The sequence below is a fragment of the Entelurus aequoreus genome, linkage group LG17 (genome assembly GCF_033978785.1).
Source record: "Entelurus aequoreus isolate RoL-2023_Sb linkage group LG17, RoL_Eaeq_v1.1, whole genome shotgun sequence".
Classification (NCBI taxonomy): Eukaryota; Metazoa; Chordata; class Actinopteri; order Syngnathiformes; family Syngnathidae; genus Entelurus; species Entelurus aequoreus.
The window spans coordinates 37,760,743-37,897,583 of NC_084747.1; the positions used below are offsets into that span (position 1 = coordinate 37,760,743).

The 136,841-nt window shown below is 39.8% G+C and overlaps 2 protein-coding genes across 3 annotated transcripts in view; both read left to right on the plus strand.

The window, feature by feature from the left end:
* si:dkey-178e17.1 (tricarboxylate transport protein B, mitochondrial) overlaps positions 1–4,746 on the plus strand; it is a 52,662-nt gene extending 47,916 nt beyond the window's left edge. Inside the window, exons 7-9 of the mRNA XM_062024234.1 lie at positions 1,213–1,328; positions 1,415–1,488; positions 3,265–4,746. Coding sequence (XP_061880218.1) covers positions 1,213–1,328; positions 1,415–1,488; positions 3,265–3,379 — 305 coding nt within the window. The 3' untranslated portion in view covers positions 3,380–4,746. The remainder of the gene's footprint in view (positions 1–1,212; positions 1,329–1,414; positions 1,489–3,264) is intronic.
* Positions 4,747–26,166: 21,420 nt separating this feature from the next.
* si:dkey-178e17.3 (somatomedin-B and thrombospondin type-1 domain-containing protein) lies at positions 26,167–102,161 on the plus strand. 2 transcript variants are annotated; one of them, XM_062024235.1, is made up of 5 exons: positions 26,167–26,869; positions 67,088–67,273; positions 67,626–67,716; positions 86,372–86,530; positions 98,241–102,161. In XM_062024235.1, the coding sequence occupies exons 1-5, from the start codon at positions 26,596–26,598 to the stop codon at positions 98,344–98,346; spliced, it is 816 nt and encodes a 271-aa protein (XP_061880219.1). In that variant the 5' UTR covers positions 26,167–26,595; the 3' UTR covers positions 98,347–102,161. The 2 variants fall into 2 exon arrangements, with proteins under 2 accessions (XP_061880219.1, XP_061880220.1); XM_062024236.1 differs by having other exon boundaries at positions 67,091–67,273.
* Positions 102,162–136,841: the final 34,680 nt, after the last annotated feature.

The following is a 136,841-nucleotide window of genomic DNA, read 5'->3' on the forward strand; positions in this document are numbered from 1 at the left end:
ATACATACTACGCATATATAAAAAGGTAAACTTTTAGTTAATTGTTGTTGTTTTTTTGTTTTTGTTTAGAATTGGTTTTTAATTTTCATTATTTACTTCAAGTTATTACAGTATGTCTTTATATACATATTTATTTATTTTTTTTTAATTCATTTTGCCAAAGGGGGCACATTTCAATTTCTTACACAAACATGCACTTTTAAAACCGACACACAGTCAATTTCAAAAATCCCTCCTTTTTGGGACCACCCTAATTTTGATAGATTTCACCACCAGGCGTGCAAATGAGACATTCTCTATTAGATGCAATGGTTTCCCGTATTGGGACCATGATTTCAGTCCTAACTTGTTTACCGGTCCTCATATGGAAGATACTTTTCCCTGTTGATGTCTCAAGAAGGGTAGAAATACAAGAAGACACACACACGCACACTTTTCGCCTGGCTTTCGCCACAACAGCAATACATCACTTCCTCATTATGCCCCAATTATGGTGACAGTGAGCAGGGTGAATCTGCGAACCCGCAAGCATGTCATTTTTTTGCACGTTCTTTGTATTGCTGCGATAATTGTGACAGTTTGTTGTGGATTTAATTTTTGTATTGTTGAATTTATTTGTTAGGTATAATTGTATTTATATTATTAAAGTATTTAAATGACCATTGAAATACTTTAATAAGTATTTGAAGGGAAGTTGAATAGTCATTCAACTTCCCTGTCACAAAATATGTATATTATAATATACAAACCGTTTCAGAAGTACGCTATTGGTTGAAATGTAAACAATACCTAACCCTACTAACAAGCACCTAATACTTTCTGTAGTTGAATAACCAAACGCCCTATTACCCATCCATCCATTTTCTACCGTTTGTCCCTCTCGGGGTCGCTGCAGCCTATCCCAGCTGCAATCAGGCGGAAGGCTGTGTACACCCTGGACAAGACAAGTCACCACCTCATGGCAGGGCCAACACAGATAGACACACAGCATTCACACTCACATTCACACACCATCCATCCATCCATCCATTTTCTACCGCTTATTCCCTTCGGGGTCGCGGGGTACCGCACCCCTATGAGGAAATATGTTTTTATAAGCATTTTACACATTTAACTGCATCCTCCTACTGTACCTGTTTAGCTCCTAAAGGAGTTTGAATGATATAATTCTTAGTAAATATGACTTAATCATCAGTTTTCCCCTCCCATTAGGCGATAACCCCAACAAATATATCAATCCTTTGCTGACTGGAGCGTTTGGAGCCATTGCTGGAGCAGCCAGTGTGTTTGGAAACACTCCTTTGGACGTCATCAAGACAAGGATGCAGGTACAGCTTTACCAGACATGTTGATGTTGATTTAGGAGTGTTCTAGACACCGGCATGCAATACATTTTTTCTTCTTCTATCCTTAGGGTCTGGAAGCGCATAAGTATAAGAGCACACTGGACTGTGCTGTGAAGATCCTGCGCTATGAGGGCTTGGCAGCGTGAGTGATGTTTTGTTTTGTTTTGTTTTTACTCAGATTAGAAGAGAATATTACTATTGTAGTGATTCTTCCTGCAGAGAAACAACAAAGCGGTTTAATCTCTTTTAAATTCTATTTATTAAGGGACACTTTTCTTCATTCATGTACAAAACCCAAAACCAGTGAAGTTGACACGTTGTGTAAATGGTAAATAAAAACAGAATACAATGATTTGCAAATCCTTTTCAATTTATATTCAATTCAATAGACTGCAAAGACAAGATATTTAATGTTCGAACTGAGAAACTTAATTTTTTTTGCAAATAACTATTAACTTAGAATTTAATGGCAGCAACACATTACAAAAAAGTTGGTACAGGGGCATTTTTAACCACTGCGTTACATGGCCTTTTCTTTTAACAACACTCAGTAAACATTTGTTTTTCAGGTGCAATTATTTCCCATTATTGCTTGATGTACAGCTTAAGTTGTTCAACAGTCCAGGGTCTCCGTTGTCGTATTTTACGCTTCATATTGCACCACACATTTTCAATGGAAGACAGGTCTGGACTACAGGCAGGCCAGTCTAGTACCCGCAATATTTTACTACAAGCCACGCTGTTGTAACACATGGCTTGGCATTGTCTTCCTATAATAACATTGCTTGGATGGCAACATATGTTGCTCCAAAACCTGTATGTACCTTTCAGCCCTAATGGTGCCTTCACAGATGTGTAAGTTACCCATTTCTTGGGCACTAATACACCCCCATTCCATCACAGATGCTGGCTTTTGGACTTTACGCCTATAACAATCTGGATGATTTGTTTCCTCTTTATGAAGGAGGACACCACATCCACAGTTTCAAAAACAATTTGAAATGTGGACTCGTCAGACTACAGAACACTTTTCCACTTTGCATCAGTCCATCTTAGATGAGCTTGGGCCCAGCGAAGCTGGCTGAGTTTCTGGGTGTTGTTGATAAATGGCTTTTGCTTTGCATAGTAGAGTTTTAACTTGCACTTACAGATGTAGCGACCAACTGTAGTTACTGACTGGGGTTTTCTGAAGTGTTCCTGAGCCCATGTGGTGATATCCTTTACATACTGATGTCGCTTTTTGATGCAGTACCGCCTGAGGGATCGAAGGTCCGTAATATCATCGCTTACATGCAGTGATTTCTCCAGATTCTCTGAACCTTTTGGTGATATTACAGACCGTAGATGGTGAAATCCCTAAATTCCTTGCAATAGCTCATTGACAAATGTAGTTTTTAACTGTTGGACAATTTGCTCACGCATTTGTTCACAAAGTAGTGACCCTCGCCCCATCCTTGTTTGTGAATGAGTGAGCATTTCATGGAAGCTGCTTTTATACCCAATCATGGCACCCACCTGTTCCCAATTAGCCTGTTCACCTGTGGGATGTTTCAAATAAGTGTTTGATGAACATTCTTCAACTTTCTCGGTCTTTTTTGCCACTTGTGCCAGCTTTTTTGAAACATGCTGCAGGCATTAAATTCCAAATGAGCTATAATTTGCGAAAAATAACACACTTTTCCAGTTTGAATGTTAAGTATCTTGCCTTTGCAGTTCATTTAATTGAATATAGGTTGAAAAGGATTTGCAAATCATTGGATTCTGTTTTTATTTACGATTTGCCAACTTCACTGGTTTTGGGTTTTGTAGCCAAAGGCAACTCACAGCTTTTCTACACCACAATAATAAGCATATTGTTATAGGAATAGGTCAGTCAACACTTAGCATTATTAACTATTAACTTGTTCTCCATGATTAGTTTCTATAAAGGGACCGTTCCTCGTCTGGGTCGCGTGTGCTTGGACGTGGCCATTGTGTTCATCATCTATGAAGAGGTGGTCAAGGTTCTCAACAGAGTCTGGAAGACGGAATGAACTGCTGGACAGCTACTACCTTCTTCTCCTGCTTCAGTTTAGTGGACTTGTTATATTTTATTATCATAAAGCTAGCTGCTGCTGCCAGCTTAAAGACAGAATGTTAAACTTTGTAGTCAAAAAATAGAAGCTCTTTGCTGCCCTCATCTGGCTGGTTGGCGTACTTGCATCGTTAAGACAGTCCATGGTCAATTTCACTCCTATTATAAAACCTGATTTATGCATTTGAATCAACTGGAATCTTCAAATCAAATTGTTACCTTTTCTTAGCAGTACATACTTAATAGTTACTTAGTTTGTAATCTAATATGCTCAAACGGTGCTTAACTGTTGCAGTTGTTCCTTGTTGCAATGCATTCATTTATTCAATCACATAAACTACAGTCGCATTCATAAGCAGAGCCTTTAACAGAATGAGTTGACATTTAGAATATAATGATTTTTTTTTTTTTATAAAAACAATACAGATTGTATTTTTTTCCGATTTCCCAGCATGACACTTTTATTCAAAATTAATTTATTCTTGTGCCAAATGTGTCAACAAAATACTCGGTCTGCCTATTAACTGAATGTTGTGTATCTAAATGTTGTTGTTTTTTAAGTCAATGTGTCACCACGATTCAATCTGGATTTAAAGTTGTTTAGAAAAAAAAAAAATCCAATTGTTGTTTTTAAAGTGTAACTGTGAGAGCCAACACACAGACCTCAAAGTTGTTGTTTTTTTTAACTCCGGGTGATTTATTTGTCTTTTGGTTTACATGTATTTTTCAAATTATTGCTTGTAATTCTTTAAGACAAATAGTTTCTTGTGAAAATTTAGTTGGGAATTATTTAAAAAAGTTCATTAGAAAATATTATGCCTAGAAATTCAAAAACAAACAACAAACGTTTATTTTGCATGCAACATTCCACGATATTCTCATGAAAACAGGTTTTTAGTGCCAAGCTTATTTCAGAGAGTACCTAGGATCTTTCACTTGTGCCTTTGTGTTGACGATTTAATTAGTATTACTTATTTAACATTCCTGACAAGCAGTCATGTTAGAAAAAAAGTTCAACACTGTGAAACATGACTGCGAGTACACAATGAATGTGTATCATATGTGTTTCCATAGGGCCATAGAACATGTGTACTGACTGCCACAGGTTCATGTGCGTCTTTATGAAGCCTTTGTGCAATAAACATTGTCCTTGGTGCACAGTGTCCTTACTCATCAAAAAATGAGTTTTAAAAGCATTGTTATTTTGTTAAGTGATATATTTCACACTTGACGGATGGTCATGATTCTCTTTTTCTGTCTTTTGTTTTGTCTTCTGAAGAGAAAAAATGGATTTACGTACAATATGATTCAGCCTCCATTCATCCTTTCAGCTCTAAGATGTCTGATCCCGCCCAAAAATGGCTACATTTTGGTTAAAACGTTTAATTGGTATGTAATCAGTCTTTTGATATAAGAAAATGACATCTTTTGCAGCATTTAACCTACTCAGTGGCCTTGTGGTTAGAGTGTCCGCCCTGAGATCGGTAGGTTGTCAGTTCAAACCCCGGCCGAGTCATACCAAAGACTATAAAAATGGGACCCCTTACCTCCCTGCTTGGCACTCAGCATCAAGGGTTGGAATTGGGGGTTAAATCACCAAAAATCATTCCTGGGCGCGGCCACTGGTGCTGCTCACTGCTCCCCTCACCTCCCAGGGGGTGATCAAGGGTGATAGGTCAAATGCAGAGAATAAATTCGCCACATCTAGTGTGTGTATGACATTGGTACTTTAACTTTAATTTACCCCATTTGTCTTGTAGCGCCCTCTGGTGGCCCATTTGTATGTATTGCTTTGTTTCATGAATTCCCTTCTCTTGTTTGTGACTCCTGTTGCTTCTACTGTATATGCTTGTCATAAGGCAAGGTACGTTTATTTATAGAGCTTAATTCAAAGTGCAAGATGGAAAAAAAAGAAAATAAAGCAATCATAAAATATAATCATAATTTAAATTAACATATTAGATAAAATATGTTCAGTTGTCATGTACACAAATAAGTGTTTTCAGCCTGGATTTGAACATTGCCAACGTTGAGGCCTGTATCACATCTTCTGGAAAACTTCTGGATTTTAGAGGCATAATAACTGCGTGGGTTCCCTCCCACCTGCAAAGACATGCACCTGGGTATAGGTTGATTGGCAAAACTAAATTGTGTGATTCTTGTCTATCTGTGTTGAGGTGGCGACTTGTCCAGGGTGTACCCCCACCCCCCATTTTCTTTCCCATGAATTAGTTTTAGTGGCAAACATTCATTGAACTCAAGTTTAATTAATACAAGTAAAACTCGTTTCAAAAGAATAAAAAAAAAGGGTGAAATATTTTTGTAATGGGATGGTCTCTTCAGGTCAGTACAGTACAAGAAAAAACAAAAAAACCCAATAATAGATATTAAAGTGACTGCAAGATTTCTGCCGAGAGGGTGCTAATTTTCCAAAGTGTTCTAAGCATTATATCCCGCCCTCTCACAGTTTCTTCCGCATAATGACATAATTAGGTAGTCATACTTGCCAACCTTGAGACCTCCAATATCGGGAGGTGGTTATTTACCGCTAGAATTCACTAACTCGAGTATTTCATATATATTTCATACATATATATATATATATGAAATACTTGACTTTCAGTGAATTCTAGCTATATACATATATATATTTATTTTATTTACATAAAAGAAATACTTGAATTATCTATCCATTAGATGGCAGTATTGTCCTGTTTAACTTCTCTGTTCATGACTGAGAAATCATTTCGGCCACCGTGTTCAATGGAGAAGTCTGTTCTACATATTTACAGGCAACATACACCTTCCACTTCGAACTGTCCTGGATGAACTGAAATTCTTGTTTCCATTCGTTTTACTGCGGGGTCGTTCTCCCAGGATGCAGACGGACAACTCCGGACGAAACGTGAAGGTATGATATGATTTATTCTCCATAAATCATACACAGTCAATACAAACCGACAGAAAACAAAGAAGACGCAGGAAGCTAAGGCGAGACTTAGCACAGGAATCAAAAGCATAATAACCAGAATTCATCCAACGTAACTGTTGCTTGTAGCAAATAATGAAGCCAGACCGAGTGTGGCGCACAACGTGAATAAATTGCTCTCTGATTAATGCCCTGCAGCAGGTGAGCGTGCCGAACACTAATCAGAGGTAGGTGAAACCAATCAGCAACCATGGTAACCTAAACAAACCCAGGGGTGCACAAAACAGGAACTATGTGAGTCCAAAACTAAACAGAATGTGAATAAACAAAACATGATACGGGCAACGGATCATGACACATGAAGCTCATCGAGAGAATGCCAAGAGTGTGCAAAAAGGTCATCAGAGCAAAGGGTGGCTATTTTGAAGAAACTAGCATATAAAACGTGTTTTCAGTTATTTCATCTTTTTTTGTTAAGTACATAACTCCACATGTGTTCATTCATAGTTTTGATGCCTTCAGTGACAATCTACAATGTAAATAGTCATGAAAATAAAGAAAACACATTGAATGAGAAGGTGTGTCCAAACGTTTGGCCTGTACTGTATATATATATATATATATATATATATATATATATATATATATATATATATATATATATATATATATATATATATATATATATATATATATATATGTATATATATACATATATATGTATATATACATATATATGTATATATATATATATATATATATATATATATATATACATAAATATATATATATATATATATATATATATATATATATATATATATATATATATATATATATATATATATATATATATATATATATATGTATATATATATATATATATGTATATATATATATATATATATATACATAAATATATATATATATATATACATAAATATATATATATACATAAATATATATATATATATATATATATATATATATATATATATATATATATATATACAGTGTATGTATATATATATATATGTTTATGTATATATATGTATATATATATGTTTATGTATATATATATATATATATATATATATATATATATATATATATATATATATATATATATATATATACATGTATATGTGTATATATATATATATATATATATATATATATATACAGTGTATATATATATATATATATATATATATATATATATATATATATATATATATATATATATATATATATATATATATATATATAATTAAGCACATAAGTTAAGGTACTACTGTAAATGACTCAAACTTGAATTTTTATATACAAACCCCGTTTCCATATGAGTTGGGAAATTGTGTTAGATGTAAATATAAATGGAATACAATGATTTGCAAATCATTTTCAACCCATATTCAGTTGAATATGCTACAAAGACAACATATTTGATGTTCAAACTGATAAACTTTTTTTTTTTTGCAAATAATCATTAACTTTAGAATTTGATGCCAGCAACACGTGACAAAGAAGTTGGGAAAGGTGGCAATAAATACTGATAAAGTTGAGGAGTGCTCATCAAACACTTATTTGGAACATCCCACAGGTGAACAGGCAAATTGGGAACAGGTGGGTGCCATGATTGGGTATAAAAGTAGATTCCATGAAATGCTCAGTCATTCACAAACAAGGATAGGGTGAGGGTCACCACTTTGTCAACAAATGCGTGAGCAAATTGTTGAACAGTTTAAGAAAAACCTGTCTCAACCAGCTATTGCAAGGAATTTAGAGATGTCACCATCTACGGTCCGTAATATCATCAAAGGGTTCAGAGAATCTGGAGAAATCACTGCACGTAAGCAGCTAAGCCCGTGACCTTCGATCCCTCAGGCTGTACTGCATCAACAAGCGACATCAGTGTGTAAAGGATATCACCACATGGGCTCAGGAACACTTCAGAAACCCACTATCAGTAACTACAGTTGGTCGCTACATCTGTAAGTGCAAGTTAAAACTCTCCTATGCAAGGCGATAACCGTTTATCAACAACACCCAGAAACGCCGTCGGCTTTGCTGGGCCTGAGCTCATCTGAGATGGACTGATACAAAGTGGAAAAGTGTTCTGTGGTCTGACGAGTCCACATTTCAAATTGTTTTTGGAAACTGTGGACGTCGTGTCCTCCGGACCTAAGAGGAAAAGAACCATCCAGATTGTTATAGGCGCAACGTTGAAAAGCCAGCATCTGTGATGGTATGGAGGTGTATTAGCGCCCAAGACATGGGTAACTTACACATCTGTGAAGGCGCCATTAATGCTGAAAGGTACATACAGGTTTTGGAGCAACATATGTTGCCATCCAAGCAACGTTACCATGGACGCCCCTGCTTATTTCACCACGTGTTACATCAATGTGGCTTCATAGTAAAAGAGTGTGGGTAGTAGACTGGCCTGCCTGTAGTCCAGACCTGTCTCCCATTGAAAATGTGTGGCGCATTATGAAGCCCAACTTAAGCTGTACATCAAGCAAGAATGGGAAAGAATTCCACCTGAGAAGCTTAAAAAATGTGTCTCCTCAGTTCCCAAACGTTTACTGAGTGTTGTTAAAAGGAAAGGCCATGTAACACAGTGGTGAACATGCCCTTTCCCAACTACTTTGGCACGTGTTGCAGCCATGAAATTCTAAATGAATTATTATTTGTAAAAAAAAAATAAAGTTTATGAGTTTGAACATCAAATATCTTGTCTTTGTAGTGCATTCAATTGAATGTGGGTTGAAAAGGATTTGCAAATCATTGTATTCCGTTTATATTTACATCCAACACAATTTCCCAACTCATATGGAAACAGGGTTTGTAATTACTATATTATTATAACTTACATTTTTATATAATTTTGGCCCAAAACTAAATCATGTGAAATAAATTGTTCAATATTGATTGTTGTGAGGAAAGGGGCTGGGGGTCAAAATAATAAATGTAACATAATTAAAACATAACAAATCTTTCTGCCACAACTCTAACCGGTGATCAAACCCACTATGTCTAACACCGAGTGCCACAATGACCACATATTAGTGTTGTTTTTTATTGTTCTCCTGCCTTCCCTTTTATTTTGTGCCCGCATTTTCCCTGTTGAGCATTTTTGTTTCAGTTCACTCTTCCTGGGCGAGGGGCGGCCCTTGAGGCACACCTGCAGCTAATCAGTTCATGGACTAGTTCAGCTTGGCCTTGCCGGTTATTCTTTCCTGTTCCTTCCGCATCGCATGCGTTTGCTTGACCTCCATGTCCGGGTACGTTTTTTCACCCTTGTTATCATACACCTAACCTCCGTGTGTTTTTTCTTTCCTTCCTGAGATGGAGAAGATATCTGGTGTGGACTTTCCCCTTGCCGACCTCTGAGGTTCCTGCTTATCGGCTGTTATATGGTGTGTGTTTCTGCCCCATTACCTTTTTGTTAACCTTTTTGGACTTAAAGACTCCTTTTTTTGATTCGATCTTGCCTCCCGTCTCTGCATCTGGGGTCAACACCTTGACCGAGTCCTAACAATTTGGCTGTTATATTCAAAAAGTGATGGAGCAGGAAGGGACTAGGAATACATATGTTATGGGTGTACAGGGGAAGAAGACGGCACAGACAACAGGGACGTCGTTTAACTCTATGTTTATTTATATATATACAGTCGCGATCAAAAGTTTACATACACTTGTAAAGAACAATGTCATGGGCTGATGTAACAGTTGGTTGGGGGGTGCATAATAAATTAAAATAACATAACATAATATGTTATTTGTTATTTGATTAAAGTTCTGTGGTTATCTGACCACAGAAATTTCCCCCAGAAGGTCTTATCTTTGTCCATGTGATGTCAGATGAAACAAAAATGTTGCTGTTTGCCCACAATACCCAGCAACTCCGAAGGGAATAGGCTGTAGAAAATGGATGGATGGATATGTTTGGAGCAGAAAAGGTGAGGCCTTTAATCCCAGGAACACTACGCCCACCGTTAAGCATGGTGGTGGTAGTATTGTGCTATGGGCCTGTTTTGCTGCCAATGGAACTCTTGCTTAAAATGGGACAATGAAAAAGGAGGATTACCGCCAAATTCTTTAGGACAACCTAAAATCATCAGCCCAGAGGTTGGGTCTTGGGCGCAGTTGGGTGTTCCAACAGGACAATGACCCAAACACACGTCAAAAGTGGTAAAGGAATGGCTAAATCAGGCTAGAATTAAGGTTTTAGAATGGTCTTCCCAAAATCCTGACCTAAACGTGTGGACAATGCTGAAGAAACAAGTCCATGTCAGAAAACCAACAAATTTAGCTGAACTGCGCCAATTTTGTCAAGAGGAGGGTCAAACATTCAACCAGAAGCTTGCCAGAAGCTTGTGGATGGCTACCAAAAGTGCCTTATTGCAGTGAAACTTGCCAAGGGACATGTAACCAAATATTAACATTGCTGTATGAATACTTTTGACCCAGCAGATTTTCTCACATTTCAGTAGACCCATAATAAATTCATAAAAGAACCAAACTTCATGAATGTTTTTTGTGACCAGCAAGTATGTGCTCCAATCACTCTATCGCAAAAAAATAAGAGTTGGAGAAATTATTGGAAACTCAAGACAGCCATGACATTATGTTCTTTACAAGTGTATGGAAACTTTTTTCGCGACTTTATATCATATATATAAATAATAAATTAAGTGTCTAAAATCCAAACTGAGTGTGTGGTGTGCAACTATGTGTGGAATTAAAAGCTGAGTGTTACCCGGAAGTGTTGAACGAGGTGCGGAAGTCCAAGGGAGGGCAACACAAGCCCGGAGGTCCATGAGACAGGCAGGAAGTCGGGGCAATAGCGAGGCGTCAAAGTTCGTGTCCAGGCGGGAGGTCGAGATCCAAGATGCAGCCAGGGAACCTGAGGGAACGCGGGGAGATGAGACACACAGCTCGTGACGTGGGAACGAAGGTAGGCTGCAAGGAGGCAACAAGGAGGAACACGAGACAAATTAACACGGGCGGGGAGAAACACAGAGAGCAAAAGGGTGCATAGAGCTGGATAGATTTGGCTTACTGTACATGACAGGTCGCTATGTTCTGGTGCAGGATAGCAGGTTGTGCTGGCTTATGAACGCAGGGCTTCTCATCAGTGACAGGTGCGTTGATTGCAGAAGATGGATTGCAGCTGCTTGCTGCAGCCGGACTGGCCGGAGGTGCACCCAGCGCAGCACACACATGACAACGTACGCGGTAAAAATTTCACATGAAGCGCCCTGTTTATTATTTGACATTCTACATGCGCCTCTTCATGCCAAATGGGGCTACCCCCTCCCACAGATCGCTGTGGGTGACTTGGTATAAGGAGGCGCAATATTGAGGCGGTATCGTGATATTTATCATTTGTGTCCAACAAAGACCGTTTACTTGCCCAAAGTTAAAAAAAATTCCAACCCAAAAACACACACCAACCAGCTTGCTATGGGTTAGCTTGCCCATGTTACAATTATTAGTGGTTTAAAATATATATGTTTTATAGCTTTATCATTCATAATTACTAAACACATTGAATAAAAATGGTTCATTGACCCAAGTAAAAAGGCTGGCGTTATTGTCTCGTACACACATGCAGAACGTCTACTTACACAAAAGGAGTCCCGGAGAATAAATCAACGATTTGTAGTCACGTGGTTGTCAATGATAGTCAACGTTAGTCGCTAAACTTTGCCAAATCGTCAACGTTAGCTGACAACAAACATAAATAATGTCCAGCAACTTTTTGCATCTTAACGCTAAGAAAACGGAAATGTTGATTATCGGTCCTGCTAGACACCGACACCTATTTAAAGGCCTACTGAAAGCCACTACTACCGACCACGCAGTCTGATATATATCAATGATGAAATCTTAACATTGCAACACATGCTAATACGGCCGGGTTAACTTATAAAGTGAAATTTTAAATTTCCTGGGAAATATCCGGCTGAAACGTCGCGGTATGATGACGTATGCGCGTGACGTAGTCAGTTAAACGGAAGTTATGGTACCCCGTAGAAGTCTATACAAAAAGCTCTGTTTTCATTTCATAATTCCACAGTACTCTGGACATCTTTTGCAATTTGTTTAATGAACAATGAAGGCTGCAAAGAAGACAGTTGTAGGTGGGATCGGTGTATTAGCAGCGGACTACAGCAACACAACCAGGAGGACTTTGTTGGAGAGCAGACGCGCTAGCCGGCGACCTCACCTTGACTTCCTACGTCTCCGGGCCGCCAAACGCATCGGGTGAAGTCCTTCGTCCTTCCGTCGATCGCTGGAACGCAGGTGAGCACGGGTGTTGATGAGCAGATGAAGGCTGGCTGGCGTAGGTGGAGAGCTAATGTTTTTAGCATAGCTCTGTGCAGTCCGGTTGCTAAGTAGGCTTCAATGGCGTCGTTAGCACAGCATTGTTAACCTTCGCCAGCCTGGAAAGCATTAACCGTGTATTTACATATCCACGGTTTAATAGTATTGTTGATTTTCTGTCTATCCTTCCAGTCAGGGGTTTATTTTTTTTGTTTCTATATGCAGTTAAAGCACGATGCTATCATGTTAGCTCGTAGCTAAAGCGTTTCGCCGATGTATTGTCGTGGAGATAAAAGGCACTGAATGTCCATTTCGCGTTCTCGACTCTCATTTTCAAGAGGATATAGTATCCGAGGTGGTTTAAAATACAAATCCGTGATCCACAATAGAAAAAGGAGAGAGTGTGGAATCCAATGAGCCAGCTTGTACCTAAGTTACGGTCAGAGCGAAAAAAAAAATGTATTTCACTGCATTCTAGTCCGTCACTCTAACGTTCCTCATCCACAAATCTTTCATCCTCGCTCAAATGAATGGGGTAATGGTCCGAATAGCTCTAGCTGCGTTGAAAACAATAGGAAAATATGAGGGAGTGAACAACTGACAACGTCACGCTACTTCCGGTAGGGGCAAGGCTTTTTTTTATCAGAGACCAAAAGTTGCTAACTTTATCGACGTTGTTCTATACTAAATCCTTTCAGCAAAAATATGGCAATATCGCAAATTGATCAAGTATGACACATAGAATGGATCTGCTATTCCCGTTTAAAAAAAAAAAAGTCATTTCAGTAGGCCTTTAATAATACCACCTTAACATTTGACAACAAAACAATTACGCAAAGCGACTCGGTTTAAGAATCTGGGTATTATCTTCGAGCGTGTTACTAAACAGCCTTCTTTCATCTCTAAAATTCGTCCCATTTTGTCCACCAGCGTTCGTTACATCTCGTCTCGATTACTGTAACATATTATTTTCGGATCTCCCTATGTCTAGCATTAAAGTATTACAGTTGGTACAAAATGTGTCTGCTAGACTTTTGACAAGAACAAGAAAGTTTGATCATATTATGACAATACTGGCTTCCTGTGCACTAAATATGTGACTTTAAGGTTTTACTACTTGGTATAAAATACTAAAGGGTCTAGCTTCATCCTATCTTGCTGATTGTATTGTACCATATGTCCCGACAAGAAATCTGCGTTCAAAGAACTCCGGCTTATTAGTGATTCCCAGAGCCCAAAACAAGTCTGCGGGCTACAGAGCGTTTTCTATTCGGGCTCCAGTACTCTGGAATGCCCTAATTAGAGATGCTACCTAAGTAGAAGCATTTAAGTCCCATTTTAAAACTAATTTATATGCCCCAGCCTTTAAATAGACCCCTTTTAGACCAGTTGATCTGCTGCCTCTCTTTTCTGCTCTGTTGAGTTTTTTCTTGCTCTGATGTGGGATCTGAGCCGACGAGGATGTCGTTGTGGCTCGTGCAGCCCTTTGAGATATTTGTGATTAAAGGCCTACTGAAACCCACTACTACCGACCACGCAGTCTGATAGTTTATACATCAATGATGAAATGTTAACATTGCAACACATGCCAATACGGCCGGGTTAACTTATAAAGTGCAATTTTAAATTTCCCGGGAAACTTCCAGCTGAAAACGTCTATGTATGATGACGTTTGCGCGTGACGTCAAGGGTTGAAGCGGAAGTATTGGGACACCATTGTATCCCAATACAAAAAGCTCTGTTTTCATTGCAAAATTCCACAGTATTCTGGACATCTGTGTTGGTGAATCTTTTGCAATTTGTTCAATGAACAATGGAGACTGCAAAGAAGAAAGCTGTAGGTGGGATCGGTGTATTAGCGGCTGGCTACAGCAACACAACCAGGAGGACTTTGAGTTGGATAGCAGACGCGCTACCGTGAGTACAGCTTTGGCTTCCAAACATTTGATCGTACGTGCGTGGCATTATGTGCATGTCACGTACGTAAATTTGGGGAAATATATGTTTCTTGCCAACTCTGAAGGCGGCCGGGGTGTCGTCGAAAGCTACAACGCCCGCCGCCGCGCCGCTGTCCTCACCTTGACTTCCTCCGTCTCCGGGCCGCCGACCGCACCGATCATAGTGGTGAAGTCCTTCGTCGCGCCGTCGATCGCTGGAACGCAGGTGAGCACGGGTGGTGATGAGCAGATGAGAGCTGGCGTAGGTGGAGAGCTAATGTTTATAGCATAGCTCTGTCGAGGTCCCGTAGCTAAGTTAGCTTCAATAGCGTCGTTAGCAACAGCATTGCTAGGCTTCGCCAGGCGGTACAGCATTAACCGTGTGGTTACAGGTCCAGTTTTTGGTTCGGTGTCTCCTGATAGTAGTATTGTTGATCTGCTGTCTATCCTTCCAGTCAGGGGCTTATTTCTTTTGTTTCTATCTGCATTTAAGCACGATGCTACCACGTTAGCTCCGTAGCTAAAGTGCTTCGCCGATGTATTGTCGTGGAGATAAAAGTCACTGTGAATATCCATTTCGCATTCTCGACTCTCATTTTCAAGAGGATATAGTATCCGATGTGGTTTAAAATACAAATCTGTGATCCACAATAGAAAAAGGAGAGAGTGTGGAATCCAATGAGCCCTTGTACCTAAGTTACGGTCAGAGCGAAAAAAGATACTTCCTGCACTGCACTCTAATCCTTCACTCTCACGTTCCTCATCCACAAATCTTTCATCCTGGCTCAAATTAATGGGGTAATTGTCGCTTTCTCGGTCCGAATCACTCTCGCTGCTGGTGTAAACAATGTGCAAATGTGAGGAGCCCTTCAACCTGTGACGTCACGCTACTTCCGGTACAGGCAAGGCTTTTTTTATCAGCGACCAAAAGTTGCGAACTTTATCGTCGATGTTCTCTACTAAATCCTTTCAGGAAAAATATGGCAATATCGCGAAATGATCAAGTATGACACATAGAATGGATCTGCTATCCCCGTTTAAATAAGAACATTTCATTTCAGTAGGCCTTTAAGGGCTTTATTAGTCAACTTTGATTAATTGATTGAAATTATGTTTGTGTGTCACTTAAAGGGACTGTTTGGAACTTCTTTACAATAAAATTATTTAAAGCAAAAAATAGAACAAGAACACCACCGACGAGTTTATGTTACCATTAATGGTTTAACAGAACACATTTATATGAGAATTGTCTGCTTTTTTCACAATTACAAAGTTTATGTGATAAAAAATTTTTTACAGCAACGAACAATTTACAGTCATGCTGTTGTTATGATAGAATATACAATCAATGATGACTAGCGCTAGCTATCCAAATGACTATTATTAGCACCTAAAGGTAATGCGCGTGCATGTGTTACGTACGTACCAGGTACGTACGTAACACATGCACATGTATATTATACACTACCGTTCAAAAGTTTGGGTTCACCCAAACAATTTTGTGGAATAGCCTTCATTTCTAAGAACAAGAATAGACTGTCGAGTTTCAGATGAAAGTTCTCTTTTTCTGGCCATTTTGAGCGTTTAATTGACCCCACAAATGTGATGCTCCAGAAACTCAATGTGCTCAAAGGAAGGTCAGTTTTGTAGCTTCTGTAACGAGCTAAACTGTTTTCAGATGTGTGAACATGATTGCACAAGGGTTTTCTAATCATCAATTAGCCTTCTGAGCCAATGAGCAAACACATTGTACCATTAGAACACTGGAGTGATAGTTGCTGGAAATGGGCCTCTATACACTTATGTAGATATTGCACCAAAAACCAGACATTTGCAGCTAGAATAGTCATTTACCACATTAGCAATGTATAGAGTGTATTTCTTTAAAGTTAAGACTAGTTTAAAGTTATCTTCATTGAAAAATACAGTGCTTTTCCTTCAAAAATAAGGATATTTCAATGTGACCCCAAACTTTTGAACGGTAGTGTATATATATATGAAATACTCGAGTTGCTGAATCTCAGCTGTAAATATACTCCACCCCTCTTAACCACGCCCCCCACCCCACCCCCCACCTCCTGGAATCGGAGGTCTCAAGGTTGGCAAGTATGCCTTCCATTACACCAGGGGTGTCAAAGTCAAGGCCCGCGCGGGACATATCCACGCCGTTGTACGATCTAGTTTTTATCATCTAAGGCAGTGTTTTTCAACCTTTTTTGAGCCAAGGCACATTTTTGACGTTGAAAAAATGCGGAGGCACACCGCTAGTAGAAATCATTAAAAAGCGAAACTCTGTAGACAATAAAAAGTCGTTGTCGCAATTGTTGGGTATGACTTTAAACCATAACCAAGCATGCATCAATATAGCTCTTGTCTCAAAGTAGGTGTACTGTCACAACCTGTCACATCACGCCATGACTTTTTGAGTTTTTTGCTGTTTTCCTGTGTGTATTGTTTTAGTTCTTGTCTTGCGCTCCTATTTTGGTGGCTTTTTCTCTTCTTTTGGTATTTTCCTGTAGCAGTTTCATGTCTTCCTTTGAGTGATATTTCCCGCATCTGCTTTGTTTTAGCGATCAAGAATATTTCAGTTGTTTTTATCCTTCTTTGTGGGGACATTGTTGATTGTCATGTCATGTTCGGATGTACATTGTGGACGCTCGAAAGTAAGTCTTTGCTGTCGTCCAGCATTCTGTTTTTGTTTACTTTGTAGCCAGTTCAGTTTTAGTTGCGTTCTGCATAGCCTTTCCTTAGCTTCAATGCCTTTTCTTAGGGGCACTCACCTTTTTTTTATTTTTGGTTTAAGCATTAGACACCTTTTTACCTGCACGCTGCCTCCCGCTGTTCCCGACATCTACAACGCAATTAGCTACCTGCTGCCACCTACTGATATGGAAGAGTATTATACAGTTACTCTGCCGAGCTCTAGACAGCACCGACACTCAACAACAACACATAATTTGCAGACTATAATTACTGGTTTGCAAAAAATATTTTTTAACCCAAATAGGTGAAACTAGATAATCTCCCACGGCACACCAGGCTGTATCTCACGGCACACTAGTGTGCCACGGTACAGTGGTTGAAAAACACTGATCTAAGGCCATGTCTACACTAAGCCGGATAACCCCGTAAACATATAATTATTTAGCCTAAGCCCCGTGTCAGCCGCACTAAACCAGCGTTTAAGGTCCCCTCCTCGGAAATTTTTTTACACGTTTAAGTGCGCCGTGTATTTCTTGAAACTCCGGCTCTTAGCTTTGTATGGACTCATTGATCGTTTACAAACTGAGTACAAAGAGGAAGTGACGCCAGAAAGACCACACCCACACAGGAAGTGACACCAGAAAGAACGTGCCACAGCCAGCTTCATAATAAAGCGGAGCTAACCACTGGAAATATGAAGGCGAGTCATCCAGACATGCCCGTGTTTCTCATTCTTCCGTCTGTACAGACGCTTGTGGAAATCACACATAAATACCTTAAGAGAAAGCGATTGCAGCTATTTGGGATACAACACTTCTCAGACGGCAAGAGAACTTCCAATGTCAGCTGTGATTCTACTTACCGAAAAACTTTGTCCATTTGTCCAAGGAGAGACAATGAGAATGCGGGCTCCCGTGGATGTGATAAGAAAAGTAGCGCGTGCTTTGTATTACCTGGACGTCGAGGAAAGACTACGGAAAACGGCGAATGCTTTTGGACTGGCAAAGCAGACTGTATCAGTTATTGTCCGCCATGTATGTCGCAGACTCGACGTCTAGGTCCAGAGTATATAAAGTCACCAAAAAGGAATGGACAATGAAGGTGAAGGCAAAAGAGTGAGGAGTGTCCTGACCAGATATCTAGATCCCTAGTTTGATTGATGTAAAATGTTTTTTATCACATTGTTTACGTGTCTAATAAAGATTTGATTAATTAATGATGTCTCAGGTGTGATTCACTACAATAGGGCCCCACAGCACACTGGATTCCAGTTAATTGAAATACCACAACACTGGATATTGTTCTGATAAGTTACATTTAAGAACTTGCACACAAAGCAACACTGGAGGTGACTATGACGTGCGCATTGTCAGCGCATGCGTACTAGGTCGCGTTGCACCGGCGGGCGGAGGGGGTCAGGGGGTGTTAAAGGGTGGCCTTGTTGTTTGTGGACATGGATAAGGTTAGGTGGGATTTATCCTGGATAACCTTATCCGGCTTAGTGTAAACGGGGCCTAAGACTTTTAGCAAAAATTAAATCAGTTCTATCTTTTAACGACTTTGAGCGGCTAATCCATGCTTTTATTTCATCATGTTTGGACAACTGCAACTCCCTCTACATTGGTGTGAACCAGGCCTCAAATCGCTCGATCGCAGTTAGTCCAAAATGCTGCCGCTCGCCTTTTAACTGGCACTAAAAAAACATGAACACATTACTCCCATTTTAGAATCCCTTCACTGGCTCCCAGTTCATTTTAGAATTCTTTTAAAATATTGTTGTTTGTTTTTAAATCTCTAAACGGATTAGCGCCACAATATATGTCAGACCTTTTAAAAAATGTACACCCCTACACTGATCAGTTTCTTCTTGTCGTCCCAAAAACCCGTTTAAAATCCAGAGGTGATTGTGCATTTTCTGCTGTGGCTCCACAACTTTGGAACAATGTCCATATTGTTATTCGGACGGCTGCCACTTTAATGACTTTTAAATTACGTCTTAAAACATATTTTTGCTCTTTGGCTTTTAAACCAGCATGAGAGTTGTGTGATTTTAGTCTATTTTATTTTCTCTGATGTATTTTATGTATTTACTCTTTTATAGTTAAATGTTTTATATTACTGACTCTTCGAGTACGTCTGTCTTAACTTCTGTGCAGCACTTTGTGAAACTTGTATTGTTTTTTTAAATGTGCTACATAAATAAAGCGAATTGGATCGGATATCCGGCCCTCGGATGAATTATTTGATCAGTATTAGAACCGGCCCGCAGGCCACAGCCGCCTGCTGCTGTTTTGCACGCACCAATACTCCATCAGTGTTGGTGCTAGGAATTTTCAAAATGGGACCCCATCAATTCATAAAAATGGGGTCCCACAGTAAATTTTTGGGGTCCCACTTTTTTGTAACCGTTTTGAAAACAAATGATAAATGTATGCATTATCCTGTTATATCTCACATTCTATATTGTGTTTTGGAAAAAGGTTGTCATAAACGTTACTTCATTCATTAAAAAAAATAATACAAAATAAAACGCATTTTTATGCATATGTAAATGTATTCAGTTATAAACATTCATTCCCTTTCTTCTTTCCTTCGTGAATCTAAACTTTACCGGTATTTTTTTTTCTTATATTTTTATTGTAATATTTTCAGAATGTGTTTTTTCTATTTTTGGCCAAAGTAAGACAAAGAAAACAATCTGAAGTTGTCTAGATTTTTTAGTTTTAATGCCATGATTTAGTGCACAGATTTTCCTCCATGCGACCCCTGAGCTAAAATGAGTTTGACACCCCTGCATTACACCACTGTCACTAACCCAAGGGTTTCAAACTCATTTTTATTAAGGGCCCACATTGCAATTATGGCTGTCCTCAGAGGGCCACAGTGAATATATATATATATATGAATACAAACGTATAATAGTACTTTTACACAATTTGCAAAGGACACTGTTTTTGATTATTATATTTTATTACAGAGTAATGGATGCCTTGCGTTGAAATTGTAAGTCAAGATGACAAGCAGATCTGGAAGTGTTTATTTTCAGTTCAGTTCAGTTTCAGTTTAATTCGAACATGCATAGGATACAACGTAATGCATCACATATTTCCAGTTGTTTCATTACAGCACGTCCGAAAAGGAGTAGGAAGAAGCTGATCTTATTTAATCCTACTCCTTTTCATACCATAGCACTTTTATCCTATTTCCTTGTTTTCTGTAACAGAACTGTGAATCAATAATAAATAAATAATATAGCATAGTAAGTATTAGTAAACAAATATTAAATACATAAATAATCTTTATCTACTTCGTGAACACTTGAACAGTCTCTTAAAGTGGATCATATTAGTGCTTTGTTTGTTTTCTTTGGTTAATCCATTCCATAATTTAATTCCACATACTGATATGCTAAAGGTTGTAAGTGTTGTACGTACCTACAAATGTTTTAAATTAGATTTTTCTCTAAGGTTATATTTCTCCTCTTTTGTTGAGAAGAATTGTTGTACATTCTTGGGTAGCAAGTTATAGTTTGCTTTGTACATAATTTTAGATTACATGAAATTTTAAATTACATGAAATTATGTTGCGGGTCACATTAGAATGATGTGGCGGTCCACTTAAATGATGTGGCGGACCAGATTTGGCCCTCGGGCCTTGAGTTTGACACATGTGCACTAACCGGACAAAACATTAGGTACACTTTGTCACTCCAATGAGGTCCAATTTATCTCTGCCTTTACAAACATGGTACTCAGTTTTGACAGGTGTTCCTTCAACAATACGTTAAATATAATATGTAATATCAATGAATATGAATAATGTATTGGGGAAAACACATTGCCCAATAAATGCATGTAGATTGGATTTGGAGGCCCATTACAACAACAACAAAAAATCACACTTTTTTGTGTAAAACGGTTTTCTTTATTACAGTGGTATCTAAACTAAAGAATATTTGAGAAATTGGATTTTCAAGCATCCCCGCCATTAATCGGCGTAGCAAATGTTATAGTGAACCCCGACCAACACATCTTGTCTTACTCGCTAGCATTAGCTTATAGCTAGAGATTCACATAACTTTGTTTTTCCAACCATGGGAAGAAAGAAAGTGAGTGTAAAGGATTTTATTGAATAAAAAAAAAAGAAATCATCAAAAACATCACATAGCGTGTCGCCAACTTGGCGAAGCAATTGGAGCGCATCCCTTAAAAATGGTAAATGGGTTATACTTGTATAGCGCTTTTCTACCTTCAAGGTACTCAAAGCGCTTTGACAGTATTTCCACATTCACCCATTCACACACACATTCACACACTGATGGCGGGAGCTGCAGAAGGAAATGATAGAAAAGCAGAAGGAAATTATAGAAAAGCTGCTGATGGTGTGTTTGACAGAGAAGCAATTGAAAGAGACAACAACATAGAAGTCTGCTGCTTCATAAAACTACTTTAGTTGTTTTGTAGTGCATTGTATTGTATTGTATTATACACAATTTTTTATCAAAAATATTTTAATTTTAAAAAGCAATTTAAATGTTAAAAATGGTCAAGTTCTGAGATAGGCTCCAGCGCCCCCCGCGACCCCGAAGGGAATAAGCGGTAGAAAATGGATGGATTGAAGTTCTTTTTTTTGTAAAAGGGGAATACCATTTCAATTGATTTGAATTCATTTCAATGGACAGTGTTGATTTGAGATACAAGTGTTTAGAATAAGCGTCCCGTCACTGATATATATATATATATATATATATATATATATATATATATATATATATATATATATATATATATATATATATATATATATATATATATATATATATATATATATATATACACACATATATATATACACATATATATATATATACATATATATATATATACATATATATATATATATATATATATATATATACATATATATATATATATATATATATATATATATATATATATATATATATATATATATATATATATATATACACATATATATATATGTATATATATATATATATGTATATATGTGTATATATGTATATATGTATATATATATACATATGTATATATATATATATGTGTATATATATATGTATATATATATATATATATATATATATATATATATATATATATATATATATATATATATATATATATAATTCACTGAAAGTCAAGTATTTCATACATATATATATATATATATATATATATATATATATATATATATATATATATATATATATACATATATACATATATATATATATATATATATATATATATATATACACATATATATATACACATATATATATATATAATTCACTGAAAGTCAAGTATTTCATACATATATATATATATATATATATATATATATATATATATATATATATATATATATATATATATATATATATATATATATATATATATATATATATATATTAATATATATATATATATATATATATATATATATATATATATATATATATATATATATATATATATATATATATATACATTAGGCCTATTTTAGGGGGGCTCAAGCCCCCCTAAAATGTTCTTAAGCCCCCCTAAATAATTTGGTGTTAAAAAAAAAAAAAAAATCTTTTTTTTTTAATTTACAAATACATGCCGACATATTGGCCCGAATATGAGTTTAAATAAATAATCATATAACCTATCATTATTCACTCAGTTTCCCCTCACTTCATAGTGTAAGGTAGAGAGCCCCTTTAGTATGTCGGTATCCAATCCATTCCACTTGTTCAAATAGAAAATGCCCACATCCCTCGAAATCCAGTCCGCATTTTCTCTGCGACCTTTCTTGCGGTCGTGCAGGTGTACGAAGCACATTAGCACACAGCACTGCAGAACAAGAACCTTGTGTCTGCAATTGTATATAATTTAGTTTTTAAGTTTTGTGTTTCTTATAGAATCTATATAAAGTAATATACATTAGCCTATTGTTTAAATAATGAAAACAACATCATTAAATATATTTGTTTTATTGTATTGTTACATTAATAGCTGTTGTATTATTATAGGACGGCTTGTTAAACATTTCATAGGATTTTCAGAGGGTGGAAAAACCAAGACATTTAATATAAAATGTAAAATGTATAAATACATAAAAAGAAAAAGAAAAAAAATGGTTAAAAGCCATCGTCCCGGGGAGCATTTAATTTCGTCCCGTGCATTTTTTTTACCGTCCCCGGGACGACGGGACTACATTGATCTCAAGCCCTGGAAGTTGCATTTTATTGTTTGCATTATTTGTTTCAGCATTGCACTTTGAAGATGGTCCCTCAACTCTTTGACAGCTTTGGCTCTTTTTCAGATCAGCAGACTAAGTCTTTCTTATTTACAGTATATATAAATGTTTCTCATTTCTATTCAGACTTCCATACAGTATATATTTAATTTCCTTAACGACTTGCCATAATATATATACATATATATAAATATATTATATACAAACCAAATTATCCCGATCCGGATATTACTTTAATTCAAGTATTTAAGTAATATTTCCATGGCTTGAATTTACAACCATTTTAGTCACATACTATATGTGCCCAAAATGTTATCTGTGCAACTTCAAAATATTTGGGAACAAACAATTATTGTATTGTGAGCGAAAGTTGTGGCATTAGCCTCTATGTTGTGAATGAATAACATAGAGTCTAATGCCATGACTTTCATTGTGTTTCAGTGTATCTTGAAGGATCATGCAAGTAATTGTTTCTTGTTGATGCTGTAAACAAAATGTCACTGTGCAAACCCATGTTTGTTGTTGTACTGAACACAGATTGAAACTAAACCGACTGAAATAATAATAATAACAATGAATAATTTCTAAGTCTTTGTTAGCCATTTGTGAAGTTTTGTGCTCGCATCCTGCCTCTACTGGGGGCTAAGCCCCCCCTGTCCTTAAAAGCTAGTGACGCCCCTGTATATATATATATATATATATATATATACATATATACATACCTGCCAACCCTCCCGTTTTTAGCGGGAGACTCCCGATATTCAGCGCCTCTCCCAATAACCTCCCGGCAGAAATTTTCTCCCGACAAACTCCCGGTATTCAGCCGGAGCTGGAGGCCACGCCCCCTCCAGCTCAATGTGGACCTGAGTGGGGACAGCCTGTTCTCACGTCCGCTTTCCCACAATATAAACAGCTTGCCTGCCTAATGATGTCATAACATCTACGGCTTTTAGAGAGTAGAGTGCACAACTGCGCACACAACAAGGAGACGAAGCAGAAGAACGAGGAAGTTACAGACATGGTGACGCCATCGACGAGCAAGATGAAGAAATACGCTTGCAAGCTCCAAAACGAATGGAAACAAGAATTTCAGTTCATCCAGGACAGTTCGAAGGGGAAGGGGTATGTATGTTGCCTGTACATTTTGTAGAAAAGACTTCTCCATTGAACACGGTGGCCGAAATGATATACTCATTCATTAACGGAGAAGCTAAACAGGACAATGCTGCCATCTACTGGATAGCCTCCAGAACACTGAAATTCAAGTATTTATTTTATTTATATGTATAATAAGATAAATAAATAAATATATATATATATATATATATATATATATATATATATATATATATATATATATATATATATATATATATATATATATATATATATATATATATATATATATATATATATATATATATATATATATATATATATATATATATATATATATACAGGGGCGTCACTAGCTTTTAAGGACAATTACAAAGTTTATGTGATAAATTTTTTTTTACAGCAACGAACAATTTACAGTCATGCTGTTGTTATGATAGAATATACAATCAATGATAACTAGCGCTAGCTATCCAAAAGGCTATAATTAGCACCTAAAGGTAATGCGCGTGCATGTGTTACGTACGTACCAGGTACTTACGTAACACATGCACATGTATATTATACACTACCGTTCAAAAGTTTTGGTTCACCCAAACAATTTTGTGGAATAGCCTTCATTTCTAAGAACAAGAATAGACTGTCGAGTTTCAGATGACAGTTCTCTTTTTCTGGCCATTTTGAGCGTTTAATTGACCCCACAAATGTGATACTCCAGAAACTCAATCTGCTCAAAGAAGGTCAGTTTTGTAGCTTCTGTAACGAGCTAAACTGTTTTCAGATGTGTGAACATAATTGCACAAGGGTTTTCTAATCATCAATTAGCCTTCTGAGCCAATGAGCAAACACATTGTACCATTAGAACACTGGAGTGATAGTTGCTGGAAATGGGCCTCTATACACCTATGTAGATATTGCACCAAAAACCAGACATTTGCAGCTAGAATAGTCATTTACCACATTAGCAATGTATAGAGTGTATTTCTTTCAAGTTAAGACTAGTTTAAAGTTATCTTCATTGAAAAGTACAGTGCTTTTCCTTCAAAAATAAGGACATTTCAATGTGACCCCAAACTTTTGAATAGTAGTGTATACATATACATATATATATATATATATATATATATATATATATATATATATATATATATATATATATATATATATATATATTTTTTTTTAAATTTATTTTAATTTTTTATTTTATTACACATATAAATAAAAGAAGTACTTGAATTATTAGGCTATCCAGTAGATGGCAGTATTGTCTTGTTTAAGAATGTCACAACATTGCTGTATACGGCAGACGAACTGCTTTACGTAGACGAAAACGTGACTGCTGCTGTTGTCATGTGTTGTTACCGCGCTGGGAGGACGTTGATGAAACTGCCTAACAATAAACCCACATAAGAAACCAAGAACTCGCCCTCGATCATTCTACAGTTATAACGTGATTGGGCAGGCACGCTGTTTATATCTTGTGGAAGCGGACGTGAAAACAGACTGTCGCCGCTGTCCCCACTCAGGTCCGCATGGAGCTGGAGGCCAGCTCCGGCTGAATTCCGGGAGATTTTCGGGAGAAAATTTCTTCCGGGAGGTTTTCAGGAGAGGCGCTTGGCAGGAGTGGTGGTCTAACAGGCTATAGAAGGAGAGAAAGGGGGAGGTTGGTACAGTAAAAAAGTGTGTGAAGTCAGCAGGAGCTCCACGGGGCGTGTCCCTGCACCGGCTCTTAGGGCAGAGTGGCTGCACTTCCACACATCCCGGAGCAGGACCATGCCGTGCACGGCTTGATTGTAGCCTAGAATAAACACAACTACTTATTTAGAACTATTCCAAAAAAAAAAAACTGATTGAAGATACAGCAGATTTGTCATGCGTGCACGCGGATGGATCCCGTCCGCGCGTCCGGGCTTCGTCTTGCTGTGCGGTTATTTCTCCATCCTGTGCGGCGTGATGGTGATGATGATGATGATGGTGCATCAAGCCGAGGCTGGCTGCAGGGACCGGGAGAGTCCCAACTGCTGCACCGGCAGAAACAACGACTGCTTCGAGCACACCAGGAGGAAGACGGCGTGCTACTGCGACACGTACTGTCAGAGGACTGGAGACTGCTGCGAGGACTACCAGAGTGTCTGCCAAATATCTGGTGAGTCACTAAATCTCTTTTCGCCGTCGATTCCAAACTGTGGTACGCAGAATAACACCCAGATATTTATTTGGTCATACAAAATACAATTCTACTCGAGTTGGTGGTTTTCAACTGGTGTGTCCGACCTTTTGCCTGGAGCTGGGACGTTTGTGAACGAGTCGAGTCTTTTGAATTACTCTTTTTTTGAGTCAGTCAGTCAATCAAAGTTGACTTACATAGCCCTTAATCCAATGGTTCTTAACCTTGTTGGAGGTACCGAACCCCACCAGTTTCATATGCGCATTCACCGAACCCTTCTTTAGTGAAAAATACAATTTTTATTTTTTTTCAAATTCAAGACAAAGTTATATGTTTTTGGTAACACTTTAGTATGGAGAACATATTCTAAGTAACAAAGACTTAATTTAGAGTGTTTTCGACACTAGGGGAACATATTGTAAGTAACAAAGACTTATTCTAATTTAGAGTTATTTGGTTAGGGTTAGGGTTAGGGCCAGGGTTAGAGGGTTAGGGTTATAATAAGGCCATGCAGATTAAGGCATTAATAAGTACTTAATAATGACTAGTTAAGAGCCAATATGTTACTAATAATAATAATAATAATAATACCTGGGATTTATATAGCGCTTTTCTAAGTACCCAAAGTCGCTTTACATGTTTTTCTGAACCCATCAATCATTCACACCTGGTGGTGGTAAGCTACTTTCGTAGCCACAGCTGCCCTGGGGTAGACTGACGGAAGCGTGGCTGCAATTTGCACCTACGGCCCCTCCGATCACCACCTATCATTCATCATTCAGTTCACCGGTGTGAGCGGCACCGGGGGCAAAGGGTGAAGTGTCCTGCCCAAGGACACAACGGCAGCGATTTTTAGATGGTAAGAGGCGGGGAGCGAACCTGCAACCCTCAAGTTTCTGGCACGGTTGCTCTACCCACTACACCACGTCGCCCCTTATTTGCAAGTTAATAAGAAACTAATTAATGGTGAATATGTTCCCCATACTAAAGTGTTACCATGTTTTTTTTACTGGTGCACAAAATTAACCGTGCAGGAACATCACCTTGTTCAAACAACAAAACCAACACAGTGCATGAACTCACAACAAATTACACACCTGCAAATCAGTCTGACTTCTGCTGTTGCCGTATCCGTAATACGCCGATAGGGAGAAGTTTTTATTTACACGATGAGTCGGGTGTGTCTTGACCTCCGCCGAACACCTGAGCCCGACTCACTGAACCCCTAGGGTTCGATCGAACCCAGGTTAAGAACCACTGCCTTAATCACACATTTGTCAGTAAATAAATTGTAAATGGGTTGTACTTGTATAGCGCTTTTCTACCTTTCTAAGGAACTCAAAGCGCTTTGACACTATTTCCACATTCACCCATTCACACACACATATTCACACACTGATGGCGGGAGCTGCCATGCACGGCGCTAACCAGGACCCATCAGGAGCAAGGGTGAAGTGTCTTGCTCAAGGACACAACAGACGTGTCTAGGTTGGTAGAAGGTGGGGATTGAACCAATAACCCTCAGATTGCTGGCACGGCCACTCTCCCAACTTCGCCACGCTGTCCCATTGTCAGTGAAAAATGAGTCACTTGCATACACGAGTCGTTCTATTTGCAAGCTTATTAAATTACAACATTGTAAAGGGACAAGCGGTAGGAGATGGATGGATGGATGTATTTGAGTCCAATTAAAGGGGAACTGCACTTTTTTTGGAATGGTGCCTTTCATTCACAATCCTTACGTAAGACAAGCAATTTTTATTTTTGGTATAAATTCTAACTAGAAAATAAATGCTAGCATAAGTCTGCCTATATAAAGCCCTTCCAAAAACATAAACACTTCCATCAACATGCTGTAAGTATATACTGTACGTAATGTAAAGTTAAAGTACCACTGATGGTAACACACACACTAGGTGTGGTGAAATTACTCTCTGCGTTTGACCCATCCCCTTGTTACACCCCCTGGGAGGGGAGGGGAGCAGTGAGCAGCAGCGGTGGCCGCGCTCGGGAATCATTTTGGTGATTTAACCCCCAATTCCAACCCTTGAGTGCCAAGCAGGGAGGTAATGGGTCCCATTTTTATAGTCTTTGGTATGACTCGGGCGGGGTTTGAACTCACGACCTACCGATCTCAGGGCGGACACTCTAACCACAAGGCCACTGAACAGGTAACAACTGGCCCATTCATAACAATGTTCCATTTACGTATTTTTTTTAACGGATCATTTTAAGCATACGGCGGCACATTAATTTCACAATCGCAACATCACGGATTGTTACTCACTGCAGACTTTGTGAAAGCTAACAAACATAATTAAACATCACTTACTGTACAATGTCTGCTCTCACTTGGATGTCAACTGTTAGGATTTTGAATTATTCCCATTTTGATGAAGAATGACTCATAATGTCCCTCGTGGATCAATAAAGTTTGTCTAAGTCTAAGTCTAATCCTTGCGAAGAAAAAAGGTGGTGGAACGAGGCGTCTTGCGGGTCTTTTTCGCCATTCCCGTTGACCAACTTCTCAGTGTATGCACACGTCATTTTACTATCCAGGTGAGAGACATGATTTATAATCTTGAATAAACTTTCATCAGCTCTAGGTGAGAAAAACAGCTCATGTCAACACACAGCAGCATTAGGAAGTCTCCTCTCTCTGATCAATGTGCCGCTAATTGTGGGTCCTTAACATTAGCACTTATAATAACAGTATCGCTAATACTTGGTTAATATTCAGGTCACAAAAAAAACCTACAAAAAATCAACAACCCCCATCTCCCTTCCCTCCTCACGATTTCACTCAACAATGCAAAAATATCACCTATTTTACAAATAATTGTGTTCTTCTTCGCGACGGCCGCATGCACGTCTGTTCGAGTGTAATAGAAGCCAGTCTATTTCAAGTAAAGTGCTGGCGATCCGGGAGACTGCCTGTGTTTTAGCTCAATAGTAGTACGCTGGTCTTTCACACGGGCGCTGTGGGTTTGAGCAGAGGGGGGGGGGGGAAAGCAGCAGGGAGAGAGAAAGAGAGCACACAATTGCTAGACGAGGCTGAGCAGTTTGTGATTGACAGCCAAGAACACCAACCATTGCATCCCACCATCAAAATCCCGGTCCCTGTTTTGGTGAGGCCTTTGGGCTTCAGCCTAGGTAAGTCTGTGCATTGGTCACGTAAATGGTGCTTTTTGGATGCTTATTTATTGGGTTTTATGGTAAGAATAGACGCAATAGACTAAGGTTGTACGGTATACCGGTATTAATATAGTACCGCGATACTAATGAATCATTTTCGATACAATACCGCCTCTGAAACGTACCAGTCCCGCACCCCCCCGCGCCCGCGTCGTCGTCACGTCGTGTCATTGCTGGTTTACGAGCAGACGAGCATGTTCGGCGGCACACAATCACAGAGTACTTACAAACAGACAATGTGTATAGACAGAAAAGGGAGAACGGACGCATTTTGGCCTAAAAACGAACGATAAAGGTGAAGTTATAACACTGAAACGCCCTCAGCAAGAGGTGCTTTAAGACACTGCTTTAAGACGTCCATCCGCCGTCGGCAGTGTTTTAGCTACTTCTAAATCACTAATCCTGGTCTCCATGGCGACAAATAAAGTGAGTTTCTTACAAGTATCATCCCTGCAGGACGAGCAATAGCTAAACATGCTTCACTACACACCGTAGCTCACCGGCGTCAAAATGTAAACAAACGCCATTGGTGGATCTACACCTAACATCCACTGTAATGATATCAAGTACAGGCACGTAACTCGTCGATACTACTATGATTACGTCGATATTTTCTGGCATCACATCTTCTTTCGTTTTAAAAACAATCATATTATGTTTATAAACTCAGGAAATACGTCCCTGGACACATGAGGACTTTGAATATGACCAATGTATGATCCTGTAACGACTTCGTATCGGATTGATACCCAAATTTGTGGTATCATCCAAAACTAATGTAAAGTATCAAACAACAGAAGAATAAGTGATTATTACATTTTAACAGAAGTGTAGACAGAACATGTTAAAAGAGAAAGTAAGCAGATATTAACAGTAAATGAACAAGTAGATTAATAATTCATTTTCTACCACTTGTCCTTAATAATGTTGACAAAATAATAGAATGATACATGACACAATATGTTACTGCATACATTAGCAGACTAATTAGGAGTCTTTGTTTGTTTACTTACTACTAAAAGACAAGTTGTCGTATGTTCACTATTTTATTTAAGGACTAAATTGCAATAAGAAACACATGTTTAATGTACCCTAAGATTTTTGGTTAAAATAATAATTTACCAGTTACTGTAGAATGCATAAAAAAAAGACACATGTGTTCTTGTCTCTCATAAGGAATGTGGAGTATAGGCAAAATCCCCAAACGAGTTCAGTTCCCCTTTAAGACTTAAGCAACGCATTCACACTGCATTAGCCCCTGATGTGACCTTTATCTGATTTTCCTTTAATGTTAGCGTGAATTATTTGGCTATTTTTCTAATTCATATGCGGTAATAAAGCAAATTTTTAATAATGGGTCGCATTCATCTGTTTTAAACCATCACAATTATTTGCCAAATCAGACATTAGAAAAGAAATGGTGAGAAAACGGTCAGTAGTGAAGTCATGACTCTGACTTCTCACCCACATCGCAATAAATGCCCCACAGAGTGCCACAGACACAATTCTAATATCAATTCTAATACTTGGCAAAGTAATTGGTGAAGAAAATGTTGACTCCGGTTCCACAAAATTCTTGAAATTGCCACAAATGTGTCCGGACTGAAACCTAAACGAGAGACCAAGTCAAGGCTCAGAAAGTTTTGCTGTTCATTTGTTGGCTACAACACTTTATTGTCATCCAACACCAGAGCATGACGGAAATTCAGGTGGCTACTCTGTTAGGTACATTTAAAATACAAGACAAACAATAAATAACATGTTAAAAATAAATACCAGTAAGAGCATCAGTGATACCGTGAAAAACAGAGTAAGCTATTTGGACTGATTCGATATCCTGATGGCCCATGGGTAAAACCTTTTTTAAACTATTTTTGTCTTGCTCTTGTGTGACCAAAATCTGCCAAGCAAATTATTACTGAGGTTTTACTTAGTGTAAAAAGTTTGACAGTGATCCTTTAATTTAGATACCGTCCATTGTTGCTGGTCTTTTGGGACAAAGTAGACACATGTCTACTGAGCTCCTTAATGATGTTTGTTTTAGGTTCCTCTTAAACAAAGTTTTGTCTAGGGTCAGCTGACTCTTCAGAGTGTAATTCCCAACTTTCTTTAACTTAACTACTTTGACCCATGACCCTCACATTTAAGCTTCAAAATGCACAGACTCGACCTGACAACAAGACTAAACCTAAACCCTGAACAACAAGCCAGTCTGGCATTTTCATAAGAAAATGTATGCAATAAAGTTTTGACAATAGATCTGAAGCAGCTCGAGGTAACCACGGAGATCAGTGATTCTCAAACTGTGGTACGTGTACGACTCGTGGCAGTAGTGGTACGACATGTTTAATTATTCTATATTTAAAGACAGTGTCACTGTGTGTAATGTTACAGTGGCCAAAAATATTAAATATACTTGTTAAAATAAACCTTTGCCTTGTTTTTAAAGAATACTTAGGCCTACTCGCTACTGTATTTTAATGTTGGTTATTAAGGTGTAAAGTTTTTTTCTCAGGTGATACTTTAAGAACCACTGATGTAGATCACAGGTGTCAAACTCAAGGCCAGGGGGAAATATCTGGCCCGCCACATCATTTTATGTGGCCTGCGAAAGCCTGGAAATGTTGTATCAATAAAGTAATTTTTCTTACTAAATGTATTCCTTTTTGCCATTTTGACAGAAATATATACATGTACTGCATGCAGTTGCATATCTTTTAAACTTTAATAATATTAAAACATTTCAAAAAAGTTATATTAACATACATACCAACATTTTTTTTTGTTAAATTCCAAATACATACCATATTTTTCAGACCATAATACACACCAAATTATAAAGCACTCTGCCAACGAGCGGGTCTAATTGCATACAAAAGGCGCATCAGATTATAAATCGATTTAAGGGGTCATATTATGATTTTTTTTTTTTACATTTAAAACATTTCCTTGTGGTCTACATAACATGTAATAGTGTTTTTTGCTCAAAATGTTGCTTAGATTATGTTTTACAAACCTTTTACAGCTGCTTTCTGATCGTCTTGAGGTGGGTGGTCTTATTTACGTAAATCCACTTCAACTGCGTCTTATCCCTGTCAGCCATGTTGTAGTTTTTAGCCGTTCCCTACCGATCTACTGACAGATATAAATTAGATCTGTACGCTACTTTGTATTATAAATGGCAACAGCGTAGGATGCATGTGCATGTACGAGCCAGTCTGCAGCGCAACAAGAGGATAGCGATAAATGAGTTTATTGATTACAGCGCATACTACAATGGCGGAAGTGCGCAAAGCACTTTGGGTTCATTTATTTATACAATATACTGTATAAATAATCTGGTGACGGTTGGCAAAGCGGCTCGTTATGAAGGAAGGCAAGATTTTTTTATAAATATCTCCACAATGCCTCCATGGTGTGATTTCAAATTTTCCGGACTTATGCAGATCCCAAATACGCAACAGCAGGTATCAATAGGTAAGGAAAGTTGGTTTTGCATAATAGGGTGAAACAAAACACCAGATAGTGTCCAACGCAATTGTTGGATATGAATTCAAACCATAACCAACCATGCATCACTATAGCTCTTGTCTCAAAGTAGGTGTACTGTCACGACCTGTCACATCACGCCCTGACTTATTTTTAGTTTTTTGCTGTTTTCCTGTGTGTAGTGTTTTTGTTCTTGTCTTGCGCTCCTATTTTAGTGGCTTTTTCCTGTTTTTTTGGTATTTTCCCGTAGCAGTTTCATGTCTTCCTTTGAGCGCTATTTTCCGCAAATGCTTTGTTTTAGCAATCAAAAATATTTCAGTTGTGTGGACGCTATCTTTCTTTGTGAGGACATTGTTGATTGTCATGTCATGTTCGGATGTCTCTGTTCCACACGCTGCAAGTCTTTGCTGTCGTCCAGCATTCTGTTTTTGTTTACTTTGCAGCCAGTTCAGTTTTTAGTTTCGTTTTGCGTAGCCTTCCCTAAGCTTCAATGCCTTTTCTTAGCGGCACTCTCCTTTTGTTTATTTTTTGCTTTACCTGCACGCTGCCTCCCGCTGACATTTGCATATTGGGATCACGACAAACTTTCGTCGTCGTTCCTGACATCTACAAAGCAATTAACTACCTGCTGCCACCTACTGATATGGAAGAGTATTACACGGTTACTCTGCCGAGCTCTAGACAGCACAGACACTCAGCAACGGCACATTATTTGCGTTATTTATAACTACTGGTTTGCAAAAAATAATTTTAACCCAGCTAGGTGAAATTACATAATCTCCCACGGCACACCAGACTGTATCTCACGGTACACTAGTTATAAGACTAGTGTGCCGCGGCACAGTGGTTGAAAAACACTGCCTCAGATAAGCGGAAGAAGATGGATGGATGGCGGTTTCATTTACAATTTGGGCTATCCTACACATATTATCTAAACAAAGATGTGTTTTAAATGTAGAACAAAACCATCATATGTCCCCTTTAAATTGATGAGGGAATATGCGCAAGGTCAGATTTGAGTAAGAGTGCCAACATTTTAGAGTTGCTCCACCTAGATTGCACATCTTGGATAAAATAATACAGTGACAGACTTGGAGTGGACAATAGGGCACTGCATGAGTAAAGAGTGTTTTGATGTGGCACTGCCCTCCTTGTTATACATTGACACCACATGACACCACATTGCACTCAATGCATGTGATCGAGAAGCTGCAGCAGCGCAGTTGTGAAAAGTCCAAAACTGGTCCAAATAAAAGTTTGGGGTTGTAAGGCTGCACTCATTGTGCTGGCTGATGCTATATAAGGAGTAAGGAGGGCACGGGCGCCATGGAAACACACAACCAAAGATGGTTAGGATAACCAGCAGGCAGGAAGCACTCTTAACTTGTGGAGTGTGTGTGGAAATATCTCAAGATGACTTGTGTGCTTGTGTTTGGTGTCTTAAGTGCTCACTAACAAGCACCTGCAGGGAACAATAGAGGCTAGAAAAAGCTCTTAAAACACTGGCGAGCCCTTTCTTTAAGTAAACAAACTTCATGCATTCCTTGAATCGTGTACTAAAGTCAGGAACAATATGTCACACGAGGGTTCCTGTTACTATGTGTTGGTTGGTGTTTGTAAGAAAGTTGTTGGCTTAGAACGTACGGTTCATTCATTCATTCATGTATTTATTTGACAGGGACAGTAGAATTAAACATTGCTACCCATAGGTAACCGATGTCAAAGTACATAAGACGTATAGCCACAGGCTAATTTGCAACCCTTGTCCCTGGTTAGGCTTTTAAAAAAAGATGAGAGAAGTGTAAAACACATACAAAAGGATTAACACAAGTACAAAAATAAAAACACATTGAAAATAATTGGCCTCTTTTGTCCATACTACATCCAGTTCTAGCGCTCACACTTAGGATTTTTCTTAAGCCACTTTTTCAGTTTTGTGGAGAAAAGTTAAATGTCCGAGTGTGACTTTAACTCCAGTGGCAAAGAGTTCCACAGATGTGAGGCCTTCACTGAGAACACAGACCAATGGGAGATGGGGGGGGGGGGGGGGGGGGGGGGGGGAGTTTGAGGTGGGCGGGGACCGGGGGGGTGGTGTGGTGGTAGCGGGGGTGTATATTGTAGCCCGGAAGAGTTAGGGCTGCAAGGGATTCTGGGTATTGTTCTGTTGTGTTTATGTTGTGTTACGGTGCGGATGTTCTCCCGAAGTGTGTTTGTCATTCTTGTTTGGTGTGGGTTCACAGTGTGGCGCATATTTGTAACAGTGTTAAAGTTGTTTATACGTCCACCCTCAGTGTGACCTGTATGGCTGTTGATCAAGTATGTCTTGCAGTCACTTACGTGTGTCTGAAGAAGCCGCATTCAACATGTGTCTGGGCCGGCACGCTGTTTGTATGTAGAAAAAGCGGACGCGACGACAGGTTGTAGAGGACGCTAAAGGCAGTGCCATCATGGCACGCCCTCAATATTGTTGTCCTGGTGAAAATCGGGAGAAATTCGGGAGAATAGCACTGAAATTCGAAAGTCTCCCGGAAAAATTGGGAGGGTTGGCAAGTATGGGTCCTGCACCTTTTCACTCCAGTCCGCTCGAGTCTGCACATCTTCACTACTGTATCTTTGTATTTCTTGACACATCACATCAGGGGCTAATCCATTAAGACACTTAAAAATAGCTTTTAAAAATAAGAAATTTATAAAATTATCAAAAGTCATCATGTTATATTCCATCCATCCATCCATCTTCTTCCGCTTATCCGAAGTCGGGTCGCGGGGGCAGCAGCCTAAGCAGGGAAGCCCAGACTTCCCTCTCCCCAGCCACTTCGTCTAGCTCTTCCCGGGGGATCCCAAGGCGTTCCCAGGCCAGCCGGGAGACATAGTCTTCCCAACGTGTCCTGTTATATTTTTGAGTAGTATGTCAGTGATGATGTTTCATTGGTTTTTGGTCAAACAGCTTTAGTGTTTGTTTATATAATGACAAGAGAGGCTTCACTACACATCTCGTGGCCTGTCCCCATACAATGAACTGTTTAATTACTCTTTTTAAAATATTAGACACTGCTGGTCATTGGCAGTATTATGTCACAGCGAGCCAGAGGGAGAGAACTGCCTCCTATCAATAAATCTGTGTGTGTTTATTTACGTGTTTTTGTGTGCATGAAACTAAAAACTAACAGCATAAGCTCACCCCGGGTCAATGTTAAGCCATCATCATCATCAGTGTACTGTAGCTCTATGAATAGCAGCTGCTTCCTCAGGTCAGCTAATGTCTGCCATGTGCATGCACTCGCAATTGCATGTCACAGTGGACTCGTCGTGATGCTATACACAAAGACACACATACTCAAACACAATATTGTAAGCCACAACAGCATCGCTTTATAATATACTATATAGATCATGCTCGACAGCCCAGATAGTATTTATTCATTCATTGTTATGGTTCTCAAACTTATATTTCTCATGTTATCTTCATTTTGTACTTGATTAAACACTTATTTAAACCGTTACTTTTTGCATTGCCCCTTTTCAACGGATTATCCATTAAAATCTTCAAAAGATTTATTGTTAAAAATAAATTAAATCAATTATTAGTATTCTCAGTGACAGGCTGTGCGTTTCCCACCTAGGCCTTCAGTGATGTCCTGTGTCCAATGATTACCTCTCAAAATACCATCATATATATATATATATATATATATATATATATATATATATATATATATATATATATATATATATATATATATATATATATATATATATATATATATATATATATATATGTATATGTATATAAGGTATATTTGAAATAGGGACTTTGAAATAGGGACATATACAGAAACATAGCATCATAGTGTTTGTAGCCAAAGCTAATTTACAACACACTCCCCAACAACAACAACACAGATCTAACATCATTAAAATAGGAAAATAAAAAGAATGAGGCAAAGAGAGTCGATAATAATGATAATAGTAATAATACAGACTAAGTGCAAACTAGATAAAAGCCAATATTAATAACATAGACAAAGTGCAAACTAGATAAGAATCAATTAGTAAAAATTTGTAAAAACTAAACATGGGAACACAATTGTTGCTCAACTAGCCACAATTTAGTTTGTTTTTTGAAAGGGACAAGTGCAGGTATACATTTCAAAGTGTCAGGTAGAGAGTTCCATAGTTGTGGTCCTTTTATTGAAAAGGCAGTCTGGGCAGAAGATGTTCTACGGAATGGAACGCAACAGTTGCCTTTTGACGTAGCTCGGGTGGTAGATCTGGTACCACTTCGCAGTCTTGTAATTGCCTTGCAGAGCAATTGGGGAGCAGATTTATTTAAGCATTTAAAAACCAGTTTGAATGTGTGTTAAAAAATAACATTGGTAAAACTTAAAATATTGTATTTGGTTAAAATTTGGCAATGATGATATCGTATACTCTTCTTGTCAAGGACTTTCAAGGTGCGGTTATAAAGACACTCAATGGTCTTGATTGGTGACTGGTGTGCCTGGGACCATGTAGTTAAGCCATAAGATATGTGTGGAAAGACTCATTGAATTCATAAAAGTAAAATCACAGCTGAGAGTTAAACAGTTTCTTATAATCTTAAAACAGCCTCGGTTTGCCTTCAGGGTTTTACACATTTTCTTAATGTGACTTTTTAAAATTCAGCTGATAGTCTATGATTATGCCCAAATATTTGACTTCAGGTACTTGTTCAATGAGCTCCTCATTAATTTGTATATTCAGAAGGTTTGTTTGAGGTAGCTTTTTTATGGAGAAGCAGACAGAGTTTGTCTTTTTAGTGTTTAGGGTTAAATAAGATATAAGATGATGCCAGCCAAGATGCTATTTTGTCTAATTTAGCATTTAACTTCTCAGCGACTAGAGTACAGGTCTTACCTGAGGTATATACGACTGTGTCATCCACATATATCTGTAGATCTATATCTATGCATACATCTGGTAGGTCATTGATGTATAGACTGAAGATGGTCCCAAGACACTACCCTGAGGTATCCCTGTTTCAATTTTGCGGAAGGAAGATCTCACATTGTTCACGGCCCTTTAAATATGACTCAAACCAGGACAATGACTGTTTAGATAAGTTGAATTTAGTTAGTTTTGAAATTAAAATGTCATGATTGACTGTATCAAATGCTTTTTTTTAAGTCTACAAATACTGCACCACATGACCATTGCTGGAGAAATACTTTACAGGCACACATTTACGCACTACTGAGCATTGAAACACCACCAACAGTGTACAAAACGTGTTATTTTCTGGCACATTTAAAAATCGATAAACCCGCATCAGCAATTAAAACATATCTTATGTGGTACTGTCAAAATAAAAATTGCAAAAAACATATTAAACGTGAAAAAATAAAGAAATTAAATATCTGAACTCACAATTTGTAGAACCCATTCGAGCTTCCGGGGTTGGTCAAAATCGTCTCACAAGATGTAGTTTCTCTTTAAATATCCTTCTTGAAAATGGCCTTGCAAATATATGTGTTGTGTTGTCTAATCATAAAAGATGCAGACGAGGCGTGAGTTCTTAAAGTTTACTCCACAGCATGCTCATCAAAAACCTCCAGCTGCTGGCATGGCTAAACAGGGTTACTGCGCATGCGCTTCACTACTGTGGCATGCTGGGTAATGGAGTTCTTATGTCACCTAGCTCATAACATAAATGATAAATGGGTTATACTTGTATAGCGCTTTTCTACCTTCAAGGTACTCAAAGCGCTTTGACAGTATTTCCACATTCACCCATTCACACACACATTCACACACTGATGGTGGGAGCTGCCATGCAAGGCGCTAACCAGCAGCCATCAGGAGCAAGGGTGAAGTGTCTTGCCCAAGGACACAACGGACGTGACTAGGATGGTAGAAGGTGGGGATTGAACCCCAGTAACCAGCAACCCTCCGATTGCTGGCACGGCCACTCTACCAACTTCGCCACGCCTGCCTTAGGCCAGCTAGAAGGCCTTATTGACAACAACTTGTGATCTGATTGGCTATCGCAACTGTCTGTCAAATGTTTGTGTCCGTTCACTGAACGGACGCCCGCACTGTTGATTCTGAAGGCCCCGGGGCAGATTTGGTACAGCATAAGCTAGCTGAATTCTGGTTGGATAAAAACTCTATAACCTAAAAACAACAGCGCTGGAAGGAGCGTAATATGCCATGAAGAGAATATTAATACTTTTAGATATTCAGGGAAAGTAAATAAAAAATTACTTTTATCTTTAATTATGATCATGATTTCTGTTTATGTTAGGGCCCTCAGTGTATTCTACATTTTATCGTTATTGTTATTATAATGAATATTACTGCTCAGTGAATAATTTTACAATCATAATCACATACATTCATATTGTATAGCCATTTTGTCACTTCAAAAACAACTGTAATAAAATAAACAATAAAAATAACAAAAAATAATGCATTTAATTTGCATAGCATTTAACAAGCATATCCGATTAGATGTTGTTTTTTAAACCAAGACCCCAAGATAATCCTACATAAATCTTGTCATAATATTTACATAAACATGTAAATTCATACAACAAACAGTATATACTGCACATTAATTAAAACATAGATCACAAAGCACTTTTGTCACAAAAAGTATGTGCCTGCTTAAAGATCAATAAAATAGAGGAAAAGTAGTATAGGTTTGGGAATAGATTAGTACGCCACATAAATCTACGTAAAGCGGCGTGGCGAAGTTGGTAGAGTGGCCGTGTCAGCAATCGGAGGGTTGCTGTTTACTGGGGATCAATCCCCACCTTCTACCATCTAGTCATGTCCGTTGTGTCCTTGGGCAAGACACTTCACCCTTGCTCCTGATGGCTGCTGGTTAGCGCCTTGCATGGCAGCTCCCGCCATCAGTGTGTGAATGTGTGTGTGAATGGGTGAATGTGGAAATACTGTCAAAGCGCTTTGAGTACCTTGAAGGTAGAAAAGCGCTATACAAGTATAACCCATTTATCATTTATTTATTTAAAGCACAACATATGTATTTATTTTTTGTTTGGAGACTATCCCAGCTGCATTCAGGCGGAAGGCGGGGTACACCCTGGACAAGTCCCCACCTTCTCGCGGGGCCAACACAGATAGACAGGCAAGGATTCACGCTCACATTCACACACTAGGCTAGTGTTTTTCAAACTTTTTTGAGCCAAGGCACATTTTTTGGGTTGAAAAAATGCGGAGGCACACCACCAGCAGAAATCATTAAAAAACGAAACTCAGTTGACAATAAAAAGTCGTTGTCACAATTGTTGGATATGACTTTAAACCACAACCAACCATGCATCACTATAGTTCTTGTCTCAAAGTAGGTGTACTGTCACGACCTGTCACATTACGCCGTGACTTATTTTTAGTTTTTTGCTGTTTTCCTGTGTGTAGTCTTTTAGTCATTGTCTTGTGCTCCTATTTTGGTGGCTTTTTCTTCCTTAGAGCGATATTTCCCGCATCTACTTTGTTTTATCAATCAAGAATATTTCAGTTGTTTTTATCCTTCTTTGTGGGGACATTGTTGATTGTCATGTCATGTTCGGATGTACATTGTGGACGCCTTCTTTGCTCCACAGTAAGTCTTTGCTGTCGTCCAGCATTCTGTTTTTGTTTACTTTGTAGCCAGTTCAGTTTTAGTTTCGTTCTGCATAGCCTTCCCTCAGCTTCAATGCCTTTTCTTAGGGGCACTCACCTTTTGTTTATTTTTGGTTTAAGCATTAGACACCTTTTTACCTGCACGTTGCCTCCCGCTGTTTCCGACATCCACAAAGCAATTAGCTACCGGCTGCCACCTACTGATACGGAAGAGTATTACACGGTTACTCTGCCAAGCTCTAGACAGCACAGCCACTCAAAAACAACACATAATTTGCAGACTATAATTACTGGTTTGGAAAAAAATATTTTTAACCCAAATAGGTGCCAGACTTGGCCTTAATACAAGTGGATCATAACGACAAAAATATTAATCTTATTCTTTGATCCAAACTTTGATGCGGATCATATACCTACAATACATTTAGGACATTTTGCTAAATTGCCCTGGCCATAACCTGCAGAAGTGTACATGACTTGCACAGATGGCAGGACAACCATGGAGGATAAACGATGGCCTTAAAGGAGGTCCGCACTCCACTGACCAGGCTCACTATAAAAGATGTGTGTTTACCAAGGTGGTCCATGTGTGAAGAACACTTTGACTTCCTGTGTGTGCAACCTGAGCACATGTTGACTCTACATGCAACCGGTGGCTTGGCTCCGTTCCACACTAAATTCAACCTGGACTTATCTGATTCCGAACATGCAGGTCTGCTTCGCATCAACTTCTGTCTGCCACGCTCGGTGATTAGCCTGCAGGTTGAGTGGCAAAATTACCATTCATAAATAAGTGTGCTTCAGTGTGTTTTTGAAAGAAATCAGCTAAAACTGTCTTGTCATTTATGGCAAAGGTGTTTGAAGGGAAGAACATGTGTATCTTACAACGTTGGAAAGGACAGCTGTTGGTTCCAGCTGGCCCGTTTAAGCTGTCTAGGTAATAACATCCACTCCACACCCAGGTCAAAGACAGAACATTTGGGATGGAAGACAGGAAAAGCAAGGAGTGAGCATCCAGGTCAGGCCATGACAACATACAGTTCCGGATGGGGGGGATGAGTGAGAGCAAACTTGTGGGGAAACTACCAGTCGCCACCTTTTTGGAGAAGAAACAAGCTGTGGACCAATTTCATCCCTGGATTTGCATGGTGAAAAAAATCCCACGTTTTAAAAACACATCCATTGATTTATTGATTGCAGCACGGTGGATAGTGCATGTGCCTCAAAATACGAAGGTCCTGGGTTCGATCCCCGGGCCTGGGGTCGTTCTGTGTGGAGTTTGCATGTTCTCCCTCGCTTCCTCCCACCTCCAAAGACATGCAATTGGGGTGAAGGCCTTGTTGAATTTTGGACAAATTTCCTTAAGTGGGACAATAAAGTATATCATATTGTTGTCCAGGGTGTACCCCGCCTTCCGCCTGAATGCAGCTGAAATATGCTCCAGCACCCCCCGCGACCCCATAAGGGACAAGCGGTAGAAAATGGATGGATGGATGGATATTGTATTGTAAAGGCTAGTCAAAGATCCTCGATATGACAAAGACCTACTACAAAAACGCTAGTCAAAGATCAATGATATGACGAGGACCTACGACAAAAAAACTAGTCAAAGATCTATGATATGACAAGAATTTACAACACAACCGTGATTCAAAGATCTTCGATATGACAAGGACCTACAACAAAAACGCTAGTCAAATATTTTCAATATTATAGTAGCACTCTGTTGTTTTTAGGGACCTACAACAAAAACAGGTGTATTGAAAATTTTCTGTTCAAGTAGTCTAACAAAATTGTCTTTCTTAGATTTATTTGAGAAGCTCAAACATCTCAAAAGGCACAGTTCACATTCACAGCTGGTGTGAAAGGGCAAGAGCGCAGAGTGAGAGATGTGTCATTCTTTAATACAATAAAAGCGGGAGGGAGGGAGTAACGTTTGTCACTGAACAAATGACCAAGCAGATGTTGGGGACTTCGAACAACCTTCAAAGACTAAAGCATTGTACATTCGTACATGAAGTTCTCTCAAGGCTACAGCATCATATGTTAGGTTTGATTCAAAGATTTAAAAAACAGTACATTAGATTATCCGCCTTCCGCCCGAATGCAGCTGAGATAGGCTCCAGCAACCCCCGCGAACCCAAAAGGGACAAGCGGTACAAAATAGATGGATGGATGGATGGATAGATTTGTTTCTGACTAAAACAATGTTTAAATGTTATACGATGGCATATAAATGTTTTTGAATTCACACTAGTCAAAGATAGTCAATTTTTTTTCATAACATGGTCACTACTGCCTAGTTTCTCTTGTTATATTCTTATTTTTACAGTTATATTTTTATTGTTATTGTTGTTTTTTATTTTTATTCTTATTGTTATATTTTCTATTGTATTTCCATTTATACCCCCATTATTTACTTTTTACTTTTTTAAATTCGATTTCAATTCTGTACACTGCTGCTGATGAGAAGAAAAAAAAAATCAGTCTTAGCCTGGGCCCCTGGAGAGGGGGTCCAGACTGAGGCCAAGGAAGAAGAAAAAACTCATAGCCATAACCCACATAAGCATGTGTGTAAGAGGGAAACATCAAACATCAAATAACACAAAGGACATTAAAGACATTAAAAGAGCAGAGCTGATGCAACCGACCATTTCTACATACAGCTACAGAAGTAAAAACAACAAAATAAAACAAAACATATACACTGTAGTGGCCTCTGGGGTAGTTCACGCCATCGTCTGCTGGGGTGGGGGGACGATGACCAGAGACAGGAGCAGAGCCAACAAAGCAACCAAGAGAGCCAACTCCACCCTCAGCCGCCCATTAACTCTCGGCCAGTGTCCAGTCTGCATGGATGAGCGAGGATGCGTCCAAGGAGACCGAAGTGTCCGATACCTGCTCATTCAGCCAAGACACTGTGAAGCTTGTCCGTCCCGGCGCTCGGCGCCAGCTCCGCAGCTCTGTTTCTTCATCCGAATCTCCTCCAGTCTCTCCAAACGGTCTCTGGTGTGGCATAGACCCAGCAGCTGGTCTCCACGGCCAAAAGGCTCCCGGGAGGCGGATCCAGAAGTTCACAAAAAGCACCGCAGAAGTCAAGAAAGTGCCACCCCTTGTCGCACAGTCCCAAAGGGTCCCAAAGGGTCCCGAACCAAAAAGCAAAAAAAGCAAAAACACATGAAAACAAGAGGGAAACATCAGGAAAACAAAAGGATGATACAAGAGCACCTAAAAGCGACAAACTGAGTTTCATCGTGGACATGTTGTGGACTACAACCGCTCCTACATAAATAAATAATGGCGGACTCAAGCAAAGCGTTTTTGGTAAGCCTTCACCATATATAGATATTTTTCGCTGATGTCACAATTGCGAAAATTGTCACAATTGGGGCAAATTCCAAACAGCTCGTTTGGAGGAAGTATAAAGGAAGGAAATATTGTTTTATAAATATCTGCACAGTGCCTCCATCCCAGCAGGCACAAGACATTGAAACAACGTTAACAACTTGTTGAATTAGGTCCTGATGTTGAGCAACTTAAACCTAACGTTGAAACAACAGGCTTTTTGTCGACGTTTAGTCACGGTTGGGTTCTGACTTTGATTTAACCATTGAATTTCGGTAATTTCCAATTTGATATTCTCCACCACAAATACAATGTCGAAACAAAATGCTTTTTACTGACATCGACTTGACCATTGAAATTTGGTCATTTCCCAACCAACACCGCGGATCCAACATTAGACATCAACGTTGTCTCAATTTACAAATACTACCTTTTTGCAATGTTGTTTCCAAGTCAGTTTTAAAGTTTGTCTTGTGCCTGCTGGGACGGTTTGATTTCAAATGTATGCAAATCCCAAATACTTAACAGCAGGTATCAATAAGTAAAAAAAAGTTGTTTTGCATAATATATCCTATCATAGCATATCATAATCCCCACATAGCATTCAAATATGCTCCCTGGAGGCTGCTAGTAGCATTGAGATGAATGACATCAAAAGTAATCTGATGGGACATTGAGTTGGAGGTACAGTCGCGATCAAAAGTTTACATACACTTGTAAAGAACATAATGTCATGGCTGTCTTGAGTTTCCAAAACTTTCTACAACTATTTTGTTTTTGTGATAGAGTGATTGGAGCACATACGTGTTGGTCACAAAAAACCTTCATGAAGTTTGGTTCTTTTATGAATTTATTATGAATCTACTGAAAATGTGACCAAATCTGCTGGGTCAAAAGTATACATACAGCAATGTTTATATTTGGTTACATGTCCCTTGGCAAGTTTCACTACAATAAGGCACTTCTGGTAGCCATCCACAAGCTTCTGGCAAGCTTCTGGTTGAATTTTTGAGCACTCCTCTTGACAAAATTGGTGCAGTTCAGCTAAATTTGTTGGTTTTCTGACATGGACTTGTTTCTTCAGCATTGTCCACACGTTTAAGTCAGGACTTTGGGAAGGCCATTCTAAAACCTTAATTGTAGCCTGATTTAGCCATTCCTTTACCACTTTTGATGTGTGTTTGGGATTATTGTCCTGTTGTAACACCTAACTGCGCCCAAGACCCAACCTCCGGGATGATGATTTTAGGTTGTCCTGAAGAATTTGGAGGTGTACCTCCTTTTTCTTTCTGGGTCTTGGGCACAGTTGAGTGTTCCAACAGGACAATGACCCAAACACACGTCAAAAGTGGTAAAGGAATGGCTAAATCAGGCTAGAATTAAGGTTTTAGAATGGCCTTCCCAAAGTCCTGACTTAAACGTGTGGACAATGCTGAAGAAACAAGTCCATGTCAGAAAACCAACAAATTTAGCTAAACTGCACAAATTTTGTCAAGAGGAGTGCTCAAAAATTCAACCAGAAGCTTGCCAGAAGCTTGTGTATGGCTACCAAAAGCGCCTTATTGCATTGAAACTTGCCAAAGGACATGTAACCAAATATTAACATTGCTGTATGTATACTTTTGACCCAGCAGATTTGGTCCCATTTTCAGTAAACCCATAATAAATTCATAAAAGAACCAAACTTCATGAATGTTTTTTGTGACCAACAAGTATGTGCTCCGATCACTCTATCACAAAAAAATAAGAGTTGTAGAAAGTATTGGAAACTCAAAACAGCCATGACATGTTCTTTACAAGTGTATGTAAACTTTTGATCGCAACTGTATATGCCGTGACATCATTGACACATAATAGGAAAATATTATTCTCTCCATGATCTCATCTTTTATTTCTTGCATTAAAAAGTCAGGTATTTTGGAACGATTGAATTGTAAAATTGGTAGTGGAGAATGTTTATATTTGGAGCATAGAGTATTGATTATATGCTGTAAAGACATTGTCATGGTTTTGTGATTGTATTATCTTTAGGTCGGTGTAATTGTGCAGCATCCCCCTGATGCTTAAAAGCATGACATGTCTGGTGATGGTTCTTGAACGCACCTCACGTGCAATACAGTCAGCTCGATACCTGTGTTTGTAGTGACTTCTTATAACAATCAATTGTTGAGTTTGTCAGGAAACATGCACATGCTAAGGTGTAATTCGTCCTATTACCTGGCTGACATGAGACCTGCCTGATGGACCCTGTCCTGACTGTTTTCATGGGTGGGAGAGGGTGCATGTTAGGGTCTGTTGTCCCCCCTCCGGAGCAGCTCGACATCTGGGTCCCATCAGCCAGCAGGAGGTGTAGCCCTGAAGAGAAAGGGGTGGGAGTGTACCGAAAAAGAGACAGATGGAGGGAAAGCGCAAGGTGATTAAGGGAGAAGTAGATAACGCAAATTATTGTGATAACGCCTTTGTCACGACACCCTAAAATAGAAGCAAAATTCAGGCAAGGGTGACAAAAAAGGTAGATAGCATCTTACATATCTCCAAGTGTGACTGGAGATTGTGCGACACGCCAGAGGACAAACTCGGGGTGCACAGTCAGTGCTTTTTGCTCCATTTCATGCTGTTTGTATGAAGTTCTGCCAACAAGAAGAATTACTGGAATTGCCTCCAAGCAAGACTGTTTGTATGTACTCCGTATTAAAGAGTTTAGCAAAAAAAAAACACTGATGCCTTGTAAAGTTGTTTTTTTTAAGTTATAGTGGCTACAATTTGTTTTTGTTCCTGTAAAATAAAAGTAGAATAGCTGTCAGTCAGGCATAGACTGAAAATATTTGTTTAATATATGCTGTATTTGTGTTTGTGTGGCCGTGTGTTTCTGGAATCAGCAACGTGTGCTCTGAGTAGAATAGTGAATGGAAAAGATTGTGAAGCTACACAGTAAGTAAATTTACAAAACCCAAAACCAGTGAAGTTGGCAAGTTGTGTAATTCGTAAATAAAAACAGAATACAATGATTTGCAAATCCTTTTTAACTTATATTCAATTGAATAGACTGCGAAGACATGATATTTAATGTTCGACCTGAGAAAATTACTTTTTTTTGCGAATAATCATTAACTTTGAATTTTAATTTGATGCAAAAAAGTTGGCACAGGGGCATTTTTACCACTGTGTTACAAGGCCTTTCCTTTTAACAACACTTTTGGGAACTGGGGAGACCAATTTTTGAAGCTTTTCAGGTGGAATTCTGTCCCATTCTTGATTGATGCACAGCTTAAGTTGTTCAACAGTCCGGGGTCTCCGTTGTGGTATTTTAGGCTTCATTTTGCGGCACACATTTTCTGTGGCAGACAGGTCTGGACTACAGGCAGGCTAGTCTAGTACCCGCACTCTTTTACTATGAAGCCACGCTGTTGTAACAAGAGGTATGGCATTGTCTTGCTGGAATAAGCAGGGGCGTCTATGATAACGTTGCTTGGATGGCAACATATGTTGCTCCAAAACCTGTATGTATTTTTCAGCATTAATGGTGCCTTCACAGATGTGTAAGTTACTCATGCCTTGGGCACTAATATACCCCCATACCATCACAGATGCTGGCTTTTGAACTTTGTGCCTATAACAATCCGGATGGATCTTTTCCACAGTTTCTAAAAACAATTTGAAATGTGCACTCGTCAGACTACAGAACATTTTTCCACTTTGCATCAGTCCATCTTAGATTAGCTCGGGCCCAGCGAAGCCGGCGGCGTTTTTGGGTGTTGTTGATAAATGGCTTTGGCTTTGCATAGTAGAGTTTTAACTTGCACTTACAGATGTAGCAACAAACTGTAGTTGTTGACAGTGGTTTTCTGAAGTGTTCCTGAGCCCATGTGGTGATATCCTTTACACACTGATGTGGCTTTTTGATGCAGTACCGCCTGAGGGATCGAAGGTCACGGGCATTCAATGTTGGTTTTCAGCCTTGTTGCTTACGTGCAGGGATTTCTCCAGATTCTCTGAACCTTTTGATGATATTACGGACCGTAGATGGTGAAATCCCTAAATTCCTTGCAATAGCTCGTTGAGAAATGTTGTTCTTAAACTGTTGGACAATTTGTTCACAAAGTGGTGACCATCGCCCCATCCTTGTTTGTGAATGACTGAGCATTTCATGGAAGCTGCTTTTATACCCAATCATGGCACCCACCTGTTCCCAATTAGCCTTTTCACCAGTATCTGGTCTTTGCAGTTTATTCAATTGAATATAGGTTGAAAAGGATTTGCAAATCATTGTATTCTGTTTTTATTACGAATTACACAACGTGCCAACTTCACTGGTTTGGGGTATTGTAGGTGGCTGGTAAGTGCAAAACACTTTTACTAATTCAAACAAGACCGTAAACAAATGTACATGCCGAAACACAACGTAAACAATGATTATTGCTGACTAATAGAGGACTGGATTGTGCCATTTTTGATCTTTGGGAGGAAGTATCCAGTCTACAGTAGCTTAAATAAAAAAGACAAAAGTACATCTGACCAAGTGAACATTTCCCAAAGTGTCAAATTTGTTGTTTGGCAACAAAATCTGAGCACGCTGTTAACTGACACCATATTACAAAAAATAAAATGTTGTTTTTTCCAACTTGTTAGTTAGCAGGCTGCTTCATTACTTACCTACTTCTACTTTAGTACTGGTCTGTACTATCTTTTGGATAGTGACTCAAAAACAAAAAACTTCCAATGATAAAAAAAGGACAAATTGTGAAACATCGTATGGGACTTTAAAGTGTGACGTGGAAATGCATTGCAATGTGGGTCTTGCTGGACTCTGAATAGCTTATTTACATGGCTGAATGCAAGAGTATGTGCTTAAGTGTAGTTTTTTTCTTTGTTGAGATCAGGAAAAGAAACAACCGTTAGACAACGTTGAGATCTCACGCATCGCTCAATGTGAGACCTAATTCTCAGGAGACACTTTTGCGAAGAATGAGAAAACCACTTTAGTCTCGATTAGTGCTCTTTTATGTCTAGGACAGGGGTCGGCAACCCAAAATGTTGAAAGAGCCATTTTGGTCAAAAAATAAATAAATAAATAAAAAATCGGTTTTGAGCCGCAAAAAATTAAAAGCCTTTCTATAAGTGATATAATGAAGTCAGCACATAATGTACGTGTCTGTATTAAATATATTAGCCTACTATCAAAATGACTTTGAAAGTCTTATACAAGTGTTATAATGAAGACAACACATGATTTAAAGGCCTACTGAAATTATTTGTTTTTATTTAAACGGGGATAACAGATCCATTCTATGTGTCATACTTGATCATTTCGCGATATTGCCATATTTTTGCTGAAAGGATTTAGTATAGAACAACGACGATAAAGTTCGCAACTTTAGGTCTCTGATAAAAAAAAGCCTTGCCCCTACCGGAAGTAGCGTGACGTAGTCAGTTGATCGCCTCCTCATATTTTCCTATTGTTTTCAATGCAGCTAGAGCGATTCGGACCGAGAAAGCGACGATTACCCCATTAATTTGAGCGAGGATGAAAGATTTGTGGATGAGAAACGTTAGAGTGACGGACTAGAATGCAGTGCAAGACATATCTTTTTTCGCTCTGACTGTAACTTAGGTACAAGCTGGCTCATTGGATTCCACACTCTCTCCTTTTTCTATTGTGCATCACGGATTTGTATTTTATACCACCTCGGATACTATATCCTCTTGAAAATGAGAGTCGAGAACGCGAAATGGACATTCACAGTGACTTATCTCCACGACAATACATTGACGAAACACTTTAGCTACGGAGCTAACGTGATAGCATCGTGCTTAACTGCATATAAAAACAAAATAAATAAATCCCTGACTGGAAGGATAGACAGAAAATCAACAATACTATTAAACCAGGGACATGTAACTACACGGTTAATGCTTTCCAGCCTGGCGAAGGTTAACAATGCTGTTGCTAACGACGCCATTGAAGCTAACTTAGCAACCGGACCTCACAGAGCTATGCTAAAAACATTAGCTATCCACCTACGCCAGCCAGCCCTCATCTGCTCATCAACACCCGTGCTCACCTGCGTTCCAGCGATCGACGGTGCAACAAAGGACTTCACCCGATCACAGATGCGGTCGGCGAGACGGAGGAAGTTAAGGTGAGTTCGGCGGCTAACGCGTCTGCTATCCATCTCTGTCTTCCTGGTTGTGTTGCTGTAGTCCGCCGCTAATACACCGATCCCACCTACAACTTTCTTCTTTGCAGTCTCCATTGTTCATTAAACAAATTGCAAAAGATTCACCAACACAGATGTCCAGAATACTGTGGAATTATGAGATGAAAACAGAGCTATTTTGTATTGGATTCAATGGGGTACCGATACTTCTGTTTCACTGGCTACGTCACGCGCATACGTCATCATCCAAAGGCGTTTTCAACCGGAAGTGTAGCGGGAAATTTAAAATTGCACTTTATAAGTTAACCCGGCCGTATTGGCATGTGTTGCAATGTTAAGATTTCATCATTGATGTATAAACTATCAGACTGCGTGGTCAGTAGTAGTGGGTTTCAGTAGGCCTTTAAGTGTCTATAATAGCTATATTAGCCTACTTTTATTTTTACAACATTGGAAAACATTAGTAAACCTTCTCAGAGGGTGAGATAACTCCTCTAAATGACTGTCTTGGAATGGCCAAAGGTATAGATGTGTGTGTCCAAGTTAAAGGAAATGGCGGGATGTCTTCTTCTAATTAATTTATTAGAATCTATGCAAGCTGGGTAACGTTTGCTGTGGTCTGGATCAACATGGCACACAAACAACTATCAGAAATGCAGCCAATATTACATACAGATAATACGTCATGAGAAATGCAGATACAAATTAAATACACAGAGGACATAGGAAATTAAATGAGCTCAAATATACCTAGAAGTGAGACATAATGATGCAGTACGTACATAAAGCCAGCCTAAATAGCATGTTAGCATCGATTAGCTTGCAGTCATGCAGTGACCAAATATGCTTGATAAACACTCCACACAAGTCAATAACATCAACAAAGCTCACCTTCGTGCATTCACGCACAGTATAAAACGTTTGGTGGACAAAATGAGACGAAGGAGTGGCATAAAATATGTATTTCTCTGGCATGTTGAAGAAAGTTATACATGTAAACAAACTACGGTGAGTTCAAGGACTGCCAAAATGAGGACAAAACGGCGCTCGCCAAATACTCACATCAGAGAATCATGTTTAATATAAACAGTGGGATTTCTAACAATTAGGGAGGATTGTGTCATGTTGTCCTCCTACAGAAACCCTATTAAAACAAAAATATATTTTTCCCCCCATCTTTTTCTATTTTCATACATTTTTGAAAAAGCTCCAGGGAGCCAGTAGGGCAGCGCTAAAGAGCCGCATGTAGCTCTAGAGTCGCAGGTTGCAGACCCCTGGTCTAGAAGATATAATATATATGATATAAATGAGACCTCATCTTCAGTTTTGCTTTGCTATATGAGCATGTAAGAAGACTGGAGTGCACTTTTCATTTTATTTTAGGGTGAGGTAATGCCTCTGCCACAATTCAAACAAAAGAGAAGATAAAGTACTCAAACAAAAGTAAGGACATTGTGGCACTCTGTATTTGTGTTTACATTAGTTGGAGACTATACTTCCTGGTTCATGGAGATGATATGAATGTTAACATCGGGTGGGCAGGACTCTACCAATTGTATTTTGGGACGAGCAAAAAGCTATAACTAAAAAGTATTGCACAATTTTTTGTTAATTTGGCATGCTGCTTATTTGTATGTTTTAATGTAGTTCTGCAAATGTTAGCTAATAGAATGTTTCTGTCATATCGAGGAGACAAGTGCGCCACATGGTAACACATACCACTTGTTTTCTCCCCTTGGGTCAGAGGTCAGAGGTGGTGGCCGGCTAATTTTGCGACTGTGTCTGCGAGCTCAGTGGCGGGTCAGAATGTCAGCGGGCTTATCATGTGGGTGGTGGGTCTTGTCGCACTGCTGGTACCAGAAACAGAGAGCAGAACCAATTACCTTCTGACCCCTGGAGGCTTGAAGCCCTCACAGGACTCACTGCTGCTTTTTGTCTGAGGGGGTGCGGGAACTCACCGACCTTATCCATTTCATCGTGCACCCTTTTCACCAAATACCCTAATTGGACGTGTGGCAAGGAGCGTGGTGTGTGTGTGTGTGTGTGTGTGCCTGTGTGTGTGTGTGTGTGATTGTATTTCTACCCTTCTTGAGACATCAACAAGGGCTACGAATCTTTGGGTGTCCCACGATCGATTCAATATCGATTCTTGGGGTCACAATTCGATTATAAATCGATTTTTTCGACTCAACGCGATTCTCGTTTCAAAAACGATATTTTTCCGATTCAAAACAATTCTCTATTCATTCAATACATAGGATTTCAGCAGGATCTACCCCAGTCTGCTGACATGCAAGCATAGTAGTAGATTTTTGTAAAAAGCTTTTATAATTGTAAAGGACAATGTTTTATCAACTGATTGCAATAATGTAAATTTGTTTTAACTATTAAATGAACCAAAAATATGACTTATTTTATCTTTGTGAAAATAGTGGACACAGTGTGTTGTCAAGCTTACGAGATGCGATGCAAGTATAAGCCACTGTGACACTGTTGTTCTTTTTTTTTTAATTTTTTATAAATGTCTAATGATAATGTCAATGAGGGATTTTTAATCACTGCTATGTTGAAATTGTTACTAATATTGATACTGTTGTTGATAATATTCATTTTTGTTTCACTACTTTTGGATTGTTCTGTGTCGTGTTTGTGTCTCCTCTCAATTGCTCTGTTTATTGCTGTTCTGAGTGTTGCTGGGTCGGGTTTGGTTTTGGAATTGGATTGCATTGTTATAGTATTGCTTTGTATTATTTTGTTGGATTGATTAATACAAAATTAAAACAAATAAAAATAAAATAAATAGAAATAAAAATCGATTTTCGAAAAATGATAATTGATACTGAATCGTACAACGTGAGAATCGCGATTTGAATTTGAATCGATTTTTTCCCACACCCCTAAAAGGTACCATCCATATGAGGACAAGTTAGTACCGAAATCATGTTCCCAATACGAAAAAGCATTACATCTAATAGAGAATGTCTCATTTGCACCCCTGGTGGTGAAATCTATCAAAAAGGAGGGATTTTTCAAATTGACTGTGTGTCGGTTATAAAAGTGCTCCCCCTCTGGCCAACAACTGTAATAACAAGTGTGTGTAAGAAATTGAAATGCGCCCCCTTTGGCCAACATATGTAATAACAAGTGTGTGCAAGAAATTGAAATGCGCCCCTTTTGGCCAAAATTTATAAAATAAATACAAATAAATATGTATATAGAGACATACTGTAATAACTTGAAGTAAATAATGAAGATTAAAAACCAGTTACAAACCAAAAATAAAAAAAATAAAAATTAACTAAAAGCTCACCTTTTTTATACTTGCATAGTATGTATGTATTATTAATGTTGTAAATACAAATATTTATATATTTAGCAGTGTTTCCCATAAACTGCCAAGATATCATTTTTGTTTCACTACTTTTGGATTGTTCTGTGTCGTGTTTTTGTCTCCTCTCAATTGCTCTGTTTATTGCTGTTCTGAGTGTTACTGGGTCGGGTTTGGTTTTGGAATTGGATTGCATTGTTATAGTATTGCTTTGTATTATTTTGTTGGATTGATTAATAACAAATTAAAACAAATACAAATGAAATAAATAGAAATAAAAATCGATTTTTGAAAAATGAGAATTGATACTGAATCGTACAACGTGAGAATCGCGATTTGAATCCGAATCGATTTTTTCCCACACCCCTAAAAGGTACCGTCCATATGAGGACAAGCTAGTACCGAAATCATGTTCCCAATACGAAAAAGCATTGCATCTAATAGAGAATGTCTCATTTGCACCCCTGGTGGTGAAATCTATCAAAAAGGAGGGATTTTTCAAATTGACTGTGTGTCGGTTTTAAAAGTGCTCCCCCTCTGACCAACAAATGTAATAACAAGTGTGTGTAAGAAATTGAAATGCGCCCCCTTTGGCCAACATATGTAATAACAAGTGTGTGCAAGAAATAGAAATGCGCCATTTTTGGCCAAAATTAATTAAAAAAATACAAATAAATATGTATATAGAGACATACTGTAAAAACTTGAAGTAAAAAATGAAGATTAAAAACCAATTAAAAACCAAAAATTAAAAAAATTAAAATTAACTAAAAGCTTACCTTTTTTATACTTGCATAGTATGTATATATTATTAATGTTGTAAATACAAATATTTATATATCTAGCAGTGTTTCCCATAAACTGCCAAGATACCTGTGGCGGGGGGCGTGGCGTGGCTGTGGGCGTGGTCACCATGACATCATCGAGTAATCTGCCTAATGTACTACAATGATATGATTTTCTCTAAAAAGGCTCAAAAAATGTATACTTACTAATTAATAATAACAGTTTTATTTTAAACGTCCATCCATCCATCCATCCATCCATCCATCCATCCATTTTACAATATAATTACAACACTTTATGTACATATTTATATACAGATTTAAACAATAAGCTATTCACTGAAATATATTTATTAATTGTGGTTCTTACAAAAAATATATCTTATAAATTATAAAAGTTAAAATGTCTCTTAAAGCTCTGCCCCTTTAATTAGTGCATACTAAATAATTTAACGTTAGCCTACTACTACAACTATATTATTTACCAGCAACATAAAGTGAAACAGAGGCAGAGGTGTCCTGCCACAGTCAGTAACAAATAAACAGAAAACAGTAGTGGTCAAATACAAATAAGGCAACAAGAGAAGTATCCTACACTTCTCTTTTGTAAAGTAAATCTGAACAGCCTATATGGGCATCTACATCAACTATATGATTTGCCTGAGAAGCTGGACAGGACAAAAAAAAATACAAAAAAAAAATATATATATATATTTTTTTTAAATTTTAATTGTATTTGTGGCGGACGTAATTCTTTCGTGGCGGGCCGCCACAAATAAATGAATGTGTGGGAAACACTGTCTAGAAATGGTGGTCCTGAAGCGGTAGGCATTTTTCGGAGGTCTCAAGAAGGTAAGAAATACAATAACGTGTGTGTGTGTTTATGTGTGCGTGTGTGTGTGTGTGTGTGTGTGTGTGTGTGTGTGTGTGTGTGTGTGTGTGTGTGTGTGTGTGTGTGTGTGTGTGTGTGTGTGTGTGTGTGTGTGTGTGTGTGTGGCGAAAGCATGAAGTTGGCTTCAGATGAATCCGAATAAAAAGCCACAAAAAGTCACAGTGATGACTGGAAATGGAACAAACCCAAGTGGGTCATTTTATCCGACTTTATCTGACAAGTGTGTGTGTGTGTGTGTGTGTGTGTGTGTGTGTGTGTGTGTGTGTGTGTGTGTGTGTGTGTGTGTGTGTGTGTGTGTGTGTGTGTGTGTGTGTCCGGCGATCTGGGAAAGGCGGGTGTCAGGTGGGCAGCACTAATGTGCAGGAATGCAGAGATTCCACAGTGGCTTTGTGGACTGGTTGTGTCACTTAGACAGCCGTCCCCCACAACCCACCCTGACAAAATCCATGGGAATGAACAGAGCGGGTGGTACCTTGAGAGCGTTCTTTCTCTTGCTCCCTCTCTTTCTCTTGCTTTCTTTTCCCCGCACAAGCATTGGCAAACACGCACAGTTTGGCTGTCCATGCCATCCTTCCGGGTCTAGTTGTGTATCATACCTTAATTATATTTTAAAAATAAAACCAAAACTAAAAAACAGGAAATAACATTTTGTTTTTTCAATATTTGTTTACAGACACAATACAAAAAAAGTGTAAACTAATCGTTTGCCCGTTTTAAAATGTTGTGCACAATTGGAAAATGGAGAAAACGGGTACCCAGCATTTAAAATTGTTTTTTGCCGAATCCATTTGATACTAGTTTACCTGGAAGTGGCTTTGGGCTTGCAGGCATACAAAACATATAAGACGACAGGAGGACAAGGGGGGCCTAAATCAAGTTGAATTTATTGAATGTCGAAAAAAAAAAAGAAAAAGTTTTCGTTTTGGGTCTGGAAACAAGTATTGAAAAAAAACATGTTCTTTTTTATAGTTTTGGTGTTATATCTTGATAATGATAATAATACACAACATTTGTCATGTTGTTAGATAAGTGCAATTCAGTGAGTGCCCATCAGGCCAACTTCACTCAAAAGAAGATTTCAAACTGCACCACAAGTGTATTTAATTTATTTTTACTCTTACCAGAGGAGTGCAGCACGGTGGAACAGGGGTTACAGGCGTGTGCCTCACTATAAGAAAGTCCCGGGTTCCATCTTTCTGTGTGGATTTTGCATGTTCTCCCCGTGACTTCATGGGTTCCCGCCAGGTACTCCGGCTATCTTCCACCTCCAAAGTCATGCACCTGGGGATAGGCTGACTGGCAAGACTAAATCGGCACTAGTGTGTGAATGTGAGTGTAAATGTTGTCTGTCTATCTGTGTTGGCCCTGCGATGAGGTGGGTAGTAACACGCTAAGGAATCATATGTAAGAATTACATGTCAAGTCATCATTAAATGGCATTAAAAAGGCATTAAAAAATCATGTTCTTTTCGACTTCCTCTATAACTGATAACAGTAGTTCAACCGGGATATGCTCAGTTCAAAATTTGATTTACAGCCCCGGAATCTTGTTATTGTTTTCATTTCGATGTCCCGCCCTCTACCGTTTGACCAATTAGAACGTCTGTGAGTGTGTCACATCCAGGTTGCCAGTTACGCACCGCCATCTTCGTCTAGCTACTGCCACTGGTAAAGTTACTAAACATGTCAGACCTTAGTAAATCTAAAAGGTCTCATTACGATTCTCAATTATTCATGACAAAAGGAGGAACAAAACAAGGATTTGTATCGGGGATGCCTTTGAAAGATGGAGACGATTGAAGGCGGAGAAGATTTTTTTATCTGACGCCAAACTTGATAATTTCCTCTTTGATAGGTAAGTAAGGCATTTACGTTTTCTTATTACTTGTAATAAATGGAAATGGACATTTCGTATGTAAACTATATTGTCCAATACAGTCTATGATCTTGTCTAACAAAGCTAGTATGTTCGTGCAACAAATGCTTAGCATGCTAGCCCGGTCAATGGGAGCATATGTATATCCCAGTTTGATGACATATCGACATATAGGTTAGCAGGGGAAATATATGCCCGTTAGCCTGTATGTCGATGTGTAATCGAACTGACAGGGCAAAATATATTTCCCACAAATATGGGTAGTGTCAGTGCCTATTTCGTTCTCTATATGCTGATACGCTGAGAAAATGGGTTCCAACATTAGTACAGCTGTCATGGCAATGTAAAACGTATGGAGACAGCCAAATCACATGATCAAATAATTCCTCATTCGTGTTTGCATATTGGGGACTACATGTACCAAATCATATGGCAATCTGAAACATTTGAAACAGTAGCCTATAGGCTACTGTTTCCTCTTTAATTTTGGGTGTGCATTAGGCTGCTAAGCATGCTCTACTTATGTTCACCAGTATAACCATTGCAAGCATTGGTTGTAGTTTGTTTTAGTCTTTGTTTTCTGATAGCACTGACAATAACTATATGATTGCCATTTGTTGTGATATTATACTTAGGCATGACGTACTTCTCCCTGAAAATAGCCTAATTTTTGTGTAAAATGTGTTGGTTAGAGATTTGTTATTGACAAAACGCTTGTCTACACAGCTATTATGGTCTTAGCACCTCAACCCCTAGTAAGAGGCAGTGGAAGTTTGAAGTTCCTTGGAGTAGCCCAGTCGATCGAGCTGGATTCGGCTGCTTATTTGGCAACCTCGGTCAGGGAGAAGGAGGGAACTACAGAATTTTGACCGTGATTGCAGTACCATTTATGGCCAAATTCTTACATATGGCTCCTTTAAGTAACTTTCTGGATAAATTGTACTGTCAGAGTAGATTTTAATGCAACATACTTTTTACTTTTACTTGGGTATTTTTGTGAAGAAAAAACAAGGTTAATTTGTGTCTTTATTACGAAGCTTTTTTTTTACACTGAATTTATGTAACTGAATTTTTCGTCTTTGAATTTTGTGAACTGAATTTTTTTTACATCCAATTATGCGGACAATTTCTTTGAAAAAAAAATCGGTGTTTTAAAATTCAGTGTATAAAAATTCAGTGTAAAAAAATCCAGTGTAAAATAATTTAGTGCTGAAAACTTCAGTGTATAAAAATTCAGTGTGGGAAAAATTTGCTGCTCCAAAATGCAAGACTTACTTCAGGTAAATTAAGACAGAAGCAATCGATCCTGTCTCAGAACTAGCCAATAAGGTGTCAAGTTTGAAGTCACGTGACAGGGGTCTTGCAAAACAGCATAAAAAAAGCAGTTTACTGAGCTCTCTGGGCATAATACAACATTATTAACAATTCAATGCGACCCGGTGGATATTTTCAAACTATAGAAATGATACCAATGGTTGAAATCGGCAATTTTGAGTGACATACAAAGCTATGCTTCATGCAGATGAGGCATGAGCAGACTGGGCCAGAGTGGGCGGGGCTTGTTTACGGCGCAACGAGTGTCAGATGGAGGGAGAGTTCTACAGCAAAGTTCTGCAAAACAGTGATATTAAATTGAATATGTGGATGTTTTTTACCCTTTGCGTTTATGTTTCACTGCGTTTGTTGCATTATTTGTTCTTGCTCGATTATAAAACATGTTGATCAAGGAGGTGGTCTGCAGTGGAGGAGCAAGGTTCATATTGTCTCAATATTCAGTGTTTTATTGTTCATAGTTAATATTGTAAATCCCACATTCTGTATTTTTATGTACATTCTGAGTGTCTTTTCAGTAAAAAAACCCTAAAAAGACCATCTCAAAAACAGAACAAACTGTAGTTTTTTACTGATTTATATGACAAAATTTACATAGAAATATAGAATATGGGATTTACAATATTAACTACGAACAATAAAACACTGAATATTGAGAATATATGAACGTTGCTCTTTTACTTCTCAGACAACCTCCTTGATCAACATATTTTATAATCAAGCAAGAGCAAGAAAGATTCAACAAGCAAAAAGATAAAAATCGTCCACATATTCGATATAATATCACTGTTTGTTGTAGAAAGTTCTGCGGAACAATGATATTACATCAAGGTCTCAGGCTTGTTGCTGCCCCGCCCACTCTGCCCCGTCCTTCGTCTGCATGAAGCAACGAACAACGAGTTTACGCCCAAGCATTTATTCCTCCCTCCATAAATGCATCCAAACATCTATGTATATATAGCCCTTGTCTTCTTCTTTACGTTTACCTGAACACCATTATCCAGCATCATCTGCTGGTCACATTGTGTATCACAGTCAGTTTAACTGCAAATCATGACACATACTAACTCGTATGTCACTCAAAAGCATACTTGCCATCCCTCCCAAATTTTCCGGGAGACTCCTGAATTTCAGTGCCTCTCCCGAAAATCTCCCGGGACAACCATTCTCCCGAATTTCTCCCGATTTCCAGCCGGACTTAAGGCACGCTCCCTCCAGGTCTGTGCGGACCTGAGTGAGGACAGCCTGTCGTCACGTCTGCTTGGCCAACCAAAAAGTAACCACAGAACGCTATACCGTATAGTGTTTTTGGTTGGCTAACTGTTTAAGTTGTATTGCGCACCCTGACGGCAAGTCTTTTTTTTTTTTTTTTTTTAAATTTTTTTTATAAACCTTTATTTATACATTTCAACATTTAAAAAACAGTTGAAAATAATAATCAAAGTAAATACAAAAACAGTACAAAAACAGTACAAAGCATCGCCAGGGGGTTGTAAATTCAAAGTAACTAAAATAGAATACAAAATATATATATATATATAATAAACAAAGTGCAAAGCCAAAGGCTTTTTTGGTTGTTAGAGGTAGAAAGTGTTTTAATGTAGAGTTCTAAATATTTTTTTAAAGGCACAAAAAAATGGTCGGGTATTGAGAAACTTACATTTATGAATATAAAACTTAGCCAATAGTATAATGAGGTTGCAAAGGTAAAATTCCTTTTCAATTTTTTTTTCATGAAGTGTAAATCCAAATATCACATCTTTAATGCAAGTGTGGGAGTCGGTTCTAAAGTATGAAGTAAAGAGACGTAACTTTTTCACCTCGCTTGGTTATTGACTCCAACCCAGAATATTACACTGCCCATACCTACGCTCCTTCAAAGGCTGTGCTACTGGCTGCAAAGCATTGCATTTTCAAATACAACAATGAGTAGAGGAGTGTTATGTGTGTGTATATGTGTAAATAAATGAACACTGAAATTCAAGTATTTATTTTATTTATATGTATATATACAGTATATAATAAAATACACACATATATATATATATATATATATATATATATATATATATATATATATATATATATATATATATATATATATATATAGCAAGAATTCACTGAAAGTCAAGTATTTATTATATATATATATATATATATATATATATATATATATATATATATATATATATATATATATATATATATATATATATATATATATATATATATGAAATACTTAAATTTCAGTGAATTCTAGCTATAAATATACTCCTCCCCCTTAACCCCCCCACCCCAAATCTCCCGAATTTGGAGGTCTCATTGAAATGTTAATTATGTTGTATTATGCCCAGGTAGCCCAGTTAACTGTTGGTATTACGCTGTTTTGCAAGACCCGTGTCAGGTGACTTCAAACTTGACTCTTCATTGGCTGGTTCTGAGACAGGATCGATTGCTTCAGCCTTATTTTACCGGAAGTGAGCCTTGCTTTTTGAAGTGCACTGAATTTTTCAGCACTGAATTTTTATACACTGATTTTTTTACACTGAATTTTAATACACTGAATTTTAAAACACTGAATTATTTTTCAATGAAATTGTCAGCATAATTTAAATGTAAAAAATTCAGTCACAGCTTTCGTAATAAAGACACAAATTAACCTACACAAAAACGCTACTTTTACTGTATTACACTGAGTTTCATTCCGAACGCTACATTTATTTGTATCATAATTATTTATAATCTATTGATTACTGCTTGGAAAGACATGGTCATTTGTCTTATCAGCGAGCCTTCTTCCAGCAGGCATTGTCACATGACTGTGTTTCACCAATCCAACGTAAGCAATCAAACGGAGCCTGGCGTACTACATTATTTGCATGCAAATAAGAACAAGCCATGAGTGTGAGGAACTGTTTACAACAATCAGCACATAGTACAGATATAGAAGCTGAAAAAAGTGAGTATTTTCACGGTATATGATAAAATAGGGCAGCACGGTGGAAGAGGGGTTAGTGTGTCTGCCTCACAATACGAAGGTCCTGAGTAGTCGTGAGTTCAATCCCGGCCTCGGGATCTTTCTGTGTGGAGTTTGCATGTTCTCCCCGTGACTGCGTGGGTTCCCTCCAGGTACTCCGGCTTCCTCCCACCTCCAAAGACATGCACCTGGGGATAGGTTGATTGGCAACACTAAATTGGCCCTAGTGTGTGAATGTGAGTGTGAATGTTGTCTGTCTATCTGTGTTGGCCCTGTGATGAGGCGGCGACTTGTCCAGGGTGTACCCCGCCTTCCGCCCGATTGTAGCTGAGATAGGCTCCAGCGCCCCCCGCGACCCCGAAGGGAATAAGCGGTAGAAAATGGATGGATGGATGGATGATAAAATAGAAACCTACTTGCGTATAAAATACTACACGGTCTAGCTTCCATCCTATCTTGCCGATTGTATTGTACCATATGTCCCGGCAAGACATCTGCGTTCAAAGAAGTCCGGCTTATTAGTGATTCCCAGAGCCCAAAAAAAGTCTGCGGGCTACAGAGCGTTTTCTATTCGGGCTCCAGTACTATGGAATGCCCTCCCGGTAACAGTTAGAGATGCTACCTCAGTAGAAGCATTTAAGTCCCATCTTAAAACTCATTGCATACTCTAGCTTTTAAATAGACCCCCTTTTTAGACCAGTTGATCTGCCGTTTCTTTTCTTTTCTGCTCTGCCCCCCTCTGCCTTGTGGAAGGGGGGGCACAGGTCCGGTGGCAATGGATGAAGTGCTGGCTGTCCAGAGTAAGGACCCGGGATGGACCGCTCGCCTGTGCATCAGTTGGGGACATCTCTGCGCTGCTGACCCGTCTCCGCTCGGGATGGTCTCCGGCTGGCCCCACTATGGACTGGACTCTCACTATTATGTTAGATCCACTATGGATTGGACTTTCACAGTATTATGCTAGACCCACTCAACGTCCATTGCATCCGGTCTCCCCTACTGAAAATCAAGATCAAGCGAGCTTTTGCCCTTCTGCTCACATCTGCGGTCCTCTCCAAGGTTTCTCATAGTCATTCTCATTGACATCCCACTGGGTTGTGAGTTTTCCCTTGCCCTTGTGTGGGATCTGAACCGAGGATGTCGTTGTGGCTTGTGCAGCCCTTTGTGACACTTGTGATTTAGGGCTATATAAATAAACATTGATTGATTGATTGTTTATTAATAAGTGACAGAATGTTCTCAAAGATAACGTCATTGACTTGTAACCCAGCAATTTTAAATAATTCACTGCATAGTTTGTATTTTCATTAAATATTCGAACAGTTCACAAAATACTATTATTTTGTATGTCTCTGACGATTAAAAAAACACAAGTTTAATTTGAACACATTAGAACATCACCAACACCAAATAGCAGTGGATCCGCAGCTTGACAGTTGCAGTGGATCCGCAGCTTGACAGTTGCAGTGGATCCGCAGCTTGACAGTTACCAGCGCTGCTTTATTAGTATGTAGCATTCTCTCCTTCTACTGTATTTACATAGCCACATTGACCACAGTCGCCCCCTAGAGGGCTGATGAGCCAAATTACTACCTCTTTGGAAGCAATAATTAATAGATTATGAATAACTTTGATTATAAAAAGTGTAGTGATCGGACTGAAATTCAATACAACACAGTAAAATTACATAGTGTTTCTTCTTCACAAAAATACTCAAATAAAAGTGAAACATACTTTATGTTGCATTAAAACTACGCTGGCAAGTACAATTTATCCAAAAAGTTAGTTAATTCAACGTAGAAGGGTAAATGTAGTGCGTTACTACCCACCTCTGCAAATATGTACAGTATGTAACCAATGAGGTGTTGCTAAGTTTGTGGGCGGGACCATTACAACTCAGCGTTTAGTTCTCTAGTTATGGGGACAATGTTTGACTTTTGGCTGATCTGTTAAATAGACAATCTTTGTTAGTGGGACAGGACTTCAAGGAAATAATCTCTGAAAGCTGGAAGAAAATGCGAAAATTGCAAATAGTTGATTGTTGGAAAAGGATTTGAACTTTGATAGCAGCTATACCTTTAGTGCTTTGGGTTAGATCGAGGGTTAGCAACCCGCGGCTCTTTAGCGCCGCCCTAGTGGCTGCCTGGACCTCTTTCAGAGATGTGTGAAAATGGAAAAAGATGAAGAAAAAAATATATTTTTTGTTTTAATATATTTTCTGTAGGAGAACAAACATGACACAAACATGACACAAACGTTTTGTCCTACTAATTTCAGCGATCCTTGAACTCACCGTAGTTGTTTACATGTACAAGTTTCTCCGATGCTGCCACAGAAAGACGTGTTTTATGCTACTCCTTCTTTGTCTCATTTTGTCAACCAAATGTTTTATGCTGTGCGTGAATGCACAAAGGTGAGCTTTGTTGATGTTATTGATTTGCTGGAGTGCTTATCAGGCATATTTGGTCAGTGCGTGACTGCGAGCTAATCGGTGCTAACATACTAAATAGGCTGGCTGTATGTACATATTGCATCATTATGCCTCATTTGTAGTTACATTTCAGCTCATTTAATTTCCTTTACTTATGCCCTCGGTGTATTTATTTGTCTCATGGCACATTATCTTTATGTAATATTGGCTGCATGTCAGTGTTGTTTGTTTGCCATGTTGTTCCAGACCACAGCAAATGTTACCCAGCTTGCAAAGATTGTAATAAATCCATTAGAAGAAGACAGCCTGCCGTTTCCGTTAACTTGGACACACACATCTATACCTTTGGCCATTCTGAGACAGTAATTTCCAGGAGTTATCTCATCCTGTGAGAAGCCTCCATTTTACTAATGATTTCCAATGTTGCAAAAATGTGTAGAATAACAATTAAAATACAACATTTCTGTCAACGAAGATTTGCGTCAGCCTTTGATAGTAGGCTAATATAGCTAATATAGACACTTACATCATGTGTTTCCTTCATTATAGCACTTATATAAGACTTTTAATTTTTTTGCCGCTCCAGACAGATTTTTATTTTGTATTATTATTTTCGGTTCAATATGGCTCTTTTAACATTTTGGGTTGCCGACCCCTGGGTTAGATGCTTTTTAAAACCAACACGGTTTTCCTTTGTGTGCTTGGGCATAGGATAATAATCCCTGCAGGTGTGTGGACGATTGTGCAGAGTGATAATTATTCAGTTATGGTAGATATTAATTGGACTGATGCTCTTTATCCAGCCTGCGGTGAATCAAAAATCACTGGGGTTCTTGCACATGATGCAAGTAAGACAGGTCGGACGTATAGAATGCTGACCAGATCCAGAATAATACATAATGTTGGATATAGAGAACATACAAACCCTTTATTTATTGAATCAAAAATACTGAAATTCCACGACATAGTGAATTTGCAAACAGCTAAAATTATGCACAAAGCAAACTATAACCTGCTACCCAAGAATATACAACAATTCTTCTCAAAAAAAGAGGAGAAATATAATCTTAGAGAAAAACGTAATTTAAAACATTTGTTTGCACGTACAACACTTAAGACCTTCAGTATATCAGTATGTGGAATTAAATTATGGAATGGATTAAGCAAAGCAATCAAACAATGTACTAATATGATACACTTCAAGAAACTCTTCAAACTTAAAGTGTTTACAAAGTACAAAGAAGAAGAACCATGACAAACATTCTCAATTTATTTCATCCATCCATTCATTCATTCTTAAAGTAATCTTACTTATCTCATCATATGAAATATGACTTACTTCACCAATTATTATTATTAAATTCTTACTATTATTTATTTATTTATTTTTATTGTGATTACTTATGGAGTTTATTGTGAAAAAATTGTGAACAGGAAGTGAACAAAAAGTTTTGCAACTGTTATGTAAAGAAAAGGGGTAGGATTAAATAAGCTCTGCTTCTTCCTACTCCTTTTCGAACATGTTGAAAAGAAACTGGAAATTGTGATGTATCATGTTGTATGCTTGCATGTTCGAAATAAACTCAAACTCAAACTCAAACATCTCAAATCATGGTTAATCATCTACAAAATGTGTGTATATTTCAGTACAATGTGTAGCTTCTCTTACCTTCTTTGAAAGTGTTGATGAAGTGTGTAGTACTTCCTCTCTCTCCAAAGGAGGCTGGCTGTAGGATGTCTGCTGCTATTAAATCTTAAAGTCTGATTACCCCTAGGAGTCGCCTCGCTTTGATCAGAGCCACCATTTAACTAATACAACTTCCTCTTTAGTTAGATTGATGTCATTAGCTATTTCGGCCGCCTCAATTGCATGACTGATTGATGCTTCTGTGTGTGTGTGTGTGTGTGTGTGTGTGTGTGTGTGTGTGTGTGTGTGTGTGTGTGTGTGTGTGTGTGTGTGTGTGTGTGTGTGTGTGTGTGTGTGTGGGTGTGTGTGTGTGTGTGTGTGTGCGTGTGTGTGTGTGTGTGTGTGTGTGTTGAAGTGTGACGCTGAGCGAAACCAGAGAGTTCACCAGTTTTTCTTTAAGTGGGGGCCACTTGTGTGACCGCTTGCAGACTTCCTAAGTATGATCTTGACATTAGTGGAAGTTAATGAGCCATTTGTTGACTTGGTTACCACCCTCTTACCTGAGGCGATGCTTTCACCGTCGCGACAGCGTTTTATGAATCCGCATGATGTTTGTTTGACTTTTCCAACTAAACCTGCAATTCTTCTTCCTTCGATCTTCAGAGTTCCTTTGACTTTCACATTATTCTGAGTATTGGTTACGTCTGCTGTGCTGTGCTGTAAAAAACATTATTTTAGAAACTACCATCTGCAGTCAATCATAATTATAGATGATAAGTTAATAGGACTTGGCCTTGTCAAGTTAAAATACATTCTGGAACCTTCAGCTCAGCTTATTACAGTAAAAGGGAGAACATGGAAACTTTGCACAGAAAGATCCCGAGCCCGGGATTGAACTCCGGACATTTGTATTGTGAGGCAGACGACATGTGAGAGAACATTTCTAATACATTAAATCTGACAAAAAGGTTCAAATAAATCATTAAGGGGCCATAATAAATCGAACATTTAGACCCATTATGAGTGTATGTCAATTTCAGACCATTTGTACGTTTTTATTGTACTAAACCACTGAGTTTGAAGGTTGTGCTTTAATTGTTGTGTTGTTCCTGATTTCTTGTCTATATGTGCTTCCCTAGCAGCCATTGACTGTGTGGTGGGCTCATGGGGTCTCTGGTCCTCATGCACGTCTCCATGCGGAGTGGGCAGCACCGAAAGAAGCCGCCAAGTGTCCGTCCCTCCTCGAAACGGAGGCACCCCCTGCCCGGACCTCAAACAGCGCCGAGGGTGCTTCGGAAACAACGAAATATGCAGCACAGCGAAAGGTAAGAAAAACAAGACCGTTTTTCCTCCCCTGCTAGGACATCTCTGTTACATATTAAAGCCCTCTGTTGTCGCCTTCCTCCGGGCCAATTTGAGATCTATTACAGCTTGTATACTGTGTAATAAGCAACACGTCCGCTTCTGAGGCCTCGTCTGCAGCTGTGTTGCATCATTTCGCCAGGAATTAAACACCACTCCGCAGACAAACACTCTCAGGGCAGATTCATAGGCAAACTTAACTTGACATTCCTTCCTCTTTTGGGTCACATGATGAATTTTTTTTTTTTTACTCCCTTAATGCCATCATGCAATTTGATTTGCGATGCGAGCCAACTTGTTTCCTTTGACCTGCAGAGGTGGCAAAGATCCTTCCAGATTCCTTCCAGAGGAACTTTAAGGACCCTTGGAGGAGGCCTCACATGTTGATAAAGGAGGCGAAGGCCAGGTAAGATATACAAATTGCACTTCTTTCTATACCAGCCTTTTGTTTTTTACAGCAGACACTGTGAGGGCCAGTGTTGTTTAAAAATAAAAATAAATAATATACATACAAACATATAAACTATATTGCCAAAAGTATTTGGCTACCCATCGTACACTGACAGAGAGGGGTCAGCGGATGCTGAAGCGCATAGTGCAAAGAGGTCGCAGACTTTCTGCACAGTCAGTTGCTACAGAGCTCCAAACTTTATGTGACCTTCCAATTAGCCCACGTACAGTACGCAGAGAGCTTTATGGAATGGGTTTCCATGGCCGAGCAGCTGCATCTAAGCCATACATCACCAAGTCCCATGCAAAGCGTTGGATGCAGTGGTGTAAAGCACATCGCCACTGGACACTCGAGCAGTGGAGATGCGTTCCCTGGAGTGATAAATCACGCTTTTCCATCTGGCAATCTGATGGTCGAGTCTGGGTTTGGAGGTTGACAGGAGAACGGTACATTTCGGACTGCATTGTGCCGAGTGTTAAATTTGGTGGAGGAGGAATTATGGTGTGGGGTTGTTTTTCAGGATTTGGGCTTGGCCCCTTAGTTCCAGTGAAAGAAACTTTGAATGCCCCAGGATACCAAAACATTTTGGACAATTCCTTGCTCCCAACCTTGTGGGAACAGTTTGGAGCGGGCCCCTTCCTCTTCCAATATGACTGTGCACCAGTGCACAAAGCAAGGTCCATAAAGACATGGATGACATAGTCTGGTGTGGATGAACTTGACTGGCCTGCACAGAATCCTGACTTGAACCCGATATAACACCTTTGAGATGAATTAGAACGGAGACTGAGAGCCAGGCCTTCTCGACCAACATCAGTGTGTGACCTCACCAATGCGCTTTTCGAAGAATGGTCGAAAATTCCTATAAACACATTTTGCAACCTTGTGGACAGCCTTCCCAGAAGAATTGAAGCTGTAATAGCTGCAAAAGGTGGACCGACATCATACTGAACCCTATGGGTTAGGAATGGGATGGCACTTCAAGTTCATATGTGAGTCAAGGCAGGTGGCCAAATAGTTTTGGCAATATAGAGTAAATATGCAAATATAAATAATTCAATAAAAACAACAATTTTAATGTATGTAACTATGCACATACCCTCACCGGGATATGAACGTTGGTGCCCTTGTTTAAAAAATCATACCGATTGAGCTATCGCCAACTCACTAAGTATACCACCAACAATATGACATTTTCTGTAAAATTGACCGGTTTTCATTATTTGGGCCATGTTATGCGGGTCAGATTTGGCCCATTAGGCGAGCCTAAAAAGTGAAACCTCAAACATGGAACACAAGCCATTCCGGGACGCTGGTGAAGGGTTTTGTTCAGATCGCAAAAACAATTTTTCCAATCCAAAGTGTTGGAAATAAAAATGATCCGTTCAGCGGTTAAGCCATCGACACAAAAGTGAACATTATGTCACGGTCCTGATGGCGTGACCCCAGGATGCAGAGACAGAAGGGGGCGTGCAGGTCAATTAATTTGATTGCTCACTTATATAGCATAAAACATCAGAAACGAAAAGGCTAGTGCAAGGCACTTCGTGGCAGCATATATATATATATATATATATATATATATATATATATATATATATATATATATATATATATATATATATATATATATATATATATATATATATATATATATATATATATATATATATATATATATATATATATATATATATATATATATATATATTTTTTTTTTATTTTTTTTTTTATTTTTTTTTTTATTATTTAACCTTTATTTAACCAGGAAAAAATCCCATTGAGATTTAAATCCTCTTTTTCAAGGGAGTCCTGGCCAAGAGGCAGCAAAGGTACACATACAATAACATTCACATTGCACATTAAAATGAGAGGATGGACATCAAGTAAAACAGTTACAGATAACTGAGGCTCCTTCAAATGATCTCAGTTTAACTCATGCACACTGACATAAGGCACAGGTCCAGCGCTGGCAAGAAGCAACAGGTGATCCTAAATACACTTGATTCACCAATAGAAAACAGGTGTGTTGGCAAGGAAACTAAGCAGAAAGTGAAGGTGCAGCAACACAAGGAGTCCAACAGGAAGTACTAAAAACAAGAGCACCAGGACAGGAAATAATACCATACACAGGAAACTAAAGAAAAAAAATCCAAACTGTCATAGTCATGGTTATTGATTCTTTACACATTTTTTAAAAACCTATAGTCCAATAAATGTCAGCTAGTAAAAACCTTTTTTGAAAAATTACTGAAAAATGTGTCAATATTTTTTAGCTACATCAGCATGATGCACACTAATGGTTTATGGTTTCAGTTTACAATTCCAATTACAACATGATACATCACAATTTCCAGTTTTTCTTTTCAACATGTATGAAAAGGAGAAGGAAGAAGCAGAGCTTATTTAATCCCACACCTTTTCCTTTTCATAGCGATTGCTAACACTTTTGTTTACTCCCTGTTCTCAATTTGTCCACAATATACGCCATATATATACAATTCCGGAAAAAATCATTTCAGCTTCAGAAAATGTGTTAAAATGAGTTAAAATGTTGATGCATGCTTTAAAAGCAGACATGTGAAATTTTAAATTTTTTTAAACATTAATTTTCGCCTCAAAATATAAATTCTGCGTTTTTTAAATTAAACATTGTGGTGTCGAAGCTAATTGTTTTAATGACATAGAGCAGGGGTCACCAACCTTTTTGAAACCAAGGGCTACTTCTTGGGTACTGATTAATGCGAAGGGCTACCAGTTAGATACACACTTAAATAAATTGCCAGAAGTAGCCAATTTGCTCAGTTTACCTTTAACTCTGTTATTATTAATAATTAATGATATTTATCTTTGTGGAAACACTGATCATCTTAATGATTTCTCACAATAAATATATATAGAAACAGATAAATATCAATATGCAACACTTTATTTTTATATTTTCTCTAAGTGCACATTTTTCAAATTGAACATTTTCAAATGATGACTTGTGAAATCACAATATCCCATTTTTAACTAGCTAGCCACTAACATTTTTTAACAAATCATGAATTACTTTGCACCATGTTTGTACAAATAATAACTCATGTAAAATACAAAAGTAAACTCTCCAATTTTTAAATCATGTCACACTTTGAACTGGACACCAAATCTGTTATCTGTTTCTTTGTCAGTTAGTGGGAAGCCTGGCATTGCATGCTGTTAACTAGTGTGTTGTACTCTGGTGTGTAACTTGACACTGCAACTCTGAGTGAGTCTTGCAGATGTGCATCAGTGAGGCGTGTTCTGTGTTTGTTCTTGATGAAGTTCATGTCAGAAAAGGCTGATTCACAAAGATAAGATTTTTCCTCATTGTTTGCGGAACCTTCTAAATCTGTTGGACATATTTTCACAGCAATCTGGCCTCAAGCTTAATTATGATAAATGTAAAATGTTAAGGATCGGAAATCTAAAGGGAACGTCCTTTCGAATGGAATGCAAAGTGCCTTTTTTGTGGACAGATGGACCAGTTAACATACTTGGTGTTGTTGTCCCAGAGAATCTGGAAGATCTAGGCTCAGTAAATTATGATAATCGACTAAGAAAGCTGGACAAAATTATGCAATTATGGAAAGGGAAATCCCTAACCTTGTATGGTAAAATGTCTATTGCCAACTCGTTAATTATTCCTCAATTTATTTATTTGTTTTTGTCATTACCAGCTCCATCACAAAACTTTTTTAAGATTTATGAGCGGAGGGTCTTCGATTTTGTCTGGAACGGCAAACCAGAAAAGATTAAAAGAAAGGTTTTGTACAAAGAGTATGAATATGGGGGCCTGAAACTTCTCAACCTTGAAGCTATGTGTCTGTCTTTAAAAGCATCAATTGTTCCAAAGATGTATTTAAACATTGAGTGGTACACAAATGTCCTTTTGGACAAAAAACATGTACTGTATCAATAGAAATTGTATCCTTTTTTACAAGTGATCCCCTCCCAGAGAGTCTGCTGGGAAACATGGCGGGGTTCATAAAGGAAACAATCCACTCATAGTGGTGTTTTCAATTTTATGTGCCAGAAAAAAGAGACGATATTTTGCAGCAGTTAATATGGATGAACTCTAATATTGTAATAGATGGAAAGCCTTTCTTTTGGAAAAATATGTTTGAAAGAGGAATCATTTTTGTCAATGATATTATCAATGAGAATGGTAAAATTATGAAGTATGATGAATTTAGAGCTACGTATGGTGATGCTTGCTCAAGCTTTTCATTTTATCAACTAACTGGAGTAATTGGGAAAAGATGGAAACAAATAATTAATTATGGAACTACTAAATTATTACTTTGTAAACCTCTAACAAGAAATTCTAGTTGGCAAAAAGGAACTAAAATAAATAGAAAAATATATAATTTTGATTTAATAAAGAAATCTTTGAAGGCTGCCTCATACAACACAAATGGAAAATGGGAGGACTTTTTTGACTGCCCGTTGCCATGGGATGCCATATTCAAACTAATCTATAAAACCACTATCGATGTGCAAAATTGTTATTTTCAAATTAAAATTATTTATAACTTCTTACCCACAGGGAAAATGTTAAAATTATGGAATATGACAGAGTCAGATGATTGCCGATTTTGTTGTCAGGAGCTTGAATCCACCATGCATTTGTTTTGGTATTGTCATATTGTGTCTTTGTTTTGGGTGGAAGTTGAAAAAATGTGTTTAAGGATTGGTTTGTTTATGAAGCTTAATGTGGTTTCTGTTATTTTAGGAGAGTTCATTGACAATCATGATTTAGTCAATTTAATTATAGTACTCTGTAAAATGTTTATTTTTAAGGCCAAAAACAGATATTCACTTAGTATTACTTTCTTTAAAACATTTATTCAGTATTTTCTAATTTTAGAAAGTTACATGGTTGAAAACGATAATGATGCCTAAAAACATTAAAAAAAAGATGAGAAGTCCTCAAAGGCTTGTTTTGAAAGTATAATTATGTTTATAGATTATATGATATCTGTTGTTGTGTTCCCTAATGTGAGTGACCTGGACATAATCTGGACTGTACATAAATGCTTATTTTGAAAATGTAATTTTGTTTATAAATTATATGCAATCTGTTGTGTTCCCTACTTTTTTTCTGTGTACATGAATGAAGGTGTGTGTTGCTGAGTCCGACTTGGACATTATCTGGACTGGGCCTGGTTTAAAAAAAAACTTTAAACAAATCTAATTGCATTGACAACCTGGTCTGTTGAAGATAAGGCCCTTTTTAAAAAAATAAAATAAAATAAGATAAATAAATAAAAAACATTTTCTTGGATAAAAAAGAAAGTAAAACAATATATATATATATTTTTTTTAAAATTTAAAAAAATTTTTTTTTTTAGAACAGGCCCGCGGGCGACTCATCTGGTCCTTACGGGCGACCTGGTGCCCGCGGGCACCGCGTTGGTGACCCCTGACGTAGATACTTTGTTTTCTTATGAGCAATCGAGAAGTAGCCATACATCCGTGGCTTCTCAGTGCAACAACACACAACACAGGAACTCTAACAATACCAAAGGTTGGGTGATTTATGTAAACCTATTACATATCAAAAAATGTCTCTAAACATCATTTGTTGAACGCTTGCCTCAGCCGCAGGTACTTGCTGTTCCTCTTGCAGGGGTGCCGGAACAAGCTCGCTAGTTAGCATAGTTAGCGTCATCTTGCTAGCTTACTGGTTGCCGCCTCCGTTCGCTTTCTGAGCCACAACTTTGACGTCTGTCCACTTTGCTGCTAATCATATTTAGAGGATTACAATCCAACACTGTAAATTTCGAACCAGTTGTAGTTCTAGAGCAGGGGTCGGCAACCTATACCACTCAAAGAGCCATTTTGACAAGTTTCACAAATTAAAGAAAACAATGGGAGCCACAAAACTTTTTTGAAAATTTAAAATGAAAAAACACTGCATACAAAGCTTTATTTGCTTTGTGCTAGGTTAACCAGGGGTTAACCTAGGGGTTAACCTTAATATGAAAATTTAATGTTAGTGCGGCCTGCGAGTTTTAAATGAATGGCGCTTGATAGCGTCATACTTGCCAACCCTCCCAATTTTCCCGGGAGACACCCGAATTTAAGGGCGTGATGGCACTGCTTTTAACGCCCTCTACAGCCTGCTCAAACAGCGTACCTACTCGACCACGTGTTGAATGCAGCTTCTATTAGTGTTGTGTCGTTCGTGAACGATTTGTTCGAAAGAACGAATCTTTTGAGTGAACGTTCTGAACCGAATCACTTCATGAACTGATTCGTTCCTTTCTCAGTTCAGTTGAGCTCCGCCGCGACCATGCCGGTATGAGTGGAACTGGCGCATTCTGTGACTCACTGAACCCTTGACGTCGGCGAACGACGCAGCCAATGAGAGGGCGGGGGGAGGGACTGAGCGAACGATTCGTTCACCGCGGATTAACGAAATGAATCACTCAGTGAACGACAACGCTCTTGCTCTCTGCTCTGCTTGCCCCAATGCCGCGAGTGATTCTCCCCCCGTCGCGGGGATATGTTTCATGCCATTGGCATCCGTTCTCCATTCATTCTCCAAGCTAACGGCTAATGTTGACTCAAGCCACATGAAAACAAACACACGTCCCCATTATCTCAACACATAAAGTTAAAGAAAATCCGTGCAGGCTGAGCAGCAGCGACGCGAGGGAGAGGGGCGGAGGGTAACGTGTAGGGCAGGCTGTTTTGAGAAGATTTAAAATACAAATAATAACTAATGTATGTACACATACATAGGCTATTATTTACACAGTTATTGTAACAAAAATAAATTTCTCCTTGGGGATCAATTCTGATTCATATTATTATTATTATTATTATTATCCATTCTACTGCAACTGTTGTTGTTGTTGTTGTTTAGTAGCTATCATCATCATTATAATAATGCTGATTTGCAATTAAACTGTACTGCTGCTGCAGAAGTGATTCGGTACACGTACTGAACTGCGGCCACAGTGTGGCGTTGTCAGTCACTGATTCTAGTGATTCGTACTGTCAAAAGAACTGCAGAAGTGATTCGGTACACGTACTGAACTGCGGCCACAGTGTGGCGTTGTCAGTCACTGATTCTAGTGATTAGTACAGTCAAAAGAACTGCCGATCCCATGAAAACAAGCCACATGAAAACTGTTTTGAGAAGATTTAAAATAAAAATAATAACTAATGTATGTACACATACATAGGCTATTATTTACACAGTTATTGTAACAAAAATACATTTCTCCTTGGGGATCAATTCTGATTCATATTATTATTGTTATTATTTTCATCCCTTCTACTGCAACTGTTGTTGTTGTTAGATTAACGCGAGTCCCTACGCAGTGCGCGAATGTCTGCACTGTACTGTCTGTACTACGCACGCCCCCTCCCCAATTTTTTTTTGGGGGGGGGGTGATTCGGTGAACACATTTTTTGAACGAATCAATTTAAGGAACTGATTCTAGTGATTCAGTACAGTCAAAAGAACTGCCGATCCCATCACTAGCTTCTATTTGCACACGTCAGTGACAGCAAGGCATACTTGCTCAACAGCCACACAGCTTACACTGACGGTGTACGTATAAAACAACTTTAACACTGTTACGTTACAAATTTGCGCCACACTTTGAACCCACACCAAAAAAGAATGACAAACACATTTCTGGAGAACATCTGCACTGTAACACAACATAAACACAACACAACAAATACCCAGAATCCCATGCAGCCCTAACTATTCCGGTCTACATTATACACCCCCGCTACCACCAAACCCCGCCCACCTTAACCAAGACGCACGGGGGGGGGGGGGGGGGGGGTGTTTGATGTGTGGGGGGGTTTGGTGGTAGCGGGGGTGTATAATGTAGACCAGAAGAGTTAGGGCTGCATGGGATTCTGGGTATTTGTTGTGTTGTGTTTATGTTGTGTTACGGTGCAGAGGTTCTCCAGAAATGTGTTTGTCATTCTTTTTTGGTGTGGGTTCACAGTGTGGCGCATATTTGTAACGTAACAGTGTTGAAGTTGTTTTATACGGACACCATCAGTGTAAGCTGTGTGGCTGTTGACCAAGTATGCCTTGTGTGGCCGGGCTGGCACACTGTTAGTACAGGCTATAGAGGACAGCAAATGCAGTGCCATTGGGGCATGCCCTTAATTTAGTTGCTAGGGTGAAAATCGGAGAATATTTGGGAGGGTCGTCAAGTATGCAGGTGAGCCGCATCAGAGTGGTCAAAGAGCCGCATGCGGCTCCGGAGCCGCGGGCTGCCGACCCCTGTTCTAGAGTATTCATCAATGAGATTATATATTTTTGGCGTGACGGGTCTAAACGCAGGTCACAACACCGAAAGCATGTTACCCGAGGTGGCGTGGCAACAGGATAGAGTTGCCAAATAGGAAACGTTTTCTGAGTTATTTGCATGCATGGTATAGAATTGTACGGCACATTTTCAATGATAATAATGTTTGTAAATTACCTACTAAAAAAAACCCCAAAAACTTCTGTGGTACAATACATGGCACATGTATGGAAGTGTCAAAAAGACGGCCAAAAGAGGTTGGTAAATGAGAATAAATCAAAAGGTCAAATATAGTGTAGAAATGCACCCAATTGCAGGAAATGTAGTTTTGATTTTTTAAATTTCGGGTATTGTGGGGCAGCACTTTGTGCTAAATACTGATAAAAATTGTCCTGTTGTCACGGCCCGGGCGTATTCCAATGCGCATTCACCTGCGCGCGCCACTCCTGCTGCAGCAGGCGGCTGCAATCAATCAGCAATCTGCACACCTGAAGCTGATGAGACGCCGCGCTTCTTAAGCCAGTGCAAACCTGCGTTCCGGGCCAGAACGTAGCTACCTTTTCCCATACACCGCATTCCTCCGTTTCCTGATAACAAGATGTGTGTCTCGTCTCCCCGTATTCCCTGTGGTTCCCTGGCTGCCCTTTTGGATCTCAACCTCCCGCCTGGACACAGACTTTTGACGCCTAGCTCTTGCCCCTGACCTCCTGCCTGTCCCTGGATCTCAGAGCTTGCCTTGCCCTCTTGGACTTCCGCACCTCGCTCAACACTCCTGGTAACACGACTATGTTAATCGCTACACATAGTCACACCATACACATATTTGGATTAAGTTTCCCATTTCATAATATTGTAATAATAAATAATAGAGCTAAACGACGTCCCTGCATCTGTGCCGTCTCCTTTTCCCCCGCTGTACCGTAACACCTGTTTTTTCATCAGTAAATGGGAATAAGTAACAACCATCTATTGAATTAAAAACATAATGAAATCCAGTAGTCTAGATATGTTAAGATAATCCATTTAAAAAAAAGTGGCATTTCAATGGTTAATGATGGTAAAAAAATTTAATTTGGACCAAACTTATTTTTTGTGCAGTGTTGCTATTTTAGGCACATTTAAAGGGGAACTGCACCTTTTTAAAATGTTGCCTATCGTTCACAATCATTATGAGAGACAGGAACGCACGTCTTTTTTTTAACGATTTTAAAGATGTGCAAAAAGGCTTGAAAGATGCGGAGTCACCGTTGCCGCCTTTAAAGCCCTCTAAAACAACTTCAAAACTCTCCAGCAACGTTTTACATACACAGTGCAAATGTTGTCTGTCTATCTGTGTTGGCCCTGCGATGAGGTGGCGACTTGTCCAGGGTGTACCCCGCCTTCCGCCCGAATGCAGCCGAGATAGGTTCCAGCACCCCCTGCGAAAGGGACAAGCGGTAGAAAATGGATGGATGGAAGTCTATATATAATGTAGTAACAGACATGCTTGTCGTGAACTCGCACTGCTGCAGTAGTTGTGACCCCAAGATGCAGGAAACAGGAGATCGATGCGCCGGTAAGATGATTTTAATATAATTAAACAGAAGAGAAGCAGTCGTGCATGTAAAAGGTTCTCAAACATAGTCATTAATCCTCGAGCCCTGAGGAACAGGCGAGGCAGGCACAAGCAGCAGCCCGACTGGCAACCGCAACCAGGCGCGCCTGGCTGCCAATCAGGGACAGGTGAGGAAAACGAGCGCCCAGAGGAGACACGCAGGAAACAAACACAAAACAAAAAAACACAAACAGAAGCGAAGAGATAGATCGTCACAATGCTCATAACAATATGTAATACGTTCAATATATATACCGTATTTTGATCATTTTAAATCATTTCCGGGACTGATTTCTTCCGCACACTGATTTATGTTTTAATAGCAACGCACGTCTGACTTCTGGCAACATCAAACACCAGTGTGTTTTCTAATCATGGCAGACTTGGTAACAGACAATGAAGAGTACTATTTTTGCACCAGCGTCCCTAGTTAAAAAAAAAAAAAAAAATTTTATTATTATTATTATTTTTTTTATCTCTCCTTTCTAATCAATGTTCTACCGGTTGTTACTATCTGTGTCTCCGAGCCGCGCAGGCAAATCATATTGTCTAAAAATGCATTTTCCCATCGATAACGTGACATCATCACGGTCGGAATATATATATATACGTATATATATATATACATATATTACAGCCCGGCCCCCGAGTCAAAAAGTTTGAGGACCCCTGATTTACAACTTTATACTTTTGAAGCTAAATATACTGCTGCTTATGCCTGGTTCACACCAACAGCGCTTGCCACGCTTTAAAGCGGCGAGCAAAGCGCCGTCATTTGGAAGAGGTGCTACGAATGTTTGTAATGCTAGGTTCACACCAACGGCGCTTTGACGGCGCTTTAAAGCGGCATGCAAAGCGGCGTTAAAGCGTGAGGGTCGTCTGGTGGCATTAGGTGGCGACTGGGGTCCGCGCTTTGAACCAAGATCTGTTAAGCTTTCCTACGCTTTGAGTCAAGCTTTGCTAAACTTTGTCACGCTTTGATACGCTCTCTGCGCTTTATTCCATTCTTGACAGAGCGCTGAATTTTTTAAAACCGTTTAAAAAATGTTGCCGATCTTGCCGCTTTCCCACGATCCATTACGACCCTCACGCTTTAATCACGCTTTGTTACGCTTTAACGGCGCTTTGCATGCCGCTTTAAAGCGCCGTCAAAGCGCCGTTGGTGTGAACCTAGCATTATAGAAGCGAGCACGGAGGAAGAGTGAGACGTTATCGCAGATGGAAGAGCCGGGAGAGGGGGATGAAAGCGATTTTGACGCTATAAATATGGAACTTGGAGCCAAGTTATTTTGACATAAATGAATTTCTTACCCAAAATCAACAGGAAACTTCCCCGGCCAGCTGGACCAGACCAACAGTCCATCTAGTGAGTCACTATAATATCGATCATGATACACACAGCCCGCCATGCCTGTTAGTACAACTACAGTACATACACTGTTTGGCTAGCTCAGCTGTGTACAAACAAAACATGAAATGTGGGCTAATACTTTACAGATACTGTAATATGACTGTTCATTTTTTCAGTCAGTACAAATTGGTCTCTTATCTCATGCAGTGTTATGCATTACAAACTCAAATTGTTGTAGAAGCTAGCTTATCTTTTGCTGTAGTTAGCTTTTACGGCTAATACCAAAGCATGCCGATGTGTTACTACGATAGAAAAATAATTCCTCAATGTTTGCTCTTACAGTAACAATGTCGCTACAGCTTGGTTATTATACAGGTTACGGAACATAAATGAAAAAGTATTGTTGGCGGTTTTTGAATGCATTTTAAAAGGATTTAGAAGTAGGCAATCAATCAATCAATCAAAGTTTACTTATATAGCCCTAAATCACGAGTGTCTCAAAGGGCTGCACAAGCCACAACGTATGTATATATATATATATATATATATATATATATATATATATATATATATATATATATATATATATATATATATATATTGGTATTGGCTGTTCTCACTCATGACTGGTCGGTATCGGAATCGGCAGCATAAAACCTTGATCGGAACATCCCAAGTGAGCACCTTCCATCCATCCATCTATTTTCTACCGCTTGTCCCTCTCGGGATCGCTGGGGACGCTGAAGCCGATCCCAGCTGCACTCAGGCGAAAAAGGCAGGGTACAAGTTGCCACCTCATCACACATTCATGCTCACATTCACACACTAGGGCCACCTGTTACCACACACTCATTTTTAAACATTCATACATAATAGTGGTAGAAACTCCTCAATTGTATGTGGATGACAACTGTCACAATGTTCTTTTTAGTGGCCAGCAATGTTGTTTTTTTATGGTCTTCTTACCTTGAGTCTAAAAAACAACCAAAACAGTGCAACAAAGAGTTTTAATGAGACACATCAAGGCCAAGGTTGCCATAGACTGCTTTATTTTGTAACAGGAACCAGTGTCCGTGTGTAGCATGCACACTTGACCTTTGCTGATAAAGCCGCTGTAATCCAAGTAAAAAAATGCACCGTAGTCATATTCTTGGAAGTGGTCCTTGTAGTCTGATTGCCTATGTTCTCAGAGCTGGAAAGACGAGGATTCAAAGTCATGGCTGCTTTCCAAGCTGAGCCATACAGCCTTTCTCACTGATTAAATGTGACATTGGATGCCTGTGTTTTGACTGAGTATCAGCGGCTTGGACACACATTACTCAAAAAATAAGACTAATGGATGAGGATGAGGATTAAAAAGGTCCCTGATGTTGTCATGAAAACGAACACAGATAATAAACTCAGTGAAAACAAAGTTTTGGAAGACGGGAACTTGCTTGCAAGTCAACTCCCATTTTGGGACATAAAGTACCGGTCAAAAGTTTGGAGACACTTGCTCATGCTATTGAACTGGCAAGTGTTTCCAAACTTTGAACTTATACTGCAGTGTTCGCAACATTACACAACAATACATGATCCTCTATTAAAGTAAAAGTGGCTGTTTGCAACATTTACGCTTATGTTTGGAGGGCGCTAACTTTCCAATGTATTTTAAGCGTTATTATACCGCATTCTCGCGGCTTCTAGGAAATAATTATGTAACTACAAAAACGTAAATAAAAGCAGAATACAATGATTTGCAAATCCTTTTCGACTTATATTCAACTGAATAGACTGAAAAGACAATATATTTAATGTTCAAACTGAAAAACTGAATTTTTTTTTGCAAATAATCATTAACTTAGAATGTAATGGCAGCAACACATTGCAAAAAAGTTGGCACATGGGGCATTTTTACCTCTGTGTTACATGACTTTTCCTTTTAACAACACTCAGTAAACGTTTGGGAACTGAGGAGACCAATTTTTTAAGCTTTTCAGGTGGAATTATTTCCCATTCTTGTTTGATGTACAGCTTAAGTTGTTCAACAGTTCGGGGTCTCCATTGTGGTATTTTAGGCTTCATAATGCGCCACACTTTTTCAATGGGAGACAGGTCTGGACTACAGGCGGGCCAGTCTAGTACCCACACGCTTTTACTATGAAGCCACGCTGTTGTAACACATGGCTTGGCTTTATCTTGCTGAAATAAGCAGGGGCGTCCATGATAACGTGGCTTGGATGGCAACAAATGTTGCTCCAAAACCTGTATGTACCTTTCAGCATTAATGGTGCTTTCACAGATGTGTAAGTTACCCATGCCTTGGGCACTGATACACCCCCATACCATTACATGCACTTTGTTCACAAAGTGGTGAACCTCGCCCCATCCTTGTTTGTGAATGACTGAGCATTTCATGGAAGCTGCTTTTATACCCAATCATGGCACCCACCTGTTCCCAATTAGCCTGTTCACCTGTGGGATGTTCCAAATAAGGGTTTGATAGACTTAGACTTAGTCTTCCTTTTTATTGTCATTCAAATTTGAACTTTACAGTACAGACAAGAACGAAATGTTGTTGCATTAGCTCATGGTAGTGCAGGATAAAAGAGCAATAAGGTGCAGATATAAGTAAATAGATTACTGTACAGATAAATATATTGCACTTTTGCATATGCATCCACGTTTATGGATGTATGTTATATTGTCTTTATATTCCAGCGAGTTAGTCCATTTTTTGGGGGAATTGAGGGGATTATTATGATGTGTTCAAGAGTCTTATGGCCGGAGGGAAGAAGCTGTTACAGAACCTGGAGGTTCTGCTATGGAGGCTGCGGAACCTCTTTCTAGAGTCCAGCAGTGAAAACAGTCCTTGGTGGGGGTGGGAGAAGTCTCTGCAGATTTTCTGAGCCCTGGTCAGGCAGCGGCTTGTTGCGATCTCCTGAATAGGAGGAAGTGGAGTCCTGATGATCTTTTCCGCTGTCCTCACCACCCTCTGCAGAGACTTCCAGTCTGAGGCACTGCGGGCTCCAGTCCAGACAGCGATGCAGTTGGTCAGAAGTCTCTCCATAGTGCCTCTGATGAGCATTCCTCAACTTTGTCAGTCTTTTGTGCCACTTGTGCCAACTTTTTTTGAAACATGTAGCAGTCATCAATTTCTAAATGAGCTAATATTTGCAAAAAATAACTATGTTTTCCAGTTCGAGCGTTAAGTATCTTGTCTTTGCAGTCTATTCAATTGAATATAGGTTGAAAAGGATTTGTTTTTATTTACCATTTACACAACGTTTTTTACATCCGTACATAACATGTGCATGCGCATTAGTTTTGGGTGTAGTTACCTAATGATAGCGATTTGTATAGTTAGCATAAGCTATCGTTGAATATATATTCTATCATAACAACAATATGACTGCAAATTGTTTGTTGCTTCTCTTCGACTGTTTTCGTATATGTGCACGCGCTCCTAGCGCGCACGTGTGACCGCCATAAACACCAATCATTATTTTCGGGCCTTCAAAAAATTGTATTGCATAAACTTTGAAAAAATATAAACAGTTTTAATACTAATGTGTTCTATTAAACTAGTCAACTGTGTTCTTGTTGTGTTTTTTTGCTTTGAAAAATATAACTCTGAGCAGCCCCTTTTAAGCATTTTTCTTTTTTCACAATTGAGTGGTAGAAATATACTTTCTATATTGTACACAAATAACTTTAATACTGCTTATGCGAATAAAGTGAACGAGAACGACAATTATGACATTAAACAAGGGATATGTTAATTATTATGTTTAGGTATTATATTTAATACACAAACAATTTTGTTTCCATGATAATAAAGTTAAAATATATTGTAATTTTACAAGAATACAAAAAAGTCACAATGATACTGTAGCTGTATTATAATAATTAAATAATAAAGTAAATATTCTGAGAATATTTGTATACCTATGGTCATGTCAAGTTACACTTTTACATAGCTTTTTAGTAGGGATGTCCGATAATATCGGACTGCCGATATTATCGGCCGATACATGCTTTAAAATGTAATATCGGAAATTATCGGTATCAGTTTCAAAATTATCGGTATCGGTTCCAAAAAGTAAAATTTATGACTTTTTAAAACGCCGCTGTGTACACGGACATAGGTAGAAGTACAGAGCGCCAATAAACCTTAAAGACACTGCCTTTGCGTGCCGGCCCAGTCACATCATATCTACGGCTTTTCACACACAAGTAAATGCAAGGCATACTTCATCAACAGCCATACAGGTCACACTGAGGGTAGCCGTATAAACAACTTCAACACTGTTACAAATATGCGCCACACTGTGAACTCACACCAAACAAGAATCACAAACACATTTCGGGAGAACATCCGCACCGTAACACAACATAAACACAACAGAAAAAATACCCAGAACCCCTCCCCTTGCAGCACTAACTCTTCCGGGACGCTACAATATATACACCCCCCGCCACCCCCCCCCCCCCCCCCCACACACACACACCTCAACCCCGCCCACCTCAACCTCCTCATGCTCTCTCAGGGAGAGCACGTCCCAAATTCCAAGCTGCTGTTTTGAGGCATGTTAAAAAAAATAATGCACTTTGTGACTTCAATAATAAATATGGCAGTGCCATGTTGGCATTTCTTTCCATAACTTTAGTTGATTTATTTTGGAAAACCTTGTTACATTGTTTAATGCATCCAGCGGGGCATCACAACAAAATTAGGCATAATAATGTGTTAATTCCACGACTGTATATATCGGTATCGGTTGATATCGGAATCGGTAATTTAGAGTTGGGCAATATCGGAATATCGAATATCGGCAAAAAAGCCATTATCGGACATCTCTACTTTTTAGCAATAGCAGTAGAAATATTATACGAATAAAGTCATTATATGAACAGAACAACGTTTTTATCTGTATTTAAATGTAATGGCAATAAAAAATAGGTACACCTGCACGCTTCAAGGACGTTCATCAAAAATGTTGCCTTTTTGAACATAATACAGTGGTAGTATGGGATACGAGTTTAATTGCTTCTTCGATGCCGCTCGTACCTCAAAAAACAATTTCCACCATGGTTGCCACCCCCCACCCCCTACAAACAGTACAATTTTAGTTTGTAACAATCATGTAGCATCCATTAGTTTTAACACGAAAAACAAACTTTAAGACAGGAAATATTGTACCAAAAACAATACTATAGAGTGTACTTACTGTACTACAACTAACCAAGGTAGTTTTATAAAGTAATGTATTGATAATATGCACCGTTTGTCTTGGTCAAAAAAAAGTTTACAGTATTGCCTTCGAGCTGCTTCTCCGTCAAACACACCATCAGCAGTCTTTCATAATTTTCATGGGTAAATGTCTGCCTTTTAGATATCATTTTAACGTTCTTGGCTAGTGTTATCGACTCCTCTTGCTTTGGTATGGTGCAGACAATTCGTGCTATGCTCCAACAGCTCATGTTTTCGATGATTTCTTTCTTTACTTCAATGAATAACATCAGCTTCTTCTAAACTCTCCATCACATTGACTTTCTTTGTTTTCAACAAAGGTATGTCTTGCTTGCTACAGGTAACAAGATATTGAGTGTTTTGATTGGATCTTACGGGATTCACTGTGACATTAGCTACGCCAACTAACGGTTTGGTGACTCGTAACCCAAATTAAAGCATAAAACATAGTTGGGAATGTTTTATGTAGCCTCAGAAATCCATAAACGCGGACACTCGTAAGCCAAGATACCACCGCACTGTCAGGAAAGTGTTAATTTTTGTGGTTTGCACTCTGCACTGCATTATGAGAGCTGTTCCTAATTGTTTGGTTACATTATTTTGTTTTCAAAATGCACATTACGATATATATGTCCACTGTTACGTTAGGACAGGGGTCGGAAAACCAAAATGTTGAAAGAGCCATATTGGACCATGAATTTAAAAAAAATCTGTCCGGAGCCGCAAAAAATAAAAAGCCTTATATAAGTGTTATAATGAAGGCAACACATGATGTAAGTGTCTATATTAGCTATATTAGCCTACAATCGAAGGCTGACGCAAATCTTTGTTGACAGAAATGTTGTATTTTAATTTTTTATTCCACACATTTTTGCATCTTTGGAAATCCCTAGTAAAATAGAGGCTTCGCATAGAATGAGATAACTTCTGGAAATTACTGGCTCAGAATGGCCGACGGTATAGATGTGTGTGTCCAAGTTAAAGGAAACGGCAGGCTGTCTTCTTCTAATGGATTTATTACAATCTTTGCAAGCTGGGTAATGTTTGCTGATGTCTGGAACAACATGGCATACAAACAACTATGAGAAAAGCAGCCAATATTACATCCAGATAATGTGTCATTAGACATGCGAATATAAATTAAATACACAGAGGACATTAAGGAAATTAAATGAGCTCAAATATACCTACAAACGAGGCACAATGATGCAATATGTACATACAGCTAGCCTAAATAGCATATTAGCTTGCTGTCATGCAGTGACCAAATATGCCTGATTAGCACTCCAACAAGTCAATAATATCAACAAAGCTCACCTTTGTGCATTCACGCACAGAATAAAATGTTTGGTGGACAAAATGAAACAAAGAAAAAGTGGCATAAAACACAAACTCTGATGAGTTCAAGGATCGCTGAAATTAGTAGGACAAAACGGCGCTCGTCAAATGCTCTCATCAGTGAAGCATGTTTAATATAAACGGTGGGATTTCTAACAATTAGGAAGGTTGTGTCAGGTTTGTCCTCCTACAGAAACCATCGTAAAACAAAAAAAAATGTTTTCATCTTTGAAAAAGCTTCAGGGAGGCTGCTGAACCCCGTTTTTAGGAGTTTCAGTTGTATTGTGCGTGGTAAATTGTTTAAGATGCATGCAAACACTAGGAATAAGAGCTAAATATTTATATTGTGTGTCCTTGCAAAAATAGAATAAAATCTACTGTACTGGTTTAGCAATGAAGAAAAATAAAATGGATGTGGTTTCGCAGATCAAACACCCAATGGGGATGGTGTTTTTGTCACAGATGACTGAATGAGAGACAAAACAAATAGTTTGGAAGTACAAAGCATCTGCCGGAGACAATGTTATTATTGTCTGTGGAGCGCAGGCGGAGCTGTGTTGATATTAGGATATGCTGCAGGTGACATGACACTGCTGGATCGCCTTCAAATGAGGCTGCTCGTGTTATCTGAGCCTTGATTGGTCTTTTGTCTGGCTCGAGGCGCTAGTCAACACAGTTTGCTTCCTCCATCTGTAGAGCCAAGTTCACCTCAAGCTCACGTTGGTCGGTGGCCTCGGTCGGCATTTGTTCAAACACGACTGATCTCAGTGGTTCTTTTTTTGCAGCTACTGCGTGTATTTGAGGGTGAAACAAGCAAGCGCGCCGTGCAAACTCCAACTGTGGAGTGCTCAGCTGGTGAGAGAGAGGCTGGTGTGTGCCGAGTGCCAGAGTGACGCCATGTCCAAGTCAGACCGATGTGGAGGAGGCGGTTTTGAAGGCACCAGGTAATTTAAAACAATTTAATCAAACCATGACACCACAGTTGTTTGTCACATTGCACATATTTTTGTATAATTACATACAGTAGGAGTATACAATGTTGCCACCTTGTGACCACACAATGAATGGTAAATGGCAAATGGGTTATACTTTTATAGCGCTTTTCTACCTTCAAGGTACTCAAAGCGCTTTGACACTATTTCCACATTCACCCATTCACACACACATTCCCACACTGATGGCAGGAGCTGCCATGCAAGGCACTAACCACGACCCATCAGGAGCAAGGGTGAAGTGTCTTGCTCAGGGCCACAACGGACGTGACGAGGTTGGTAGAAGGTAGGGATTGAACCAGAAACCCTCAGGTTGCTGGCACGGCCACTCTCCCAACTGCGCCACACCGTCCCAATGAAATAAGTAATTAAAGCACCTTGGATATTAAACAGGAGTAATGTTATTTTCTTGTATTTACAGTAGGATATACTGTATTTGGTCGTCTCAGTTCTAATATATGCCGTATCTCAAGTCATCTACTTGGACAAATATTTATCCATGTGACAGCAGGTTGGCTTGTAATTCAACAAAGAGGATACACAATTAACCCTTGTGTGGTGTTCATATTGTTGTTACTCGGCCAGTGTTCGTGGGTCTGATGGACCCGTTGCATTTTGTGGCTTTTAATGCCTCACAATCAAACATTTTTATGTTAAAATACTGACTTATCCCAAAAAACATCTGTAATGAAGTGCTTCGAGAGGCTGGTAAAGGAATACATTGTCTCCAGACTTCCCCCCACATTCGACCCATACCAGTTTGCTTATCGCCCTAACCGCTCCACAGAGGACGCCATCTCCTCTGCACTCCACCTGAGCTTAGCACATCTGGAAGGAAAGGACACACACGTGCGGATGTTGTTTCTGGACTTCAGCTCAGCATTCAACACCATCCTCCTGCAGCACTTGGTGAGCAAACTGGCCCCCCTTGGATTCAGTACCCCCCTTTGCAACTGGCTGCTTGACTTCCTCACAGACAGACCCCAGTCTGTGAGAGTGGGCAACAACACCTCCAGTGCCATCTCCCTGAGCACCGGCGACCCCCAGGGCTGCGTCCTGAGTCTGCTGCTGTTCACGTTGATGACCCATGACTGCTGCGCCAGGTCCACTACTAACCACATTGTGAAGTATGCGGACGACACGACAGTAGTGGGCCTCATCCGTGACAACAACGACATGGACTACAGGGAGAAGGTGAAACATCTGGTTGACTGGTGCAGAACCAACAACCTGGTCCTGAACATCGACAAGACCAAGGCGATCATTGTCGACTTCAGGAAGCACCAGTCCAACCACGCTCCACTCTTCATCAACGGCACAGCGGTGGAGATGGTAAGCAGCACCAAGTTCCTGGGGGTGCAGATAACTGACAATATGACCTGGTCCCTACACACCGGAGCTCTTGTAAAAAGAGCTCAGCAGCGCATGCACTTTTTGCGTGGGATGAAAAGAGCACAGCTCCCTCCCCCCATTCTCACCACATTCTACAGAGGCACTATAGAGAGCCTGCTGACCAACAGCATCTCTGTCTGGACTGGAGCCTGCAGTGCCTCAGACTGGAAGTCTCTCCAGAGAGTGGTGAGGACAGCGGAAAAGATCATCAGGATTCCTCTTCCTCCTATCCAGGAGATCGCAAAAAGCCGCTGCCTGACCAGGGCTCAGAAAATCTGCAGAGACTCCTCCCACCCCCACCAAGGACTGTTTTCACTGCTGGACTCTAGAAAGATGTCCGCAGCCTCCGTAGCAGAACCTCCAGGTTCTGTAACAGCTTCTTCCCTCAGGCCGTAAGACTCTTGAACGCATCATAATAATCCCCTCAATTCCCCCCAAAAATGGATGATTTCGCTGGAATATAAAGACAATATAACATACATCCATAAACGTGGATGCATATGCAAAAGTGCGATATATTTATCTTTACAGTAATCTATTTATTTACATCTGCACCTTATTGCTTTTTTATCCTGCACTGCCTACCAGCTAATGCAGCGTTTCTCAAAGTGTGGGGCGCGCCCCACTGGTGGGGAATAGAGACATGACAGGTGGGGCGCGAGGAACAGGAGGAAATGTCACTTAATTTTTTTTATTTTTTATTATATTCTTAGATTTTTTTTTTTTACTATGCTTTCATTTTCTATACACACTGTAAATCACTTTGTGATTCTGTCCGTGAAATCCGCTATACAAATACATGTAAATTACTTATTTTTCCGGTAGGCTTTAAATTTCTAGGTAGGAGCGAAAGTTTGACAGACATAGCAACAGTAACTAATGGGGGCGGGGCTAAGCGGAACAAACTTTTGTGCGGATGGGTAGCAGGCTAATCAATATCCACTCATCGGGCAGAGAGCTGTGTCCATTCTTCTCCCCTTTGCCACATCTTATCTGTGTGAGAAAGGCTTTTCAGCTGTTGATTCACTCAAAACGAAGTACAGGTCTTAGCTGAACGTCATTGAGCATGACTCAAGAGTGGCAGTGTCAAGCATGCAACCCCAATTTGAAAAGCTGTGCAGTGCAAAACAGGCTCAGTGCAGCCACTAATGCTGGAGTACTGTAAAACTCATGTTCACTTGCCCTGTCTTGCCAAATGCATATCTCCTCCTTTTTTTTGTGTGCAAAGATTGCAAAGTGGCACTTTTATTTTATTTATTATTAAACTTGATGCAAGTTATTTGATTTATTATTGAACTTGATGCAAGTTATAACACTTTTATTTGATTTATTATTGAACTTGATGCAAGTTATAACACTTTTATTTGATTTATTATTGAACTTGATGCAAGTTATAACACTTTTATTTGATTTATTATTGAACTTGATGCAAGTTATAACACTTTTATTTGATTTATTATTGAACTTGATGCAAGTTATAACACTTTTATTTGATTTATTATTTAACTTAATGCAAGTTATAACACTTTTTTTGATTTATTATTGAACTTGATGCAAGTTATAACACTTTTGTTTTATTTATTATTGAACTTGATGCAAGTTATTTTATTTATTATTGAACTTGATGCAAGTTATACCACAGCTGCACAGTTATTTTATTTATTATTGAACTTGATGTTATTTTATGTTATTGAGTTTGAATGTATACAACTTGATGTTACTTGATGTTCAATAAATTTGAAAATGTTAAGCTTGGCATTAGCGTTCTATTGGGGCGATAGGGGAAGGTGGGGCTTGAAAACTCCCCCTTGTCCAAAGTGGGGGATGACAAAAAAAGTTTGAGAACCACTGAGCTAATGCAACGAAATTTCGTTTTTATCTGTACTGTAAAGTTCAAATTTGAACGACAATAAAAAGTAAGTCTAAGTCTAAGACCCACAGACACTGGCTGAGTAACAACAATATGAACGTTGCATGGAAATTTCTCTGCCAGTTTCTGCATCCCACAGGGATTCTTTTTTTGTGTTTCTGCATCTGTGCTTCCCACACAATGGTTGCAACATTGTTTGTCAACACTTTTTGCACTCATTTTGTCGCACATTTGACCCTCTGATGTTCTGTGTACCTACACTATGTCCTCCCCGTCTAGGCCTGCTGTGTGTGTGTGTGTGTGTGTGTGTGTGTGTGTGTGTGTGTGTGTGTGTGTGTGTGTGTGTGTGTGTGTGTGTGTGTGTGTGTGTGTGTGTGTGTGTGTGTGTGTGTGTGTGTGTGTGTGTGTGTGTGTGTGTGTGTGTGTGTGTGTGTGTATGTGTTTGTGTGTGTGTGTGTGTGTGCGCGCGTGTGGTACACAGAACATCAATTTCCACACTTCTATTAGCCCGTGGTCCAGTGGACCCCGGACATCTTATATGTAATAGAATTGTGTAGGGGGGGTGTATGATGTGTGTTCATTAAATATGTATTCTGATATATGTTCTTCACAGAAAATGAGCCAAAGCCAGTGAGTCTCAGTTTGAAAAATTAATTAATTGTATCATTTTTCTTTTGATAAAAATCGAAAACGGGTCCCACAGACCCGAACACCACACAAGGGTTAAATTCAAAGGAGAAATATTTAAAAAAAACACATACTTTTTTACATACACATACAGGGGAGCTCGATTTACAAACTTAATTGGTTCTTGAACAGGGTTCGTAAACCCAAAAGTTTGTATAGTAAAGCAGAGTTCCCATAAGAATCTATGTAAACATGAATAACTTGGTCTAACCTCGCCAAAAGCTACTGTTTTAGTAAGAAACACACACTTTTTGAAGAATATACAGTACAGGCCAAAAGTTTGGACACACCTTCTCATTCAATGCGTTATTTTCATGACTATTTACATTGTAGATTGTCACTGAAGGCATCAAAACTATGAATGAATACATGTGGAGTTATGTACTTAACAAAAAAGGTGAAATAACTGAGAGCATGTTTTGTATTCTAGTTTCTTCAAAATAGCCACCCTTTGCTCTGATTACGGCTTTGCACACTCTTGGCATTCTCTAGATGAGCTTCAAGAGGTAGTCATATATATATATATACACACACACACATATACATATCAAACCAATATAACAAGGCAGTAATGGCTTAACCATCTCTTTTTTATCCAAACAACACAACATTATTACAGCAAGCTTAAAGGTCAACAGGCACGCACATACAAAAGTATTGTTGGTGTGCTCCGAAACTAGGAACATTTATGGCATTGTGTCACTCTGGGATCACCTTAAGTCACTGCTAGCTATAGCACAAACTAGCAGTATGAGGCGATCCTTCATCGGCTTGTGTCCCGGTAGTGCCTTCTCTTTCACTATAATAAAGGTCCCCTGTGGCAAACTTACTGCGGAACAAAGCCCCTTGTTATGATCCGCTGCCCGGATCATAGTTTTACGTTTTCAAGTCACATGTGTTTTCAGCACCTTGTTTGGTTTCTGTTGCCATGACGGCAGATTGTGATCACCTGCCTCTGGTTAGCGTTTGGGACGCGCACCTGTTGCCCAAGCGCTAATCAGAGGGCTATTTAGTCTTCGCCCGGGCAGCACTCTGCCTGGCTTCCTAATTTGCTTACATGCAACAAGTATCGACCTTTTTGATTCCTGATAGCTTTCAGGCTATGCTATTTTTTTGCTTGCTAGCTCCCATGCTAGTCGTTTTTGTTTTTTCTGTCTGATTTGTGGAAATAAATCATTTTCCTACCTGCAAGCTGTGTCCGAAGCCGTCTGCATCCTTGGGAGAACACCTCGCACCACGATGCGACCCGGTCGTTACAGTAGGAAGCCAGCAAGAAGAAGTTCTCTCGCAGCGAGCATGTCGGAGGAGATGGACGAAGGTGCGTGGATGGTGTTGCGAGCGATGGAGGCGGAGACTCTCCGCTATTCCCCTTCGGAGCGCCAGGACCTGATCTGGGGTCCTAACGGAAGGTTGGTCCCAATCCACTCCGTTTGGCCCGAGGACATCGCCACACCTCCGCACCACCGGACGCGTCAGCGAAGACGGAAGCCACCCAAGAGGTCTTCACTTCGCTGCCAAGACGCGCCACTCCCTCAATCTCCTCCACCGGTACACAGCAAGCTACATTCAGCCCAAGATTCCCCTCTTCAAAGGTCTGTTAATCTCATCAACTACCTTACCGAAGACTGTTATGACTGGCCTGTCAATCACTGGGACTGCAGCTATGACGTCATTCCGTCGGCACCCCCTGATGACACGCCGCTTGATGACGTTGTCCCGTCCATTTTGGATGACGTCATAGACAAAGACTTTTTTAGACATTATGTCAATTCTTCCTGCCAGCCATTTTCAAGTGACTTTAATTCTAAGATTAAGCTTTATCAGGACATTTTTTTAAGGACTAAATCTAGTCAGTCCCAGTCTCAAGTGGGGGGCGACAATAGACATTTTGGACAATTTGGGGGAGAGGATTCTACCCTCCCCCTGACCTCCCTCCACCCACCCTTGAAGACGGTTCCAATCCGCAAGGAGCGCGTCTGGGATCCGCTTTTTGAGGGGGGGGGCTAGTACTGGGAGCTGTGCGAGTGGGGTGGCACAACGGCGTGCTAAGCTGCAACCTCCTGCTCGGCCACCGCCACCAGTCCGACGGCCTGCTAAGCCGCAACCGCCAGCTAGGCCACCTGCACCTAAGCTAGCGCCAAGGCTAAGGCTAGCACCAGCTCCACCACAGGTACCAGTACCTGCACCTCGACTGGTTCTCACACCAGTACCTGCACCTCGACTGGTTCTCACACCAGTACCTGCACCTCGGCTGGTTCCCACACCAGTACCTGCACCTCTGCTGGTTCCCACACCAGTACCTGCTCCACGGCTGGTCCCCGCACCAGTACCTGCACCACGACTGGTTCTCGCACCAGTACCTGCACCACGACTGGTTCTCGCACCAGTACCTGCACCACGACTGGTTCTCGCACCAGTACCTGCACCACGACTGGTTCTCGCACCAGTACCTGCACCACGACTGGTTCTTGCACCAGTACCTGCACCACTACTGGTTCTTGCACCAGTACCTGCACCACGACTGGTTCTCGCACCAGTACCTGCACCACGGCTGGTTCTCGCACCAGCACCTGTACCACGACTGGTTCTCGCACCAGCACCGGCTGCCACGACAGCGACTCCGGCTGCCACGACAGCGACTCCGGCTTCCACGACAGCGACTCCGGCTGCCACGACAGCGACTCCGGCTGCCACGACAGCGACTCCGGCTGCCACGACAGCGACTCCTGCTGCCACGACAGCGACTCCGGCTGCCACGACAGCGACTCCGGCTGCCACGACAGCGACTCCTGCTGCCACGACAGCGACTCCTGCTGCCACGACAGCGACTCCTGCTGCCACGACAGCGACTCCTGCTGCCACGACAGCGACTCCGGCTGCCACGACAGCGACTCCTGCTGCCACGACAGCGACTCCGGCTGCCACGACAGCGACTCCGGCTGCCACGACAGCGACTCCTGCTGCCACGACAGCGACTCCGGCTGCCACGACAGCGACTCCTGCTGCCACGACAGCGACTCCTGCTGCCACGACAGCGACTCCTGCTGCCACGACAGCGACTCCGGCTGCCTCAACAGCGACGTCGACTCCTCCGGCTGCCACAGCGACGTCGACACCTACCGCTTCCACGGCGACGTCTCAGCGACCTCGAGTGATCCGGCTGCGCAAGCAGCTCTCTCAGAGGACTCAGAGGCTGCTGAAATTCTGGCGGCACTCACGCCCACCTTCTCGGCGGCCACGAATGTGGCCTTACCGTGGTCGCCCGCCTCGCCAGCGGCGGCGGCGTTCCATTCGCCGCCGCCACCTGACCCTTCCCCGGTGGATTCGGGGACACGTGGCCTCTCGACCCACCACCAAGTCACCCCCCCGCCCGCCCTTGACTCGTGAATTTTTTGCTTGGTTTTTTTTTCGGGTTCCAGTTATTTTTTTTGTTTTCAAGGGACATCTGGAATCTGTCCTTTTAGGGGGGGGTGCTGTTATGATCCGCTGCCCGGATCATAGTTTTACGTTTTCAAGTCACATGTGTTTTCAGCACCTTGTTTGGTTTCTGTTGCCATGACGGCAGATTGTGATCACCTGCCTCTGGTTAGCGTTTGGGACGCGCACCTGTTGCCCAAGCGCTAATCAGAGGGCTATTTAGTCTTCGCCCGGGCAGCACTCTGCCTGGCTTCCTAATTTGCTTACATGCAACAAGTATCGACCTTTTTGATTCCTGCTAGCTTTCAGGCTATGCTATTTTTTTGCTTGCTAGCTCCCATGCTAGTCGTTTTTGTTTTTTCTGTCTGATTTGTGGAAATAAATCATTTTCCTACCTGCAAGCTGTGTCCGAAGCCGTCTGCATCCTTGGGAGAACACCTCGCACCACGATGCGACCAGGTACCCCTTTTGCTGATAAAATCCTCAAATTGAAGGTGCCGCGAGCCGGAGGCTATGTCGCAAAAACGCTAGTTCAAAGCTGTTGTCTAGGAACTCGAAGCTACATAGCAAGACTGTAAAGTATGTAAAAACACTGTTTAAACATCTCAAAATGCCACAAATTCAGTCAGCCATTTAGAATATTCCGCTCCGAATACCTTCGGCTATTTTTGGAGATTGACATCCTGGTTGTTACGTTTCTGCACTCTGACCATGTTATCAGATCAGTCATTCTGAAATATGCAAAAATTGATGTGGTGGTGTTTATCATTCAGAATCCTTATGTAAAACAAGAACACACATGCTTGGCTTTTTTTATGCATTAGAAATCCAAAATTAATGATTGAGTGAAAAGATCGAGGGTCCTCTGTTGCACTCATTAAAGTCCTACTGAAACCCACTACTACCGACCACGCAGTCTGATAGTTTAGATATCAATGATGAAATCTTAACATTGCAACACATGCCAATACGGCCGGGTTAACTTATAAAGTGCAATTTAAAATTTCCCGGGAAACTTCCGGCTGAAAACGTCTAGGTATGATGACGTTTGCGCGTGACGTCAAGGGTTGAAGCGGAAGTATTTGGACACCATTGTATCCCAATACAAACAGCTCTGTTTTCATCGCAAAATTCCACAGTATTCTGGACATCTGTGTTGGTGAATCTTTTGCCATTTGTTTAATGAACAATGGAGACTGCAAAGAAGAAAGCTGTAGGTGGGATCGGTGTATTAGCGGCTGGCTACAGCAACACAACCAGGAGGACTTTGAGTTGGATAGCTGACGCGCTACTGTCCTCACCCTGACTTCCTCCGTCTCCGGGCCGCCGACCGCATCGATGATCGGGTGAAGTCCTTCGTCGCGCCGTCGATCGCTGGAACGCAGGTGAGCACGGGTGTTGATGAGGAGATGAGAGCTGGCGTAGGTGGAGAGCTAATGTTTTTAGCATAGCTCTGTCGAGGTCCCGTAGCTAAGTTAGCTTCAATGGCGTCGTTAGCAACAGCATTGCTAGGCTTCGCCAGGCGGTACAGCATTAACCGTGTGGTTACAGGTCCAGAGTTTGGTAGAATTGTTGATCTTCTGTCTATCCTTCCAGTCAGAGGCTTATTTCGTCTGTTTCTATATGCAGTTAAGCACGATGCTATCACGTTAGCTCCGTAGCTAAAGTGCTTCGCCGATGTATTGTCGTGGAGATAAAAGTCACGGTGAATGTCCATTTCGCGTTCTCGACTCTCATTTTCAAGAGGATATAGTATCCGAGGTGGTTTAAAATACAAATCCGTGATCCACAATAGAAAAAGGAGAGAGGTTGGAATCCAATGAGCCCTTGTACCTAAGTTACGGTCAGAGCGAAAAAAGATACGTCCTGCACTACACTCTAATCCTTCACTCTCACGTTTCCTCATCCACGGATCTTTCATCCTGGCTCAAATTAATGTGGTAATCGTCGTTTTCTCGGTCCGAATCGCTCTCGCTGCTGGCGGCCATCATTGAAAACAATGGGGAAATGTGAGGAGCCTTTCAACCTGCGACGTCACGCTAATTCCGGTACTTTTTTTATCAGCGACCAAAAGTTGCGAACTTTATTGTCGATGTTCTCTACTAAATCCTTTCAGCAAAAATATGGCAATATCGCAAAATGATCAAGTATGACACATAGAATGGATCTGCTATCCCAGTTTAAATACAAAAAAATAATTTCAGTAGGCTTTTAATACTCTCTCTAAAAACATCCAGAAAGCGCTAACAATACTCCATTTACATGTCATGACCTAAAAACTAACCAAATATGAGTGATATTGTTATTATAAGCGCCAATGCAGACGGACTATCGTAGCCACACAGCGATAGCGGTGAGCTAATGCTAGCTTAAGCTGCTATTGTTGACGGCTGCTTCTGCTTGGTCTCAAACTTGCCAAATGTAAATTCTCGATTATAATTCATGCATTTCTCACCTGGTAGTAGACAAATGTGGCCATGGATTGACAGGCTGGTCGACTTGCCCGTCCCCGAGATGGTGAAATAGACTTCAAAAGACATTTACTACAGGAACATTTTTTAACTCTCCGTGAGGATTGTGATTGATCCTTCATCCAAACGGAATTATATGATCATCCCGTCGGTCGGCATCCCAGCGCGAGTGGACATATTACAGTGTTTGTTTTATTTTGGTTTGTTATGCTTATTTTGTATGTTTAGCACTTGCAATGCTGCGGATGCTATAGTGTCACAATGGAACTGCATGCATCACTCGGTTTATAAAACTTATTGCTCATCCTCATTGTGTTCGGGCTCAAAAATATAAGTTCCTGGATCATAGAATAGAATGCCTTTTATTGTCCTATACACAGGTACAGTGAGATTAAAAGCAACTCCAGTATCAGTGCGCCAGTCTACAAAATATGCAAAACATAGGAAGAAAAGAAAAAGAAAAATAGTGCAAAAGGAGGTAAGGTCCTGAGAACGATTTATGTTCAATGTGTTGTTTACAGGAAATAAATATTATATTATATACATATATATAGAAGCATTCGGATTGTGGGTGGAAAGTAACAATTGCACACAGGATCATAATTTTTCCAGAAGTAATGCACTGCAAAAAGTCAGTGTTCAAAAACAAGAAAAAAAAATACAAAAATTAGGGGTATTTTATTTTAACTAAGCAAAATTATCTGCCAATAGAACAAGAAAATTTGGCTTGTCAAGACTTTCCAAAACAAGTAAATTTAGCTAACCTCAATGAACCCCAAAATACCTTAAAATAAGTATATTCTCACTAATAACAAGTGCACTTTTCTTGGTAGAAAAAAAAGAGACATTTTTGCTCAATATGTTGAAAAATATTCTTATATTAAGTAAATGCTAGTGCCATTATCTCGACATAATGATATGCGCTCGGCATATTTTTCATGCTTGAAGTAAGAAATTATTACTTTAAAAAAGTAGTTTTATACTTGTGAGTGTTGATGACACAGCTTTGCATCAGTTGATATTCTAGTTTCAAGCATGTTTTAGTCAATATAGGTCATAAAATCTCAGCAACAAGCTGTAATATCTTACTGAGATAATGTAGGACCAAAACCCTTAAAACAAGTAAAACATTCTAACATAAAATCTGCTTAGTGAGAAGAATTATCTTATCAGACAGAAAATAAGCAAATATCACCCTTATTTGAGATATTCAATCTTACTTAGGTTTCAGTTTTTGCAGTGTGGTTGTTGTCTCTCACAAAGTGTGCTTGATTAGCATTGTTGTTGTTGGGGAAGGGCTCTATGGTTCCTAGCGCAATGTCCCACGATCACGTGACTGGCTTCCTCATTATCTCTCAAAATGGCCCGGGAATCTCCGTGAGATTGACTTTGTAAGACTTGTGGTGTCATAAATCAGATATACCGGTATATGATTATAGCGTCAATATAGAGACAACTTGTTTTTCCACTCTACTGGTACTTTAAGTGTGCTGTTATTCTTGATCCTTAGGATATTTTAACCAAAATGTCATTGACGTGGGTTTAAAAAAACACAAATCACCTAATTGATTACAGCCGTGCGGCAAGTAAGAGGCTGGAGACGTGAGGGTGCAGCTCACGTATTAATCAGTGTCATGATTATAAAAAATGCCTCATATTTTTGTTTACTACAGTGGAGAGTTAACTTCCGATACAAAATGTCCCCGCAGTTTCTTTCAATGCCTTACAATGCATAGTACTCTCTGCAGCTAAGTAACTTAAAGCCCCTCATCCTTAGCCACAGTAAATATTTGGTGCCTCACCTCTGTTTTGTCCCTTGTTCTAGAACTTTCTGGGCAGCAGCTTCAGTCATAGGCTGCCATGGCTCGTGGGTGCGAGAGTCGTCGTCCGAAGGCTGCCGATGTCCACCTTTCTCTGTCCTCTTTGTGTGATCGGCCACGGGGCCTAAGCACATCACCACGTCGAAGGACCAGTTTGTCCACAATCAGCTCCTGCAAAACTCTAGCAAGGCCTTGTCAGTCAAGCCCCCAGATCCAGAATCTCTGGATGGATGGCTTCACTCAAGGAGATCAGCAGCATCCTGCCACTTGTATTCGTATTTTTCAGCTCATACTCGATTGTACTGCATTACTTAGTACGCACGCAGCGACCCGTGCTTCGGTTTTGACTGCCACCTTGTTGTTACTTTCTTTCCTCCAAGCACAGCAAGCTTCACATGCATTGTTACCTCTTCTGCTATCTACCTCTATAAACGACATTGCGTAATATGCAAAAAAAAAAAAAAAGATTTTGCTTTATGCATTTTCTACTCTTGATCGTAATGTTTATTGTAATATAGCTATATGTATTTGTATCCTCACCTTTTTTACAGTTTAAGGCTGATTGAAAGGTTTTTTGTTTTGTTTTTACAAATGGGACACAGAGTCTTGTTCTTTTTTTGTCCATTTTAAACAGTGGAACCTCTAAAGTTGATTTTCAAAGAAGCTACACCAGAATCCACAGACTTAGACCTCGATGATGACCATAGAACAAGAAATGAGCCTTAAGAGACGACGTAGAAAAGCGGTACACGCTGCTCAGTACAATATAGCTAAGTCGACACTTATAGAAAAGAACGGAACAAAGTGCGATAGTTTTAAGTGAAGACACCAGCATGTGAGCATGTCTGTCATCAGTGGTCATCAAGGGTGAGTACACGTTTTATTGTTTATTGGTTTTTATTGATTGGAAACTGTTAACTTCTTTTTACACGTGTATGATAACGTCAAATAGTCAAATGTATGGCATTTTTATGACAACCATGGGTACTTTAACTTTTTAAGCAGTCATCCTTTATATCTCCATAAGCATGCGTACAGATTACAATATGTTCCTTTAATATTACAATCTAGTCATATTATCATATTTTTTCGAGCAAAATGTAAACTTTTTGGCAAAATTGAACTTTATTCATAGTGTTATAGTTTGTCCCAAATGCTGTATTGACCTGAATATAAGACAACCATTTTTTCAAGCCCTATCCTTTGGAAAATTATTCTTTATGACAAAAATCAAATACTTTTTTTACAATCATGTTTTTATTTCAGTGAAATAACAGTATACAAAATGGTTGTATTTCATATCATCCCTCCCCATTTTGCTAACTTGCGTACAGCGGGCCTCTGTTGGCGGCGGCATCTCTCCAAGTCATTGGGGTGTGCGCGAATGCCAGTAAGAAAAGCTTCGACTCGCTTTGTTGTTTGGTACCACCTGTTGGGTTGCATATATACAGTATATACAAAACCCAAAACCAGTCAAGTTGGCACGTTGTGTAAATCGTAAATAAAAACAGAATACAATGATTTGCAAATCTTTTTCAACCTATATTCAATTGAATAGACTGCAAAGACAAGATATTTAACGTTCGAACTGGAAAACTTAGTTATTTTTTGCAAAGATTAGCTCATTTGTAATTTGATGCCTGCAACAAAAGCTGGCACAAGTAGCAAAAAAGACTGAGAAAGTTGAGGAATGCGCATCAAACACTTATTTGAAACATCCCACAGGTGAACAGGGTAATTGAGAACAGGTAGGTGTCATGATTGGGTATGAAAGCAGCTTCCATGAAATGCTCAGTCATTCACAAACAAGGATGGGGCGAGGGTTACCACTTTGTGAACAAATGCGTGAGCAAATTGTTTAAGAACAATATTTCTCAACCAGCAAGGAATTTAGGGATTTCACCATCTACAGTCCGTAATATCATCAAAAGGTTCAGAGAATGTGGAGAAATCACTGCACGTAAGCAGCAAGGCTGAAAACCAACATTGAATGCCCGTGACCTTCGATCCCTCAGGTGGTACTGCATCAAAAACCGACATCAATGTGTAAAGTATATCACCACATGGGCTGAGGAACACTTCAGAAAACCACTGTCAGTAACTACAGTTCGTGGCTACATGTGTAATGCAAGTTAAGACTACTATGCAAAGCGAAAGCCATTTATCAACAACACCCAGAAATACTTTCGAGCTGCACCCGAGCTCATCTAAAATGGACTGATGCAAAGTGTAAAGGTGTTCTGTGGTCTGACGAGTTCACCTTTTAAATTGTTTTTAGAAACTGTGGACGTCGTGTCCTCCGGACCAAAGAGGAAAAGAACCATTTGGATTGTTATAGGCGCAAAGTTGAAAAGCCAGCATCTGTGATGGTATGGGGGTGTATTAGTGGCCAAGGCATGGGTAACTTACACATCTGTGAAGGCACCATTAATGCTGAAAGGTACATACAGGTTTTGGAGCAACATATGTTGCCATACAAGCAACATTATCATGGACGCCCCTGCTTATTTCGGCAAGACAATGCCAAGCCATGTGTTACAACAGTGTGGCTTCATAGTAAAAGAGTGCGGGTACTAGACTGGCCTGCCTGTAGTCCAGACCTGTCTCCCATTGAAAATGTGTGGCCACAACGGCGACCCCGGACTGTTGAACAACTTAAGCTGTACATCAAGCAAGAATGGGAAATAATTCCACCTGAAAAGCTTAAAAAATTGGTCTCTTCAGTTCCCAAACGTTTACTGAGTATAGTTAAAAGGAAAGGCCATGTAACACAGTGGTAAAAATGCCCCTGTGCCAACTTTTTTGCAATGTGTTGCTGCCATTAAATTCTAAGTTAATGATTATTTGCAAAAAAAAAATACGTTCCTCAGTTTGAACATTAAATATTTTGTCTTTGCGGTCTATTCAATTGAATATAAGTTGAAAAGGGTTAGCAAATCATTGAATTCTGTTTTTATTTACGAATTACACATCGTGCCAACTTCACTGGTTTTGGGTTTTGTAAATGTATTATGTTAAAAGACCTGTTCTGTTTTTAAGACGTTTTATCTTCGAAAAAAATATTACATTTAGGTCAATACAGTACTTCTTTGTATTGCAAAAGTTAGGTTTGAGAACACTTTTTTTTTTTACATTTCATATCGGCGGTAACTTCTTTTTACACATGTTGATTGTTAAAACTTTACTTACAAATACATGTCTGTACAATCCAATTTTTATTGACCCTGAAATAAGTTATTTTTTAATAACATTATTGCCCATGAGAAAATGTTGTTTCAAATAACCAAATATTTGACCTTAGAGGTTCCACAAGTGTTTCCATTCAGTTAAATCCCATTATCAGGTATGAGTGACTACTCAGGTGCTTAAAGTAGATTTATTAGTCTTGGCTAAAATAAATCCAACGACTTTTTAGGCAGAATCTCGTAGGAGTGGGAAAAAAAGCCATTTAACAACATGTCAACATCATTAAAGAATTTTCCCTCCCTTCCTCATTAGACATTCAGTTACCTTCACATGGGACTTTTATCAATAATCATCCTTTTTTCTACCTTTTTACTCCCAATTTGTATTCATTAATGGCCCAAAAAGGTCAGACACAGCACTTCTTCATGTGTGTTTCTTCCTGCCAAAAACCAGCAGATTAACGTAACATTCTTGACTTGGACAACACAGCTCATTCAAGCGCACGAATCCCAGATACCACACACACATACCAGAACGTTCCTTTAGGTGCCAAAACCGTGACTTGTTATACCCCTCCCCACCACTTGTCTGTGTTTGTGTGTATTTATTATTAAACATTGCATTTATTAGTGCCGCGCATTATCCTCATGTACACTCTCCACTAGTGAAAAAATCAACTATTTTATTGTCAACCCTCCTCTTCCTGTCATATATTCTGATGTCAGAAATAAAGTCTTCTAATTGAGGATTACAATGACTATCCTTTTTTATTTGTCACACACCACTGGCTAAGAATGATGTTGATTATATCCCTTACTTTGTGTTTACTTGCAGCAGTTAAAAAAATAATGCAGTGGGAGTGAATGTACGCAAACATGGAGCCATCAATATCATTTTACTGCATTCTCTGCATTCTGGTTCCTAGCGTAAATGGAATGATGACAGGCCAAATGACAAACTTGTGTATATAATCATGTTTTAACAAAATATAGGGAGTGTTTTAACAACCAAAGACAACATGAGGAAAGCACAGGCTAATTTAACACAACTTAAAAATGCTTTACGTGACAGGAAACGGGTCCCTATAACGCAAAATGATATTTTCCCATCCATCATATCCCAAAGTCTAATATCTGCTATTAATGTCATGATCCGTCGCCTGGATCATGTTCTGTTTAGTTTTGAATTCCCTCAGTTCCTGTGTTGAGCACCCTTGGGTTTGTGTTTTGGTTACCATGGGTGCTGATTAGTTTCACCTGCCTCTGATTAGTGTTCAGCATGCTCACCTGCTGCCGGGCACTAATCACAGAGCTACTTATTCACGTTGTTCGCCACACACTGTCTGGCTTCCTTATTTGCTTTCATGCAACAGTTTACGTCGGTTACCATTTGGATTCCTGAGCTAAGCTTTGTCATGTGCTAAGCGTTTTTTGTTTTCTATTCCGTTAGCTTCCCGTGCTAACGACACGCTAATGCTCTTTTGTTTGTATCCCGCAGGATTTATGGACATTAAATCATTTTCTTGAAGGCCTACTGAAACCCACTACTACCGACCATGCAGTTTGATAGTTTATATATCAATGATGAAATCTTAACATTGCAACACATGCCAATACGGCCGGGTTAACTTATAAAGTGCAATTTTAAATTTCCCGGGAAACTTCCGGCTGAAAACGTCTAGGTATGATGACGTTTGCGCGTGACGTCAAGGGTTGAAGCGGAAGTATTGGGACACATTGTATCCCAATACAAACAGCTCTGTTTTCATCGCAAAATTCCACAGTATTCTGGACATCTGTGTTGGTGAATCTTTTGCAATTTGTTCAATTAACAATGGAGACTGCAAAGAAGAAAGCTGTAGGTGGGATCGGTGTATTAGTGGCTGGCTACAGCAACACAACCAGGAGGACTTTGAGTTGGATAGCAGACGCGCTACCGTGAGTACAGCTTTTGCTTCCAAACATTTGATCGCTTGCCCGTACGTGCGTGGCTCTATGTGCATGTCACGTACGTAACTTTGGGGAAATATATGTTTCTTGCCGACTCTGATGGCGGCAGGGGTGTCGTCGAAAGCTACAACTCGCGCCGCTGTCCTCACCTTGACTTCCTCCGTCTACGGGCCGCCGACCGCATCGATGATCGGGTGAATTCCTTTGTCGCGCCGTCGATCGCTGGAACGCAGGTGAGCACGGGTCGTGATGAGCAGATGAGAGCTGGCGTAGGTGGAGAGCTAATGTTTTTAGCATAACTCTGTCGAGGTCTCGTAGCTAAGTTAGCTTCAATGGCGTCATTAGCAACAGCATTGCTAGGCTTCGCCGGGCGTCACAGCATTAACCGTGTGGTTACAGGTCCAGAGTTTGGTACTATTGTTGATCTTCTGTCCATCCTTCAAGTCAGGGGCTTATTTCGTCTGTTTCTATATGCAGTTAAGCACGATGCTATCACGTTAGCTCCGTAGCTAAAGTGCTTCGCCGATGTATTGTCGTGGAGATAAAAGTCACTGTGAATGTCCATTTCGCGTTCTCGACTCTCATTTTCAAGAGCATATAGTATCCCAGGTGGTTTAAAATACAAATCCGTGATCCACAATAGAAAAAGGAGAGAGTGTGTAACCCAATGAGCCCTTGTACCTAAGTTACGGTCAGAGCGAAAAAAGATACGTCCTGCACTGCACTCTAATCCTTCACTTTCACGTTCCTCATCCACAAATCTTTCATCCTGGCTCAAATTAATGGGGTAATCGTCGCTTTCTCGGTCCGAATCGCTCTCGCTGCTGGTGTAGTAATGTGCAAATGTGAGGAGCCCTTCAACCTGTGACGTCACGCTACTTCCGGTACAGGCAAGGCTTTTTTATCAGCGACCAAAACTTTACCGTCGATGTTCTCTAAATCCTTTCAGCAAAAATATGGCAATATCGCGAAATGATCAAGTATGACACATAGAATGGATCGGCTATCCCCGTTTAATTAAGAACATTTCATTTCAGTAGGCCTTTAACTGTACCTTGCCTCCGGAATTTCCGTCTGCATCCTGGGAGAATGACCATGCAACCCCGGCGTGACAATTCCATCCATTTTCTACCGCTTGTCCCTTTTGGGGTCGCGGGGGTGCTGGAGCCTATCTCAGCTGCATTTGGGCAGTAGGCGGGGTACCCTGGACAAGTCGCCACCTCATCGCAGGGCCAACACAGTTAGACAGACAACATTCACACTCACATTCACACACTAGGGCCAATTTAGTGTTGCCAATCAACCTATCCCCAGGTGCATGTCTTTGGAGGTGGGAGGAAGCCGGAGTTCCCGGTGGGAACCCACGCAGTCACAGGGAGAACATGCAAACTCCACACCTTGAATAGTCGACAACTACACTTTAGAAATATCGACGTTTGTTCATTCCACATTCAAATTAGCTTAGCTTTGACTCCGGTGACATGTTCTTGGTCACCGTAATTTAAAAAAAAAAGCATTTGTATTAACTGTAATAACATTGCTTGAAAATAATTTTTGCAAACAAACGGATGGGGCAGCTCAGTAAATTGAGCAGTGACAGGACGAACAAACAAATACAAATATGGTGCTCCACCAATTGTTTTTTTTCCTTCTGCCAAAGAAATCTATTTTAATTAGGGCTGTCAAACGATTGAATATTTAATCATGGTTAATTGCATTGTTCATAGTTAACTCAAAATTAATCACGATTGTTTTTATAATTTATAAGTGTACCCTAGACAGATCATTTTTAAGTTTTAACACCATGAACGGACAATTTATTTGCTTTAAATAAATGTGTTTTAAATATTATGCTTTTTTTAAACAGCTCAACACAAAAAGAACAAACATAATTTAATGACACTAAAAACAAATGCCTGCTGTGTGTTGGTGTCTTGCCAGATTTTGTATTTTAGTGAAATACAGAATTTCTATTCCTGCTTTCGGAGCACTTGCATTCAGAGGAGGAGCTACACTTCCATGTTTAGATAACAGTTTCATGCAAATATAACACAAAATGTTGATTGTTATGATCATGCTTTCATTGTCAAAGATGTTTTTGTAATATCCATCCATCCATTTTCTACCGCGTGTCCCTTTTTGAGGTCACAGGGGGCTGGAACCTATCCTAGCTGGGATATTTCTACTTGAATAAATGCTTCTATTCTGTACATTAAAATGTTGTACAAGTTAATGGTCTTCATATTGCTGCATGGCAATGTTTTAATCAATTAATAAAATGTAATAATCAGCCTGCTAATCATTTTCGAATTGAGGACTCAACCAGAATATGTTATAAAAGAATTTACACAATATTTCAGCCAGCCAGATTTTTTTTTTCCTGTGGATGTGATAAAAAAAGGTACCGTGTGCTTTGTATTACCTGGCCGTGGAGGGAAGGCTACGGAAAACATTGAATGCATTTGGACTGGCAAAGCAGACTGTATCATATATGTCGCGGATTCAACGTCTAGGTCCAGAGTATGTATATAAAGTCACCAAAAATTAATGGACAATGAGGGTGAAGGCAAAAGAGTGAGGAGTTTCCTGACCAGATTTCCAGATCCCTAGTTTGATTGATGTAAAATGTTATTTATCACATTGTTTACGTGTCTAATAAATATTTAATTAATTTATGATGTCTCAGGTGTGATTCACTACAATAGGGCCCCACAGCACACTGGATTCCAGTTAATTGAAATATCACAACACTGGATATTGTTCAGATAAGTTAAATTGAATTTAAGAACTTGCACACAAAGCAACACTGGAGGTGACTATGACGTGCGCATTTTCCGCGCATGCGTACTAAGTCGCGTTGCGCCGACGGACGGAGGGGGTCTTAACAGACCATTGTGTGTGTGTGGACAAGGATAAGGTTAGGTGGGATTTACCCTGTAGAAGGGGCCTAACAGTGAATACTACTATTACACAATGTTTTTATGCATTTTATTAGTAAATATATAGTAAGTTGCAATAATTTCACCTCAACATTTAGTGTATATTACTGTAAATGGAAAAACAGTACTGTTGTTTTTATGGTAAAAAAAAAAAAAAGGCAGCTCAGTTGCCAGAATTGTACTGTAAAATTTACATTACTTTTTTTTACTGTAAATAAAAAAAATGAAATTTTACAGTAACATTTTGGCACCTGAGCTGACAGTTTGTTTTGTTGTTGTTTTTTTTACCGCAAATCAACAACTGTAGATTTTTCGGTGTATTATTGTAAATGCCAAAACGCCACCACAGTTTATTACAGTAAAAAAAAGTACTGTGTTTTTCATTTAAAGAAAAATGCTGTAAAAACCACAGTAAATGTCACTATTTTACCATGAAATCTATTGCTGCTCTTACATTGCACAATTTGATGGATAACTTGCTTTGAAATCATTATTATCAGTATTTATTTCCTTTTAAAAAAAGGGTTTCAATGTTTGATAATATATTTTTGCATAATTAGACAATATTTAAGTTCACATAATTTGCGACTACATGGAGTACATATATATTTTTTCTCCCAATATAGAAAGGAAAAATACATTTAGTAAGAAAAGTTACAGTACTTTATTGATACATATTATTTCCAGGCGTTTGAGGGCCAAATATAATGAAGTGGCGGACCACAGCTGGCCCCCACGCCTTGAGTTTGACACCTGTGTTCTAAATAAATGTTTTCTACTTTTGCTTGTTTTGACGTTCATCTTGAACTTCACCTCCTCCATCAATCTATTCAGCTGTCCTCCCCTCTTTTCCTCACATCCTCCCTCCCCTTACACAACTCCCCTCAGTCAGCACATCCTTTTCTTTTTTTCCCACTACAGTATATGCCCTTGTCCCAACTGTCTGTTCGCTCTGAAGCACCCTCTCCCCGCCCGAGCCAACTCCCCTGCTACTGCTGCTAACCTGATTTTCAAAGGAGCAGGAAGGCCCGTGTCTCTGGCGTGGTGCCTAATGGGACTGACAACAGTGTGTTCTAGGATTAGGCCCAGTGAAAGGGGGGGCATACCAGTAGCGGCGGCTTTTGTCACAGGCGAGCCACTGTTTTCTTTCGACAAGACAGCTGTTCAGAGCCCTACCACCAGCTCCCGTAAAGGGATCGGACCCAAGGGTAACTTCCGTTTTTTGCTTTTGTTGCTGGTGGATAAGCAAGGAAGCTTCTGTACCTGACAAATTATTTGTCTCACCTCGGCTTCCAATGTGTACTTTTAGAAAAAAAAACACTGCTTGTCTAAAGTGGAACGTTGAGCCCCCATAGAAGTATATCATGTAAAAATATTAGGGTTGTTAACGATAAACAGATGTGAGAGAGTTGGCTTGTTCGATTAAGTAGGTTACAGCCCCCTCAATCAATAAGATTCAGCTGTGAATACTGAGGTTAGTTGAGTGTAGACAGCGGTTATTGAGCCTAACTAGAAATCAGTTGACGTTTTTTGTCTTTAAAACGTAGGGAACTTAGATCGACCGGTAAATTAGGAGCTTTGCCTTCCGGCTCAGCTCCTTCTTTACCACAACGGATTGATACAGTGTCTGCATTACTGAAGACGCTGCACCGATCCACTCTTCACTTGAACTCCTCTACTTGGGGTAAGATCTCTTCCCCAACCCGGAGATGGCATTCCACCATTTTCTAGGCAACAACCATGGACTCTGACTTGGAGGTGCTGATTCTCATCCCAGTCACTTCACACTTCACACTCCTTTCTGAGCTGCCACCTTATGGTAAATGGGTTATACTTGTACTTTTCTACCTTCAAGGTACTCAAAGCGCTATTTCCACATTCACCCATTTACACACACATTCACGCACTGATGGCGGGAGCTGCCATGCAAGGCCCTAACCACGACCCATCAGGAGTAAGGGTGAAGTGTCTTGCTCAAGGACACAACAGACGTGACTAGGTTGGTAGAAGGTGGGGATCGAACCAGGAATCCTCAGGTTGCTGGCACGGCCACTCTCCCAACGGCGCCACACCCCCTTATCGTGGTAGAGGAGTTTGCATGTCCCAATGATCCTAGGAGCTATGTTGTCCAGGGGCTTCCATGCCCCCTGGTAGGGTCTCCCAAGACAAACAGGTCCTGGGTGAGGGATCAGACAAAGAGCAGCTCGAAGACCCCCCTCTGGAGCCAGGCCCAGAGGTGGGGCACGATGGTGGGCGCCTGGTGGCCCGGCCAGGCACAACCCTAAGAGGCAACGTGGGTTGCACTTGGCACTTGGCGGTCCGATCCTCGGCTATATAAGCTAGCTCTTGGGTCGTGATACGTCACCTCGCTGGGGGGAAGGAGCCTCAGCTGGTGCGCGAGCTGGAGAAGTTCCGTGTCGATATATTCGGACTCACTTCGACGCACAGCAAGGGCTCTGTAACCACTTCTCTCAGAATATGTAATTTACGAAAAAGAAGGACTGGCGGAGAAAAAGTGGTATACTGGAACAAATGGGAAAATCGCGGAAGTACATTCATTTTAACAGAGTTGGCATGAGCCACTGTAGATAAATTAAGTAAGGACCAGCGATCAAAATCTCCCTGGATTCTGGACAACAGTGGAACAAAGTTGGCTTTATAAAGCTCTGCAAGCATATGTGTCACCTGGACGCCCAAGTATGTGAAACTTTGCGAGGCAATTTTAAAGGGAAAATTGTGCAGAGGAAATATTTCACTTTTATCTAAGTTTAATTTGTAACCAGACATATGTCCAAAAGCTTGGATAATAATACTTAAAACAGCCGGGACTGAGATGGAGATGTCCGAGACACATAGAAGGAGGCGATCTGCATGGAGAGAGACTTTCACCTGCACATTGTGTCTACATATTACTGTAATAAGCGGGTTGGTACAATTCGCTATTGACAGAGGCTCAATGGCAAAAACAAACATCTATGGGCTCAGGGGGCAGCTATGCTGTTTTGAACAGTAAAGGCGAAAATTATCCAATTTAATTTTATACGTCCTCATCGAGGCCTCAGAAGATTAAAATAGGAATACATTAAATAAAACTGTTACCAAAGCCGAATCCCTCTAGGATATTACATTAAATATCCACTTGACTCAGTCAAATACCTTTTCAGCATCCATAGATATCACTGCCTCTTCAATGTTAAGAGCAGGCACATCATGCGATATATTGAAAAGATGTTGAAGATTAGAAAAGGAGTGTCTTAGGGGCGGTATGGCGTAGTGGGTAGAGCGGCCATGCCAGAAACCTGAGGGTTGCAGGTTCGCTCCCCGCCTCTTGACATCCAAATCGCTGCCGTTGTGTCCTTGGGCAGGACACTTCACCCTTGCCCCTGGTGCCGCTCACACTGGTGAATGAATGATGAATGAATGATAGGTGGTGGTCGAAGGGGCCGTAGGCGCAAACTGGCAGCCTCGCTTCCGTCAGTCTACCCCAGGGCAGCTGTGGCTACAAATGTAGCTTACCACCACCAGGTGTAAATGAATGATGGGTTCCCACTTCTCTGTGAGCGCTTTGAGTATCTAATAATAGAAAAGCACGATATAAAATCTAATCCATTATTATTATTATTATTATTATTATTATTCCGAATGAACCCGGTTTGATCTGCATTAAGAATATAAAGAGGAATAGTATCCAGACATTAAGCCAGCAGTTTGGATAATAATTTAAAGCCCACATTTAACAGGCGAATAGGACGATACAAATTGCACGGCAAAGGGTCCTTGCCTTTTGTCAAAAGGAGAGACATTGAAGCTTGGTTGAGCGTTTACAGGAGTCGGCCAGATTCAAACGATTTATTGTGCATGTCCAAAAATAGGGGGGCTAACTTATGCCAACATTTTTAGAAAAATTCTCAAAGATAGCCATCTGTTTTCTGTTTTGTAGCGATAACGCTGCAACATTTAATTGCACAGCAATAATTGGTCTGTCTAACTCTACTGCACCAGACTGATCAACCGAGGAGATGTCCAGATTGGCAAAAATGTATCAAGGTCAGTAGTAGAACAATTAGCAGATGAGCAGAGGGAGGCATAGAAATTCTTAAATATATTATTGATCTTAAGATCATGCTTTACTATACTCTGGGTGAGTGAGTAAACATTATGTAATATGTGTTGTGTCAAACTACTAAATGTATTCTTCTTGAGTTTGTTCCACATAACTTGTATAGGCAATTAGCCCCCCCTATGGTATGCCTTCAGCACCCCCCAGATTAAAAAAACCAAAATCCCTGGAGTCTTGTTAAAGAGCACAAAAATTATATTTGACTCGAAACAAAATCCATAAAGTCCTCAATTCAAAGTAATCATATATTTAGAGACCATGGCACACGTGAGGTTGTCAGGTTTTTAAAGAATAAATCCATTGATATTGGAGCATGACCAGAGATAAAAATTGCATCATATTTGCATATAGATATGAATTAAAGTAATTTATTATCAACTAGAAAGTAGTCAATGCAGGTGAAAGTATTATGAACATTAGAGAAGGAGTATTGTCTTCTAGAGGGATTAAAAAAATGCCAGACATCTAAAACAGAAAAAATATTCTGTAAAAGACTGAATTACCTTAGCAGACCTTGTTAGTGGGCAAGTTTGGGGTGATGAGCGATCAAGCTGGGTATTGAGCCAAGAGTTAAAGTCTCCTAGTATTAAAGGCCTACTGAAACCCACTACTACCGACCACGCAGTCTGATAGTTTATATATCAATGATGAAATCTTAACATTGCAACACATGCCAATACGGCCGGGTTAACTTATAAAGTGCAATTTTAAATTTCCCGCTAAACTTCCGGTTGAAAACGTCTATGTATGATGACATATGCGCGTGACGTCAATAGTTAAACGGAAGTATTCGGACACCATTGAATCCAATACAAAAAAGCTCTGTTTTCATCTCAAAATTCCACAGTTTTCTGGACATCTGTGTTGGTGAAGCTTTTGCAATTTGTTTAATGAACAATGAAGACTGCAAAGAAGAATGTTGTAGGTGGGATCGGTGTATTAGCGGCTGGCTGTAGCAACACAACCAGGAGGACTTTGACTTGGAGAGCAGACGCGCTATCCGACGCTAGCCGCCGTCCGCACGGATGATCGGGTGAAGTCCTTCGTCCTTCCGTCGATCGCTGGAACGCAGGTGAGCACGGGTGTTGATGAGCAGATGAGGGCTGGCTGGCGTAGGTGGAGCGCTAATGTTTTTATCATAGCTCTGTGAGGTCCCGTTGCTAAGTTAGCTTCAATGGCATCGTTAGCAACAGCATTGTTAAGCTTCGCCAAGCTGGAAAGCATTAACCGTGTATTTACAGGTCCATGGTTTAATAGTATTGTTGATTTTCTGTCTATCCTTCCAGTCAGGGGTTTATTTATTTTGTTTCTATCTGCATTTAAGCACGATGCTATCACGTTAGCTCCGTAGCTAAAGTGCTTCGCAGATGTATTGTCGTGGAGATAAAAGTCACTGTGAATGTCCATTTCGCGTTTTCGACTCTCATTTTCAAGAGGATATAGTATCCGAGGTGGTTTAAAATACAAATCCGTGATCCACAATAGAAAAAGGAGAGAGTGTGGAATCCAAGCCAGCTTGTACCTAAGTTACGGTCAGAGCGAAAAAAGATGCGTCCTGCACTGCACTCTCGTCCTTCACTCTCACGTTCCTCATCCACAAATCTTTCATCCTGGCTCAAATTAATGGGGTAATCGTCGCTTTCTCGGTCCGAATCGCTCTCGCTGCTGGTGTAAACAATGGGGAAATGTGAGGAGCCTTTCAACTTGTGACGTCAGGCTACTTCCGGCACAGGCAAGGCTTTTTTTATCAGCGACCAAAAGTTGCGAACTTTATCGTTGATGTTCTCTACTAAATCCTTTCAGCAAAAATATGACAATATCGCGAAATGATTAAGTATGACACATAGATTGGATCTGCTATCCCCGTTTAAATTTAAAAAATTCATTTAAATAGTACATTGACAAATCAGGGAGATTTAGAAAAAAACATTTGAAAAAGGTCTCATTGTCAGAGTTGGGAGCAAAAACATTTACGAGGGCCACAGGGGTGTTGGAAACCTGGCCAGTGACTCGATAACATACTTCCCATTAGGATCAGAAATTCTATTCGAGTGTACAAAAGGAACAGATTTATTTAGGAAAAAAGCAACTCCCCTCGATTCGCCCAAAAATGAAGAGTGGTAAGTCTGTCATATCGATCCTCTCCTCAGCCTCAAGTGATCAGAAGGTTCAAGATGAGGATTTGGCAAGAATATTACCTGGGCGCCCAGATGACAGAAATTATGTAATATTTTACTTATCCAAACTGGTAAACCGACACACCCAAAGGTCGGTGTTAGATTAGGCTGTGTCACAGCAAAAAGATGCAAACATCAAATATACTTTATAAAACAATGCAAGTCTCTGGTACAACTGGAAAAAATAAGCTTAACTGATGCAAAGAAAAGAAAAACAAAACAGTGGCCCCCACCCCAAAGGTCTTGTAGAAGCATCCCTCTAAACTCAGTGCGTGCAACATCCCCGCCCTACAAAAAAACAACCTTCTTCTACACTGACAAACAACACAGTTGGCGCCAAAATTTTGTTTTTTTATTTGCGAGTTAGCAAATAAATTGCACTAAGGTATATGTTTGAATAAGATGAAAAAAGGCTTTTTAATTACAGCTTACTATCAAAACCTATTCCTTCAGTCAAATGTGCAAATTTATATAAAGAAGACCGATTTACAATTAGTAAATTAGTCAATAAGATAATATCTCATGCTTCTGGTATTAGTAGTCTGCTTGCTCCAAAATGGCGGCAGCCTGCTAGCATGCTAGCATGCCTCCTTTATCGAATCTGGGGCAACTCCCATTTTAATGTTTTTGTCCACAGAGACCGCAGCCTTTGTTGGATCATCGAATCTGTTAGTCTGGCCATCGGATAAAGTGAACCGCAGCTGTATTAGAGATTTTCTAATCAAGTATAGTCAAACAAATTTGTCTTTCTTAGATTTATTTTGAAAAGCTCGAGAATCTCAAAAGGCACAGTTGGCATTCACAGCAGGTATGAAAGTGACAGATGTGTCATTCTTTTATACAATGCAAGCAGGAGGAAGGGAGTAACCTTTGACACTGAACAAATGACTGAGCAGATGTTAGGGATTTTGAGCCACCTTCAAAGACATGAAGTTCTCTCAAGGCTAAAGCATCATATGTTAGGTTTGATTCAAAGACTAAAGGCACAGTACGTTCGTTTCTGACTAAAACAGTGGTTCTTAACCTTGTTGGAGATACCGAACCCCACCAGTTTCATGCGCATCCACCGAACCCTTCTTTAGTGATAAATATAATATTCGTTTTTTTTCAAATTCAAGACAAAGTTATATGTTTTTTTTACTGGTGCACAAAATGAACCGCACATGAACATCACCTTGTTCAAAGAACAAAACCAACACAATGTGTGAACTCACAACAAATTACACGCCTGCAAATCAGTGTGACTTCTGCTGTTGCCGTATCCATAATATGCCGATAGGGAGAAGTTTTTATTTACATGATGAGTCGGGTGTGTCTTGACCTCTGCGGCGGAAGCTCCGCCGAACCCCTGAGGCCGACTCACCGAACCCCTAGAGTTCGATCGAACCCAGGTTAAGAACCACTGGACTAAAACAATGTCTAAATGTTATACGAATGGCATATAAAAGTTTTCGAAGACACAATGTCGCTGGAAAGAGAAGTTGAAACTTCACTTTGGGACTTGAAAGTAGCCTTTTCTTCACTGCAGCAAAGGCAGCCTGCTTCCGGGCCAGGGTGAAGTCAGAAACAAATTTAATCCTATTGCCCATAAAGTAAAATCTCGTAGAATCTGGTTCCAAAATTGAAATAAAAATTCACTCGTACAAGTGGCCAAGGAGGTTCGCCTTCTTTAGGCCTAGTGTGGAGGGTCTGGTGATCATCGCATTTTTTAGAGAGGAGAGCCACGGTGGCAGTTAGCTTGTTGACGCTAGTACGGAGTTCGATTAGTATGTTAGCATTAGCATTAGCAGCGAGTGCCAGGCTCGTGATGGCCCGGCTATGGGACAAGAGTATGCTCTTGAATGACTCCATAACAGCCGCTATCTCTCCTCTGACAACGGATTTAAGATTGTCAAGGATGTCGGCTCTCTTTTCGGTCATCTTCTGACTTCCATCCATCCATCCATCCTTTTTCTACCGCTTGTCCGTCTCAGGGTTGCTGGAACCTATCCCAGCTGCACTCGGGCGGGAGGCGGGGTACACCCTGGACAAGTCGCCATCTCATCGCAGGGCCAAAACAGATAGACAACATTCACACTCACATTCACACACTCGGGCCAATTTAGTGTTGCCAATTAAATGTGATGAATTGTTTGGTGGTGAACCCCAAGATTCAGAGATGACAGGCATGTTGCAGGTAAAACATGACTTTAATAAGATAACCGGAGACAGGAAACAGGAGACAGAATAACAGAAGACAGCAAACAATCCTTGAGCACTGACTGGAGGGCCGGTTTAGGGACGGATTCTAGACGTCCCAAGGTAGAAAAAAAACCCAGAATAAGTCCAAATTCATGGGAGGGCAAGGGAGGACTTGGCGGTCGGTCGCCAAGTCTTGTGTCCCCGCAGCCGGCGAGGGAGAGTCAGGTGGCGGCGACGTGTTGAACGCCGCTGCATCTGGCGAGGCGGGCGACCACGAAATGGCCACACTCTTGGCCGATGAGGAGGAGGCCTGCGGGCATCTGTTGGCCGTCCATGCGGCTGTAGAGCAGGAGGCCGTGGAGACGAAGAAGCTGGTGACGGCGTGGGAGAAGCCGCTGATGACGATGTCGACGTTGTGGGAGGAGCCGCTGAAGACAACGTTGTCGTCATGGGAGGAACCAGAGCAGCAGGCGGCTATGTGTCAGCGTGGGAGGAAACAGATCAGTAGGAGACAACGATGGCTGCTGCACAGCAGAAGGAGAGGATGGCGTCCGCAGGCCCACCGGGGTTGATGGCGGCGTCCACAGGCCCACTGGGGATGATGCCGGCTTCCGCAGGCCCACCAGACGGGATTGCGGTGTCTGCAGGCCCCTCGGAGTGAGAAGTAGCTCTGCCTCCCCAGCTGCACAGCTACTCATAGCCCCCCATTCAAGGGACGGATCCAAGACGTCACAAGAAAGGCTGAGGGAGCGGGGAGGGACCTAGGTGGTCCGGGTCCTGCCGACTCTGCAACAGATGACAGGGACAGGTGGAGCCGAGGAACCAGTCCGTGCCGCACTCAAGCCACAGAGCTTGTCCATCAAAGTGACCATGCGGGCACACTTCTCGTCGGCGGCTTTCTCCCGAGCAGCCATTTGTTTTTTTCCAGACAACCCACCAACTCTTTGCAGGGTTCGTATTTGGCCTGAGGATTCTGTCATGAATTGTTGGTGGTGAACCCCAAGATACAGAGATGGCATGCGTGTTGCAGGAAAACATGACTTTAATAAGATAACCGGAGACAGGAACCAGGAAACAGGAGACAGGATACCAAGACAACAGAAGACAGAAAACAATCCTTGAGCACTGACTGGAAGGCGAGGCAGGCATAAATAGCAGCCAGCTGATTGACACCAGGTGTGGCCAGGCTGCCTATCAGACACAGGTGAGGGGAAACAGCGCTCAGGGAGACAATCAGGAAATGGAACCAAAATAGGAGCACTGACAGAAAACAAACACCAAACCCAGGAAACACAACCCAACGTGAATGTGACAGATCGTCACATTAATACTCTTAAAAATGGGCAGAGTTGACGTCTGAGTCCTCCATAATATCTGGATCTGGAGACGCATGATAGTTGGAGCGGCCTGGCTTGTCAGATTGCCGTCGGCCAGACATCACGGAAAAAAAGAAGCTGCACACGACAGGCCAGTGAGAAGTATGGTAGAGTTGACGGCTGGAGTTAGTAAAAGTGCTAATAAGATTGTAAAAAGGTCACATTTCCACAATGTGTTCAGCCATAAATCCTAGATAGTTCATCTTTAAAACTAATCCGATCTAATCTGAGCGCTTGGTGCCCATGTCCTAACTATTTATCCACTAACATGTCGCACAGGAAGGAATGCTTTGTTCTTTTGTGCTGTAAAAAAGAATGTGTCCATCAGCAAAAGTTAACTATAGAATTGAATCGTTCATACACTAGATCGAATCGTATCGAATCATTTATACACAAAATTGAATTGCATCAAATAGTTCCATTTTATAAATGAATCGTTTTTTAATCGCATCGTAACCCATGTATGGCGATGAATCGAATCATCCACCACAAAGACATTTGCATCTCTAAAAAATGTAGTGTCATTTTAATGAATTTATTCCAGTGGTTCTCAAACTTTTTTCATCAAGTACCACCTCAGAAAAAAAACGTGGCTCTCCAACTTCCAACATAACATTAAAATACAGTCGCGTAGGAGGCCCAAGTATTCATTAAAAACAAAAGTGAGAGGTTGTATTTAACATTTTAATACTTTTGGCCACTGTAACATTACACACAGTTTGAACAGTAACATTATGTTTGAATATAGGAAAATCAAACACTGTTCTTTAAAAAGTAATTATTTGGCATACCACTTGTAAAACATTGATTAGGGAGACTTTCAGCCCATGGTGAAGACTGTAAACGGTAGGGTTGTGAATCTTTGGGTGTCCCACGATTCGATTCGATATCGATTCTTGGGGTCACGATTCGATTCAAAATCGATTTTTTTTCAATTCAACACGATTCTCAATTCAAAAACGTTTTTTTTCCCGATTCAAACGATTCTCTATTCATTCAATACATAGGATTTCAGCAGGATCTACCCCAGTCTGCTGACATGCAAGCAGAGTAGTAGATTTTATGATTGTAAAGGACAATGTTTTATCAACTGATTGCAATAATGTAAATTTGTTTTTAACTATTAAATGAACCAAAAATATGACATATTTTATCTTTGTGAAAATATTGGATACAGTGTGTTGTCAAGCTTATGAGATGCGATGCAAGTGTAAGCCACTGTGAAATTGTAACTAATATTGATACTGTTGTTGATAATATTAATTTTTGTTTCAGTACTTTTGGTTTGTTCTGTGTCGTGTTTGTGTCTCCTCTCAATCACTCTGTTTATTGCAGTTCTGAGTGTTGCTGGGTCGGGTTTGGTTTTGGAATTGGATTGCATTGTTATGGTATTGCTGTGTATTGTTTTGTTGGATTGATTAATTTAAAAAAACAAAAAAACAACAACAAAAAACAATAAAAAAAAATAAATAAAAAAAACGATTAAAAAAAAAAAGAGAATCGATTCTGAATCGCACAACGTGAGAATCGCGATTTGAATTCGAATCGATTTTTTCCCACACCCCTAGTAAACGGCATTACGGGTTTTAGTCAAAATGCTTGAGGCCATGTAATACAGTAGTCCCTTAACTAACAACAACTGGCGGCCAGGGGCCAAATTGGGCCCGGGAATGACACCATAGCGCCCCCCAAGTTCAGTTCAAAATTTGGGAGACAAACCTTTTTGCAGCAAATTCTTAAAAACACGAGTGTACTTTTTGTGTGGAGGAACTTGGACTACTGTAAACATATTGGAACATCTAGCAAACATAGAACACTAGGGTCCAAATTTAGGATTTACATAATTGAGGCGTTCCTCAAGGCATCCCTTTAGGCCCTCTTTCTTGGCAGTTAACATTTTTTGTCTGCGATGAGATAGCCACATGTCCAGGGTGTACCCCGCCTTCCGCCCGAATGCAGCTGAGATAGGCTCCAGCACCCTCCGCGACCCCAAAAGGGACAAGCGGTAGAAAATGGATGAATGGACATTTTTTGTCTTAATGGGATTTTTGTAAGTTACAATAGCAGTGTTCCTCAAGGCTCCATTTCAGGTCGTCTCTTTTTCATCATTTGGGCAATTCAGTTCAAATTAAATAACTTGCGAGGGACTCACACTTTTGTAGCAGATTTTTTAAAAAACACCAGAGTGCTGTCATAGATGAGGATCTTTGACAAGCTTTTTTTGCAGAAGGTCCTTAAAAACAGCAGAGTGACAAAATAAATAGACCAAAATCAAATGTCACTGTAAAGCAGGGGTTCTTAACTTTTAGACCTCAGGGCCTAACTTTTCCACTACAGAGGGGGCCAGGGCCCGCTCAGATATTAACACTGAATTAGTAATCTAACTCTGAATTGAATGATATTCAGTAATTATATCTAAACTACCTACAGTTCAACAACCTTGTCAAATGACATGAAACCATTTGTATTTCTTTAACACATAAACCTTAGGCTTAGGTCAGGTTGATTAGTAAAATAAGCACTAACCAAATTTACTGCATAATCATACATGACTGATGAAAAATGAATTTATAACAATTATCTAGTGCTGAAATACATAAACTAAATCAGTAATGAATATGTTTCTTAACTAAATTGACAATAAAATGTAGGTGGAAATGATATTATAGCTTTACCACGAGTCATTATTTTTTAGCTTAATAAACTTTAGCATAACAGTATGTGGAATTAAATTGTGAAATGGGTTAAGCAAATGAATTAAACAATGTACTAATATAATCCACTTTAAGAGGCTGTGCAAGTTACAAGCTACAAGCTACAGGACCTTATGTTTTTGAGCCCGACCACAGAGGATAAGCAATACATTTTAGAAGCCGAGTGCTAAACGGATGAAGCTTTATTGAAACAATATAGCATTAGCAGCATTGCTAGGTGCTAAATATAGAAACTAACCATAACAAACCCAGTATTGGTCATCTTACCTTTAAAAAGTTTGTGTTAGTTACAAATTACTTCTCACACAAAGTAATTGAGTTGGTAACTCAGTTACCGCATTGTAAGAGTAACTAGTTACTCAGCAAAGTAACCGAGACATTATTTTTTATTTTGTAATTTAATACATTAATAATACGTATAATAATAATAATAATAAGTGCGGTAAAAGCAGCAAATACACATAGCTAACTTAGTTGTGTAGCTGTCATGGTCGATAGCTTGCCTGCTGATGGCATCATATTGCATCAAACATAAAAGGTGTCCTCTTCACTGTTCACATATTACGACGTGGAACATGTTCAATCCACACAGTTTGTTTTGTCGCCGCTTGCGAGACTTTCAACCTCTTTATCTGACAATGAAAAGTATCTGATTGGCTCTACTTTGTCGCCAACCCCCACCAGTCGCTCATATTTGACGCTATAATTTTGCCGATAATTTTGTCATCCCCACCCTTGCTCTCTCATGTGTGACCGAAACATGACACTTTGCTCTTCATTCAACCAAACTGTAGTACAAAACCCAAAACCATTGAAGTTGGCACGTTGTGTATACATCCATTTTCTACCGCTTGTCCCTTTTAGGGTCGTGGGGGGTGCTGGAGCCTATCTCAGCTGCATTCGGGCGGAAGGCGGGGTACTCTCTGGACTAGTCGCCACCTCATCGCAGGGCCAACACAGATAGACAGACAACATTCACACTCATATTCACACACTAGGGCCAATTTAGTGTTGCCAATCAACCTATCTCCAGGTGCATGGTTTTGGAGGTGGGAGGAGCCCGGAGTACCCGGAGGGAACCCACGCAGTCACGGGGAGAACATGCAAACTCCACACAGAAAGATCCCGAGCCCGGGATTGAACTCACGACCTTTGTATTGTGAGGCACATGCACTAACCCCTCTGCCACCGTGCTGCCCACGTTGTGTATATGGTAAATAAAAAATAAAAAAACAGAATACAATGATTTGCAAATCCTTTTCAACTTATATTCAATTGAATAGACTGCAAAGACAAGATACTTAAAGTACGAACTGAGAAACTTTTTTTTTTTTTGCAAATAATCATTGACTTAGAATTTAATGGCAGCCACACATTGCAAAAAAAAAGTTGGCACAGGAGCATTTTTACCACTGTGTTACATGGCCTTTCCTTTTAACAACACAAACTGACGACACCAATTTTTGAAGCTTTTCAGGTGGAATTCTTTCCCATTCTTGCTTGATGTACAGCTTAAGTTGTTCAACAGTCTAGGGCCAATTTAGTGTTGCCAATCAACCTATCCCCAGGTGCATGTTTTTGGAGGTGGGAGGAAGCGCCACACATTTTCAACGGGAGACAGGTCTGGACTACAGGTAGGCCAGTCTAGTACCCGCACTCTTTTACTACGAAGGCACGCTGTTGTAACACGTGGCTTGGCATTGTCTTGCTGAAATAAGCAGGGGCGTCCATGATAACGTTGCTTGGATGGCAACACATGTTGCTCCAAAACCTGTATGTACCTTTCAGCATTAATGGTGCCTTCACAGATGTGTAAGTTACCCATGCCTTGGGCACTAATACACCCCCATACCATCACAGATGCTGGCTTTTGAACTTTGCACCTATAACAGTCCGGATGGTTCTTTTCCTCTTTGTTCCGGAAGACACAACATCCACTATTTCCAAAAACAATTTTAAATGTGGACTCGTCAGACCACAGAACACTTGTCCACTTTGCATCAGTCCATCTTGATGGGCCCAGCGAAACCAGCTGCGTTTATGGGTGTTGTTGATAAATGGCTTTCGCTTTGCATAGTAAAGTTAAAGTTAAAGTACCAATAATTTTCACACACTCGGTGTGGTGAAATTTGTCCTCTGCATTTGACCCATCCCCTTGTTCAACCCCTGGGAGGTGAGGGGAGCAGTGGGCAGCAGTGGTGGCCGCGCCCAGGAATCAGTAGAGTTTTAACTTGCACCTATAGATGTAGCGGCCAACTGTAGTTACTGACAGTGGTTTTGTGAAGTGTTCCTGAGCCCATGTGGTGATATCCTTTACACACTGATGTTGCTTTTTGATGCAATACCCCCTGAGGGATCGAAGGTCACCGGCATTGCCGCTTATGTGCAGTGATTTCTCCAGATTCTCTGAACCTTTTGATGATATTACGGACCGTAGATGGTGAAATCCCTAAACTCCTTGCAATAGCTCGTTGAGAAATGTTGTTCTTAAACTGTTTGACAATTTGCTCAGGCATTTGTTGACAAAGTGGTGACCCTCGCCCCATCCTCGTTTGTGAATGACTGAGCATTTCATGGAAGCTGCTTTTATACCCAATCATGGCACCCACTTGCTCCCAATTTGCCTGTTCACCTGTGGGATGTTCCAAATAAGTGTTTGATTAACATTCCTCAACTTTCTCAGTCTTTTTTGCTACTTGTGCCAGCTTTTTTGAAACATGTTGCAGGCATAAAATTCCAAATGAGCTAATATTTGCAAAAAATAACAAAGTTTTACAGTTCGGACGTTAAATATTTTTTCTTTGCAATGTATTCAATTGAATATAGGTTGAAAAGGATTTGCAAATCATTGGATTCTGTTTTTATTTACGATTTACACAACGTGCCAACGTCACTGGTTTTGGGTTTTGTAACGCACCAGATTACATTCTCAGGGAGGTGGGTATCATAATACTCTTTTGGATAAATATATATCGTTTTTGCTCGGGTAAAGTTGCATTTCCTGATTTAACTTTGCGTCTTGGGAGGACTCGACCATGTAAACAGACTACGGTGATATGTAGAGGGGTTTGGATTTTTTCTACATTTCCCACAATGCATTGCTGTACATTGGCACCTAGGATCATCAAGAGCACCTACATGACGGATGCCTATCGGAGGCCTATCGGATGCCTTTGAGGTCCTGACTGGGGTGCGGCAAGGATGCCTGCTCTCGCCCTTCCTTTTCCTCCTCTGTATTGACTGGACCATGAACCAAACAACCAAGAACAGCAAAAGCTTAGGAGCTTAGCCTTACCGAACAACTGGAGGACCTAGACTTTGCAGACGATCTAGCTCTCCTGGCTCACACCCACCAACAGATGCAAGACAAATCACAGAAACCAGAAAGAGCCGCTGCGTTTCTTGGGGTTTAGATCAATTCACAAAAAACAAAGGTCATGCCTATCAATAACAAGAACAATACACCAATAACAATAAATGATAAATGATAAATGAGTTATACTTGTATAGCGCTTTTCTACCTTCAAGGTACTCAAAGCGCTTTGACAGTAGTTCCACATTCATCCATTCACACACACATTCACACACTGATGGCGGGAGCTGCCATGCAAGGCGCTAACCAGCAGCCATCAGGAGCAAGGGTGAAGTGTCTTGCCCAAGGACACAACGGACGTGACTAGGAAGGTAGAAGGTGGGGATTGAACCCCAGTAACCAGCAACCCTCCGATTGCTGGCACGGCCACTCTACCAACTTCGCCTTGCCGACATAATCAATTAGAGGAGGTAGTCAGTTTTACATACTTGGGGAGCATAATCAGTGTAGATGGAGGGGCAGATGAAGATGTCAAATCCAGAATAGGGAAAGCAAGATCATTGTGGTAATCTGAAATTTCCGTGCTCATTTCTATTGTCTGCACCATGTTCACTCTCTCTCTCGTCCACAGTATGGAGTGCAGCTGACGCAAGGCAGCAGCACACACCTGACCTTGATTAGTAGCAGCCTATTTTAACTGGCTGCTGACGGCCTGTGAGCGCCGGAACTTTGCCATTGCTTGCAACCTGTTGGTCGTGCCAAGAGAACTCACTAGTTCATCGTGTACCTTTCATCTCAGGTTGGCCTGTATTATTCCTAGCGTTTTATTTTGTACCTAATCTATTTACTTCTTTCATGAAGTATGTTTTCCTAGCCTTGTCTAGCGTTTTTATTTTGGTACTTTGTTTTTTCTATTTAACTTCTTTCGTGAAGTATTTCTCCTAGCCTTGTCTAGCGCTTTTAGTTTTGTGTGTTTTTTTCTCTTAGTAGTTTTTTACATGGTGTGTTTTCCACCATCGCCTTTGTTTTGCTACCTTGTGCTTCCGCCTAATAAAAGGAAGAACAATTGTATACACAAATTCGTCTCTGCATCCTTGGGATCCACCTCACCTATTCCTAACAAACATCATTCAACATACTAAACAAAATCTGGAGAGCAAAAAACATTTATCTCAAAACCAAACTGAAAATCTTTAACTCAAATGTCAAATCCATCCTGCTGTACAGATCAGAAACATGGAAAACCACCAATAGCATACTCACTAAACTACAGACATTCATAAACCCTTGCCTCCGTCGGGTCCTAGGAGTCTACTGGCCAGACACCATCACCAATGCCAACCTGTGGGAACTCACTAAACAAGAACCAGTGGAACTGCAAATCAGGAGAAAACCTTTGTCCCACTGGCAATCGAAGCCCTTAACAACAGAAAACTACTGTAATAACCGGATGCAATAATAAGGAGTGCAATATTGGGATAGTGCAATACGGAGGGAGTGTAATGTGTGATCTCATAACTAACTGATATGCCTGTTCACTGTCGTCACTGTATTGTCGGATGAACTGTATGTATGTATGTATGTATGTACAAACCCCGTTTCCATATGAGTTGGGAAATTGTGTTAGACGTAAATATAAACGGAATACAATGATTTGCAAATCCTTTTCAACCCATATTCAATTGAATGCACTACAAAGACAAGATATTTGATGTTCAAACTCATAAATTTTTTTTTTTTTTGCAAATAATAATTAACTTAGAATTTCATGGCTGCAACACGTGCCAAAGTAGTTGGGAAAGGGCATGTTCACCACTGTGTTACATGGCCTTTCCTTTTAACAACACTCAGTAAACGTTTGGGAACTGAGGAGACACATTTTTTAAGCTTCTCAAGTGGAATTCTTTCCCATTCTTGCTTGATGTACAGCTTAAGTTGTTCAACAGTCTGGGGTCTCCGTTGTGGTATTTCAGGCTTCATAATGCGCCACACATTTTCAATGGGAGACAGGTCTGGACTACAGGCAGGCCAGTCTAGTACCCGCACTCTTTTACTATGAAGCCACGTTGATGTAACATGTGGCTTGGCATTGTCTTGCTGAAATAAGCAGGGGCGTCCATGGTAACGTTGCTTGGATGGCAACATATGTTGCTCCAAAACCTGTATGTACCTTTCAGCATTAATGGCGCCTTCACAGATGTGTAAGTTACCCATGTCTTGGGCACTAATACACCCCCATACCATCACAGGTGCTGGCTTTTCAAATTTGCGCCTATAACAATCCGGATGGTTCTTTTCCTCTTTGGTCCGGAGGACACGACGTCCACAGTTTCCAAAAACAATTTGAAATGTGGACTCGTCAGATCACAGAACACTTTTCCACTTTGTATCAGTCCATCTTAGATGAGCTCAGGCCCAGCGAAGCCGACGGCGTTTCTAGGTTTTGTTGATAAACGGTTTTCGCCTTGCATAGGAGAGTTTTAACTTGCACTTACAGATGTAGCTGTCGTAGAATTTCTGACCTTTTGACCTATATTTCATGTATGTCAAGAATGTATGCTCATTTTGATTTCTCTTCTATTCTGTGGGACAAAGGTGAATTTTAAGTCATGCCAACCTGTCTACAGAATGTGTTGACTGTCTAAAGGATTCGAGTTGTTATGGAACAGATAGGGAAAGCAAAAAAGACATTGACGCACTAACAAGAGAGATAAGAAAGGGATAAAGTCAAACGAAGAGAGTGTTTTGGTAGCCATTATTCCATGCTGTCGGACGCGCCCGGGGGAAAACTTTCTGTGTGCTCGACAACTCAACCCAACCATTGTACCATTTGATTATGAGTAAAATAAAACTCTTGTGTTAAATCTACTTTGGTTCTCATTGACAACCTGGACTTTCCACTACACAAATTGGCGTCACGAACAGGATGGTCCAGAACTCTGCAAGTCAACATCCGCTCCCGGCTTCTCTCTCAGGCAGACAACGCTTGCACGCGCGCATCTAATACAAGGTAAGCTATTTTGCTTATTGTGTAAAAGTTATCTGTCTGAAGAGAAGCGGGATCGGTAAGACGAAGAGAAGAGAGACAGACTGTTTGAGTGGATCTCCTTCTCCACCAAGGCAGGCCACCAACTGTTAGTCTACACGAGTACTAATCGAGCATGGAGTCATACGAAATTCAGTGTTGTGTACAAAATCAATTGGTAATCAACAATATTGGTAACTACATTCATTGCAAATGCCGGGAAAAATAATAATGCAACAGCTTACAGTCATAAGTCTATATTCATTCTAAACCAGATCTTGTTTAATTCATTATTAATGTGAAAATACATCTTGAATAAGCATATATATATTCATCTAATTATGTTCAATGATGTTCATGATCAAAGTATTCTGGTATTACGTTACTAAATCAAAGGGTAGGCCACTAATTGTGTTCTGTGAGATGGTTTTACAGCAGGCTGGTAACAGCGATCGCTCTGAAGGAGGGTCATAGACGGAATGTTTGCCTCGTATAAAAACATTGAGGTTTTTGCCTCTATCTGTGGTAGAGATTTAACTTAGTGGTCTACATCAGAAATTGTTTTGGTCCAGGGTCTTAAGACCCTGGAAGGTGGCGGGTATGTAGTAGAATTTCTGACCTTTGACCTATAGTTCAGGTCTGTCAAGAATGTATGCTCATTTTGATTTCTCTTCTATTCTGTGGGACAAAAGTGAATATTAAGTCATGCCAACCTGTCTACAGAACGTGTTGACTGTCTAAAGGATTCGAGTTGTTATGGAACAGATAGGGAAAACAAAAAAGACATTGACGCACTAACAAGAGAGATAAAAAAGGGATAAAGTCAAACGAAGAGAGTGTTTTGGTAGCCATTATTCCATGCTGTCGGGCGCGCCCGCGGGAAAACTTTCTGGGTGCTCGACAACTCAACCCAACCATTGTACCATTTGATTATGAGTAAAATAAAACTCTTGTGTTAAATCTACTTTGGTTCTCATTGACAACCTGGACTTTCCACTACACAAATTGGCGTCACAAACTAGGATGGTCCAGAACTCTGCAAGTCAACATCCGCTCCCGGCTTCTCTCTCAGGCAGACAACGCTTGCACGCGCGCATCTAATACAAGATAAGCTATTTTGCTTATTGTGTAAAAGTTATCTGTCTGAAGAGAAGCGGGATCGGTAAGACGAAAACTGAATTTTTTTTTCAGAAAAGATAGGCCTAGCAGGTTCTCCAAAAACAACCTAGACTGGGGCATGTGTTGGTTGGCTTGAGTTGTTTTATATGTGATCATTTGTCTGTGTGTTTGTTGAAAACTTGTGATTTCTTGTTTTTAGCTATAAGGGGATTGTTAATAGAATTTTGGTGGTTTGGAGTGTTTTTGAAGCATAGACGATGTGAGACGAAAAATTTCTTTTAACCTCTTCATCCTCTGTCGTTGTTGGCAGAGGATGCTTCTTTCTGCAAGTGCATCAGAATTAGCCAGAGTTGGATACAGCTAAATTTAAGGCAGGGTTTGCTAACTGGTGTGACATTTGGCCCATACAAATTTATGAAGTCTATGAATGTGCGACATATCTCTCTATGTGGAAACTGCAGCGGTGGAAAAGCCTCATATTGGGTGACCGTTTGGTGACTCCGGTAAAGGAGATCAACTGAGCTGTATTTGTCACGACGTTCTGTTTAATTGGCTGCAGTATAGATTGATAGAGATCGCGCTCCATATGGTAGAGCTTTGGTGGAGCTTTGGTGAAGCTTTGGTGAAACTGTATGGAACTGACCAAAACATGATGACTGTAGAGCATTGGGTGATTATCAGTGACTCTATGGTGCTTTTATGCTGTTGCCGTGTATTGGTCAGGGAGTAAAACCAGGGGCTGCTCCGCTGAACGGGTTAATCGCCGTTGTATGAGTAATGAAGGGACCTGTGTTTGTTAATGAGACGGCCGATTCCACAAAAGCACGCGTGCATTAGTTGTTTATATTGGTCCGGACCAGGGGGGCGTGGTTTGTGGGATAAAAATGTGTGTTTTTTAAATTTATATATATAAATCTGCGTATTGTAATAACATTTGTGTAGCACCTGGCTTCTTATCTGTTTTAATTCCTCTCTGAAAAAATCAACCTCTCCCCTCACGCTTTTTTCGCACCCACGCTGATCTGCAAGAGCTGGGAAATTGTCCAAAATGTGTGTGCTTGTGAGAAAATAGACAAAGTTATGTACAGAAAACATATGAGTGAATGATCCATCCATATAATTATTTTCTTCCGCTTATCAAGAGGTTGGATCGCGGAGGCAGCAGCCTAAGCAGGGAAGCTCCCCCTCTTTGGCGCTGCGAGCGAATTCCAGTCATTTGAATTTGTTTTTAACTATACTGGTGATTGTGACTGTGCGATATTATAGTTGTAAGAAGGCACTGAGATTTTGAGTACGGAAAAAAGGCTCTCGCTCGCTGGTAAATTCTCTGTGTGAGTGCGTGTGTGACGCATATAAAAAAAAAAAAGGGAGTCTCAGCTGGGAGACATTTTGAGATAAGAGTGTGTCATTGTGACGAGGCTGTGTGAGTGACAGCTGCACGAAAACGTGGTTCGAAGAGGTGTGACACAGCTAGGTTAGCATTGAGCTAGGTTAGCATTGAGCTAGGTTAGCATTGAGTTAGCATAGCATTGGATTAGTTTAACATTGAGCTAGGTTTAAAGAAAACATAAATAAATAAATAAAAAACTATATATATATATATATATATATATATATATATATATATATATATATATATATATATATATATATATATATATATATATATATATATATGTATATATATATATATATATATATATATATATATATATATATATATATAGTGGACAGCTGTACTCAATCTGAAGAGAAGGCTGACAGGTTGGTTTTGATAATAGGAAAAATAAAATATACATTTAAATATCAATACATACATTTGGACTGGGACATTGAAGCGTTGTTAAATTCATTAGTCATTAATTATGTGTGTAATATACTGTATTGAACAGCCTTGTTGCTTATCTGATCCATCCAGTTCCTGTGTGGAAGTTGAGACAAACACACACGCACGCACATCATAGATTAGAACACATTGTAGCTTTGAATTAATAATGATATAGCAAACACATTAAATAAAATTGAATTAAATTTAATAAAGGTAAAATGATTATTTAATTATATTGACATTTTAATTATTTCAAGAATAATCACAATGAAGTAAAATTTTAATTTATATTCTAAAACTTCTAAAAAACATCTGTGCAAACTGTGAAACATGTAGTCTGAAGAAGTACAGATAAGAGTCGCCAACACTCAGCGCCTTAGTCAAAACAAAACGTAGAGAAGCGTTAAACAAATTCTAATCAGAAGGAAGACAGACCAAAAAATTAGAACTTAAGTAAACGGACAGCAAGTAAACCAGAAATAATAATGTAAATAAATAACAAAGAAAGCAAATTTCTATGTGACATTGGTGCATGTAGAATTACATGTAGAGAATAAAACAAAATGGAAACAACAGTCTGCAAGATAAGCATGACGTCATGAATTGTGCTCGGGTTGACAATAGATAGATAGATGAACAGATAACACGTTATTGATTCCTTCAGGAGAGTTCCCTCAGGAAGAAGAAGTAAAAAGTAAACAGTAACTAATAAGGGTATAAATGGAAACAAAATAGAACAATATTACAAGGAGAATAAAAATAGAACAGTAAAATAAGAGAAACTAGGCATTAACGACCATGATATAAAAAAGTATTGCACTGTTATTGTTTTGCATTCCCTGTCATCCTAGCCCCCCCAAAGAGGAGTTGTACAGTCTAATGATGTGTGGGACAAAGGATTTTTTTTATAGTTTAAATCAGTAGTTCTCAAAGGAGGGTATGGTGTTTCCGGCCGGACAAAAAGGGGGGGTACCTGAGATTTTAAATATTTTAAAATAGAGACAATTCAAAATCCTTTATAAATATAATAATAGAAGAATAATTCTTCAACAAAATAAATATTTAGAATTAAGTTCACAAGCCCAGATGGATCTCTATTACAATATCCAAAGAAGGTTGATGATTGATTATATGTATAGAAATCTTTATTATAATTTAATCACTTGTTTAATTTTTAAAACTTTTTAGTTATTCTTATATTTTTTTTTGTCCAAATAATTCAAGTAAGACCACAACAAATGAGCAATATGGTGCACTGTTATACCATTTAATAAATCAAAAATTGATGACATTATGCTGTATTTTATTTCTTTATTTTACTGGGAAAAAAAGGTTGAAAACCACTGCCCTAAATCATATTAAAGCCAAAATTATAAAATGCAGGTTATGAAGGAGGAAAAATTGTTAAGAGATGATACAGGTTTAGATTGCTGCTGACCCTGTTGTATTTTATAAGACTGATTATTTTGGATTATTGTGTTTGTATTGTGAGAGAAGGAGAGAGAGTGTGAGAGAGAGGAAAAGAGAGCAGGTGAAGGAAGATTGTGGGTGAAGAGGATGGTTTGAGAAAATATGGGAAAAGGATGTTTATAACCTTACGTTATGTGAATGGTTTCTAGGAGAACAGAAAATAGAAACATTGTGTGAAGTGTAAGGAAGAGATGGATACAGGATGTTGTTTGTAAAGGAAAACGAAAGTGAAGAAAAGATGAGAAAGTGACAAATGAAGGTATTCGTAAATGGTATGCTGTTGATTGTGGTTAGCTGCAAGTTTGTTTATTTGTTTGAGTGAAATGGGAAGAAATCAATAGGAATAATTAGATGCAAAATGGAATAAAACTAGGAGTGCGATAGAAAATGAATGAATAAATTAAATAAGTTCATTTTGGTCATATAATCAACCATCAATCAATCAATCAATCAATGCTTATTTATATAGCCCTAAATCACAAGTGTCTCAAAGGGCTGTACAAGCCACAACGACATCGGCCTATCCTATACATTCACTGAACATTAAATTACCTGGAACATCAACGTTAAAAGAGAAAGTATTAACCCCTTATTTTGCAAGTCTGACCATTTTCCTCCAGCAGAGGGCGGTGCACACCAGACATTTTTGACACATGACAATCATAGGGGCCTACTTTAATATAAGTCTCTTGCCGATGCATACATGCAAGCCATTGTTGACCTTGTTTCCCACCTGTACCTCCGGGAGGGAACCTTTGGCCAAACACTTTGGACAAAGTAAACCCTGATATACACGGTGCCAAAAACAACATATGGCAGGACATTTTATTCATCCCATGCAAAATAGGGCTAATGACAGAGCAACAAGGAAACGACTACTTAAATTACAGATCGCTGAAGATAAAAAGTGAATAGAACCAAAAGGTCAAAGATCAGCTAGGGTATATTCAGCAGTGGGTGACCTTGCTTTTGAGTTCCAACAGGTGGAGGAAAGAATCCTCAACAGACGTGCGGTTGGACTCGGGTGGTGGACAACACGATGCTTCAAAGCCGGTCTGGGGTAGACACTGTTTCGGCTGTGACCAGCCTGGTCACTGGAGTCGTGACTCTCCGAACATTTCCGAACAGGAAAGGTTCCGTCGTGCCAACAAACGAACACGAAGGCGTGTAAGAGGACGCCCACATCAGGAGCCGCAGCAGGAAGTACCGACAGGACCCCTGCTGGACATGAGTGTCAACGGACAATTTTATCAGCCACCCATTCGATTCTGAATGCAGAGGTACAAAAAAAACTGTGTGCTTCCTCTTTAAAGGTCGAAGGCTTCCCTGGGGTCACAAGAAGGTTACCTGTCACCAAACCACTTCCGGTTCAGATTGCTGGACCTCCTTTACAGACTGTACCCTGACATTCAAATCGCAAAGAAGGAACATTCCTGGTGTTACCTGACGGCTCAACCACCCAGCTGCGACACCACTACCAAGACTCCTCCATGAGCTCATACCACAGCCTGAAACAACAGGAATGGCTGACATCCCACTGCTCTAACAGTGAAAACCCTGACTGACTGAGATGCTTCCGTGTGTTCTGCCACCCGACTCGCCATATGTTATGATTATTTATATATGTTGGAACTCAATGTGTGGCTGCTCATGTTGACCTATCTTTGCAACAGCTAGCATGGTATAAGATGGACACAATAGTGTCCCACACTGTTCCCTTGCTCTCTGTCTCGCCTACAAAACCAAAGAACTTAGGTCCAATGATAAGACACGGCGTAGCTGCCAAACATTATACCGACACCCAAATACCACATTTTCAATTGTTTAGGTTTAGCCCATGGTTATGTTAAACACATAACTATGGGCTGCACTTTAGACACCTGTAGGCTACGAGGAGCTAGCAGCTACACAACAGCTGAGCCAAAACGACACATTACACATTTAAGCATATCAAATATTTATAGTTGCTTATTACATACACAAAGTCGCAGAGAGACAGAAGTCTGTAGAAAGTATTCAGTAACAAACGTGTCCGCATTATTAAACTTTCTACCACAGGAAACATACTGAACAAAGACAGCAGTTACTGTCAGACTCTAATCCGGATTACCTTGTCTATCAGAGACATGGTTAAAACCCGCAACACCTTTCGTTCTAATTAATGTCCCGGGGGACAAGATTACAGAAAAGACAGATCGAGTGACAAAGGGGGGAGGAATTATGATTTATGAAAGAGAAAACATTAAAAGTAGATCAATTTGAGTATGTTAAAATTTAATTTAATTTAATTTTCCTCAGAAATGTATTTCAAGGTAATTGTAGTATACCGACCGACCACAGCTAAAGACATTTTTCTCGATTCATTTTCAGACATCCTCAAACAGCATAGTATGAAATAATTGAACGTCATGGGGGACGTTAAGCTGGACTGGTTAAATAAGACGCGTAGAAAGAAACTTAAGGATATTATAAACGGCTTCTACAATGATACAAAGGATAAGCAGCCCTACTAGAATTACAATTGGATGACAAAAATCAAAGAGATCATCTGTAAATACACGAATACAAAACCAGAAAGAAGAGTGCTAAAATAAAAATACCTTGGATTAATAAAACAATTTGGATTCTAATAAGACATAAGGACTCAGCTCTCATAAGAGCAATTATAACAGGTCTAAATACAGATTGTATGATTTTAAAAGTTTTGAGGAACAAAGTTACAATGTTTATGCGGAAGTCTAAGGCTGACTTTCACTTAGAATTAATCAAAGCTGCAAAAGGGAACATTAGAAAGTTATGGAAAACCAGATACAAACTTACGGAAAGAGAGCAAACAAGTAACAACACTATAACATTAAATATCAATGGCGCTTCTATCGCAGACAGTCTGGACATAAGTAATCATTTTAATGAACATTTCATCCAGTCTGTACAAACCCTGAATAAAAAATCCCTCAAAATCAGTGCAAATAATTGTCATTTATTCAGGATGGACTAATTTTAGAATTAACAAATGAAACAAAGTTAAACAAAATCTTCACTGCATTATCAGACTCACGATCTAGAGATATATATACGGGTTGGACACTATCTTCCTAAAAACGTATAAGGATTGTATTATTGCTCGTATAACAACAATTGATAAATAAATTAATAACGGAAAACACTTTCCCTACCACGTCGAGAAACTGCTACTATAATTTAATCCATAAAGCAGGAAATAAAGAAGACCAGAACATGTACAGACCAATTAGCCTTCTCCCCGTTATAACAAAAGGAATAGAAAATTTGAAGTTAAAAAGTGGCTTTGGAGCAATCAAGGCTGCTCAGACGGTCACTAAGAGGGGCATTATGTTGACACATCAATTTAATGAGTATTATATTTATCCATGAGAGCATTTTTGTTGTAAATTGTGAGGTATGGCTGTTAAAATCTTGGTTGTTGTTACGAATGATGACAGATGTGAACAAGAGCATGTATTGTCTTTGTGTGATGATTTAAATAAGGTGTGGTTGTATTGTATATTAAGAATGTGTCCATGAAGGGGCATTTTATGACTTTTCCTAAATTTGATTACATGCTACAGTATGATTATTTTTTGATTAATTATTGATTATTATGAATGTATATATTTATTATGATTAATTAGTGTCATAATTTTATTGCTTGATTTTTGGATCCCTTTAATTTAGGTAGCCAGGGACTGTAGATGGAAAGTAGCTATTTAGATATAATCTAGTACAGAACATGTATGTTTCTGAACTTAATGTTTCTGTGCATTGTCCCATCATAGATAGACTAAATTAAATACAACTATTTAGTGAATTATTGAGGCCACAATAATTCACTGGGTGTTGTAAAATATCAAAGTACTATTGCAAAAGCGAACAGTGACCTCAAACATGACCTGTCCTCCGCCTCTGTTCTTGCTGCACTTGACTATCAGCTGCCTTTTCTATTTCTTGGATGTTTCTGAAACTACTACTACTACCACTACTACTACTACTATTACTATTACTATTACTACGACTAACACTGTCCATGTTTCAGGGACAGAGGGGGGAGGTGAGTTTGGATTGGGTCAAGTTTGAGCGTGTTGAGGTTTTATTTAATCGATATGATCAATCCGGTACAAGGATAAAGGAACGTAATGATTTAGATCGACAATTGCAGTGGTTGGCGGAAGCAACCCCAAACTCAAAGGAGAATACCAATTCAGTAATTAAATGTTTTGTGAATGATCTAATATCCCGACATGGTTTCCCCAAAAAGATTAGGTCAAACAACGGCACCCATTTTAAGAAAACAGGTTATCATCTTCAGTCACAAGATCAGCACTTCTCAGGACCAGCAGCTTCCTAGGAAGGCAGAAAGACCATGAGACCAAAATGGTAAGTTTGCAAAATGTAGAATTTGTGTGCCAGTTCCTCTGTGCAGATTTGAGGATGAAAGCAGCCACCCCAGATTCCCTTGCACTCGCTAAGAGGGGCACGGTCAAAGCCAATCCAAGACCAACACCCCACACCGGACTGGGAGGACCCCAAGAAGAGAAAACACCGAGCCAGCAACGATGCGTCCATCGGGACTCCAGCAGCTGTGGAAAGGAGGTGTCGGGAGTGCCGAAGTGGCGTGGAGGCTTTGAAGCAAGCCGAGGGCCTGGACCAAAGCCCCAACGCCCCATACTTTGCCCCAGCCTTCACCAAAGCCCCCATGACCCCAAACTCTATCTCAGCTTTCCCCAATTTCGGCCAGCACGCACCGGCCACTGAACAGTCTGCCTAATGGACTGAGCCACACCCCAAAGAGAGACAGACTCTTTGAGTGGATCTCTTTCTTCCCCAAGGCAGCCAAAAGCCCAACGAGGTGTCGGCAGGTCACCAGCCTGAGGCACCACCGAGCCATCTATACGAGCACTAATCGAACATGGACTCATACGAAATTCAGTTGTGTGTTCAAAATCAATTGGTAATTAACAATATTGGTAACTACATTCATTACAAATGCCGGAAAAAATATTATTGCAAATGTCTTGCAGTCATAAGTCTATATACATTCATCTATTTATGTTCAATGATGTTCATGATCAAAGTATTTGTTATTCCTTTACTAAATCAAAGGGTAGGCCACTAATTGTGTTCTGTGAGATGGTTTTACTGCAGGCTGGTAACAGCGATCGCTCTGAAGGAGGGTCATAGACGGAATTTTTGCCTCGTATAAAAACATTGAGGTTTTTGCCTCTATCTGTGGTAGAGATTTAACTTAGTGGTCTACATCAGAAATTGTTTTGGTCCAGGGTCTTAAGACCCTGGAAGGCGGGTATGTCGTAGAATTTCTGACCTTTTGACCTATATTTCATGTATGTCAAGAATGTATGCTCATTTTGATTTCTCTTCTATTCTGTGGGACAAAAGTGAATTTTAAGTCATGCCAACCTGTCTACAGAATGTGTTGACTGTCTAAAGGATTCGAGTTGTTATGGAACATATAGGGAAAACAAAAAAGACATTGACGCACTAACAAGAGAGATAAGAAAGGGATAAAGTCAAACGAAGAGAGTGTTTTGGTAGCCATTATTCCATGCTGTCGGGCGCGCCCGGGGGAAAACTTTCTGTGTGCTCGACAACTCAACCCAACCATTGTACCATTTGATTATGAGTAAAATAAAACTCTTGTGTTAAATCTACTTTGGTTGTCATTGACAACCTGGACTTTCCACTACACAAAGACCAACTGTAGTTACTGACAGTGGGTTTCTGAAGTGTTCCTGAGCCCATGTGGTGATATCCTTTACACACTGATGTCGCTTGTTGATGCAGTACAGCCTGAGGGATCGAAGGTCACGGGCTTAGCTGCTTACGTGCAGTGATTTCTCCAGGTTCTCTGAACCCTATGTAAAACGCTGTGTCTTGATGTCCAAGACAAATTGCCCACCTATTAAAGGCCTACTGAAACCCACTACTACCGACCACGCAGTCTGATAGTTTATATATCAATGATGAAATCTTAACATTATAACACATGCCAATACGGCCGGGTTAACTTATAAAGTGACATTTTAAATTTGCCGCTAAACTTCCGGTTCGAAACGCCTCTGAGGATGACGTATGCGTGTGACGTAGCCCGGCGAACACGGGTATGCCTTCCACATTGAAGCCGATATGAAAAAGCTCTGTTTTCATTTCATAATTCCACAGTATTCTGGACATCTGTGTTCGTGAATCTGTTTCAATCATGTTCATTGCATTATGGAGAAGGAAGCCAAGCAAGCAAAGAAGAAAGTTGTCGGTGCGAAATGGACGTATTTTTCGAACGTAGTCAGCCACAACAGTACACAGCCGGCGCTTCTTTGTTTACATTCCCGAAAGATGCAGTCAAGATGGAAGAACTCGGATAACAGAGACTCTAACCAGGAGGACTTTTGATTTGGATACACAGACGCCTGTAGGGAACTGGGACAACACAGACTCTTACCAGGATTACTTTGATTTGGATGACAAAGACGCAGACGTGCTACTGTGAGTATGCAGCTTTGGCTTTTTTTTGCGTATGTACGTAACTTTTTTAAAATATATAAGCTTTATGAACCTTGAGTTAGGTTAACGGTCTTTTGGGCTGAGTGATTGTGTGTGTTGATCATGTGTTTGAATTGTATTGGCGTGTTCTATGGAGCTAGGAGCTAGCAGAGGAGCTAGGAGCTAGCATAACAAACACGCAGGTGTTATTATGCAGGATTAATTTGTGGCATATTAAATATAAGCCTGGTTGTGTTGTGGCTAATAGAGTATATATATGTCTTGTGTTTATTTACTGTTGTAGTCATTCCCAGCTGAATATCAGGTACCGTGAGTATGCAGCCTTGGCTGCTAAACATTCGATAACTTGACCGTATGTGCGCGTCACGTACGTAACTTTTTAAAAATATATAAGCTTTATGAACCTTGGGTTAGGTAAACGGTCTTTTGGGCTGAGTGATTGTGTGTGTTGATCAGGTGTTTGTATTGTATTGGCGTGTTCTATGGAGCTAGGAGCTAGCAGAGGAGCTAGGAGCTAGCATAACAAACACGCAGGTGTTTTTATGCAGGATTAATTTGTGGCATATTAAATATAAGCCTGGTTGTGTTGTGGCTAATAGAGTATATATATGTCTTGTGTTTATTTACTGTTGTAGTCATTCCCAGCTGAATATCAGGTCACCCCCGGCTCTCACA

Bases quoted from the DNA above. Each gene is read 5' to 3' on its own strand.
- si:dkey-178e17.3 (XM_062024235.1), top strand. From the start codon at position 26,596: ATGCGTGCACGCGGATGGATCCCGTCCGCGCGTCCGGGCTTCGTCTTG. The intron at 26,870-67,087 runs GTGAGTCACTAA...GTGCTTCCCTAG, and splicing joins GAGTGTCTGCCAAATATCTG to CAGCCATTGACTGTGTGGTG. The intron at 67,274-67,625 runs GTAAGAAAAACA...TTTGACCTGCAG, and splicing joins AATATGCAGCACAGCGAAAG to AGGTGGCAAAGATCCTTCCA.